Raw genomic sequence first — 144179 nt, forward strand, 5'->3', positions numbered from 1 at the left:
ATTCTCATTTGAGGACCTCACTTTGTCTATCTTAAAGTTTATACTAGTTTTGTTGATTAATGCTTTTGTTTCTAAATAGATTAGTGTTTCTTGCTAACATATTAGTGTACACATCAAAATGTGTACACTAATATGTTAGCAAGAAACACTAATCTATTTAGAAACAAAAGCATTAACCAACAAAACTGCAAGTTATGATCAAGCAAGAACTGACCTGAAGAAATGAGAGGTATACAATGGGACCAAGAGCAAAGGACTAATGGATGAAAGGTTTGGGATGAGAAGATAGTGGAGGAAAAGCTTAGGATGAGAGGATAGCAGAAAAGCATGGGATAAGAAGATAGAGGGGATGAAAATCTCAAAATGAGAAGATGGATTGGGAAAAGCTTAAGATAGTGGGAGTAAGAAGCTCAGGATGAGGAGATAGTGGATGAAAAGCTCAGGATGAGAGGATAGCAAATGGAAGTTCAGGATGAGGGATAGTTGACGGCTAGATACAAATGAAAAGGGATGTACTAGGTGATGGAAAGATGGAGGTAATGTTGGGAGATGCAAGGATAGATGAAAAAGGGAATAGTGGATAGAGGGATTTGGGTAGAGGAATGAAAAAATATAAGGATTGAAAGATGGACACAACATGATCTCCAAGGAATAGAGTGCCCCCAATTACAATATTCTATTCAAGAGGATTTTATTATGAGGGATGCGATAGGATTGAATATTGGTCAACAAGAGGATGAGGGAGATAGGATGGAAGCTAGGATGTGAAAGGTTAATGAGGTAGAGGATAAGGAGGAGGGGTGGATGAGGCCAATGAAGGGATTGGATCGATGAAAGAATGGATAGATAAAGGATAGGCCAATACAAAATTTGATGGAAAATGGATGTCAAAGGGATGACCAAAAGCATGTATCTAGTGGTGGACTTTATTTCTATCAAGATCCAAAGGAGGATGGTGGGTGAAATGGATAGGATGTGGTTGGTATGGTGGGATGAGATGGGGATGATGGGTGATGGAATGTGCCCCCAAGTGTATAGAGCATTTGGATGGAGGGATTACGCATGACACTTTTTTGCCAAGTTTTCATCATGGTACTTATCCATGGTGCTTGAATTTCCAAGTTTCCACCAATGGATAATTTTTTTTTAAAAAATTTTTTATTATTATTTTTTTTAAAAAAAACTTTTTTGATGCATTTTAACTCATAGATGTTGGTAGGATGGATGGAAAAGGATTGGATTGAACAAGTGGAATGGTGGGTGGGAGTTTGATACATAATGGATGGGAAGACATAAGATAGGCAGGTAAATGGATGAGGAAAATGGAAAGATCATCATTGGCACACACCTTGAGAGGTGATAAAGTAGTGGGAAAGATGGTGTTGAGTGAGGTTGAGGAGAAAATGGAGGAAGAGAAAGATAAGGACTAAAAGTAAAGTGGGAAGATGGAGGATGGGAAATTTAGGATAAGAAGCATATAAACTAAGAGTGGATTGGGGGGATGAAGGATGAATATATGGGGATTTGGATAAAGGATGAATGGATGAGGGTTTTTGAGTAGCACAAATGGATGCCAATTGAGATTGTTCTTTGAGATGCCTTTCTTTTATGAGCATCTTGGGTATCCACATGATTTTTGACTTTTTCAGCTTGGGCTTTTGTGGCCTCTTGGCCTTTTCTTTGATTTGGATCAAATGCTTCTCTTTTGGAACATGTTTTTTAGAAGGGAAATGTTGAGACGGGAACAAGAGTATGGAGGAGATGGAGGAATAATGGATGGAGTGATAGGGGTTGAAGGTTGGAAGGGATCCAAGGGTGAGTGCCTTTGATGATCTAGCTGGTGGATTTGAGGGGATGGGAGGATAGAGTGGAACATAGGAGATGGATGGATATAACTACCCAAAATGGATGGAGGGGATGAAGGATGTGGGCCCAAAATAGATGGAAACAGGGAAGGTGTAGGTCCCAACATAGATGGAGGGGATAAAGGATTCATAGTAGGTATATAAGGACCCAAAATGGATGGAAAGTGTGGGGTATTTGGATAAGGGATGTATGCACCCAAAATGGAGAGTTGAAAAGAAGTAGGATAAGGGCCCAAAATAGATGCAGAATAAGATGGATGGGAACTTTGGGGTGAAGATGGAAGGACTTGGGACCATGCAGGAATAGCAGGGTTACCAACATCTAGAGATACACTTTTATTTCTTTCTTCAATATGATGTTCATTATTGGGAACAAAAGATGTGAGTCCATTATTAGCTAAAGGAGTTGAAGCTTCATATATGATAGTTAGGTCTTCATCAATGGATCTATCATCATGGATTATGGGAGATGTATGATCATGGAGCAAAGGGGATGGAAGGAGAGGATCTTGATAGGGATGGGTTGATGGAAATGGATTTTGAGATGGAGTAGGTAAGATGGTAGGATTCAGAGATGGAGGAGATGGTAAAAGTGGATCATGTAGGGGAATAAGTGGGATGGCGGGATCTTTTGTTGTGTCGAGGAATATTTCAACATGCTTTTGGACAAGATCTTGAAATGAATGGATGGGAGTGGATGGTATGATAGGAGAAGCATGGATGGTTTCTTTAAGTGAGGTAGATGGATGGGTAGGAGTTTCTTCAATGGGGATGACTGATGGGGGAGGGACTCATTAGGTTCATTATATTGGATTTGGGTAATGCTAGGAGGAGGAGACAGTGATGGGATTTGAAGGGATTTGATGGATGGGAGGTAGAGATGGAAGGGGTTTGATAAGTGGAGTGGATGTGATAGGGATGGTACTGTTAGGATGAGTTAAGAGGAGTGATGGGTGTGGGAGATGGATTTTCTTTGGGTTTCCTTGTCAAATTCCTTGGAGACAAGTGTGTTGGACTAGGAGGAGTAAGGGGATTGAGGTGATGTGTTGTATGACTAGGATTGGTTGAAGGATTTGGAAAGGGATTTGAAGGATATTGGGATGGTGGATTTGGACTAGGGATGCAACTACTAGAATTGTTCTGGTTTGGTGGAGGCTAGGAGATGAAGGTAGAGGAAGATGGAGATATGACTGATGTATAAGAGGAATATGTGGGCACAATATAAGGAGGAGGTAAGGATGAGGATAGTAATTGATTTACCTTGTCAAAGGAATGGTAAGGAGTACTAGTGGGTATGCATGGAGGAAGGAAGGAGCAGTTTGGAGGAATGATTGGATTTTGGAGGATGGTGGGGGTAATATCTCTAAGGCTTTCAATATATCCATCGTAGTCAACAAGATCATCATCATCATTGCAATAGGATGAGGTGGGAGAAAAGGTGGGATGACAAAACTCATCATAATAAGAGTGGGATTTCATGTTTTGATGATGAGTTGGATGGGGATGGGGTCTTAAATATGGATGAACATGGAAGCTTATGGTTGGATTTGGATTAAGTTCAGATTTTGGATTGGGTTTGCAAAGATTTCTTAGGGAAATTCAAAGCTACATGACAAACCTAAGGAGGATTAGCTGGGGGTTTTAGGCTTTTCTAAGGGTGGAAGACTTCAAGGGCATGCTATCAAAAGTGAGGGTTTTGCTTTCCTATGTGCTGGATTTGGTGGTGGCTGTGTCAACTTGAGGATAGACTAATGATCCTATGGGCATGACATAAGATTGACCACTTGTGGATCCCAACCTTTAGCTCAAGGTGATGAGGGATACAAGTGACAAAGCTGGATTACCCTAGACAATGTGCTATCAGAGGGATAACCTTGGTGAGATTGGTTGATTGGTAGGATTGACTAGATAGCAAATTTTGGCAGAGTGAAAACAACTCTTTAAAGGCTTGGGTTGCTAGCTGGCTGAGGGGATGATTTAGATGGACTTTGGATTTGGGATTGTTCTAAAGAAAAGAACTAGATAGATTTGGTTGCGGTGGGGGAGCTTGGATGATTTTTAGATGAGGCAGTGACTATGCTAAGTATGCCTTGAGCTGGGAGATTTTTTCTTTCTTGGGATTTTGACCAACGTTGGCAAACATTAATTCAAAAGGTATGAACAAACAAGCAGACAAAATTTTGGAGCAAGCACGTCAAACACACCAACATCCTAGGAAGCTTTCTACTAGGATAAAATTTGGTTTAGCTAGGGAGTCCTCGATATACGCAAGGTATGTGAGGCCCAAATCTGTAGATGAAACCAAAAGGATGTCACACAGCTAGGAGGAGCGGTAACCCACTTCTCCTCTTTCACTTCTCAAGGGTATAAAGTTTCTTGAGGCTTAGCCTGAGTGACAAAATCTTGATCCCAAGAGAGGTATCTTTGGATTCACCTCCTGATCTTTATACTCCGTCGGAATGCTGGAGTTGAGGTCATCCCAAGGGGTGATGAAATCCCCAAGTAGGCCCCCTAAAACTAAAAACAAGGTTTTGGATCCTAGTCTTATGCACCCAAGATGGCCCACAAAGGTGACAAGGGGAGAGAAGATTCAGATGACCTTGGGCTAAAAAGTAAATTTCTTTCACCAACTAATTCTTAGATTGTCTGATCTATTGAAAACACAAGTGATTAAGATATAGATGTTCATTTCCAACTTGACAACGTCATCAACATAATGGAAATTGAGAGATCATCAACATAAGAAATGTGAGCATCATTGAGACATGTCAAAACCATGAAATGTTCATTGATTTTTAGGTAGTCAAGATTGAGTGAATTCGTTTTAAAACCCAAAGTTGAAGTGTGAGGTATAGCAATGATTAGTTGATCATTTGCATTCAAGATTGTGTTTTGTTGTTTTAAGCATGCATGCCAATAAAAAAATGATTTTAATCCCTGGCATTCGAGAGTGATTTGAGCTACATTCATTCAATGAAAAATGTGTTTACACATGCAAGTTCATTCTAAGAGAAACTTACAAAAATATGAGTAGGTTTGTTGCTCCAACCTGCAATGCTACAAAAAAGAAACTCGATTAGTCACCCAAAATCTTCCAAAATGAAATCTTAACTATGGGAAAACAAATTTTAACTTTTTGATATGCATAAAAATGCTTAGAATGGTCCATATCCTACGAAACCACTAAAATTCAAATTTTGAGATTATGATTTGATAATGAGCATAAAGATATGATGATTAAACTTGCAAAAATCAAGTTAGAATAAAAACATGCACTAGAAAATGTTTAAAAAAATTGAACCAAGCAAATATTAGAGTGAACCCATAGGTTAAGAACACATTCTCATAGGTGCGAGAATGCAAGAACTATCAGCAGGAATGCAACAAATGTGAAGTAGATTTTTGGTCAAAAAGGAAAGGCGATCTTGATAGAGTTTCTATTCGTGGGAATGAAAATCCTGCCATGAATCTGGATCACAGGAATGATAGGAAAGACTATTAAAAAAAATTAAAATCGCGAGCCAAAAACCTAAGAGCTCTTTTTGACAGAGCGATATCGTGGGTTTATTCTATTACAATGTTCCCACAAGCGAGAATGATGATCCCGCTAAAAAAAATTTATTACAATCCTGAGAAGTTTTAAAATAAGAAATGGCAAGGTGGGAATGACAATCCTGCTATTTCTAAGGTGCATTCCTACTGGAGGATCTGTCGACGGGGATGAAGAGGCTATTTGATGATGCACGGTAGACTGTTTGTTGATGAAGTGCGAACTTGCAGTCGCAGGTTCGCTTTCCCGCCGAAGAATAGCAACATCTCGTGTTGCAAGATCGCATTCCTAGGGTTGTGAGGATGCAAAAAAAAGTTTTTTCTTAGGGTTGACTAGGTCAAAACTACTTATAAGGTTGTATGCGTGTTCCTGTGGTGGTCAATAGTACCCTGCAAGAAAAAATCACAAGACAAAGATACAAAATTTAAAGCACAAAATGTTAGTTTCCCATGGTTAGTAAAAACATGAAAAAGTATGTGAAACTAACAAAATGGAGATTAAAATGACCCTTGTGAGGTCCCACTGGGCATGCCAAAATGTGTGCACTAATATGTTAGCAAGAAACACTAATCTATTCAAAAACAAAAGCATTAACTAGCATAAAAATCATAACATATGAGATAGACAAAGTGAAACCCTCAAATGAGAATATGAGCCATGGAATGGCTCTCCCAATGAGGATGGTCACTTGATTTAGGGATGAGTCTATTATGTAGATTTGGGATATATGCTCAAGTTTCAAAATAGCTTCAATGGATTTGAGATTTTTGGTGTGGATGATGGCTTTGATATGGATTTGGCTTCTCAAAATGGCATTATGAGTTTACTTGATGGATTGTGATTTCAAAAGGGCATGGTAACTTTAGCTTAAGTATTTGTGATTAAACGGCTTGGGAGGGGATCTAATTTATAGGCAAGAGGCTTGAGGGCTGGAGGGCTAAGATGCAAGGATGGAAAGATGGTGAGGGAGGGTCAGGATGCACTCAAAGAGGAGCACATGGATTGTGCTTATTTAGCACCAATCAGGAAGTGACACATGTCACAGGGTCATTGGGTGGAGGAAAGGGCAAGGATGAGTCAACAAAGGAGGCTCAAGGCCTTAAATGGCCCTCATAATTGCGTGTAAGAGCTTTTAAGAGCATGTAAGAGCATTGAAGGCTTTGTGGTTGGGATAAACTTTTATGGTTGGGATATTTTGAGGGAGGAGACTTTGGTTTGGCTTAGGAAAGTCTTAAGCTCACTTAGGGAATGTGACAAGGTTAGGGGGGGGATTTGGCTTGGGTTAGGATTAGATTAAGGATCTTAGAGGGATGCAAGTGGATGGCATTCATGAGGGTGGGTGAGTTAGTGGCTAAACTAGGTTAGTATGGGTGGATGGGGTGGATTTTGGCCATATGGAGGATTAGGGATAAGTTAGGGGCTATTAGATTTGAGGGGTTTATTTATCAAATAGGTTTATCCAATGAAAGGGGATTTGGAAATAGATAGGAGAAATAGGATTAATTGACAAATAATAGATTATTTGATTTATCAAATTAGGACTATAGAGGACTAAATAAGATTAGTCAGCTAGGGGATGGAAAAGGATTAGTTAAATAGGAATTTAATTAGTGATTCCTTTAAAGATAGCTAAATAGGATTACCAAAGTAGTGTAATTGAATTTAGGTATCTACATTTTGCCCCTCTTCGACATAGTGTTGAGACAACACTATTTCAAAGAAGTTTGAACGGAGACGATATGAGGAAGATGTTTTAGCAACAAGGTTGCCCCAGTCTTGGATAAGAAGAGGAGAGACTAGACTTAGAGATGCCCCCTCAAGAAGGTGGTGAAAAGAGAAGATGAGGCTCGATATCTTCCTGAAAAGAAAAAGAGTCTGTGATAAGCAAGGAGACACAAATTGGTAAAGAGAAGGGGCTGAATTAGCTCAAACTCTCACTATGGGAGAATGATAAAGGAGAATTAGATGCACAAGAGGAAGCAAGCTTAAGACTTTAGGGAAGGTGGAGGATGAAGGAGCAGAGTGCTATAAAAAGGAATCTAGGATAGGGAGAAGGATGAGGGGAGTATAAAGCCGATGCAATAGGATTTCAAAGAGTTAGATTGGTGGAAGATGGGTTTCGGAGATCCCTAGGACTAGGATAGTGGATCTCGAAAGATGAGGCTTGGTGGATTGATTTGATGGGTGGATCCGTAAGACTAAGATTATGGATCCCTAAAGCGAAAAGTGAAGATTGATTCAAAGAGATACTAATGCACAAGCTGGGGTAGGAGATATAGATGTTGGATATGGATGGGGGATAATGGAGATGAAGGGAATCCATTGAAGCCTTTTGAGTAGGGGGATACTTCAAAGAGAAGTACCACCATGTAGTTGAGCACTAGATTTGCTATAGGAATGTTAGTTAATTGCCAAGGTTACCAAGAACATCAAGTCTATGTCACCAACTGTCTAGAGGATTGATGAACTAACTCAAAACAAACACGCAAGGATTTCCCTAGCATCACACATGAATCTAGGAAGAGTCAGAGTGGGAACGATACTGGGGAACCCACAAGCAGAAAAGAAAAGATGAAAGACTTGATTAAGACCTTGCACTCAAATTGCCCCATTCATAGCACACCATGATATAAAAGATCATGGCAACTATGAGGAGGGAACAACCCAAATCACTTGGAAGAGATACTTTAAGAATCATGCTTGAAACCTCAAAAAAAAATCAAAACAAAATGTAAATCCATAAAAAAGTTAACCTTTTTCCAAAGAGATCAGTACGAATGGATACTGACGGACCAAGATTAGACGAGAGGAAGGATGCATCTTGCAAGGATCTATCAGTAATATAAAGGATTAGGGTGAGCTAGGCAAGCAGAACTCTTTAGGACAATATTTTGAAGACAAGGGATCTTGTACAAGGATTCGCTAAAGCACTTAACCAAGAGAACTGCAAGGTTTTTGATTAATCATGAACTGACATGAAGAGATGAGAACTTGATAGATTGTGATTTCAAAAGGGCATGATAACTTTAGCTTAAGGATTTGTGATTAAATGGCTTGGGAGGGGATCTAATTTATAGGCAAGAGGCTTGAGGGATGGAGGGCTAAGATGCAAGGATGGCAAGATGGTGAGGGAGGGTCAGGATGGACTCAAAGGGGAGCACATGGATTGTGCTTGTTTAGCACCAATTAGGGAGTGACACATGTCACAAGGTCATTAGGTGGAGGAAAGGGAAAGGATGAGTCAACAAAGGAGGCTCAAGGCCTTAAATGGCCCTCATAATGGCTTGTAAGAGCTTTTAGGAGCATGTAAGAGCATTGAAGGCTTTGTGGTTGGGATAAACTTTTATGGTTGGGATATTTTGAGGGAGGAGACTTTGGTTTGTCTTAGGAAAGTCTTAAGCTCACTTAGGGAATGTGACAAGGTTAGGGGGGGATTAGGCTTGGGTTAGGATTAGATTAAGGATCTTAGAGGGATGCAAGTGGATGGCATTCATGAGGGTGGGTGAGTTAGTGGCTAAGCTAGGTTAGTATGGGTGGATGGGGTGGACTTAGGCCATATGGAGGATTAGGGATAAGTTAGGGGCTATTAGATTTGAGGCATTTATTTATCAAATAGGTTTATCCAATAAAAGGGGATTTGGAAATAGATAGGAGAAATAGGATTAATTGACAAATAATAGGTTATTTGATTTATCAAATTAGGACTGTAGATGATTAAATAAGATTAGTCAGCTAGGGGATGGCAAAGGATTAATTAAATAGGAATTTAATTAGTGATTCCTTTAAAGATAGCTAAATAGGATTACCAAAGCGGTGTAATCAGATTTAGGTGTCTACATTTTGCCCCTCTTTGACATAGTGTTGAGACAACACTATTTCAAAGAAGTTCGAACGGAGACGATACAAGGAAGATGTTTTAGCAACAAGGTTGCCCCAGTCTCGGATAAGAAGAGGAGAGAGTAGTCTAGTCTCTCCTCTTCTTATCAGAGACTGGGGCAACCTTGTTGCTAAAACATCTTCCTCGTATCGTCTCCGTTCGAACTTCTTTGAAATAGTGTTGTCTCAACACTATGTCAAAGAGGGGCAAAATGTAGACACCTAAATCCGATTACACCGCTTTGGTAATCCTATTTAGCTATCTTTAAAGGAATCACTAATTAAATTCATATTTAATTAATCCTTTGGCATCCCCTAGCTAATTAATTCAATTAATTATCTATAGTCCTAATTGATAAATCAAATAGCCCATTATTTATCAATTAATCATATTCTCCTATCTAATTCCAAATTCCAAATTTATTAAAATTACTTTAATAATTAAAACCCTCAAATCTAATACCCCTAACTTATCCATAATCCTCCATATGGCCTAAATCCACCCCATCCACCCATACTAACCTAGCTTAGCCACTAACTCACCCACCCTCATGAATGCCATCCAATTTCATCCCTCTAACATCCTTAATCTAATCCTAACCCAAGCCTAATCCCCCCCCAACCTTGTCACATTCCCTAAGTGAGCTTAAGATTTTCATAAGCCAAACCAAAGTCTCCTCCCTCAAAATATTCCAACCATAAAACTTTATCCCAACCACAAAGCCTTCAATGCTCTTACATGCCCTTAAAAGCTCTTACAAGCCATTATGAGGGCCATTTAAGGCCTTGAGCCTCCTTTGTTGACTCATCCTTGCCCTTTTCTCCACCCAATGACCCTGTGACATGTTTTACTCCTTTATTGGTGCTAAAAAAGCACAATCCATGTCCTCCCCTTTGAGTGCATCCTAACCCTCCCTCACGATCTTTCCATCCTTGCATTTTAGTCATCCATCCCTCAAGCCTCTTTCCTATAAATTAGATCCCCTCACAAGCCATTTAATCATAAATCCTTAAGCTAAAGTTACCATGCCCTTTTGAAATCACAATCCTTAAGCTAAATTTATAATGCTAGTTTGAGAAGCCAAGTTCATACCATTTTCACATATCCACACCAAAAATCCTAAATCCATCACCATTGAAGCATTTTGAGCTTTTTACTCCTACTATCTTAAGCTTTTCACAAACCATCTTATCCTCTTAAGCTTTTCATCCCCTTTATCTCCTTATCCCACACTTTTCCTCTACCTCCCCATCTCAAGCTTTTCATCCACTATCTTCTCATCCCAAACCTTTCATCCACTATCTCTTCATCTTTATCTTTCCTGTCGCTATCCTATCATGTTGCACTTTTGTCCAATAATCCCTTGTATATCTTTAGATCTATTAGCTATCTTTTCCTTGCACATTAGTCCTTATCTTGGTCCCATTTAATACCTCTCATCTCTTCATGTCAGTTCATGGTTGATCAAAAATCTTGTAGTTCTCTTGGTTAAGTGCTTTAGCGAATCCTTGTACGAGATCCCTTGTCATCGAAATGTTGTCCTAAAGAGTTCTGCTTGCCTAGCTCACCCTAGTCCTTGATATTATGAATAGATCCTTGTAGGATGCATCCTTCCTCTCATCTGATCTTGGTCTATCAGTATCCAATCCTACCAATCTCTTTGGAAGAAGGTTAACTTTTTTATGGATTTACATTTTCTTTCAATTTATTTTCTTTTCGAGATTTCAAGCATGATTCTCAAAGTATCTCTTCCAAGTGATTTGGGTTGTTCCCTCCTCACAATCGCCATGATCTTTTATATCATGGTGTGCTACAAATGGGGAAATTCAAGTGCAAGGTCTTGATAACATCTTTTGTCTTTTCTTTTCTACTTGTGGGTTCCCTAGTATTGTTCCCACTCTGACTCTTCCCAGATTTATGTGTGATGCTGGTGAAATCCTTGCATGTTTGTTTTTAGTCAGTTCATCAGTCCTCTAGATGGTTGGTGACACGACCTTGATATTCTTGGTAAACTTGGAAATTAACCAACATTTCTATAGCAAATCTAGTTCTCAAGTACATGGTGGTACTTCTCTTTGAAGTATCCCCCTGCTCAAAAGGCTTCAATGGATTCCCTTCATCTCCATTATCCCCCATCCATAGCCAACATCTATCTCTCCTACCCTAGCTTGTGCATCAGTATCTCTTTGAATCAATCTTCACTTTTCTCTTTAGGGATCCACAATCTTAGTCTTAGGGATCCACCCATCAAATCAATCCACAAAGCCTCATCTTTTGAGATCCACAATCCTAGTCCTAGGGATCTCTGAAACCCATCTTTTACCAATCTGACTCTTTAAAATCCTATTGCATCATCTTTATACTCCCCTCATCCTTCTCCCTATCCTAGATTCCTTTTTATAGTGATCCACTCCTTCATCCTCCACCTTCCCTAACATCTTAAGCTTGCTTCCTTTTGTGCATCTGATTCTCCTTTATCATTCTCCCATAGTGAGAGTTTGAGCTAATTCAGCCCCTTCTCTTTGCCAATCTGAGTTTCCTTACTTATCTCAGATTCTTGTGCTTTTCAAGAAGTTGTCAGGCCTCACCTTCTCTCTCGCCCACCTTCTTGAGGGGGCATCTCTAAGTCTAGGCTCTCCTCTTCTTATTTGAGACTGGGACAACCTTGTTGCTAAAACATCTTCCTCGTATCGTCTCCATTTGTACTTCTTTGAAATAGTGTTGTCTCAATACTATGTCAAAGAGAGGAAAATTGTAGATACCTAAATTTTATTACACCACTTTGATAATCCTATTTAGCTATCTTTAAAGGCATCACTAATTAAATTCCTATTTAATTAATCCTTTGCCATCCCCTAGCTAATTAATTCAATTAATCATCTATAGTCCTAATTGATAAATCAAATAACCCATTATTTATCAATTAATCTTATTCTCCTATCTAATTCCAAATCCCAAATTTATTAAAATCACTTTAATAAATAAAACCCTCAAATCTAATAGCCCTTAACTTATCTGCAATCCTCCATATGGCCTAAATCCACTCCATCCACCCATACTAACCTAGCTTAGCCACTAACTCACCCACCCTCATGAATGCCATCCACTTGCATCTTTATAACATCCTTAATATAATCCTAACCCAAGCCTAATCCCCCCCCTAACCTTGTCAAATTCCCTAAGTGACCTTAAGACTTTCCTAATCCAAACCAAAGTCTCCTCCCTCAAAATATCCCAACCATAAAACTTTATCCCAACCACAAAGCCTTCAATGCTCTTACATGCCCTTAAAAGCTCTTACAAGCCAATATGAGGGCCATTTAAGGCCTTGAGCCTCCTTTGTTGACTCATCCTTGCCCTTCCCTCCACCCAATGACCCTATGACATGTGTCACTCCCTTATTGGTGCTAAACAAGAACAATCCATGTGCTCCCCTTTGAGTGCATCCTGACCCTCCCTCACCATCTTGCCATCCTTGCATCTTAGCCCTCCATCCCTCATGCCTCTGGCCTATAAATTAGATCCCCTCCCAAGCCATTTAATCACAAATCCTTAAGCTAAAGTTACCATGCCCTTTTGAAATCACAATCCTTAAGCTGAAGTTATAATGCCAGTTTGAGAAGCCAAGTTCATACCATTTTCACAATTCCACACCAAAAATCATAAATCCATCTCCATTGAAGAATTTTGAAGCTTGAGCATACATCCCACATCCACATAATAGACATATCTTTGTATCAAGTGATTATCCTCATTGAGAGAGCCCATCCATGGCTCATATTCTCATTTGAGGACCTCACTTTGTCTATCTTAAAGTTTATACTAGTTTTGTTGGTTAATGCTTTTGTTTCTAAATATATTAGTGTTTCTTGCTAACATATTAGTGTACACACCAGCAACGTATGCAAAACTCTCAATACCAACCATCTCATTGCTCACAATAAGATGTTTTGCAATACACAACTCACCATGAACAACAACCAGATCATCCATGACCAAGCACTCTATAATTTCCATGTTAGACTCAACTAACTAATCATGAAAACCAACCTCTATCCCAACATCAAAAAGGTTATGAATATCTTTAGCAACAACTTTCAGCTGTTCTGCAGGTTCTATATCAGACTCCACAAACTGATCAACAAAACCAAACTCTTCCACCTTGACCTTGTTATGCCATCTTCTCTCACAAATAAGTCTCTTAACTAGCCAAATGAATCTCTTCCAGATTGGTAGACTCTAACTCAAAAAATAGCTATAGAATTCCTTCCTTACCCCATCCTTAACACAATTAGCCAAGCTAGCTTTAAATGGAGTAGTCATCTCAGAAAACCTCCTCTCCACCACATCACAGAGATTTGCAAGCATCTCAGGGTCCAATCCTCTTAGAGCCATCTTCCAAGATCTTTGAAAACCCTCTAAAAAAAATCCTTCCCATGCTCCTTGTGACAACCTTGAATTGTTTACAAGTTATATGCAACCTACCACCTTGCATGAATAATCAAGAACCACATAACAGGTCTAGGACCATGGATTTGTAATCCACAAACTCTCTATGATCATGCCTCAACAAGATAAAACTTCCATCTTTGCATCCATCGATCAATTTGCATGTCCTCCCAAGGTCTTGGTGTAAACTTCCTTAGCTTTGATGATCTCTCTACACACTCAGGAACAACCTTCGCTCTGATACCACCTAATGTAATGCAATACAACCATACAATGGAAACACAACAAGAAGAAGCAACAATGCAAGATTTGATACCAAATAATAGAAATATATTCATAAAATATAACTGATTACATTTAATGTGTTAGGCTATAAGGCCTTCCTAATTATGGTCAGATACAAAGCAAGTAATAGTTATGCAAGATCCCTCAAGATCTAAACCCAAACCCTAGCTAGTCCAAATCCACACTCTCAGAGAAACCCTAAGGAAGATCTCAACTTGTGCTTGCAAGCCCACCAAGCTATCTCCTTATTTTCCAAGCCATAGTTACTAGCTTTGCTCCAACTTCATCCAAGTGTAAACTGCCTCACATTTGGCACTATGTCCACACTTTCACAACTCCATCACAATCCTGCTATAAACTACCTCACATTCGACACTCTGTTCATAGACTTAAGAAAAATCGCTCTTCAACTACTTCCCACACCCACTCCTCTTCTGGATGAATGAATAATGACTAAAAACTTCCCCACAACCCCTACTTATACCAATCTAAGACACAAGTTGGCCCAAAACACAAATTAAATGCAAACACATAAATTAAATGCCAAAGTCGGCCTCCTACAACAAGTAAATTCCCAAAATTGATGTCTTAGTAACATCATGATATCTCCTAGCTCTTGATGAATTAGAACTCATGCTTTAAATTATAGTTAGAAATATAGGTGCTCTTAAATCCTTAAAATTTTCATCCTTTAATTCATTGTAGAAAATTATTTATTTGGCCTGCAATGAGCACCAAATTCCAAGCAAGGCCAAAGTCCTTGAAGACCATGCCAAGCAACCAATGACCATGCCAAGAAACTAAGACCATTCCAAGCTCCAAGACCATGCCAAGCTCCAAATACCATGCCAAGCTCCAAGACCATGCCAAGCTCCAATCTTTCTTTAATTGAGTACCAGTCCAAACACCCTCCAAAGAAACTACTGAGCCTCCTCCCATGAACTCCAAAGTAGTCACCAAGTAAATCCAAGATGTTCATGCATCAACTAATTTGGTATGAAGCTTTTGTATTGTTAATACACTATTTTACTAATAATATTACAATTCCCTTGCTTTTCTAAGTCACCTTGAATGTCCTTTTATCACTTCACCCCTTTACTCCTATTCTTCCTTCACTTGCACTATATTCTCCTCTATAAATTATGGGGCTTTGACATCCTTAAAAAGATTTCATGGCTTAGGGCTAGGTATAAATCTATGGCTAAGATTCATCCTTTTTGCCTCTTTAGCATTCCATTTATTTGATTGGTTACATTTTGATTATGTTGGTTTGATTTTTTGCATGATGAAATTTCCCTTGCCTAGGTACAAAAATCAAATTGATTCCATCATTGGTGAATAGGGTTTTTGGTATAGCCTTCTAGATTTTGTTTCCCTTTTGAAAAAAAATTGCAAACCCTATGTCTCGTTCCTTTTAAAAGTTTTGGGCACAAAATCTTTTTAAACTTTTGCAAATATTTTGTTTTCATTTAAAATGTTCCATGCCCCCAAGCTGTCTTGTTCTCTTATGTCTCTTACCGTCTGATCTTGATGAGATCTATGGAAATGGTAAATTGCACACTTCTTATGTATAGTGAGGTAACAAATGCTACAAAACTAAAGAATGGTGCAATAAAATGGAGATACAGTGGTTGAAAAGTATGTTGCATCTAAAGTATTTAGTCATGTACACTTTGTCAATATTGCCAGAATAGGAAAAGGAACCCTGTGAAAGGTGGGTAGAAGAAATCACCAGAATAATGATTTTTTTGATGATTCACTACTTCAATATTAGAAAAGTTAAGTACCTCGCCATTAGTGACATAGTGAATAGCTAAGAAATGTATTACACAATGCCCTCCAAATTTCTCAGTGACCATAAAATTTTGCAAGTGGCATGGTGAGTAATAACTATTATTGCTAGAAGAATTTAATAAAGGAAATGGTGACTTGACTTTCTCTTATTCGTCCAGCATCAAGTTTTTGTTGAGACACTAGAGCTCGCTACTTCGGTATCAAAAAATTTAGGCATCTTTCCATTAGAAAGATAGTGAGTTTCCATGAAATGAACACATGGTGGAACTCCAAGCCACATGGAAAGGTGATTAGGATTAAAGTATGGTTTTGTTTTGCCAGCTATATAGGATTTCTCATGTCATCAATAACTTGGACCCATGCCCCATTCATAAAACACATGAGGTATTTTGATCGTCAAATCAAAATGGGATCAACGATTCTCATTACCTCACTATAGAAAGATGTGTGCTATTTATTTACTCTATGTGACATAGCAAATATGGGGCCCACCACATCTTAAGAAGTTCATATAGTTTCCATGCCATCAGATCAAGTTCAAATCTACGGTTGTCACTATCTCGCTATGAAGAATTGCATGAAGTTTATATATAGCGAGGTAGCAAATTAGGGGCCCACCTATTTTCTCTGAAGAGTTATATTAAATGTCTTCCACACAATCAAAATAGGATCAATGGTTGTCACTACTTCGCTATAGCAAGATGCTCAAAAGTTATGTATAGCGAAGTAGTGACTTGATGACAAATGTCCCTAGTCTTCAGTGGGCCCAAACTGAAATGCCAACAGTGAAGGAAAGGTACAGGTGTAAGTGCTTCATTGGTTTGACTACCAACATGTTAAGAAGAAAGATGAGTTAGCTTCATTTTTATCCCTGAATTGTAGGATTTTTCATAGATCAACAGTGCAAATTTAAAAGTAAAGATGATGCCACACTATTTTTTCCACTTTGCGCATTTATGAACTTGAAAGCTTCACGTGTGAAAGAAAACATAGTATAATACAGAAGATTTTCTCAATCTCATCCCATGCAAACAAATATTTCATATTTTTCCTAAGTAGAAGCCATTACTGAGAAGCTTGTGAGACAGACAAGAACGTGAAGCAAATTCCTAGTGTTCGCAAAGACATTGCAGAGTTATAGAGAGAAATAAGCAAAGAGTCAAGTAAGTATTTACACTATAATCTTTGTAGTGTCTTAATTCTACAAGTTACAATTCAAAATGCCTCCAAAGAAAGGATTTTTGGGTTAGGAGAATTACTCGGATAGGAATGTCCACGATGATTTATTTGAGTTGCTTCCCAATTCTTGTACTGAAACTGTACAAGTAAAAAATCTTACTACATTAAACCCTAGGTTGAAAATAGAAGATGGATTATATGACAAGGGTAATTTGGTCTGAGATGCCAGTACCTCTCAAATTGGTCTAGAATTTTTTTTAAAGTGGCTTTCAGAAAGGAACCCTTTTGCCCCACATGCCAACATCTGGAATTTCGATCTAGGGAAACTAGTGGTTCCTAGTGTATTCATGGATTATGATCTTCTTGAAGTTGTGGCCAAAAACTATAACCAAGCCATTAGGGTTGTAAGAAGAACTAATGGATAGGTCTTAATTATAGTCAGCCCAGATGAGATTAGGGAAGTTTTTGGTCTAGGGCCTATCACTGATTACCATGTGCCCATTGATTTGTAAGGATTAGAAAAGGAATACAAGTCCAAGAAGGATATCATTAGGCAAGGTCCATTGAAGGAACATATAGGTAAAATTGGAACCCTACTACTAGTAATAGTAACCTCCAGGGAACCCTTCAAAAGGGCATATTTCAATTCCAGGGCTATAGAGATATATAGGACCCTGTGTAGAGTTTTTGGGAGAGATGAAAAAGAATTTATTCCTATGGATTTTATGTATATGGTTTTTCAAATCTCATCTTTTGGTGTGGACATCATTTTTTATTTTTCTTCTTATTGGGTTGAGGAAATTCATAGTGGATTAATTGGGATTGCCAAGAGCAAGGTAGAAAAACCCTGTGGTCATTATTCATTGTTGATGCATATGTTTTTGTTTAAGGGAGCTTCATATTTTGGTAAAGAAATAAAATTAAACATAGAGGAGAATGGCACTGCTAGTCTTGTTATGGAGTGCAGATATGACTTGGGATGCAAAGAATGCTAGTTTTGTTAGGTTTGATAGGTATTTCAATTCCAAGCTTAGATGCCTCTTGTTAAGTGACAATCCTAGAATCTCCAAGCCATTAATGGGTCTCAATAGGCCTATGGATAGCCCCCATAATTTGAAAGTTTCATATAATTGGTGAGATATTATTCCTTACTCTATTTTTTCTATTTTTATAATTTATGGTTTTAGGGGGAGCCCTCATGTATTACCCTACCAAGTGCCCTTGAAGGTAGGAGTAGCTGAGTTTTTGTGGCAATTGAGAGGAGTAGAGGAAGCATTTTTGCTGAAAAGACCAACAGGGTCAATTTTCCCCACTTGCACAATAGCCCATCATTTTGTAATCACAAAAGGGGGTTGGAACTCTTTGAACCAAATTTTGGATCCCTACAAGATGGCTATTTCTCACCCCCATCTTTGTGATTCTGAGGGATTTTTCAATTTGGCCTTGAGGCATAGAATTAAGCTGGGAAAAATTGAGCATGAATTTTACTTCCTAGAAGATATAATAAGAAATCAGCATTCCTTGCAAGAGCAGGAGACTAGGAAAGAAAAGTGGAGAGTCTTTTCTAAAATTTTGGATTTCATTCATTGTTTTGATCCTGATTATAGTCCTTTGGATGATGCAGTTATGAATGTATATAAGATAAGGAAACTTATGAATACTTTTCCTAAAATAATAGAGGCAATGAATGAAAAAAATAATTCTTTATTAGATTTTACCTGGATAAGGCTAGGGAAGCAATGAGAAGATTTGGTTTTACTCCCAATATAGGGGCAGGCCAATCAACTATCCAAAAAAGGCTAGGGTACACTCTTATTCAAAATAAAGGGGCCACTATAGTAAAAGGAAAATAAATAGTGGCATCCACTAGTGGTATTGTGGAGGAGAGGCCTTTAGAACCCTCTCTAAATAGGAGAAAGATAATAACAAAAGAGGATCCTCATGTTGAGGAATACTCACCCTCACAGACCCCCTTGAGAATTAAAGAGGAGTAGCTCACTAAAGAGTAAATTGAATAGATGGGATCACAAGGGGAAGTCTTGGTCACACAATCAAAAATAAATGAAGGAGAACCCCAAGAGCCTCCAATTCCAAGTTTTGAATTAACAATTGCAAATTATAGAGGAAGGGAATTGGACCCTATTTTGGAACAAGCTAGTCAACAATTTTTGTCTGATGATAGTTTTGTCAAGTCTAGGGCCTTCCATCAATTTGCATGGAGGGAAAATATGAGAAATTATGAGGAAAGATGCACAAAATTGAAAACATAGCATCTAGAAATGGATGAAGCCTCTATACAAAACCAAATAAAGGAACAAATGATGCAAGAGTTCCAAAACATAACCCCTAAAGAGGGGAGGCAAATGGTAAAGGCTTCTAATATATTATTGTTGCCCAATTGGGATATTGTAGATGCACTAATTTTTAATTCTATTTCTAATAAATTGGAATTGTAGGACCCAAATAAAAAAGAGTTTGTAGGGTCTTCATTTAGTGAAGGTCAAGCATCTCTAGTCATGTGGTCACTAAGAAGAGGGTCTAGGGCTATTTCATCATAGCTTGATGATTCTGGGCTAATAGGAAACATCATTGTGAGGAGGTTGGCTGATACCTCTCATGTGTAGGTAGCACATTGGAATGTGGATTCATCCCAATTTCTTTTGGCTACTACTAAGAAAGAAGAATACACTATGTTTGAACTATAGAGTAATTATGAAACAATTCTGGAGGCCTACAATAAAGAGGTGAAAATGAGAATTGAGATTGAGAATAAATTAATGGGAAGGTCTATAGCACCAAGAATAACATACCCTCACCCCTGATTTGAACCTTTCAAATCCACCCCCCTCATAGAAATACTAGATACACACCAAAGGCCAGAATACTACACAACAGAAAACTTTGAAGAAGAAAAAAGAAAGCTGTGGGCATTACATGTGGAGGTGGCAGAAAAATATGAAGATAAATTAAGAAAAGCTCTCACATATTTGGGGGACAAAATTGAATGGCCACTAGTCTATGATTAGTTGGCTAGGGTGATTAGTATCTAGGAGGAATTTAAAGCCAATTGTGAATAAGTGGGTGAGAAGGAATAAAGCCAATGACGAGGCTTTGAAGCCTATTGTGAATAAGTGGGTGAGAAGGAATAAAGCAATGACATTTTAATGTTACTCTATCATAAAAACTTCCTATGGTCAAATTGAGAAGACCTTTGATATTATTTCTGATCTTTCTAATTTTGACAAAAGGAGAATTCATTTACAAAGAATAATAGTAGGCCACTTGAACAAGTACAAGAGACAAAAGTTTAGTTTGTTTCCTCATGCCCTAGATAGGAGAAATAATTTGAAAAACAAAGATGAATGAGCAAAAGAACTTGATGATGTATTTTTTTTAAGGATGAATAGAATTATAAATGAAATAGGGCATGCATGGTGGTCTACCACAAGTGAAAAATAGTGAAAGCCCAAATATTCTTTGATTCTTTAAAACAAGAATTTTTTGATATTGATAGGGAGGTAGAATATGTTTTCAAAAAGAAACAAGATATTCTATAGTTTGATTGGCCAGATGAAACATTGTTTGACAAATGGATGGCTGATATAGCTCCTAATGAATGGTTTGAGGAAGATGAAACTGACAGTGATGAGGTGCAAGATGATGAGGTTCAAATCATTGGCACCATTAAACAAGGCCAAAAAGAAGAAGAGGATAAAGGTGACCAATCAATTTTAGTTGTAGGCCCACAATCTCAAGATGCTAACACAATCGAGGATGGAGAAAGAGTAAAAGTAACTTTGACAGTACAAGATGAAGATAAAGAAAACCCTTAGGTAAAGATTAACTTGCAATCATCAGAGCACCCTTCATCATTGGCTAGCTTGGTAATGACATACATAGATGAATTAGAATAGCAATCAAATCAACAACATAAGAGGATGTAATAGAAAAGGACCCAGCAAAAGGAATATTTGATCTAGAAATCTTTCTGTTACCCACAATTTTGTCTTTTTGTGATCGGTGTATGTAAATATCTCTTGTAAAGGACACCTATCAATCTCTATACCTAAATCTTGTTTCATCTCACAATATATAAGTGAGATCCTAGGGCTAGAGAATGGTACAATTTCTAATGCATTTTAGTAGTACACCTAGGATTTTTTGGTCTAGTTATGAGCATAACTTTATGATGTATTTTCTATGCATGTTTTTTGCAAATATGTCAATATGGATTGATCTTTGTGTCTTTTCTTAAGATCATTCTAAGTTTATGACAATTGTATATCATTTTCACAGAAAATTAATACAAGTTATGAGCTATCCCTATATCATTTTTTATTGAATATTGTCTCCTTAGCTATTACCTAGTTATTTTGAGATTGTGTGAGTAAAGCTTGCTTACTTGAATGCAATTCATTTAGGGTGTATGTCAATTCATTACTACTATTAATTCAATGAATTAAGTAAATAATTTTGATGAATTTGATGGGGTTGTCATGGTAATAGAAAGGATGTCTCTAAGAATGAAATTTAGTAAGGATTGCTGATAACTCTTATTGTAAAGCAACATATTAGATCCATAAATTGAAGTAGACTCTAAATCCCAATGGAATAGACACAGATCAAATTTTACTCAGTATGCAAAATAGATGCATTGTGAAGGAGCATCGATTCTAAAATCACAATCAATTTTAATTTACATTTCTTGAAGATCTTAAATGATGGTTAGCACTTTTTTACATGGAATGTTTTAGCCTTAGTTAGCCACTATTACTAGGAACACTTGCAAATCTATAGAAGAAATTTGGCCAAATCTACTATATGGGATGTGTTTATTCAAAATGTCTGAACCATGCATGTATTTGAGGATTTGAGATGAAAATCAGAATGAAACTAAAATAATTCTCATATTTTATCTTCCAATCTTGAATCATCCTTGGGTATACCCAACCTAGTTTTGCAGAGCCTAAAGAATAGAAAGTCACCCTTGGTTTTGTTGAAGTTGGGTCTGAATGATTTTCACATGTAATTGCTTATAGGAATTGGCTAATCCTTAGGTTATGTGAGTAATATCAATTTGGTATTGAACTTTCATTATTCAGTAGTTTTAAGACACCAATAGATTACATAGGGAATCAAATAGATTTGATCTTATCTCTAAGCTTTGAGATCTATCCCTTAGCTAGCATGCAAAATAGTTTACATCTTAGTTTGTGAAGGCACAAATTACTATGTCAATACTATGTTACTTGACACTTTCTGAAAAAATTGTTGCTCGACACATACTAAAATTCTATTTGGCTCGACACCTAAATATCCTTGGCATCTTCTATTCACTCGGCACATATACTTACTTGGCACTATCTATTTACTTGGCACCTAAGTGACTCCAAACTTACTATCTTTTTGACTCGGCATCTATTGCAACTCGACACTTGCATATATTATACTTGGCATATATTGCTAGCTTGACATGAACTTAGCAAATAGCTTAAGTGTGTTGACACTAAATTATCAAAACCATTTTGTGATCAACAATCTCTCCCTTTGACATGAGTGTCAAAAACACTTAACTATACATGATGTATCTAACTCCCTTGAGTATAATATCAATATAGTTTGGCATTTATACAAAACTTCAAAATTATTCAAAATTTTGTGAAGAACTATATACCTCAAAATTTGGTAACTACCCCTGAGTTGATGTGCCTTTTCTATATCCAAGATCTCTCTTAATAGATTTGCCTCATGTTTATTCATTCTGATACTCTTTATCTTATCTATTTTGATATGCCCTTTTTTTTGTTTACTCCCCCTTTGTCTATTCTTTTTCTCTATTTGTTTTGTCTCCCCCATTCACATGTCTGGCCTTGCAGATTACATCTCCTTTTGGCTTATCTACTCTTTTTGATTGATCTCCTCCTTTTACAATTTCTCCACCTTTTTTACACTTATGTTAAAAGGTCTATACTCTGACTGGGTATTTAGCCAACAAGGCCTTATTCACTTCCATCACAATTCTAAGAGCAACATCTCAATTTTGTAGTGCAACTTCTAGGGCTTTGATTTGTATTTCTATCTCTATTGCAAGGTGAACTAAGCCATCTAATGTTGAAATATTAGGATCTTTCTTTAATACATTTTCTACATAGGCTAGTTCCTTCTATAGAATATCCATGTGGGGGGTCAAGGCAGCTTAAATTTGAACTAATTTGGCTTGTGTATTAGCCTCTTCTTCTATCAGTACAACAAGTTCCTTTTGAGTGTGAAGCATTTTATGAAAGTGCTTCTCAATTTGAGCTGGTTCTTATGGAAATTCCATGCTAGATATTGTCACATTTCTTTCCAAGCTCAATATCCTTTAGCTCATTTCTTGGGTGAAGATTGAAGGATCACACAATTTTGTGTATAGTGAGAATATATTCTCAAGTAACTTTTTAAAATTTTCTATCTTATTTGCTAGTTCTACTTGAGATAGTGCTATCTCACTAGATATCTTCTCATTGACCTTTTCTTAAAATTTCTTTTCTGACCATTCCATTAGTTTGACATTTACATCTTGGCCCTCATTTTTCACCTATTCAATAATATCTAACAATTTTTCTAATATGTTCTTTTCTTAGTCAGGTGGCTCTAAGCTAAAGGCATCTAAGAAGATGTCCTTGATCTCATGTAATGGTTGCTTTTGTTTGTAATAATTTCTAAGTATCTCCTACTTCTTTCTCCTCTCTAATGCCTCCTACATGATATTTATCTATTCAAGTCATATTTTGGAATGACTATCTCTTCATCTAGCGTAGGGTCTCCATAGTGAAGTACCCTTGCAAATCTTGTGAAGCTTGGGCTTGGTGTAGAGATTTGTAGTGGCATAACATCTATGCTTAGCTTCTACAAAATTCTTGTAGGAGTCCTAGTAGTTGGAAAATTGACCAAAGTATTAATTGCTTCTTGCTCCTTTTCTTTTGGGCTTTCTTTGTCCTCTTCTAAATTGTCTTTATCAATCACAATTATTTGGGGTGGTGCACCTTGTGTTTGTGAAGTAGGTACAAAATTATTCATCTATCCTATTTGTTCCTTTGTAGGCTCTTTCTCTTCTACAGTCTAGTCTTATGTTTAATCATCATGACTTGAACTATGGAGTCAACCTTTGTAGATGTGTCTATTGATGTTTGCATTGTAGTTTGTAATGGCACTCAAAATTGCATTCCTATTTTGAGTGCCCATTCCATATTTTGAGTCATTTTGAGCCCTTACAAATCCCATGCTTAATCCACAAGTTCTACTGATAGAAATTCCTAGTTATTCCTCCACATTAAAGAAGCGAAAAAAAATGGAGGTTCATGTCCAAAGTTAGGGAGGAATGAGCAGAGCCATCCATGGTAGTATATAGAGAAGAAGCCATAGTTTGCAATAGGGAAGGCAACATTAAATATTTAAATTGGGAAATATATCCCACATTGGGCACAAAATGAGTCAGTAAATGTTTTAAAATCAAAGTTACTTAGCTAATGATGTGTCTTCAAGACATGTTTTTTGAAGACAAGCTGCTACTCGATTTGTGGAGGGGCTCATCCACCATGGCATGTTAAAGTCAACATATTTTGACCTTCAATGTAGAAGGAATGTGCCACGTGGTAGTTTTATGGAGCCTAGGTGTGGGATTGCAAAGCAAAAATGGAGGCGCTATAGTGCTATGATAGGCTTGGTTGTTGTGTGGTTAGGAGGTAGTTCCTAGAGGGCTCACAATGTTATGAGATCATCAGAGGATCAGGATGTGAAAAGCGGGGATATGTGATATTACAACCACGTCATATGATTGAGAGGATAATTTTAAAAAGGCTATGATATTACAATTACCCCAAAGGGTTATGATGCTATGATGTGGTCATGACATCAGGAGGCGACAAAAATTGGGTTATGATGTTACAATTCATATGGCTATTGTAGGATTGGGGCATAAATTTTGAAGTCCTACAATGTTATGCTGGGGAAAGTTTTCATCGTAGCATTGACTTTTTATATGATCGTGAAGCTCAATGCAAAGGTGTGTGATGCTTCAAGATTCAATGTCATTGTAGGATAGGAAGATGGAGTTTTAAGTCTTGAGATACTACATGAATCACCTTGTCGTGTGATTAGGTAGGTAAGAGTTAAGTGATAAGATATTATGATGAGGGGAGGATCATTTCAAATATGTCATAACATTGTAAATGGAAAATTTTAATGGTAAGATATTATGATTTAATGGTTGTCGTGAAGTTGGGGTAGTCAAAAATTATTGAGGAGATGCTATGATAAGGGAGAATTAAAACATTTCAAAGGCATAATATGATGTGGGGCCTACTCGGTACAATCAGTGAATCAAAGGTGGACATGTGGCATCCATAGATTTTAGGGAAGGAAAAATGAATAAAAATTGAATGCTCAAATATTTTCAACATGTAGATGTTGAAAGGATTATAAATTGAATAATATTATATAGTTTTGGCTATATAGTTTTATTTTTCATTTTCATGCTCTATTCATAGTTCAGGAGCTAGAATCTTGAATTGGTCTCAGGGGGATATTTTTATCAAAAACATAAAGTATAATATACCAACAAAACTAGCAAGAAATGAGCTTTCCATTTTTGCAGTCAAATTTTGTGCAGGTGTTTACCAAAAATAGTTATAGATAGATTTGTGTTTCTAGGGACTTCTTAGTGAAAAGTGCACATTTATTGTTGTAGATGAAATTGTAATAAGATTTTGATCAAATTTTCATTAATTTTGATCTCATCAGCAACTTTATGGATGATTTAATTTTTTTAATTGTTGTAGGTTGAAAATGATGTTTTTGGGCAACAACACAAGTTGATCTCATGGAAAAAGTAGATGTGACTGGCTAAATCAAATTTTGAGCCTCCAATAGATTTGATTTGTACCTGATGTGTTTTCAAGAGGATATTTTGCTAATTATTTTTAAGTGAGATATATTAGAAATTTTTTGCATCATTTATGATTTTTTGTTATAGGGTAGATGAAGAAGTTTAGTCTCAACAACTTCAGATTGAAAACCTTTTTAGAGGGGCAGATGTCGATTTCATATTACAATTCTACAAATATCTTCTCTTCTATATATTCTTCCTCTCTACTCTTTGTAAGGGTTCCAATTCTTCGGAGATTATTTGAGGATCTTGAGACCAGATAGGTTCCAATTTTTATGACTTGTGAGACCACAAGGTTGGCTCTAGTTTTAAGAGTTGTCATACCATTTTCATAGTGTTCTTTTGTTATGAATGATATATTGTATTTCTTTTGAAGCATTTCATATCATATAGTGATTCATTTTGTATTTACTAAATTTTGACGTAGAGATGATGTATTGGTTTCAAGGAAATTAATGCAAGAGTTTAACCTTCCTAGTTTCATTTTGATTCTCATCTCCTTCTTCTATTATCTATAATGTTTTGTGTTTGAGAATGAAGAGATTGAACTTAGTTGAAATCCCTTAAGGTTTTACATCTAAATAAACTTTTTGTTGGAACAAAGAAGCTAAGTAAATGCTTGTTCATACTAATAGGGTTGCAGGTTACACCAGAAGGATATCACCATAAGTATGAGAGTTGTTATGAAGATTGATGTTTTTTTGCAAGTAAAATAGATAGATCAAATTTTTGGATTTATGAGTATACTTTAGATATCCATCTACGTGTTAAGGTTTGGTTGATGCACAATGGATAAGGGATTGGTCAGCTTGAAGGTTACATCTTCTCTATTGTTGCATACCTAGGTTATGCTGAATTATCAATTGAATATCTTTCCCTTTGTATTTAAGGAATTAAACAATTTTCAGTCACTTGGTTTATCAAGTTCATGAGCTCTATTATTAGCTATTTCACACTCATGAATTCTTGCATAAACATAGAAGATTAAGGGATTTAATCTATTTTCCAGATTTAGTTATATGACTTTACACTGGTACCATATAAATAATTTGAGGTCTACCTACCTAGGTCTAATAGAGCCTAAAGAAGAAGAAGAAATTAACCTTATAGTTGGCCCAAGACTGTAGTCAAGTGCATCCATTATAGGAATTTGCTAGCCTTAGATGTATTGGCCTAGTTTGTTGGTTATTCTTAGAACTATTAAACTAGGAGCCAACAAGTTGTCCACTAGTAGCTATAGGGATGAAAGAAGGTGGTTCTTGTATATTCACCTTGTCCCTTGTTAAATCAACTACAACTTTATACAACTCATTTACACTGACTAAAAAAGGGTTATTTCATAGTTGTGCTTGTAATGTAGTTTGGTCAAGGATTTTCTTGAGATCCTTTGTAGTTAATAGATTGATGTTCTAACTAGAGTTGTTAGGAGCATCCTTTATAGTTATTGTATATGTAGGTATAGTGGTGTCATTTGGAGGGCTCAATGGTGGCAGTTGTATGTCTGGCACACTTTGTTCATTTTGCAACTCCTTAGCTATTGCAACTCCATCTTTTCTTTATTGTGTCTCATCCATTGTGTCATCACCTTTTTCTTTCTCAATTTCCTCTTCTTTATTATTATCCTCCTCTTCCTCATCATTCTTTCCCTCAAAGGGATCTGTCTCTCCTAGTTTAATAGTAGTCAATCCACATATCAACTTCCACATCTTAGTGGATTTATTAAAAACATCTTCAATATTATTTTGGAGAATGTTGAAGAGCCTATATTTGGGAGAAATTTTTTTCCCATGCTTCTTATTAGCCTTGTTGATCTATCTTGTTGACAATTTTGGCATCACTTGAGCCAATGTAGACTCTCTTATTTCCTTCTCCATATTGAGGCAATAATGCCATTTATTTTCAACAATAGATTATAAATATTTTGGCATTGAATTATCAAGTTCAAGTGGGGTGTTCTTGAACTTTTCCATCATGGCATATACTGATTCTTCAATTATATTCTTCTCATCTCTACTTAACTTACTAAAATAAATATTTTTCAAGCCAATTAAGTCTACATTATCCTTAATATTATAAAAAATATTTTGTAAATCAGATTTGTATGCATGGCTTACCACTATGAATTGGCTGGTGTCTTCTAACTCAATATTTTCTTCATCAAAGTTAGGTTGAGCAACATATTTTCTTCTTAATTTTTTCTTTACTAGTCCTTCTTTCACGGTAGCCTTCTTATTTTCTTTTATTTGCTCCTATTCCTTTTGAGTAGTAACCCTTGTAGTGGCTCTTGTGGTAGGAATAGTAGGCTTAGTAGGGCTTGGTTTGGCTACATTCTTGCTCTTTGACTTGGCTAGAGGCTCTATGCTAGCCTTCCTCTTCTTGGGCTCAGGTTTTGTAGGTGCTTCCTTGGCTTGTTCCTCCTCAACACCTTCTTTTTCTTCATCCTCACCCATGCCTTATATCAAAGCAAGTGATCCTTTTCCCTATTCTTCTTCTTCTTCATCATCTTCATCATCTTCATCATTATCTCTAGCAGTTCCCTCTCCAATTCTAGCCTTGAGTTTGCTTACTAGTTTCTCTTTCCTCTTTAGTGTAGATGTTTTTTTCATTTCCATTTCTACATTTCATTTCATAGCATCATAAGTACCAAAAGGTTTTTCACTTTTATTAATTTCTTTTGCAAGTAATGCAGTGATGGTAGTTGATGCTTCATTAATGTTTATCTCATATCCTAGTGGTCTTAGCCATCTAACTCTCAACAATGCTGCTTGAATATAGGTGTAATCAATATCTAGTAGAAAATAAATATCATTTGTGTACTACTTTACTAGGGAAATTAGAATTCTTAGCCTTTGTTTCATAGACTTCTTAAAGTATTCAAAATAGCTAATCATAATTGTCTTTAAATTGTCTCCCATTTGCTCTATATATTCATTTATCTGTACAATAGTTGACCTATTTGTCTTCCATCCTATCTTTCCAAATGAGGGAAATTCATTCTGTACATATTAGAATTGAGCCAAATTAACATTGTGCACTTTTGGATCTTCTTATTGCTCCCAAATTCTCCATAATTTGCTGCAATTGCAATTTTTTTAGATCATATGTATGATCTTTCTTTACAAATTTATATCCTACATCCACTGCAATGCATGGTACACTATTCTATTAGCTTGACTAGTAGAATTTATGTGAGATGACCCTTAGTGTAAACTCTATGAGTGGATTTTGATGGTTTCTATGGTCATTCCCCTTTTATTCCATTATGCCCATGTGTTCTTCTCAATGACTTCCTTGGAGTCACTTCTTAGGGTCTTTGGCCGATTTAGGGTTGGATATCTTGTGACCCTACGTATGATTATTTTTGTCAATTTGATAAGCCCTACTTCCAACCATAAGCATCCATCATGGATTTTGCTCAAAACTATCCTAATCCACTCATTTTGAAGACTATGGGAAAATCTAGGGCATGCATTAGTCCCTTTCTCTCAACAATGTTAAATTCTTCTTTTAGTACTCCATTTTTGCACAATTTATTATAAGCTTGGCATAGCTCCATATCTCTTATCCCTCCAATCTTGGAGTTGTAATATTTCCTAACAACTTGAACCATAACAACCTTTTGTGGAATGATGGATAATGCACCAAAAGGGTCATTCTTATATGAAACTTCTGGTATGGCCCTAAATTCTAGTTGCTTAACTTCATTGTTGACTAGCTAAACCTCAAATGGTTCCTTATCCTTAGAGCTTTTGGAGCTAGAGGCTATTTCTACAAACTAGTTTTTTAGCAATTTCAAAACAACATAAGTCAACACTTGAGAAATACCTTAGATTGATAAAATGATATTTGATTATTGTTGAAATCTACACAAATTCTTTGTCCTTTCTCAAAAATCACTTCTTAGCTCTGCTCACTCTTTGTTCTATGTTCAAATGACAAAAAATGAATTAAAAATTGACCTTATACCCTTGAATATATCACATTTAATGCTTAGTGTATATACAGTTGTTAACTCAGCTTCTATATGAGTTATGCTTTACTCAGCATCAATGCAAATTCCACTTCACTTAGTAGATATAGGAATTACCCTTACTTGGATCTAATAGAAATTCCTTCTACTCAGTAGTAACTAATATTAATTTTGCTCAGTAGCAACTACTCACTTGGCTCCATCTAGTCTTGGCTAACAACTCAGCACATATCATCATTCACTTGGTATCTGGAGGTAACTTTTCATACTTGGAAACAATGTGAAAACTTAAATTTTTACTTGGGATTTTCCTCATAAAATTTCATCTTTATTCATGCTATTTGTATCCTTTATAGTACTAGCTTATATTGGAACTGATGTGTAATGAAGCTTTTAAATATCAATCCAACATGTCTTCTTTTACTTAGTTTGATGAGGTGTGACCACTTGACCTATTAGGTGAAGTGATCCCTCTATTGGATGTGATGCTTCCATCTCTTCTCTTCCATGTCTTATTCATCTCTCATCTGATGTGTTCAACATCTACTTTCCCTTTTCCTTTGTTGACCTTAGAGTTGGGTGCCTTTGACCTTGTTGGGAAATACTTGCTAATGTGACCTATCTTTAGGTAGCTGAAACAAGTAGTATGACCAATCATCTACTATAGTTACCACTAAAATATATTCTTATGTAGTTCTGAGGAATGTGTCTATACTCTTGATAGTAGTGATAGCTTTGTCTAGTGTTGTAGTCCCAATTGTAGAAGTGTCCATGACCTCCTACCTTTTCTATTTTGTTTGGTGACCACATGGGTTTAGATCTTCATTGGAAGGCTTTATGTCCATACTTCTGACAATTGTAGTAGTAACCTTCAAATCTTGGTGTCCTGATGGTTCTAGTCCTCCAGTCATGTGCCTAATGACCTTTATTATTGCACATATGATAGTGACAGATGTTTTTAGGTTTGTCATGCTGATTGGTATTCTTGCTCTTGCACACATTAGCAATATGTCCTTTATTTCAACAAAAATGACAAGTGGGTTTTTAATTCTTACCTTTCTCACTTCTTTCTTCAATAGTCTTGGATGATTCTCCTTCTTCAGTGCTGGTATAACCTAATCCTAATGTGTCATTATTGGCTCTTGGAGATTTTAGTAGTTTCTCAAAGTACTTAATAGCTTCATTGGGCTTGTTGAAGCTCTCTGCAATTTCTCTTTCTCTCCTCAAATCATTTTGTAGTTGTTCATTCTACAACTTTAGTGTGGTGATCTCAATGTCTTTGACATTCAACTCATGATGAGCATTCATCATCTAACTTAGGGTATTCAATTGGATGTTGGCTGTTCTTGCAAGCTCAATTGATTTCTCTTCTAGTTTTTTTGGCTAGGTTTCTCTTGTCATCTTCTAATCTTCAATGGCTCTCTTCTTTTGTTTAGTCACTTCACATAACATCATGGCTGATGATTCTTGTTCAATCTTGAGAGTTCTAATTTCTTTTGCTTGAGCTCTATTCTTCTCCATTAAGTACATCAAACTCTTTTGAGTCTACATTTACAAATACTTTAGTGGTGTCAATCTCCTTGTATTATGTATCATTATTAGCTAAGGAAATATATTTTCTTCTTTTTAGGGATCTCCTTAGTGTAGACACCTAAATTTGATTACACCGCTTTGGTAATCCTATTTAGTTATCTCTAAAAGCATCATTAATTAAATTCTGATTTAATTAATCTTTTGCCATCCCCTAGCTGATTAATTTAATTAATCATCTATAGTCCTAATTGATAAATCAAATAAACTGTCATTTATCAATTAAATCCTATTCTTCTATCTAATTCTAAAATCCTCATTTATTAAATAAATCTATTTGATAAATAAAGCCCTCAAATCTAATAAGCCCCTAACTTATCCCTAAACCCTCTTTTTAGCCTAATCCAACCCATCCACCCATACTAACCAAGCTTAGCCACTAACTCACCCACCCTCATGAATGCCATCCACTTGCACATCTCTAACATCCCTAATCTAATCCTAAACCTAAGCCTAATCCACCCCCTAATGTTGTCACATTCCCTAAGTAAGCTTAAGACTTTCCTAAGCCAAGGAAAGTCAACAATCTCAACTCCCTCCAAAATATCCCAACCACCAAGCCATGAATGCTCTTACAAAGGCCATAAAGACTCTTACAAGCCATTATGAAGGGTCTTTATGAAGATATTATCCCTTGAGCCTCCTTTTTTGACTCATCCTTCCCCGTTCCTCCATCCACTCACCTTGTGACATGTGTCACTCTCTGGTTGGTGCTAAACAAGCACAATCTATGTGCTCCCCTTTGAGTGAATCCTAGCCTTCCTTAAGATTTTTCCTTTCCTTCCATCTTAACCCTCCATCCCTCAAGCCCTTAGCCTATAAATTGAATCCCCTCCCAAGCCATTTCATCACAACTTTTGAGCTAAAGTTATAATGCCATTTTAAGACCAAGTTTTATACCAATCGCATGCATCCATACCAAAAATTCCAAAAATCTTCATTGAAGCTAGTTTGAAGCTTGAGCATACATCCCAATCCTTAGACTCATCTACCAAGCAAAGAGCTAAATCCTATTGGGAGAGTCCATTCATTTGGCTCACATTTCCAATTGGGGTTTCCTCTTTAGTCTCTCATTTATGTTATGGTATTTTAGTTTGTAAATGCTTTTGATTTCTTAATTTAGTGTTTCTAACATACTAATATAGCATATACATTTTGGCACGCCCGATGGGATCCCACTATGGGTCATTTAATCATCAATTTCTATCTATATGTTGTTTTTTCTAACAATCTAATGTTTCTTGTTGTTTGAGTGAGTTGTAGGGTGTTTCACTTGTTTTTTGCAGGTTGAAGGGCACACTTGGGAAGAAGACATACCTTCAAAAATCTGAAAATAACAAAAAATATTAAAAATTCTGGAAAAAATCTGCATTTTTCTATTTTTTTTGCGCAATCATTGTGAAGAACCTCCTTATAGCAATATCGTGAGAATGCTCAAAATAACAGAATACAAAGTGATAGCAGAACTCAGAATGAATCTACTGATCGCAGGCCACTTCGAGGGGGTAACCTCCTTTGAGCAAGCTCAATACAATAAATTCGTCCGTGCCCATCAAGGGCCTCAACCTATTCTTATATACTGAGTACGATATAGAAAAGTAATACTACCTATGCATGTGGGATAATAAAATATACTCACGGGACGACTTACAAAGCATATGCGTCCAACAACACTACTCTAACAAAATAAACAGAAGGAACACACAGGTTCCTAACATCCCCTCTCCCTTAGAAAAAAGCTTTGTCCTCAAAGCTTAAGGTGTGGAAATTGTTGTTGAATCTGAAGAAGGGGTTCCCAGGTAGCATCCTCTAGTTGCATGCCATGCCACTGAATCAAGACCTCAGAGATGGAGCGAGAGCGAAGCTGGCGAGTGCGCTGGTCAATGATTGCCACCGGCTCCAGGATAATGGATCCTTCCGTATCCATTTCAGGGAGAGTAGTTTGTGCTCTGACAGTGGTACCCAGAACTTTCTTTAGACAAGAAACATGAAAGACTGGATGAATGCGGGAAGAAGGAGGAAGTTCCAGTTTATAAGCAACTGAACCAATCTTCTGCAGAACCTTATAAGGCCCATAAAATTTTGGGGCCAGCTTATGATGCCCTTTCAGCTTTAGGGAGGATTGTTTGTATGGCTGTAGACGAAGAAAAACCATATCCCCAACTTGAAATGAGCGCTTAGAACGGTGTTGATCTGCTTGCTGTTTCATCCAATTACGGGCCATGTGAAGATTATCCTGTAAGGTACGAAGAATCTGATCCCTGCTGCGGAGAACTATGTCAACTGCCTGGACTGGTGAGCTGTTGGGAGTGTAGGGAAGGAGCACTGGAGGTGCCTGACCATAGACTGCTTCATATGGAGTCATTTTAGAGGCAGTGTGGTAAGAGGTATTGTACCACCATTCAGCTAAAGGGAGCCACTTGGCCCACTAATGTTGCTGTTCAGAAGTGAAGCAACGAAGATAAGTTTCCAAGCATTTATTGACAATTTCAGTTTGACCATCAGTTTGTGGGTGATAGCCCGAACTCATCTTCAGTTTGGTGCCAGTTTTCTGAAACAGTTCAGTCCAAAAATGACTGGTAAAAGTTGCATCATGATCAGAGACAATGGAAGAAGGGAGTCCATGAAGACGAAATATCTGGTCCATGAAGATTTATGCAACAGAGGAGGCAGTATAGGGGTGGCTGAGGGCACAAAAATGACTATATTTCGAGAGACGATCAACCACAACCAAGATCACTGTCTTGCCACTGGATTTAGGAAGCCCTTCAATGAAATCCATAGAAATATCAGTCCAAATCCATGTAGGGATGGGCAATGGTTCGAGCAAGCCAGGAAGGAGGGTCGTTTCACCCTTGTGGCGTTGGCAAGTATCACATTCAGCCACCATCTGTTGAATCGTCTGTTTCATCCCTTTCCAAAAGAAGTTTCTCCTTGCTCGCTCATAAGTTTTGAGGAAGCCTGAGTGCCCTGCTGAAGGAGAAGCATGGAGTTCATAAAAAATAGCCTGATGTAGAGCTGGGTTCTGAGGAAGCACTAGCCAACCCTTGTATCGAAGAGAAGCACCATCCCAAGAGTAATGTGGTATAGCAGAAGGATTATTGGCTAGCTGGTGAATGATTTGAGATAAAGAAGAGTCACTGTCATAGCCCTGCTGAACAGACGCTAACCAATTGGGAATGGGCATAGAAATAGCGGAAAGGGAAGCTTGATTATCAAATGTGCGAGAAAGAGCATCTGCCACAATATTCTCCTTACCCTTCTTGTAGGTGATCTCATAATCATACCCCATGAGTTTGCTGACCCATTTCTGTTGTGTAGGAGAGGATACCCATTGTTCTAGGAAGTATTTCAGACTTTGGTGATCGGTTCTGATGCAAAAATGACTCCCTAAGAGGTATGGCCGCCACTTCTGTATAGCATGCAAAATAGCCATCATTTCTTTTTCATAAGTAGAGAGGGCTAGATTCTTACCAGAGAGGGCTTTGCTAGTGAACGCAATAGGATGGTCATCTTGTAGGAGAACAGCACCCAATCCATTGCCGCAAGCATCACTCTCAATAGTGAAGGGTTTGGAAAAATCTGGCATCGCGAGAACAGGTGTACTGCACATAGCCTGTTTCAATTGTTCAAATGCAGTCTCAGCAACAGGAGTCCAGGAGAAGGCATCTTTTTTTAACAGAGCTGTCAATGGTGCTGCAATTTTCCCGTAATCTTTGACAAACTTGCGGTAGTAGCCAGTCAACCCCAAAAAACCTCGAAGGCTCTTGAGAGTTTTAGGATGCAGCCAAGTTTTCATGGCATCTATTTTTGTAGGATCCACCCGCACTCCATGGTGTGCAACAATATGCCCAAGATACTCCACTTCCTCCTGGCCAAACACACATTTAGATAGTTTTGCACAGAGTTGATGATCAGAGAGAAGTTGCAAGACAAGCTCCAGATGATGGAGATGCTCAGCCCAAGTTTTGCTATATATGAGGATATCATCAAAGAAGACCAGAATGAATTTCCGGAGGTGTGGTCGAAATATGTTATTCATCACTGCCTGAAATGTTAAAGGAGCATTTGTGAGGCCAAAGGGCATGACTAAAAATTCATAGTGACCATCATGTGTGCGGAAGGCAGTTTTAGGTATATCCTCCTCATTAACCTGAATTTGATGATACCCAGAACGAAGATCTAACTTGGAGAAAAAATGAGCCCCATGAAGTTCATCAAGAAGTTCATCAACAATTGGAATGGGAAACTTGTCCTTTATAGTGAGATGATTAAGTGCTCGGAAATCAATGCAGAGTCGCCATGACCCATCTTTTTTGCGAACAAGCAGAACTGGAGAAGAAAAGGAACTGGTACTAGGGCGAATAATACCTTGCTTTAGTAAGTCACGGACAAGTATCTCGATTTCGGTCTTCTGATGAAATGGGTAGCGGTAGGGCCTGATGTTGGGCGGAACACTGCCAGGAAGGAGCTGAATACGGTGGTCCTCTGGACGAGAAGGATGTAATCCCACAGGTTCAGCAAATACACCAGAATACTTGTCCAAAATGTGTTGGAGATTGGCAGGAGTGCTAGAGACTGCTAATGGCTGCATCTGAATGGAATGGAGTTGAGCGATGACACCATGTGAATTCTTCTTAAGAAGTTTTTCCATACGGTGTGAACTGATGATGCTGAGAGACCCTGGTTGTAAGCCTTTCAAAGTGTGTTGGTGCCCCTCGGCTGAAAACTGCATCCAAAGTTCAGCAAAATCCCAGAGAATGGCGCCAAGAGTGCGTAACCATTGGGCACCCAAAACCACATCACAGCCACCTAAGGGTAAGGCAAACATGTCAGAGCGCATGTTATAATCTCCAATAGAGAGACGCACACTGCGACATTTCCCTTTACAAGGTAAAGTGCCCCCATTGGCAATCATGACTTCAAAGCTAGAGCAGGGATGGATAAAGCAATCAGCCTGTTTGGCTATTCGTGGATCAATGAAGTTATGAGTGCTACCAGAATCAATGAGTATAGTAAGAGGGATCTTCTTGAAGAAACCCTGGACCCGCATGGTTTGTGGAGTAGTGACTCCTGCCAAAGCATGGACAGATATCTCTGGTGGAGCTTCTGGTGAAGGAGGTTCAGGCTGGTGAGGCTCAACCTCATCATCCACTGTTTCCTGAGCATCTACATATTCTTCCAGTTCCGGTGGAGAATCCACATCCAAGAGATAGAGCTTTTGCTGAACACATCTATGGCCCCGAGACCATTTCTCATCACAATTATAACAAAGCCCTTTGTCTCGCCTGACTCGCATCTCTGTTTCAGACAAGTGCTTGATCGGAGTAGTTCTGGGAGCTGGTATGACTGGAGGGTTGTGAGAACCTGTATTTCTGAATGGAACAAAATTAGATCTGGAGCGTTGTAGAGCACTAATCTTGTCTTCCGCTAACTTAGCCAACCCAAGGGCTTCCATCATTGTAGTAGGTCAAAAAATTTTGACTTCTGAGTGAAGTGCATCCTTCAGACCACTGACAAAACAACTACGGAAGAATTCATCAGACAAGCCCTCTGTGTAATTAGCTAATTTTTCAAACTCTATCTGGTATTCTCTTACAGTGCCTGTTTGACGCAGTTTAGTGAGTGCTCCTGTAAAATCATCAAAGGAACTAGGGCCAAAGCGCTCCAAAATGAGGGTGCACAATTCTCTCCACGTTGGGCCTACATTAGCCTTGATGTACCAACGGAACCATTGAAGAGCTTCATGTTCCAAATGAAAAGATGCAAGGGGGACTTTGTGGTTATCCAAAGTATTATGCAAGCTGAAATACTGCTCTGCCCTATAGATCCATCCAGTCGGATCAGAACCATCGAAGCGTGGAAAATCAAGCTTTGGTCCACAGAAATTGCCAGAAGAGGACCCAGTATCTCCTGAATGGTTTCGACTCATGGCTGACTGCTGAAAGTTAAGACCCAAAATTTTGTCATCCAGATCTTGAAGTTTGGTTTTGAGGGATGCAATTTCCTCTTCCATGATTTTTGCTCCTGTACGCGTAACAACCATAAAGCAAGGTTTTTTTTTTTTTTTTTTTTTTTGGAATGGGTAGAAGATGAGAAACAAAAACTTTTTTAGTTACAGCAAACTTGGATTTGGGTAAAACTCATATAGGAAATGGGTGTTCAACGAGTGGTGGGAGACTATCTGGGGACAAGGGAAAAAGAAAAATGAGGGTTTCAAGGGTAGGGAGGCGAAATGAGGCGAACAGTCCAAGAGGGATAAGGGAGCAAAATGAGGAATTGAATCTTGTGGCGCAGTTTGGTGGCGATTGGATGAGAGGTGAAAAAGATAGGGCAAACCCTAAAATTAGATAAATGAGGGATTTAGGGCTTTGATATATAAAATTTGGGGTTGGGTCGCCAAGGAAGGAAGTATGCGAAATGATATTGCAGACGTTCTACGGAAGTATGAGCAGAAACAGAAAGCAAACAAGGAAGCTACGACTAAAAAACAGAAAAATTTTTACTCTTTTTTTTTTTGAACAGTCGACTTAGAAAAATTCACTCACAGACAGAACAACTGAAAAGAGTTATGGCAATAACAAGAGATATTAGAAGTGAGAGGAACCTGAAGGCCACGACAGAAAAAAAAAATTTGATGTAATTTCCACCCAGCGAGCCCAAGAGAGTGCTCTGATACCAGATGTGAAGAACCTCCTTATAGCAATATCGTGAGAATGCTCGAAATAACAGAATACAAAGTGATAGCAGAACTCAGAATGAATCTACTGATCGCAGGCCACTTCGAGGGGGTAACCTCCTTTGAGCAAGCTCAATACAATAAATTCGTCCGTGCCCATCAAGGGCCTCAACCTATTCTTATATACTGAGTACAATCTAGAAAAGTAATACTACCTATGCATGTGGGATAATAAAATATACTCACGGGATGACTTACAAAGCATATGCGTCCAACAACACTACTCTAACAAAATAAACAGAAGGAACACACAGGTTCCTAACAGTCGTCTCCGCAATTTGGCATCTGTGCCTACAAACTATCGCCTCTGTCGGCTACTTTGTCATCTGTGCAACCAAATCGACGTCTCCATAGATCAACATCTCTACCAGCTACTCAGTCATCTCCGCATCCTTAATCTGTCATCTCCATAGATCAGCACCTCTGCCAGCTACTCTATCATCTCTGCCGTCACCTCTCTTGTTCTGTCATTTCTGTCGCCCCCTCTACTATTCTGTTGTCTTTGTTGCCATCAACCCAAACTGTCATCTCTACAAATCAGTGTCTCCACAAACCTGCATCTATGCTTGTCTCCTATTTTTTGCGCTGCAAAACTAACCTGTCATCTCTGCTTCTTTCTCTATTGTCTCCGCAGATTGGCATCTCCGTAGATCAGTGCCTCCGAATTTTGGCATCTTCGCCTTTTGAATTGTTGTCTCTGCCTATTTATGTTGCATTTCTAGTTTAAAATCTTTATTTTTAGTTCTGTAGGATTTAAACCATTCTAAGCATTTTTACGCCTAAGAAAAACAACAAAAAAAGTTAAATTTTTTTTCCCATAGTTAAGCTTTCATTTTCGAAGATTTTGGGTGACTAATCAATTTGGTTTTTTTTTTTTTTTGTCTTATTGCAGGTTGGAGCAACAGATTTAATCATGTTTTTTAGGTTTTTCATGGAATGAACTTGAATGGTTAAACACATTTTCCTTAGAATGCATACATAAAACAAACAACTCAATCTTTAATGCAAAAAATCAATTAACCATTGTAATATCTCACACTTCAAATTTTGGTGCATTAAAAAGAACAAACAAATCTCTCTTTTGCATGCAACTTAGACAAAGTTGATTTTTGAACACTTAAGAAATTTGTTAAGTTAACAACAAATCAACAAAAATCAAATTTAGTAGTTTCTTCATTGGACTCACCCTCTTTAATCACCCATCAATTTAACCATTGGTTGCAATCTCAGCGCCATCTATGGAGATGGGTCCACCTAAGAGAGTGTTAAGTGTTCCATAATCAAATTCTACTTAATTTGCTTTTCGAGGTTTTGTCTTAAACTTATAAAATTTCTTCAATGTCCAAAAATCTAGATTAAATCGATCACACTTCAAATTTGGGCACTAAAATTGAACAACTATTGACGTAGAGGGCCTCTGGGCGCACGCTTGACAATCAAGTTGCACACATCTTTGTTTTGGGTTTAAAATGAAAAAACACTCAATCTTGAATGCCTTAAAGAAAATTAATCAATACTTGACATGGAGGGCCTCCGGGCATGCGGGTTTACTTTCTTGTTGACCCCAACTCTTCTTCTTGTGTGCATTCTTCGGTCAATTTTGCTTTGTTGGCGCATTTCAAAATTGGAATTGAACATTGTCTCTTAAACATGAGTGCTTGCAAAGTCTAGATCAGAAAACTTAAGTGTCAATTGGAAGAGAATCCTATCTTTTAGCCCAAGGTCATCCAAGTCTTCTCTCCCCTTGTCGTCTCTCGAGGCCATCTTGGGTGCACAAAATTAGGATCCAAAACCTTCTTTTTCTTTTTATGAGGCCTACTTAGGGATTTCATCACCCCTTGGATGACCTCAACTCTAGCATTCCAGTGGAGTATAAAGATCAGGAGATGAATCTAAAGACACCTCTCTTGGAATCAAGATTTTGTCACTCAGGCTAAGCCTCAAGAAACTTTATACCTTTGAGAAGTGAAATAGGAGAACTAGGTTACCGCTCCTCTTGGCTGTGTGACATCTTTTTAGTTTCATCTACGGATTTGGGCCTCACGTACCTTGGGTATATCGAGGACTCCCTAGATAAACCAACTGTCTACCTTGTAGACAACCATCTAGGATGTCAATGTGTTTGAAGTGACTGATCAAAACATTTGTAGAACATACACACTCCTTGGTGCAAGTATCACATTCTGAGAATCAAAAACTTCTATTTGGTTGTTTCTATCTATTGCTTGATTTTTTATTTATTGAATGAGTGTTTGCCAAACTTGGTCAATCCTAGCTTAGGGCACACTTAGCATAGTCACTGCCTATTCGAAAAGTTGAACAAGTTGAAGCAAAATAATCGAGATCTCTCAAAGCCAAGAAAATTCAAAAATTCATGTCAGAGAAACCCAAACCCAAACAAAAGTTGGGCATACCAAGAACTTTTAGCCAAGAGAAAGGAACTAACACCAAGTCCTCGAATTGCCAAACTCCAGAAAGCAGAGGACAAAGTTGCTGACAAAGCCCTTCAAGACACTTGGTTAGATCACACCATCCAACTTAACCAACATCCAAGAGTTAACAATGCTTATGCCCTACCAACTAGGCATGATTTCTATGATTAGACCCCTTTGTTTCTCTGCATCTTCTTGCATAAGCTCCACTTTAGAGTCATCCTTGTAGGTAAGCCAGCCATCTTTAGTCATACTCTTCAGCATTTTAGCTCATCCATCTCATTTAGAACCAAACCATCTAGCCAGCAATCCAAAAGCTTCACATCCAAGCCTTCAAAATTGTTGTCACCTTGCCAAAAGTTTTCCATTCCTAAATCCACCAATCTCACCAAGGTTATCCCTTTGATAGAGCTTTGTCTAGGGTAATCTAGCTTTGTCACTTGTTATCCCTCATCACCTTAAGCTAAAGGTTGGGATCCACAAGTGGTCAATCTCGTGTTCTTCCTAAAGGATCATCAGTCTATCCTTAAGTTGACACAATGACCACTAAGCTTGCACATAGGAAAGCAGACCTTTCATGCTTTGGCAACATATCTTTGAAGTTAGAATCTCCAACCCAATCCTCCTTAGGTTTTTCCATATAGCTTTGCCTCAACCTAGGAAATCATTTGCATAGAAAAACCTTCCCCTTTTGCATCCATCAGCATTTGTTGCATCTCATCCCTAGGAAGCATTCTGCATTTTCATGCCACCCGTCACTCACTTAGGCAAGAAGAGGAAGGAAACAATGGAGCCCTATCATTTGGATCCAATGGAATTGCTCCCCTTGAGCACTCAACCATCTTTCAGCCCAGAGAATGCTATACCATCACCTACTGACATTGAAGCTTTCATGAACCAACCAAGAAATGCAGTATTGGTGAATGCCATTATAGACAAAAACAAGGAAACAATCATGGCTAACTTTCGAAGAGACAACATTGGAGCCTTCGACTTTGGAAGACCTCCCCCCTTATCAGATCCATCTTACCTCTTGTTTGGACAACTCCCACCACCCATAGGCTCTTATGATTCGAATTATCCTCAATATGTGCCAAAAGAAGAGCCTCAATCCACCCCATATGATCCAACAGACCCAAACATACCAGCCTCCACTCAAGTTGAAATCTCCCTTCCACAAGCCAATCTAGCCACCACCACTCCACCATTGGTCCATACCACTTCATCCCAAACCCCCTTCGCCCAAAACACCTCATCATTCACTCCCTTCACTATCGCTGCTGCTACTCTCCAACCCAGCCTTCCAAATCCACCCATCTCCCAAATCAGTGCAAGTATATTTGGTCAACCTCAACAATACACAACCGGGATGCCACCCATGGGGCCAAGTAATCAACCTTTCATCACCCCCAGCTTGTTTAGCTCAGCTCAGAACACAATTCCATCATGTCCACTAGGTCTTTGGAGCTCAGTGCCATCAGCCACAAATCCACAAGCTACTAACCTCACTCCACAAAGCTATCAAACCCCAAAAGCTACTACCAATGTTCTACCCAAATCTTAGGTGACCCAAGCTCCTGCCACCACTCTACCAAGCTTTCAAATCTAGCCACCAAGCTATCAAACCCCATCAATTCCATTTCCAAGCTTTCAATTCCCACCACCTCCATCACCAACTAATCCATTACCTCCTATTACCAACTATTTTTCTATGCCACTTCTAGGAGGAAATCCCCCACCACCAACCACCAATTACTTGGCCTCCTTTTCCATGTAGATACCTTCCCAAATGGGGGCACAACCCACATATATTGGTCAAACTCCTCAAATCCAAAGTCAAGTTCCACAAGCTCCCCGATCCTTTCCCCAAGCTTCACACCCATCTTATACCTTACCTCCACAAAGCAATCCATTTATCCCATAGCCAACCTATGTTCCTCAATCCCAACCTCAAATCCCATACCAGCAGCAAGCCTCGTAGCACATGCAGCAATATGTGCCACCTCCACCTCAACAACCCATCATCCACCATTCAGTTTCCCAAGCCATGTATAATCCCTACCAGCCCATACCTCAAAGCCATCCATATTCCATTGTCCCATCTAGCACATACCTACCTCAGGGCACTCCTACATTGGGGGCACCCCAGCCATCACCCATTAATTCAAAATGGGAAGCCATGAAAATAGCTTTGAAGAACATCCAAGTGGGAAATGATCCAAAAAACTTCAAGTTTGAGAATGTGTGTCCTTACCCATTTGATGGAGCCATTACCATGACACCATTTCCCAAGCATTTTGAGACACCCAAGTTTGACAAATTCAGAGGAAAAGGAGACCCTGTCACACATATCAAAGAATTTTACATGTACTGCCAAGAAGTGGCATACGATAATTTCTTCCTCTTGTATCTCTTTCCCAAAAGCTTGGACGGACCAGCTCTTGAATGGTTTTATAGAATCCCCTATGGCACAATTAAAAATTTTGCTGAATTGTCTGAGGCATTTGTAGCCCAATATGCCCATCTTGTTGAAACAGAGCTATCATTAGTTGATCTTGTCCACACTAAGTAGAATGGTGGAGAAAGCCTTCTCGAATATCTTCAAAGATGGAAAACCCTTACCACCCGCATATCTTGCACCTTGCCAGAGTGCCATTTGGTGAAAATGTTTATTGATAATGCCCATCCTATCTTGGCTCACCACATGACCATGAACTATTTGCAGACCTACAAAGATATCAAAGAGAAAGGAATGATCCTTGAGAAAGGACTCATTAAAGATGGTGTGGTCAAGATTTACAAGGAAGCCAACCAAAATCAATCACATTCCAATGACAAGTCTAGGTATTGGAACAAAAACAAGCATGTTGCAACAGATGGCATCACTGACACCAAACATGTGAATATTGTTGGTCCTTCTCAAAACTAGTCCAACCTACCATATCAACCAAACAATCAGCAAGCTATCAACTACCAACAGTAGAATAACCAAAGCTATCAAAACCACAATCCAAGACCCAACTTTCAAGGGTATATCAATCAAGCTAATTCCATCAATGTAGCTATAGGACAAAGCCCAGATTCCAACCTGCACCTAGACACTATACACCCCTTGGTGAACCTTTGGATGTCATTTTTGAGAAATTAGTCAAGGAAAACCTTATCAAATTTCCTCCTACCCAACAAATCGACCCAAGCCAATCCAAAGTTGCATGGTACAAAGACAATGAGTACTACAAATTTCATAGGATAAAAGGTCACACTACCCTCAGATGTATGAAACTAAAAGATTATGTGCAAGACCTCATTGATCAGAAAGAAATCACCGTTGGTGCCCAAACCTCTCCCAATACAAGCTTAAAGATCTATCAAAATGCTTTTCCTCCTCACAACAACCAAAATCTAGGAAAGGCACCTATCCAAAACAACAAAAACAACACCAACAACTGCCAGCCAAACCAACAGCATGGGAAGAACAATGTTACACTTCATCCTATATAGACTATGGTAGCCTCATAGGTTGTATATCTAAGAAAGAGCCTTCTATCAATGTTATCAATATCCAAGGACCAAATAATGAGTGTGCAGTCACCACTTGAAGAGCGTGATTTAACATTGTAGCCCCACCAGTTTCACCAACACCATCAACTCCATCAAAAATCCAGTACAATATCTTGGAACACTTTGGGAACATGCCACCCCAAATCTCCATTTTAGACCTTCTTTGCACCAGTCTTGTGTACAAGAACATCCTTGATAGTGTACTTATAGAATCCTGTGTCCCTTCAGATATCAATGCTACTAATTTTTGTAATCTTGTTGGACACCTATCCTCCTCATGTGCCCTATCATTCAAACCCACCAACATACCCGTGGTTAAGCCAGATCACACCCTTCTGCTTCACATAGCCATCATGGTATCCAATTTTGTCATGAAAAGAGTAATGATAGATAATGGATCAGCCTTGAATATTTACACCCTAAAATTCATAGAACAAGCTAGGTATACTGAGGTAGATATCATCAGTGAAGTTATCACCATCAAAGCTTATGACAACTTGGAAAGAACCACAGAAGGAACTATTTTGCTCCCAATCAAGGTTGGGCCAGTCATCCAAGAGACACTCTGCCATGTTATTGATCTAAACCTACCATTTAACATCCTCCTCAGTCACCCATGGATTCATGCCATGAAAGCTATTCCATCCACTTACCATCAGTGCGTCAAATTTCCACATCAAGGCACTAAGGTAACCATCCATGCTGATCCAGAACCCTTTGCTTACTGCAATGCAGTTGAAGCTTCATATACAAACCATTGTCCTAGAATTGTATCAGCCCACACTTGGAATGAACCAGAAACCATCCTCGCCTCCACCATGTCAATCATGAAGATCAATAACAAAGGTTGTGGAGAGTATAGTCTGTCAGATGCATTTTTTGTCAGGGCACTCCCACTTGATCCACATGCCCATGGATGATTGACATATCACAAAGCTAAGGAGATTCCACCTCCTCGATACAAACAGTTTGGCCCAACAACCTTTGTATCCTCAAAAATCCCTCTTCATCAGGAGCTCACTCTAGATATCAATAGTTGGTTACATAAGGATGCACCTTAATGAAATCAAGCACACCTTGATCACTTCAGCCAGAAGTATCCCCAAGAACATAAGCTCATCACTAACAAATGGAACTATCAAGGTGGTGGTCTAGGACTAGAAGAAAGAGGCATACAGTGCCCCATCGAGGCACACAAGTGGGAATCAAAGTTAGGTTTTGGCTTTGGCATACCCACAACTGGGGGCACCAATACAGACGGTCATGCTTTTTTGAACATTCACCGCGACCTTGTCAAAATCGAAGACATTCTTGAGGAAGTTGAAAAGAGAGCCTATGAAGATATACCAGACCAAATCTCCCTTGGAGACTCTATTCTCCAAGAACTATCCATCCACCTCATTGACCTACCACTCGCCCATCCACAACTCATAGATTGGGACCAACCAAGCGTCATACACATTGATGAGTTCATATCAGAGGAAGTGCTTCTGAGATTCATGGGAGCTGAAACTCCTCATAAGCAAACAAAGCCAAATTTTACCTATATCTACAAGCTAGATCCCAAGGGGTATTTTGGAGAAAATCCCCAACCTAGTTCTAATATACCCAAAACTAGAACTAAGGTGAATCTGAGACTAGCTATGGTAGTGAAGAGAACCCCTCAGCAAGAACATCCAGAGCCACAAGTAGAACATGAGGATTTAGCATTGCCTCCTCAAGATAATCGACCAAAGATATCTTCTATTCTAATTGAGGATACTAGAGAAGTCAACATTGGTTCTTCAGAGATCCCCAGACTTGTTCCTATTGTTGCATCCCTATCACAAGACCAAACTGATCTCCTCTTTGAGGTCTTACAAGAGAATATTGGCCGATTTGCATGGTCATATTAGGACATGCTAGGACTTGATCCAAAGCTTGTAGTTCATCATCTTGCAGTTGATCCAAAGATCAAGCTCGTCAGACAAAAGCTTAGAAAAATGCACCGAAAAGTGGCATTACTGGTCAAAGCTGAATTAGAAAGAATGTTAGCTGCTAAGGTTATCTGACCTATTGACTACTCAGAGTGGATCTCCAACATGGTCCCCATCACTAAACCTTTTGGTGACATAAATATCTACACTGATTTCAGAGATCTTAACGAAGCTTGTCCAAAAGATGATTTTCCCTTGCCCAACATAGATATGATTGTAGATCTTATAGCTAGACATGAAATTTTGTCTGTCATGGATGGATTTTCTGGGTATAATCAAATCAAGATTGCAAAAGAGGATCAGCATAAGACAACATTCACTACCCCTTAGGGAACCTTTTGCTACAAAATGATGCCTTTTGGCCTAAAGAATGCTGGGGCTACCTATCAAAGAGCTATGACAGCCATTTTCCATGATCTTATCCATAACATTTTGAAGGATTATGTGGATGATATTTTGGTTAAATCTCACACCTTAATAGATCATCTTGCTGACCTGGAGAAAGTCTTTGATAGGTTAGCCAAATATAATCTCATGTTGAATCCCAAGAAGTGTGTCTTTGGGGTCAAATCTGGCAAGCTTCTAGGCTTTATAGTCTCTAAACGAGGTATAGAGATCGACCTCGAGAAGGTCAAGGCTATCTTAGACATGCCTCCTCCCCAAACATTGCTACAACATCGCTCTCTTTAGGGAAAGCTTCAATCTATCTGGCGCTTCATCTCCCAGCTTGCAAATAAGTGTACACCATTTTCACATTTACTAAAGAAGGATGAGAACTTCAAGTGGGATTCTTTATGTCAGCATAGCTTTGATCAGCTCAAGCAGTATCTCACCAATCCCCCTATATTAGTTCCACCAGTTCCTAGTCATCCCCTGATCTTGTACATATCAGCAATGTCTACTGCTCTAGGGGAACTTCTAGTACAACTTGGTGACTGCGACAGAGAAAGAGCCATCTACTACATCAGTAGTACCCTAGGTTGTTATGAACTCAATTACACTCCTATGGAAAAAGCTTATTCGGCAGTTGTTTTCTCAACTCAAAAGCTTTGCCACTACATGCTAAGTCATACCATCCAACTAGTCTCCAAGATCAACCCTCTCAAGTATATGCTCTCCAAAATAGCACTTACAGGCCATTTGGCCAAATGGGTTATGCTCCTTAGTGAATTTGACATCCAGTATGTGGACAGAAAGGTAATCAAAGGGCAAGCTATAGCAGATCACCTAGATGATGCACCTCTAATAGATGCATATCCTTTGATCACAGAATTTCAAGATGAGCATATCTGTCTAATTGAAGAATAACCCCCATGGAAACTTTATTTTGATGGCTCATACACATCTCATGGATCAGGGGCAGGAATATTGTTTGTCACACCTCAAGGGGATTACATTCCAAAAGCTTCCAGGCTACAATTCCCTAGCACCAACAATATAGCTAAATATGAGGCTCTCATAGTAGGATTAAAGATAGCTACAGAATGGAACATTGTTGAGTTACAAATCTTTGGTGATTCTCATCTCATCATCAAACAAGCCCTAAATAAATATCAAACCAAAGATGGAAAGCTATTACCCTACAAAGAGCTAGTTGATCAACTAACCCAACATTTTACAAAGCTTCAGTTTACACAAGTGCGTCAAATACATAACAAAGCAGTAGATGCTATGGCTACTATTGGCTCACTCTTGGAAATTCTTCAAGTAGCTACACAATATGAGATTTTGGTCGAGCAGCTTCTCACACCGGCCTATGAGAATGAGGATTCAAACTGTGTTTTTATCTTGGTTGGTCCCCAATCCCCTTGGTACCATGAGATTCATGCTTACTTTAACAATAGTATCATATCCCCTCACCTCACACGTATCCAACGCTAGAACCTCATCCGAAAGTCATCCTGCTATGTTATCATAGCCAATACCCTATATTGTCAGGGTTATCATGATACTCTCTCTCGATGTTTAGACCAAAATGAGGCCGCAATGGTGTTAAAAGAAGTACACTCTGGACTTTGTGGATCCCACATGAGTGGTATTGTCTTAGCGCAAAAAATCCTTAGAGCAGGCTACTATTGGCCTACCATTGAAGAAGACTCCTGTGACTTTTTCAAAAAGTGTCTCCCATCTCAACAGCATGCAAATCTTGTGCACGCTCTAGCACAGGATCTACAGCCTATTGCACCACCTTGGCCTTTCGCTTGTTGGGGCCTTGATCTAGTTGGAACTATCACACCCCTCTCATTTGATGGACATAAATGGATAATAACAGCTACAGACTATTTCACTAAGTCGGTGGAAGTAGTCCCCCTCATCTCAGCTACAAGAGTTCAGGTCTCCAAGTTCATCTTGTACCACATTGTTTGCCGCTTCGACATCCCATCCACCATCTTCACCGACCATGGAGGTAACTTTGAAAATCTTAACATGGAAGAATTATGCACTTCCCTCCACATCCATCACCACTTTTCTAGCCCATATTTCCCACAAGGTAACGGCCAGGAAGAGGCAACTAACAAAACCCTCCTCAAAATCCTAAAGAAAGTTGTCAATGATTTCGACCGCGATTGGCACCTACAAATAAATCTAGCCCTATGGGCCTATTGAACTTCCTTTCATACATCCACAGGAACAACTCCATAATCCTTAGTCTATGGTGCCGAAGTGGTACTACCTATAGAGGTTGAACTTCCCTCCTTGTGCATATCTTTGCAAGGACAAATATTAGATGAAGAATATAGAGTAGCTTAGGTCACCCAGCTAGATCTCTTAGACGAGAAGAGATAACAAGCCTATGATCATCTCACAAACTATCAAACTCATCTCAAAAGGAATTTCAACAAGAAGGTGCTCCTATGACACTTTTAGCCAGGCGACATGGTCCTCAAAGAAAACATGAAAGTCCAAGTAGATCGAGAAAAGAAAGGCAAGTTTGAACCTACATGGCTTGGTCCTTATGTTGTCACTGCATCCTTTGGCTCCAGAGCCTATCAACTATCTACACCAGAAGGAGAACTCTTGAATGATCCTACTAACATCATTCTTCTCAAGAAGTTATATGCTTGAAGATCCTTGGTATACCCATCTTTTGAAAAAAAAAAAAAAATAGTAAAGAGAAATAAGCATCCAATGGTGAAAACTTGGCAATTCAAGCGCCTTGGATAGGTACCTTGGTGAAAATTTGGTAATTCAGGCACCTTGTGTACTAAGACTAATCCATTATCTATCACTATCCTATCCCTCATCCATTCACTCACCATCCCATAAAACACTTGCTTGTTCCCTTGGTGTTCCAACCCAACATCCAAAATCTAATGGAGCTTGTAAATACCTCTTGTATAGCTTGTAAATCTTGTATTAGAGCTTGTATTATACCTTGTAAGTCTTGTATCAGAGCTTGTATTATACCTTGTAAATATGGTATCATAGCTTGTATATCTAAATCTTGTCCAAAGCTTGTAACATATTCCAGCTTGTATTATATACCAATGCGTGTATCCTAGTTTGTATCCTATCACATGCACACAAAGAATCCCATTTTCACTTAAGCTTTTCACAAACCATCTACCTATCCACCTATCAACTATTGCAGACATTCCACCCTTCACAAACATTTCCATCTCACAAAACCCAAACATGAATAACCTTGTACATTTGTAACATATCTTGGTCTGTCAACTTGTACATCCTCTTTTGCTTCATACCATTGTATCTATCTAGCTTTCATGTCAGTTCCTCCTTGATCAACATCTTTCATACATCGCACAAATCTTGGTTAGCTATTCCAATGTATCCTTTAGCTAGATCTCATGTCACCAAAGTGTTATCCTTCTTAGTTCAGCTTGCAAGATGCATCACTCATCCAGATCCATCAGCTTAGGTGCTCTCCGATAGATCCTTGCAAGACATAGCTTTCCTCATGTCTAATCTTGGTCTGTTAGTACCTTGTCCCACCCATCTCATTGGCAAATGGTTCTCTTTTGGATTTTCACTTTCTTTTGATTTGGAATCTTCCCTTTTGGGTCTTGAAGTATCTTTTCCAAGAAATATTTTTGTTCCCTCCTCAAGGTTGCCATGATCTTCCATATCATGGTATACTATGAATGGGGCAATCTGGGCATAAGGTCTTGATCAAGTCTTTTGTTTGTTTTTATTTTCTGCTTGTGGGTCACCCAGTGTCGGTTCCACTTTGATTCTTTCGAGATTCATGTGTGATGCTAGGGCAATCCTTGCATGTTTGTTTTGAGTCAGTCCGTCAGTCCTCTGGATAGTTGGTGAAAAGGCCTTGATGTTCTTAGTAACCTTGGAACATAACCAACAGTCCTACAGCAAATCTAGTGGTCAACTATATGGTGGTACTTCTCTTTGAAGTATCCCCCTACTCAAAAACCTTCAATGGACTCCCTTCATCTCCATTATCCCCCATCCATATCCAGCATCTGTCTCTCCTACCCTAGCTTATGCATCAATATCTCTTTGAATCAATCATCACTCTTAACTTTAGGGATTCACAATCCTATTCTTAGGGATCCATCCATCCAATCAATCCACCAAGCCTCATCTTTCGAGATCCACAATCCTAGTCCTAGGGATCTCCGAAACTCATCTTTCGCCAATCTAACTCTTTGAAATCCTGTTGCATCAGCTTTATCATCCCCTCATCCATCTCCCTATCTTAGATTCCTTTTTATATCACTTCACTCCTTTATCCTCCCCCCAATCTTGAAATTCTTAAGCTTGCTTCCTCTTGTGCCTCTGATTCTCCCTTTATCATTCTCCTATAGTGAGAGTTTGGGCTAACTAAACCTCTTCTCTTAAGCCAATCTGAGTCTCCTTGCTCATCTCGAATTCTTGTACTTTTCAAGAAGTCGTCAATCCTCGCTTTCTCCTCCCGTCGCCTTCTTGAGGGGGCATCATCTAAGTCTAGTCTCTCCTCTTCTTATTTGAGACTGGGGCAACCTTGTTGCTAAAACATCTTCCTCATGTCATCTTCGTTCAAACTTTTTTGAAATAATGTTGTCTCAACACTATGTCAAAGAGGGAAAAATGTAGACACCTAAATTTGATTACACCGCTTTGGTAATCCTATTTAGTTATCTCTAAAAGCATCATTAATTAAATTCCTATTTAATTAATCATTTGCCATCCCCTGGCTGATTAATTTAATTAATCATCTATAGTCCTAATTGATAAATTAAATAAACTATCATTTATCAATTAAATCCTATTCTTCTATCTAATTCTAAAATCCTGACTTATTAAATAAATTTATTTGATAAATAAAGCCCTCAAATCTAATAAGCCCCTAACTTATCCCTAAACCCTCTTTTTAGCCTAATCCAACCCATCCACCCATACTAACCAAGCTTAGCCACTAACTCACCCACCCTCATGAATGCCATCCACTTGCAAATCTCTAACATCCCTAATCTAATCCTAAACCCAAGCCTAATCCACCCCCTAATGCTGTCACATTCCCTAAGTAAGCTTAAGACTTTCCTAAGCCAAGGAAAGTCAACAATCTCAACTCCCTCCAAAATATCCCAACCACCAAGCCATGAATGCTCTTACAAAGGCCATAAAGACTCTTACAAGCCCATTCATTGCTCTTACAAGCCATTGTGAAGGTTCTTTATAAAGATATTATCCCTTGAGCCTCCTTTTTTGACTCATCCTTCCCCTTTCCTCCATCCACTCACCTTGTGACATGTGTCACTCCCTAGTTGGTGCTAAACAAGCAAAATCCATGTGCTCCCCTTTGAGTGCATCCTAGCCTTCCTTAAGCTTTTTCCTTTCCTTCCATCTTAACCCTCCATCCCTCAAGACCTTAGCCTATAAATTGAATCCCCTCCCAAGCCATTTCATCACAACTTTTGAGCTAAAGTTATAATGCCATTTTAAGACCAAGTTTTATACCAATCTCATGCATCCACACTAAAAATCCCAAAAATCTCCATTGAAGCTAGTTTGAAGCTTGAGCATACATCCCAATCCTTAGACTCATCTACCAAGAAAAGAGCTTAATCCTATTGGGAGAGTCCATTTATTTGGCTCACATTTCCAATTGGGGTTTCCTCTTTAGTCTCTCATTTATGTTATGGTATTTTAGTTTGTAAATGCTTTTGATTTCTTAATTTAGTGTTTTTAACATACTAATATAGCACATACACTTAGTTCCTCCCCTATTTCTTCCAAAGAATGTGGAATGAGAGGTATTTCAATATCTTATTTCTCTATAATCTTCCCAAGCTTATAGACCTCCATGTCTAGATCTTTTCTCCAAGTTGTAAAGCTTCTCCTAATGAGAATTTAGCTTTGATATCAATGGTTGGAGTTTATAATCGGAAGTATCAAACTTTAACCAATAAAACTTTTAATATTAACCAATACATGCATGAAACATATTGGAATAACATGAAAGTAAAAGCATGCATGAAAATACTTGACACTAGATATGATCACCCAGAAACCCTCCAAAATGAGAAAGTAAAACTAGGGTGGGGATGACACCTACAACTTACTACTGTAGCAATAATGTAACTTGTCAAGGTTACAAAGTTTGACCATGAACCATGGTTTTCCCTATGAGAGGCCTACCTTGTTAAATTCTTTTAGAACTTATTAGAAGTGTACCTATCTAAAGAATTTACAAAACATTCACTTGGAATGTCACCCTATTAAAGGATTTATACAATGGTTGTTAAACCAACCTAAGTCCATAGGATTTCATTTTGCTAATACAATTTTTAGAGTATAGTAGAATGTTTGACCTGATCACTTACAATCTAATATTGTTGATTTCAAATACTTGTTTTGTCTAATTTGATCCTTACTAATCTAATATGAAGCTCTTGTAATACTGATACATTATTTTGATAATTGATATTGCAATTCCCTTTCTTTTCTAAGTCACCTTGAATGCCCTTTTATCACTTCACCCTTTTAGTCCTATTCTTTGATCACTTTCACTATATTATCCTCTATAAATTATGGGGCTTCGACCTCTTTAAAACTATTTCATTACTTAGCGTTAGGTATGAATCTACAGCTGAGATTCATCCTTTTTTCCTCTTTAGTATTCAATTTATTTGATTAGTTGCATGTTGATTACATAGGGAATCAAATAGATTTGATCTTATCTCTAAGCTTTGATATCTATCCATTAGTTGGCATGAAAAATAATTTACATTTTAGGTTGTGAGGCACAAATTACTATGAAAATACTATGTTACTAGACACTTGCTAATAAAACTATTGTTCAACACATACTAAAATTCTGTCTGGCTCGGCACCTGAATATGTTCGACATCTTTTATTCATTTGTCACATCTACTTACTCGACATTGTCTATTTGCTCAACACTTAAATGACTCAATCCTTACTATCTTTCTAACTTGACATCTATTACAAATTGACACTTGCATATATTATACTCAACATATATTGCTAGCTCACCATGAATTTAGCAAATAACTTAAGTGTGTTGACTCTCAATTGTCAAAACCATTCTAAGATCAACAATCAGGAGTCTACATCAAGCTATAGTATCAGACTAGAGAGACCCAAAGAATTAAAAAATATATAGAAAATATGTCTTTGGAGGGCAATTTGCACTCTCAAAAAGGTGTGCATATGCACACCCTTTTAGATTGATGCACATGTGCACCTATAGAAGTGTGCATCTATGCACTCACAAAGGAACACACTGTTAGAGAAAAGGTTGATTTAATTTCATTTATTAAATTACCATTTCTCCCTTGTTAAGATTTATCTTTATGCATTTTTTAGCTTTCTCTATGTAATAATTAATTAGTAATTATTAAATATATTTCACCTTTAGGTTACCTTTAGTAACTTATTAGGTTACCCTTTTTGGGTTTCGATCTCATTTTATAAGGATTGATCTCTTTGTATTTCATAATCTCTTCTTCATTTGAATATACAATTTTCATGTTTTCAAATCAAACCCTTGCCTCTTCTTCTCCTTTTCTTCTCTGCAACAAGTTTTCTGCATGCAAGTATTTGAGGGCTTTGTTGATTTGATTTTCATATTTTCTCAAATCCTTCATGGTATCAGAGCTAGATCTACTATAGCTTGTTTGGTAGTTGGAGAATTGAAAGAATGAGGGTTTGATAGAAAAAATATAGATTTGTTTTTTGTTTTTCCTAAGAAAATAGGGGATCACTTATTTTTGCAATATTTTGAGACCAAACGAACTTCATGGATGCATCTAGAAGGCATCAAAACCCTTGTTCCCATATAAAGTTTGTCTATTTTGGACAATGTTGACCTAAGAGGAAATTTTTTTGTCCCATCAGATTCATATGGCCTCTACATGCACTCCCAGGTGGAGAAAATAAAAAATCTAAAAAAATTTTAAAAAGCAAATTTTTCACCAATGCAGTTTAAGAAAACTACCATCGATCATTAAGACTCAACTATGACCACCAGTGGTCCACAAACCACTATGGCTTGGTGGCCATTGTGGCTTCATCACTCCCATCTATGGGTAGTGTCATGGTGGCTTCGTAGCAGCTCTACCATGGTGGATCTCCTCCCTCTACCATCATGGTTGCCCACCTACTACCCACCTACCACTCTGCAGGAAATGCGAGGGTGGCATTTTTTAATTTTTTTTTATTATTAAAAATATTTTTTGGCATTTCTAAGGGTCTTGTTAGAATTTTTATGTAACTTGAGCATACAAACATATTTTTTTTATCCAAAAAATGTGTTGGAAAGCTAGTTTCAAGATGAAGACATTGGTATAGGTGTTTTTGGGTTTTTATGTAGTTTGGTTTCCTATTTTAGTAGTCAAAGTTGGATGTTCAAGTTTTTAATTTGAGAGACATATCTTGAGCATCTGATCTCTAATTTGGGAATTCTTTATATCATTGGAAAGTTCTTTCTGAGTTCTATCTAGTGATGCTAGTTGATTTTCTAGATTCTAATCTAGGAACATTCTATTTAGTCTTCTAAATTTTTGGATTATGGTGGATATCTTGGTTGTTTTAGATCTAGGGATTGATTTTGTTGCTTTAGATGATTCATAATGACTTGTACTATCTTTTATATTAGTCTTATGTCTCTTTTGATCTATTTAGACATCATTTGTATGCATTCTTACAAATCCACTGAGATAAAGTACCATACTATATTTGTATTTTTCATTTTAGTTGTTTGCCTTGTTTTGCCTTCTGATTCGAGTAGTGTTATTTGAGGAAACTCATGCAAATTACTATATTTTTGGGATTCACTATGTCTTGTGCCTTATTGTACATGCACTACTCTAATAAAGTTCCATGGGGGGGTTGATGTTTTGCCTTTTTTTGCAATCTTCCTTTGTCTACTGAGTGTCCCTTCTATGACATTAGCCTCATAACATGTCTGAGATTGATCACCTCAGTACACACATATGTACTCTTTTGTGCATCTTGATCATGGTCCCTTGACATGGAGTTCTTTTTGGCCCACTTTCTCAATGACCAATCACCTCACCCTATCTGCACTGGGGGGGATTCCACTATTTTTTCTTATGCTTCCTTGGTTTGATTGTTCAACTCTTTTGGCTTTGGTGTTTTATGCCATCTATATTTTTGGGTTTAGTTGTTTGTCTCCTAATTCGATGTATATTACAGTCTTCTTTACCTAGTTAGGTTCTATTTCAGTGGAGGTTCTTTAGATCAGCAGTTATTTTTTGACAAAGCTTTGCAGCTTCTACATGCTTCAATTATGTTCTTCATAATCACTCTTTCTTCCTATTTTCTAGGACATTCCTCTAGTTGGAGGCTTCTTCAGTCCTTCCCTAGATTTTTCAACTATCTCTTTTTGGAGTAGAGTTTCTCCCACTAGGTTTTCTCTATTTCTCTATTTCATAGAGATTTTATTGTGATTGGGTACCTTATCAAGCCTTCTTGTTGGGACCCAAGTTTTCTTTCAAAATTGTAGTTTTCATTCTTTTTTTGCATTATTTGTAACTGCATTGTTGCTCATCTTAAGTGGGGTGTTAGGGAAAAAGGCTAATTTAATTTCATTTATTAAATTACCTTTTCTCCCTTTTTAAGGTTACACTTTATGCACTTATAAGCTTTCTCTATTTAATAATTAATTGGTAATTATTAAATAGCTTTCTCCTTTAGCTTGCATTTAGTAACTTATTAGGTTACCCTTTTCAAGTTTTGATCTCCTTTTATAAGAATTGATCTCTTTGTATTTCATAATCTCTTCTTCATCTTAATATATAGTTTTTGTGTTTTCAAATCAAACCCTTGTCTCTTCCTATCTTTTTCTTCTCCATGACAAGTTTTTTGCATGCAAGTATTCAAGGGCTTTGTGGATTTGATTTGCATACTTGCTCAAATCCTTCACACACTAGCATACCTCCCATAGATGCACATGTGCACAACCCTCTTGGGTGTGCCTTCCCCAAGGTCTATGTAAGACCCCAAGCCTTCTCCCCTCTTTATTCTTTTCTCATTGGCCCCTATGATCATACAGCAGCACACCTACCACCTCTATGCTACTTACTTTCTCCCTCCTACACAAAAAATAAAAAAGCTGCTTGTGCAAAAACATAAAAAGAAACTAACCTAAGAAATAAACCTAAATCCTAAGCACTATGAAGGCACACAGATTAACATCTTGACAAGGTGCACATCTGTGCACCTTCCTCAAATAAGACAAAATGATTAATAAACAAGTAAAACATATAAGGCTTTCACCTAATTAAGGTACAAACATGTGCACCTTCCTATGCAAAAAGACAATTAGAAAAGCACTAAAACTTAAGTTCTCCCCCCTACTTGCCATGTGAAATGTGCATGTGCACACCTCACATAGGTGTACACATGTGCAAGTGCACATAAAAGCCCATTCAAGGTCTAAAATAGCATATCTGTTCACCTGTAGGGGTGGGATAGGTGTTATTAAGTACATTTTAGGGGATTTTGGGGGTACAAACTACTTTTTATCATATTATGACTAATTTTGGCCTTTTTTGCAAGTCATTTAGAGTCCATTTTAGGTCAAGTATTAACCTTCAAACTAACGTTTTATTCTCTTGTATAGATAAAATGGCATCATCATCCTCTTCAATAGTGAAAAAGATAGATCCAAAACCAACCACATTAAATTATTAAGGAGCACTAAGGAAATCAATGTTTTAAGATGGATATGCTAAGATTAGGGATACACAACTTGGACATATAGACTAGAACATGTTCCTCATGATCTGCAATGAACCAAAGGATACCTCAACAATAGTGTTAGCACTCATCAAATTAGGCCTTGTCTACACAATATCTCACACAAGCTTAGTTCAATCCTCCAAATTCACAATGACCCTAATAGATCATTATGTAACTAAAGAAAAGGTCATTAAGATCATCACAAGAGAGATAGTCCTAGACCTCTAACCCTAGAACATTGAGAAGGTATTCCATCTCCCAAGGAAAGATTAGTATATATAGATTTCCTATTAGGGGGTAGAAAGGTGGTATAGGAAGAATAAGAAAGAGGCTAAAGAAATAGTGCAATCCTCCTTCCTAATTGACAGAATGTTAGTAGGCCTCAAAGTCAGTAAAGTTGATATGACAAGGAGGTATATAAATAATGACATTGGATATGAAAATGTGCTTTTTGAGCTAAGTTATGAGACTCCTAACAACAAGACACCTTTAGACCTATATGGTCTACTTCCTTGAAACCATCAAAATGGAAAAGGTGTTGATTGAATGCACTACCATCCTAAGTGATAACTTGGATGATCAGCTAGTAGCCATCAATGCTGACCCACATTTCTACATGACATCATACATGATGTATCTAATGGAAGCTAGAACCATAAAATACCCAAGCCTCTACACAAAGGGAAGCATGCAAGATGCAAATGCCTAGACCTATGTGGTATATCCACAATTGGTGAAGAAGAAGCTCCCATTGCAAAGTGTGGAATATAGATTGGTGAATCTTAGTTTTATCTTTGCAATCATCGGGTTCATAGAAGGTGATTATACAAAAACAATTTCAATAGAGGCAATGGCTAGGATCATAGAGATGGGTGCTTACAATAGTCATTTAAAAATGTTTACCTATCTTTGGATAGTCGATACTCTATTGTGCTCAAGGAAGTTCCTGAGATGCCCATATGATAGACTTATCTCATAGGAGATTTCATGCCAACTCACTTTTGCATATGATGAAGTCAAAAGACAATACAAGAAGACATGGATCTGATCCATCACAATTGGTGCTTTTAAGGTGAAGAAAAAGAAAGGTATTATCACCTTTGAGTCTGAGAGGGATCAATATCCCTTGGAATATTACAAATCCCCTTTCCCATACTTTGATAACATTAGAATGGTACAACATGTAGTAGGGAAAGATTTTGTACATGAAGATGCATTAGAAGATCACTGGATAAATGCATTATATGACTTTGATGTCTGTAAAAGGGACTATTGTATGATGACTCTATATTTAGAAAAAAATGTGCTAAAGGTAAAGATATCTCATAAGGTTGTGGAAAAGGATACCAAAGATATCATGGATCCTTTATACAATAGGGATAAAATATATGATCGATGAATAATGAATGTTGAAATAGGAAGGGACAAGAATGTTGCTATAAATCATCGAGCTAGGTATATAGTCCATTTGAAAAAGGAATGGATCAAGAAGCCATTTAGAATGGACCAAGATCCTTAGGCTATTCCCCTACAAGCCAAAACAAGGCCAATCAAATAAAAAGGTGTGAAAGTTAGAGTTCCATCCTTCCCCACTCAATCCCTAGTGAGGCTAGAAATAGTACACCAACATGAGTAGGAAGTTGATTACTTCCTAACTGATAAGGGAAATATGAGAAAGAGGGTACCTTCTAAGGAAATAAATAAAATAGCTCAAGCCCAAGTGCCTCATAGAGAATAGGTATGACCTAAAGAAGCTAAGTTATAGCCTAAGCCTAAAGAACAAGAGCCAGCCCAAGAGTTGACACAAGCTCCTCAACAACCACAATATCCAGAGGAAGAATAGATAGAAGAGAAGAGGCTATTGATAGTCATAACTAAAGAGGAAGAATACTCCCCTTTGGCTCCAAAGAAAGCATGATTTAAATCAAGTATGGTTGGTATACAAAGAAGGAGACTAAAGAAGAAAAACACTTCATCCCCACAAGTTCCTAAAACCATACTAGAAGCTAAGGATGAAGAACAAGGGGAGAAAATTGAATTTGTCCCCCTAAGAAAAATAACCCACTTGGTAAAGGAAAAAGAGGAAGAGAGGAGAATAAGCTCCATAGTGACACCCCTATATGCTCCAAGGGAGCCTATCCAAATCTCAACTTTAGAGGATGAACAACAAAGATGGATAGATGATATAGAGGCTCAAGAAACTAATGTCTTCAATCTCTTTGACTTTGACTTCATGCCACTGAAAACTAAGATGGTGGGAAAGAAAATAAGAGATACTCCCATTAGTGAACCCTTAGGAGAGTATTGGAATCAATTGTCACCTTTAGTGCCTTAAGGACCTTTGGGCATTCTACCATCACCATCTTAGGATTTAGAAATTTTGGATAAGGTTTGAGTGACTCCACTTCCTCGGGCTACACATAAAGAATAAAAAGTGATCGAGGAAGGGGAGCCCAAAAAAATACATTTCAATAAAGTATTTAAGGAAGGGAAAATACTTGAAGAGCCTCAAAAAACTCCTCTAGATACAGAGGCTAGGACCTTAGCCCAACTAAACATAAAGACTCCAACTATAGATATTTCTCAATGGGAAAAGATTCTAGATAAGACTAATAAGGGAAAGGAGCATGTAGTAGAACCAACCTCTTCATCCAACTACATGTCACTCATGGGTAACACATTGACATGTATGAAGAGGGAGGTCATGTTTCACTAGAGAAGGCAGTTGGACCTGATAGGTGAGGAGGGAATGAAAAAAATGCAAAAAGTAGTCAAGAGGCCTAAGCCACCTAAAGGTGATGCATGAACATTGACCTTCATAATGAATAACCAAGATTAGAACCTACTTGTGCACATATTCATTCCTCCTCCTCATTCCGACATAGAAAAAATAACTCCTAAGGATTACCAAATCAAGGGGGTCATGTTGGGAAGACCCATGGTAGACATAACTAAAGTGATGATCACTATGTGTGTGAAAGAGGTGTTTAGGCACATGGACCAGGATAAGTCTAAGTTGATAGCACTACAAAAAAAAAAGATCTATTAAGAAGCTATTTGTATGAAGTTGTGGGCCCCATTGACCTAAAGAATCTAGAGATCACTCCTGTGGAAACATTAGAGAGAAAAGGCACGAGAAGATCACAATTGGACCCATTTTTTAATTGTGTCACTAATGAAATGATAATTTTGAGGAAAAGGGAGTGTAAAAGATATAGGGCAACTCGAACCTATTGTGCCACATCCAATCAAGTACTAACAAGTTGGTTTCTAGACTGAACCAAGATTTTGGGCTAATGGATGAAGTACATACCTGGGCTAAAGACCTAAAGGCTTTGAAATCAATAAAGGGTCAAAGGTATCATATGCTAATATAGGTGTATATTTTTAAGGATCTAGAAAATCTCGATGACTAGATTGAGAAGATATTATTAGGGAATAAAGTAATTGAGGGACTACACATAAAAATCTAGAGGATAAAAGATAAAACTCAAGAGCAATTTTTGAAAGCAAAAAGGTACTACAATGTCACTTTCCTTGAGATTTTTGAAGATGATTCTAAGACTAAGCTTATTTTGGTACAATTAGTGGTCCAACAATTCTTGTAATACCCCAAAATTGGCTCATTGCCATTATACCAATTATGGTCTATTCTAACCAACTCTTATTTTGATTGTCACTACTTGATTAAATTGTCGGATGTAGAAAACCCTAATCTACATTCATCATGCTTATTATTTAATTTCTATAGTATTTACTCATATTAGTCACATTGAAACCTATTGATTAATATTTAATTTAATTATTAATTATTTATATTTTAATTAAATTAAATTATACCCTAAGGCTAATTTACTAAGGAATTAAATTTATTTAATTTAATAAATATGCCTATTCTAATTAATTGAATGAAATTATTTAATTAAGTAGAAAAGGTATTTATGAGGTCATATCTCATTTTATTAAATTAAATATCTTTCTTGATTCGACTCTTCAGTTCTAAATGGAAACTCTAAGTGAACTATCTCTTGAATTGGAATTAATCTAGCTAACTTGATCTCACACCCATGGCAATTCAGTTAATTGCTCATCATACTCGGATTAGAAATAGTCTAATTCACCTACACAAGGAATTTTCCATCTTAACTAAATCTTTTCTTCAATCTTGACCATTGATCTGAGTTGATCTCACCCGTTGATGGATTCCTGGAACTCTATTTAAAGGACTCTTAATTCCTCATTAAGGAGGTTGAATTGAATTGCTATCAAATTTTTTTTGCATTATACACTCATCTAGCTTATTATATTCACATATTATCATTCCTAGATTAATGACATTTTGAGTTAAAATGCATACATTTAATCTAGTTTGTTTTATATGTTCTTAGATTAATTGCATAACACATTTAGACTAAATTGCACACACATATAGAATTAGTTGCATTCTCAAATCCTTCATTATTAGAGGGTCTTGTTACCTACACCTTAAATTTGAGGATATTAAATAGGTAAAATCCCTCTAGATAGAAGGCAATAGATCATTTTGTTGGATTTTTTTCAAGTGAACAATCTCATGTTCATCTCGAGATGAATTCGCATACAAAGACCATGTTGAAGTGTGTGTGTTAACAGAGGCCACATATTCACACATACATTTCCAGTGCCCATTGTGGGGCTGAGAAAATCAATTTTTCAGACCTTCTCTATATTTTTAAAATTAATTTTCAAGCTCTTTGTCCGTACAATTCCATACAGATTCAAGAATCTTCACGCAAGATAATCCATTTTCAAGAAAGGATTTTGAATTCTCACGCAAAGATTCTTCTTGATTCATGCCAGAAAGTGCCCGAGCATGTGATTCTTTGCATGGCACCTTATTTCTTCATGCGGGCCATAAAAGGATTTTGCCTGGCTCTGCTAGAGATCTCATGCGAGATCTTGTAATAACAGCCTCTGTTTCAAGCATTTTACTTTGCAATTTACTCAATTTCCTTAAAGTACTTTTCTTGGAATCTGTTTTGCTTTGTTTCTCTAATTTTTTTTTTCTGTAGCTTAACTATTGTTTGCAGGATGATTTTTCAAAGGCTCCTTATAAAACCCACTCAAACATAGACTAACTGTTTTCTTGCAAAATGATTGCCGAAGACACTTTTGTCAAAGACTATACTTAAAACCCACAAAACAATGTGTCTTCTTTTCTTGCTTTCCAAACTAGATTAAATAGGGGCTTGTGAACTTCCTAGGGTGCAAGATAGAAGAATAGGGGATTATGCTCTTCACCTCTTGGAGGTCATGACCAAGGGTGAATCAGAAACCTAAACACTTTTGAAAGATGACATTCTAAAGAAGGCAAGCAACTTAGTGGTTCTCTAGTACGGGTCCTTTTCTATGAAGAGATGATGGTTTACTTTTAGGGAATTAGAATCTTGAGTAAGGACAAGTTTGGATTGATTAAACTAAGTTGGTAAATTAACTTGTTTTTTGTGTTTGGATGAGAAAGTAAGGTAGAGGAGTATGCTCTTTCCCCTTAAGGGAAATTAGAAACTTTGACCCTTGCTTTTGAATCACCAGTCCGAGTCAATCCTTTAGAGGGCCTGCCAACTCACGATAATCAAGATGCTTTGTAGAGTGAAAGACTCCAAGCCCTGATTAATTTCTTTCCCTTGATTCTTGATATCACATATCAAGGGGAAGCTATGTCTGTTGTACTAGCCGGTGCTGGCCCCAGTCTTGCTAAGCAAGTGTGTGCACTTTCAGATGTTGGTGTGGGCTGTTGGTCTCAACTCCACTTGTGGAGCCACTAGGAATTAATATGAATGAAAGCCAAGTAAAACCCTCGTAGTTAGAAGCCACTTGGTTCACCTCCAAAAGGAGGCATAATCTTCGTGCAAGGAGGGGGAAGAATCTCTCCTGTAGAACTCACCATAGGCATGCTACTAGATGTTTGAAGGTGGTATACATGCTTGTCCCTTGTCACAAGGGTGCTTGTTCAACGTATACTATTGAGTCCTTTGAATATACCAAAAACACAGGCACCCTCTAGGGGGTGACATGGTTGTGTGAGGTACATGCATTCGCATAAGTTGTGGGACAAAGGTTTTTCCTTCTCTACCATTTTTGGTTATAGGGATAGAGCATGTTTATTATCAAGTCCTAAACATGTCCAAACTTGCTCAAACAAACTAAAAGTCAAGACTCCCCTATCCCTCTAAGTTTCTTTGCCCTCAATTGGATTGTATTCAACTACTACTTGCTTCATGTTTCTTGTTGAAAACACTTGCCTTGTTCAAAACCAAATGTTGTTTAACACTTGAAAATCAACCTTGCTATCTATCTAAAATTTTCCAAATGAATCAACAATCTGTCCAAAACTGTCTGAAATCTTCAAAGTCCAGTTTAGTTGTCAGTCTGGTTTCCATTTTTGCACATAATTTGAAAACTTTTGTGCGAACACTTGTTGTCCTACCACTTCTTCACATGGCTCTATCCAGGTTCTCACACAAATAGTTGCACATCTCCACATGAGACCTAGTCTTAGTTTCCTTATTTTTTTGTCAAACCTTGCACTACTTCGTGCAGCTTGGAGCACATCCTTGCATGAAATTCTTATGCTATCTTGAGTCTTTGCATGGCCCTATGTATTTTTTCATGCATCTCTCAAAGGATCTTCTGTAATGCCCTGCTCAGAGATCCTTGGAAACAAGGATGAAAAAAAGCTAGAATAATTTTTTGTTTAAGTGTAAGTGCACATGACAACAACATACACGGATCATACAGATCGCAACGGAAGACTTAACGACCATCCTGACACCCAACGGATCTCCAAATGTCACCACTAACCAAAACACAAAAAAGAAAACATAAGAGATTGACCGAGCTAAAAGACCAAAACAGACTCCTGAAAATTGGCTAAGTCTGAATTCAGAAGCCCTGAAATTTCCTAAAATCTTAATCTTAGCCCATAGAGGTCTGAAACCCATCTCAAATGAATTGTGTCATATATTAAAATATATCTTAAGTATAAGAAATTAAATATACATCAACTTATACTTCAATGATATATTTTAAACCCTGAAGGACTAAAACAGAAACCCAAAAATTTGATTTCAAGAAAAACCATCTGAAATCAAAATGCAACAACATAGGGTCAAAGAATGCCCAAAAAGGTATTCAAATCAACTCTTAAAAAGTTTGGATCATGAAGAAAAGTGCCTATTGTACACCCACACAGGTTTTTACAAAAATTGTGCAATACTTTAATGTAGCATAGAAAAGTGTCACGCGACATTTCTCAAGAAGGATTGTGACACTTTCAGGGACTGGGCGATACTTTTCCTTAAGGCATGTGACACTTTAACAATGTTGCATGACACAACTCTAAGAGGTGTGCGAAACTGGAAAGTGTCGCGTGACACTTCTCCAAGAGGTGTGCAACACTTTACAGAATTGCACCATACATTTTGTATGGGCGCGCGATACTTTTTAAATGTCGCACATTGCTGAACAAATGTTGCCCATACAAAACAAAAACACTTCTAGAACTCAAAAATGGGGAAAAACTAACACAAGAACCTCCACACAGGGGAGTATTGAATCCACATTTCGAGTCAAGAACACTCAAACTAGAACTGAGTAACTGAAATACAAAAAATAGAATCTAACATCTAACAAACAAAAAAGGAACAGTACAAAAGGGAAACATCACCACAACTGAAATAACATTGCAAAGAACAAATCAACCACAAGTATGTGGTTCCTCCCAACCATCAATGGCATCATAAGACCATCATGGGCCCTAGCCATCCCCCACATGTAACATCCCAAGCCACTGATCAGATCATTAGTACTGTTGTGATAGGGACTTCACTACTAAACATGCTATAATATAAGTAAATGAAATCTAACATGCTAGTAGGAAGCATAAGATAACCTTGTAATCAGATAACATCATCTACCATATGCTAAACATCAAAATAACAAATGCGTAAAACCAACATCATGTAAACATGGAAAACAACATCCCAATTAAAGCATAAATCATTAGAAAGCATACTCCACAAATCGAAGTGCCAAGTGACACATCCAACAATGATCACACTAGAACAATAGACTATCTCTGTACATCGATCCCTAGTAGTGGTGAAGGTAGCTATGCCTCCCAACCATGTGGCACCCATAGGTCCACACCCACTGTGCTGATGGAGATAATGATCCAACCACACACACACAAAACAACAACCATGGCTAACACACACGCCAAGCAGTATGATGACTAAATCCAAGACATAGACAATGCATAAACTATAGGTCCTAGTCAGACACCTCAATGGGATACTATGTAGGGACTGACATCATGGAGAGTCGCTTGGCATCAAAAGCCCAAGCTCAGATCTGTGTAGCTCAACTCCCTCAACGGAAGGCCAATACACTGTGTAGCTCAACTCCCTCAATGGAAGGCCAATACACAAAAGTACCATTTTATTTTCTTTAATGTTATTACCACCCAATGTTTATTTAATTATCACTTACTTAAAACTTCCTCTGCCAACCCTATGGGACTAAGGTCACCAAGTTGTGAGATAGAAGCTCCCTCCATATGCTACCCTACCCTACCCATGCTCACCCAATGATGAGTGCCCATAGGCATGCAAACTCCCAACCCAACCCCAATGATCACAACTTCTAGAAGTACCATAGAAGATCGAGCCCCGCACATCACCCAACAATATACATGTGTGTGGTGCACCACCATCACAAAGATCATACACAAGGACAGGATGAGAATGCAAACAAAAGTCAGACGACCAAAAATATAATCGGGATGATGGATGCTACATGCATCCCAATGCAACAAAACATGCAAAAGTGTTCTGACTGGTATCCAAATAGATCATCCAGGTCCACAAACCACAATGTGCTGAGAAAACTCAAGAAAATAGGGTGGCACACAAAATGAGGTAAAAACCCCAAATTTTGGAAAAATTCCAAAATTAAAACCCATTTTTCCTTTGGGTTCAAAAACTCCCAAAAATCCAAAAATAAATGAAAACGAACACCGTATGCAAAAACGGCCAGCATAATGGCCCAAAAACCCAAAACCCCATTTCAAAAATAGGGAAAACGTTCATACCCGACCAACCAGGCAGAACTAGTAACTAGAAATGGAGGGGAACACTAGTTCTCAGCCTCCTAACATATTGCTACAAGAAACGGAAGCTGAAATGGAGTGAAAACAATAAAATGGGAAGGCCCTACCTGAAGGAAAAAGAGGCCAAAATAGAAACCCACAGAGTAAAATAACCAATTTGCCAAAACTGTTGAAACTAACGACAAAGCAAGAACTCCTCGAGCTGAATCCAATGAAAACAACCTCACAAAGATCCCATGCTCACAGCTCCCACAATGAGCAAAACAATAATCCTTCAGAAGAGGTTTTCTAAATTTTCTCTCCAAATTCAATTTTCCAAAAATGTGAGAAGTGCATAATGAATTCCCTTTTCTAATATTTATTCATTTTTGAGTGAATAGTTCATTATGGAAATAGCTAGCTGGAGTAGATAAACTCGGAATCAATCCAAATGAAAACAGGTTATTATCTGTAACAAAAATTCACCTAAGGCAAAGCTGCCATAAATTAAATCCAAAAATATTTAAAACCTGAAAACCCAAAATTATAGAAAATCACTTAACACTTTCGCAATGAATGCAAACTTCTAAATGCACAGACATGCTCACTAGTCTAATCACATAATGCAATGAGTTTGAACTTACTAATCACTGAAAGGTTTTAATATAAAACAACTAAATAAGGATACATCGACCATATAGGGACGACATTGGCAAAATATGAACAGTTGGATCACTAACTCTATAGGCCACTGCCAAGGATATAATTCCTACACACTAAAACACATGATCAAGTGCAATTGCATATAACATAATAGTCGAAGCAATTAAAGCATTAAATAACTCATTAATCCATTTACACCACTCACATTCACATTAATCATAAAAGACTAGAATGAAGTAAATAACCAAAGCATAAGGTCCATCACATCATAAAAACCACAGATATGACCAATACATCATATAACTGTTAGAGTAAATAATTAATTAATTGTTAATTATTTATTCTATTTACTTAAGCTTACTTAGGTTCATGCATTTATTTAATACTTTGTATTTAATGCATGTTGAGGTTAGTTGTTGACAACACGGGAGTTTGTTCCCTTCTAGCATGTTCCACCTTTTTGTGGATATGTGCTGAGTTGTCATCCTTATCTTCTACCTTCTTCCAGCTTGTTCTACAAGCTTCCATGAGGCCTTTATAAGCAGTCTCTCACTCATTGTAAATTCATCCCATTTTTCACATAGCAATTCTAATTTTCTATTGTAAATCATTCTTGTGCAATTTTTGCTTTAAGCTCTTTGATCCTTAGGTTTCTCTTCAACAAGTTATTTGCATAGTAGGTGATCTTGGCGCATTATCAGAGTCAGATTCTCAACTCCTACATGGTATTAGAGCCTCCCTGCTACTTCTTATTTGAAGGATTTTTGAAGTCGTCATTTGAAGTCACAAACCCTAATTTGTTTGTGCAATTTTTCTCCAAATCAGGGGTAGAGCAATTTTTTAGAGCATTTTCAACCAAAATAGACACTGTCATTGGATCCGAAAGGCCGTTTACAATCAGAATTCATATAAAACTTTTCAATTTTAGACATGGGGCATTTTTGGAGTTTTTTGAAGCCTCCAAGTCGCTATCGTACGGACTGTACGGACGAAAAAGGCAAAAAAAATTTTTAAAAAAGGGCGACCACTGTAGCAGCATCGAAGCGCCACTCAGCAGCCACCCCGCCACCATCGTCCGCCCGCTACCACAATGGAGTCAACCGACACCGCCGCCAGCCCACCGCTCCTGTAGCAGAGCCCTCCATCGTCGATAGCCCACTGTGCAGCGAAGTAGTGCCACCAGGTTTTCCTCCCAGGCACCACTGTCGCCGGTGGTTCTTCCTCCACCGCCACTCTACAGCCTTTCTGACTTGCTGACGTCAGCTTTCTGACAGCTGACATCATTCCCAAATAGCTGACATCACTTTCTAATTGCTGACATCATCTTTTCAGTGACCTATTTTTTTCTGGTGACTATCTCATGATGGGCATACGGCCATCAAATTTAAGCCAGTGTCTGTAATTTTCCAGCAAGTGCATTTTTGGAGCAGCAGTCAATTTTTTGGCTATAACTTGAGCATACAGAGGTCTTTTTCCAATCTGAAAGAAGCGTCGAAAAGCTAACTCAAAGATGGAGACATTGGTACAATTTTTTTTAGATTCCAAGTTTTTTTGAGCTTCCATTTTTTGCATCAAAGTAGAGGCTTGTGTTTCCTCCTATTCTGCATCAACAAATCTAGGTTCTTTTCCAGTTTTTTTCTTTCCTTAGTTGTTTTTGTGTTATTTGGGAGATATTCTTGTACGTTTGTGGGGGGTGTGTTTTTATTTTCTATAATTTACTTCACTTAAGACCCTTATACTTCCGTCTTCTTCTTTCTCTCAATGGCAGATCCATCTATATCCCATCTCACACCACACAACTACCACACCTGGAGGGCACAAATGACTAGGCTTCTAATGTCAAGAGGTCTATGGTCTTGTCTGGATGAGAATTAGCCTAATCTCACATAACCTTATGAGGTTCTACAACATAGGAACAAGATGGATGAAGCCATGGGGCTGATTGCACTCAACATTTCAGACAGACTGTTGTTTCACCTAGATGGTTTAACTACTCCACAGGCTTATTGGCAGTGATTTCAAAATTTTTTTGGACAGGTGAATTAGTTTCAAGCACTTTAGTTAGATGCAGGATTGACTTCTTTGTCACTAAGAAAATTTTCCACCATTGAGGACTTTCTGATGAAGTTCAAATCCCTACATGTAGTTTTACAAGGATGTGGGAAGAACAAAATGGATAATGAGTGCATATTTTTTATACTCTCAAAGCTGAAGGGGTAGTATCAAGTCTTTTCTTCTACTTTCTACTCCACCATGGATGCCCTTGGAGATGGACATCGGATGCCTACATTTGAGACATTTTGTGATAGGTTGACTAGGGAATAGACAAAAATCCAATAGGTGGATGGCTCTGGCTCTTCCAGCCAAGCCTTGGTTGCTCAAAATTCTAAGGGGAAATCCAAGAAGAAAGGAAAATCAAAGAAAGACACATCCAAATTTGATCCTCCAGCTAATCCTCTAGTAAACCCTCCCAAGGGTAAAAATTCTTCAAAGTCAGGTGAGTCTACCTCCAAGACCAAGAAGAAATCCACTGAGAAGTGCAGCTTTTGTGGGAAAGATGGACATTTAGTTTCTAGGTGTTGGAAACAATTAGAGGCTTTAGAGGAAGCCATGAAGGAGCATAACATTTCTGCTCCTCAGTCTTCATCTCCATTTGTAGGGAAAGTTCATGCTCTTTTTGCACGAGCTATGCCTTTAGTGCCTGTATGGATTCTTGATTCTGGGGCTTCTCACCACTTAACAAACACTCCTAAGTTGCTTACTTCACTTGCTCCTTGCACCACCACATAGATTATAGTTGGGAACTCTTCACAACTTTCAATTTTGCATTCTGGCACTATTGCTTTGGCTGAGGGTTCTCTACAGGATGTACTTTGTGTTCCTGATATTTTGATGAACCTTCTATCTGTCTATCAGATTTGCCACTCTGGCTTTGGGAAGATAGTCGAGTTCTCACCACATGATGTGCTTATTCAGGACTTGCATGATCTAGAAATGATTGTGGCCACTGGGAGTGTTAACTCTGCATCACACCTCTACAGGTTTGATGGATTTGAGTCTTCTGATGACACAGGTTCATGTTTAGTTGCACATGCAGATTCAGTAAGAAGACTTTTGCATGAATGTTTTGGGCATGTCAATTATAGATATCTACAACAGATGAGCACACATGCACTTGTTCTTGGGCTTCCCCAGATTTCCTGTCCAGATGGTGTTTTTCAGGGATGTGCACTTGGTAAACAACATAGGGATTCCTTTCCACATGGATGAGCCACTCATGCTTTAGCACCTTTGGAGCTGATTCATAGTGACCTTATGTCATTTCCTACTCCTTCATTTTTAGGTGCTAGATACATGCTTACATTCATTGATGACTTCTCCAGAAGCACATGGGTGTACTTTCTTAAGTACAAGTCTAATGCCTTTGACTCATTTTGACTTTTTAAGGCATTTGTAGAGAAGCAGTCTGGACTTTCTATTTGGCGCATGTGCACGGATAATGGGGGGGAGTATGTGAACCAAGCTTTCAGAGATTTCTGTTTTGAGCATGGTCTTCAGCATCAGCTTTCAGTGCCCTACACTCCTCAGCAGAATGGTGTGGCTAAGAGGAAGAACAGAACCCTTCGGGAGATGGCAAATTGTATGATCCATTCTAGGTCCACGGATTCATGTTTTTGGGCAGAGGCAGTCAATTGTGCCAACTACATTCATAATTGGCTGCCTCACAAGGCACTTCGACATATGACTCCTGAGGAGGCTTGGTCCCATGTCAAGCTTGATGTGTCATTATTCAGAGTTTTTGGGAGTAAAGCATATGCATTTGTACCTGCTGCTTAGAGGAAATCAATGGAACCGAAGAGTTGACCATTGATTTTTGTTGGCTACTGCGAGGATGTTAAGGCTTACAGGTTATTTGATCTTGATTCCAGAGAGGTCCTATTTCAATGGGATGTCCAGTTTGATGAGAGCCCTCCTACAATTCATTCCTCACCTCCAGCACCTCCTCCAACTCCCACTACTCCCTCTTCATCTCCACTTTGTTTTATAGATGCTGAGGATGATGATCATGGTGATCCTAATATACCTCCACCACAAGATCCTCCCCAGATGCCTAAATGGGCTCGAGCTACTGTTGATGTTGTAGGATCTCTAGCTGGTGACCCATCCACATCCCGTCGCACCCATTCTCACACTGTAGGTTCTAGTCTACTCAGTCATGCTATTAGTACTGATCCTTAGACTTTTGTAGAGGTGACAAGACATTCAGAATGGGATAGTGCAATAGAGGAGGAATATTCTTCTTTGATGAAGAACCACACATGGGATCTTTGTTCTCTTCTTAAAGGGAGAAAGCTAGTGCGTTGTAAGTGGATTTATCGCACTAAGTACACTATTGATGGTTCCATTGATAAGCATAAGGCTCGTATTCTTGTGAAGGGTTTTTTCCAAGTCGAGGGTGTTGATTACTTTGACACATTTGCCCCTGTCGCCAAGATGAATTCTATTCACCTTGTCTTATCCCTCGCAGCTTCACAGGGATGGTCAGTTTATTAGATGGATGTGAAGAGTGCCTTCCTGCATGGTGATATCACAGAGGAGATTTATATGGAGCAGCCTCCAAGTTTTGTGTAGGATCCCACCTTGGTTTGCAGGCTTTGACGTTCATTGTATGGTCTCAAACAAGCTCCTAGGGCTTGGTATGAGAAAATGGACTCATTTTTGCTATCTACTGGCTTCACTCGCTGCCATTCTAATCCCATAGTGTACATTTAGCATCTTGGTGATGAGATTCTGATTCTTGTTTTGTATGTTGATGATCTTATCCTTACAGCTAGTTCATCATTCATGCTCCAGGATGTTAAGCGTGCGCTGATGGACCAGTTCAAGATGACTGATCTTGGTTTGCTGCACTATTTTTTTGGTCTTCAGATTCATCAGTCTCCTACTAGCATTTTTGTGTATCAGCAGAAGTGTGCTCTTGACATGCTTCATCGCTTTCACATGCTTGATTTTAAGGCTTCTCCTACACCATTTCAGTCGGGTGTCACTTTGTCTACCTCCTGCTCTTCACTTATAGTGGATGCTACTTTGTATCGGTAGTTGGTTGGCAGCCTTTTGTACTTGACACACACCCGCCCTGATCTTTCTTTTGCGGTTGGCCTAGTCTCTCGATTTTCTTAGGACCCTCATGAGAGTCATTGGCAAGCTACCAGGTGTATTCTGCACTACATTCAGGGCACCCTTATGTATGGCATTCACTACACTATGGGGACTCCACACATTGTTGGCTACATTGACTCAGACTGGGCTAGTGATATTCATGATCGAAAGTCTACTTCTAGCTTTGTGTTTTACCTTGGCTCCAGTCCCATCACATGGTTGTGCAAGAAGTAGCATGCTCGAGTACTTTCATCTATAGAGGCTGAGTACAGGGCCACTGTTCTTACTAGTCAGGAGGCTTTATGGCTTCGTCAGTTGATGACTGAGTTTGGATTTCCTCTTGATCACCCTGCTATTTTGTGGTGCAATAATTAGAGTGCCATCCGCATTTCTCACAACCTGGTGTAACATCAGTGTACCAAGCACATTGAGTTGCATATGCATTTCATCTGTCAGTTGATCCAGGATGGTGTTATTGCATTGGAGTACATTCCTATCGCCATTCGGGTTGCAGACATCTTCACTAAGCCTTTTGCATCACCACACTTTCTTTAGCTATGGTCAATGCTTGGGGTTATGGAAGTTGTCCTTGGGGGGATTGGTTGAGGCCTTCCTTCCTTCACTTCATGTTTTTTGAGCATGTTGTTTTTACCTCTTTTTGGAGGAGGGTTTTTCCCATAGGGTTTTCCCTCTTTCTCCATTTTACAGAGGTTGCATTTAGTTGCATTGTACTTGGGTACCTAAAATGGCCTAGTTGTCGGGACCCATTTTGCATTTCTTCCTTTGTTTGTGAGCTTAAGGCATTCCCCTAAGTTGCACTTAAGGGGGGGTGTTAGAGTAAATAATTAATTAATTGTTAATTATTTATTCTATTTACTTAAGCTTACTTAGGTTCATGCATTTATTTAATACTTTGTATTTAATGCATGTTGAGGTTAGTTGTTGATAACACGGGAGTTTTTTCCCTTATAGCATGTTCCACCTTTTTGTGGATATGTGCCGAGTTGTCATCCTTATCTTCTACCTCCTTCCAGATTGTTCTACAAGCTTCCATGAGGCCTTTATAAGCGGTCTCTCACTCATTGTAAATTCATCCCATTTTTCACATAGCAATTCTAATTTCCTATTGTGAATCATTCTTGTGCGGTTTTTTCTTCAAGCTCTTTGCTCCCTAGGTTTCTCTTCAGCAAGTTATTTGCACTGCAGGTGATCTTGGCGCATTATCGGAGTCAAATTCTCAACTCCTACAATAACTATATAATCAAATATCATAGATCTACTGTCATCTCAAAATAGCATCAACATGCAAATATGATAAACTAAATAGCATAGCAACAAAGCATCTATGGTATGGAAATCAAAATATAACATTTGACCCTCGGGTCATCTCAAGGTACAAATATCAAAAGAGTATCAAGTATCTCTTGAATCAAAATAGACAAGGTACAGACTGCAACCATGAGAGGCACTACATCTTCATGCAAGATCTTGAGTCTGAACTGTCAAGTTAGTCTATTACAGCTATCTACTCTCTATACCAAGTCTATTTCCTACATCAGTTTACTACTTCTCTCCCTGAAAATAGTCCCAAACAATGACACTACTTAGCTAAAGATTTGTGACCTATACTTTGATTAGTCTCATCTTTTAGTTGTCTTGATTCTCATTCTTTAGTGCTTTTCATACTTTACATTATGATAGTCATAATCTTTGGCCGTTCTAGCCTTCAAATTAGACTATTTGTGCCTTAGTATACAACAATCTTATCTTGTCCTATTGACACTATGTTCTAGTGTGGTCCTTGTCTAAGCTTTTTATTTTCATCATTGTCTATGACTGTGGCAACTTGACTTATGTTCTAAAACTTGGCTATCACTACTTGAAACATAGTACATCAAGATGGCTAACAACAAATGTGCTAAATCCAATATTCCTAGTGAGGAAGAAAAGCTACTTATTGCAAACATGAAGCAAAAAATCCAATCAATGAGTGCTCAACTTCAAAGACTAAAGGAGGAAGATGAAACATCATCAAACAAATTCTCCTTGAGAGAAAATTTCCCTTCCTCCTATGACAACCAAAAATCACATTCTTGTGATCTTGAATCCAAGATATCTGAGAACACTTTAGAAATACCCAAGAAATCTAGAAATATATTTGAAGAAAAACCTTGGGAACCTAAACCAAAGCGTGATTTCATCCCTTTGGGAAGATCTTATGAATCAACTTTGGAAGAGCTTCTTCAAAAGAAAGTCATTGTGTTACCTAAGGTCACTTTGGTGGGAGTTTCCTTTATAAGTAACTATTGTGTTTATCATAGACATAATTTACATAAAACTTCACATTGTAAGGAGCTGAAAAAATAGATCCAAGATCTCTTTGACAATGACATAATTCAAAAATCTAAGCTCTCATCTACTATAGATTATACTCTTGAGAAGGATCGACCTCATGAAACTATGTCTAGTAATGGTTCAAATGCAACTTCTACTTCTTCCAACATACAACCACCTTCTATATTGTCCAATCTTTCCAACACATATTCACCAAAAGAAGAACTTGCTACTCCCCTTGTTGACTATGTGTACCCTCAAGGACTGCCTTTGAAAGAAACTCAAGCCAATAGATATTGGACTGCAACTCTTTTCACTACCTTCACAGATCATACTTCTTCATGCCCTACTATGCCTATGAAATCCACTCCAAGTAATTTTTCTTTTGAACTTCAAGAGCCTATTAAGAAGACTCCAGAAATATGTTCAAATACAGATTTAGATACTCCCTCATCCTTGGAATTGGTTTCATATCAAGAGGACTACTTAAATGATGAAGAAATAAGTGTTGATCAAGACCAAGATTCATTCATCCCCTTTTGAATCTTCCAAGATCTCATGCCTCCATCTCAAGAGTCACATAGTCCTCCATATCCCATGTCATGTACCTCTACTAGGCAAGATCAACATATTCCTTCCACCATCCCTAAGGAGACTATTAAAGACCAAGAGAAGGATACTTTTCCTATACTACCTAAAATTCCTTTTGAAGATAAAAGTGTTCCCTCACCCTCTTTTTCTACCTCACTACATTCACTTCCAAACTATACTCAACCTTTAAATACTCTTGTCAAAGGTATTGCTCCTATAGTATTTACTCATAAATCTATTGATGGTTTTTGTTATGTTGCTCACTCTAAAGATGTTGATATCCCTACTCATGGTCCATCAACATTTTCTAAATCTATCCTTGGTCCCTATCCATCTAAGCTAAAACCTTCAAGTATTCCATCCATTTTGGGACCTTATGTTCCTCTATCTCCTACTTCCACTCTTAGCTCATTACACATTCCCCCTACCCTACCCCAAGATCAACAAAGATACACATACTTGAACTCTTTACATTCACCTTTCTATCTAAACCAGTCATATTGGCTTCATTCATCCACAATTCTCAAGTCCTTTGGAAGAAATTTGGATGATCAACTCAAACACAAGTTCATGAATCCATTCTCAAAAGTTCACATTGTCTCCTCTAATCGACATGTGAATGTCAAGAAGGAAAATATGCAAAAGAGACTGTAAAGGTCCACTATTCAAAGAGCTATATGAATTCCCAAGTATCTTTTGAAGGACTTGAATATTGAAAACAAATCAAAGTTGACATTCAAGCTTCCAAAGGCTTCCACTCCATCTTCTTCCCAACATCTTCCTAAAAAGGTTTCAAAACCTTATACTCCACCTTCCTCCAAAATTATTCCACCACCTCATACATCTAAACCTCATACTATTTCATCCATATTTCCTCCATCATTCCACTACCCTTCAAGGTGTGTGTCAATGTTGATCTTGCCCACTTTTTCTTCTCCCCTTGCACATCCCTTTCATTACCCTATCCATTCCACCTTCTACTCTCCATCTTTAATCCTTCCATCCCATTTATCTCATCCATAGCTTAAAACCTTATCCTCCATATATCTTTTCTACTATCTCATCTCCATTACTTTATCAGCATCTTTGAGTGTACCTTGCTATGGCTTTGGCTTATCTTTCTTATAAGAATTCCATATAACTTGAGAAAGGCTTGAATTCTTTCCAAAAACTCTAAAAATCCAAAAAAAAAGAAAAATGAAAAAGTACCTTGGTGAAAACCACTTCTTGTGGCACCCTGGATAAGTACCATGATGAAAACCTGGTAAATAGGCATCATGTGTAATTCTTCCATCCATGACATCCTATCATGATCTTGCTTATCCTTTGGATGTCCTCATTCTTGAAGTCATTCACTCATAACCTCTATAACAAAATTTTCTATCCTATTCACTTAACCCTTTGGTCTTGATCAATGAAAGAAAGAAGAAAAAATAGTTCTTAGCAATCTATTAACATGGTCATTTTCTTGGATTACTTACACGATACCCTTCATTACACCATGAAGTTATATTATTATATCTTTTTCCCTGGCTTGGGTAATCTTGTGAAGGCTTTCCTTGAGGGTAACATTCACCGCTTCATACTCCTTGCCTATCCATCTCGACTTATCCACCAGCTTACTACTACATCTCATCCTACACTTTGCTAGACACTGGAACAAAATCAAGGTAATCCTTCTTGAGAGCTAGTAATCTCTAAAAATATATATCTTGGAGAAAACCTAGCAATAGGCACCTTGGTGATAACAAAAAAAATTGAAAAATACAAAAATACAAAAAAAAAAATCAAAAAGAGAAAAACACAAAAAAATTGAAAAATAAAAAAGTGTCATTGGTGAAAACTTGGAAATAGGCATCATGGTAGCAAAAAAAAGAAATTGTTAGAATTGGTAATCTTTCTTTGGTTGTATTTATTAAATGGGATAAACCAAGGTATCCCTTATGTTTTTTGTCCTCTAGTCCACATGTGAGGATAAGTCTATTTTTTGTAATTCCTTTATTAAGGAAAATAGTTTATTCCTCCTTAAGAGGATTATGACACTTGCTATGCACACACATATGAATGTGGCAACCATTCACATGGGAGTTACAAATAACTCCTCTTCTCATCTCTTTATAAGAGATGCTTCTCTCTCATTCTCTTCAACACACAAGCACTATGAGTTCTTGTAATGAGCCTATGGCTCCATTTTCTCTCTTCTCTCTCCTTCTTTCATTCTTTAGGCATTTGCCTCATTCATATTATTCACAAGGGGTTTTATTTGCTTTCCCCTTTCAAAATTGTTGTCTCCTCTTGGTGTATCATTGGTGGTTGTTCATTCTTTAATTCTCTCTTTGGATTTGAGTTTATGGTAACTATTTTCACATCAAGCTCTCTTGGATTCATTTAATTTCATTTTGTTCTTAATCTTCTTACATGATATCAGAGCTAAGGTACTAATCCTTGTTTTGAGTTTGTGTGAAGGTTGCAATTTTTTTTGAAGATGATTTGTCGAAAGGAGAAGAGAAGCAAAGCTTCATTCCTATTTTTTTGTGTTAATATTTTTTTATTTTTTTCTAACCCTCTTTGGAAGGCTTGCCACCAATGAGTAACTTTATTTATTATCTAACCATAGTTTTTCTCTTGTTTTGGAAGGCTTGCCACCAAAACAAAGAGAAAAGTTTCTCTACTTTTCATTGCTCTAACATTATTGTTTGCAGTGTTTATTTCAGTTTATTGAAGTTTCATTAATAAAATTATTTCATAATATCATTAAAGAGTACTAATTTTTCATATCTCTGAAACAAATTCATTTCATTCAAATCAAATCACACTTAGTTGCAGGCATAGATAGTTGGTTGTAGGTTGTAGTTTATTATTAGTTTCATTTTGTTCTAGTGAATATAATATTTTTCCCACACAAGCTGTGTTTCACATAAAATTGCATCTAACTGTAGCTTTGGATCTTTTACCATGGATTATAATTTATTAGAATTGTTAAAATGGAAGGCTTATTCAGAATTAAGAGCAAGAAATGAAATACAAACTTACATTTAAACAAACAACTTTTGCAGAGAAAATAAACACACAAAACTATATTTATAGGAAAGCAGGGTAATTTGTGGTTTTTAATCTTGACTATAATAGTTTACTTAATTTCATTCTTGTTACATGATTTATAAAAAGTAATTTGAGTCTCCAAAATAAATGAAGAGACAACTGGAAGAATTTGAAAAGATTGAAGATAAATGGTCCAAAACTATTAGACTTCACATTCAACAATCTTCTGCTTGATTGCCCAATTGAAATCCAATTTCCTGCTAATATCTCCACTTTTTTAGTCTTATTATCAAAAAAGAGATAGAGTTGAAAGTGAGTGCTTCAGTCAAAACAAAATGGGAAATGCTAGTATTTCAGGTTTAAATAAGTCAAGAATTCTAACTTGGAGGTTGGAGGACCTTATTACAACTAATATGAATAGAAATGGTCAATAGACTTTCGGTTGTCTGGTAAAGTTGAATAATTATCATCGAGCCCACTACCAAGAATCAAATCTTTCGGATTAAGAGACTCCATATCGAATTTCTAAAACATAGATCTGAACCCTCCCAAAAAAAATATAAATAGAAACTAATGCAGGAATTCAAAGTTCAATTCCAGATTGCACAGTGCTAAATTTTGCATGTCGCAGAGCAGGCAAAAATGCAAGGACATGAATGCATTTAAAAAGCATGACCTTTTTTCTGAAAAGCATTCAATTTCTTTCAATCAAATGCGAATGGCGTCCATAAATTTAGTACATTCACATGACAATTGAATTGTTTTTAATAATTACAAAAAATGCATGTTCAATTTGAATGGTTCACATGAGTTTTCGAATGGTGTAAGTATACATCAATGAACGAATAATGGAAGGAGTATTTCTATGGAACATGCTTTGGAGGAAATATCAAATGGTCCGCCAACTATTTGACATAATTCCTCAAAGAAACTGTTAATGTTATATGCATCTTTTCCAACTTAAGTTTGATCTCTTCAAGTACACTCTGGATAAAATTATATCTTAGCTCTATGTTCTTTTGTTCTATTGTGAAAAGCGGCATTTTTGACCAGATGTATGGCATTATTGCTGCCACTTATAAGAGTGAAAACCTTCTCTTTTCTCCCTCTCAAAGCCCGACCTCTTCTCCTCCTGTGTGTTGGTCCATTCTATTATGTTCGGCCTCTTCTCCTCTGTTGTTGTAGCTATAGTGCCCTTGCTCCTCCAGCCACATTTCTTTCTTAGCAATACTTTTCATTATTTTCTTACCTTCTTATCATAGTCTTTGAGTTTGCAACTCGTTCAATATCTTTGGAATTTAATACCATTCCCTCTTTCTTCCACTTGATTGTGTCAGTTTTATTTTCGTAAGTGTGATATCATTCCTATTGTGTGTTTTATGCAGATATGTTAATCATTATTCATTTTAAAAATTTTGGACTTTGCCATTGTCCCTACTTGGGCACCCATCTTTGGAACAAAACTTCTTACAAAACCTCATCTTATGAAACCTATGCGACGAACTAGACCTGCCCCCATTTCCATCTCCACTGCCAAGAACAATGGCTTCAGAAGGGGTTGAGCAACGATATGACTGCCGCCATCATCATCTGATTTTGCTGACACTAATGATGGGTATTACTATCCTCACTCCATCTTTTAGCCTAGAGACTCAACTCCTCCTGTTGGGCAATGATTTCTTGGTAATTTGGGGGTGGTTTCCACAACTATTCCATCCTATGTGCAAAATTATAGTTGTTGAGGAGTGATCATTTCTACTTGGTAACGTCTCCTATTTTAAGGAGCGATCATTTCTTGAAATTTTTGTAATGTAAACTATTTTTTGTCAGAATCAATCTTTTTCCCTCTTCCACTTCATTTGCCACTCCATCATCCTTTAATAGTTAGTCTTTTCAAACTTGTCAGTTTCTTCTAATTATAAAATTATTACCATTTCTATATATATTATTCTCCTTAAAAAAATTAATGACGGAAGACCATCAGATAAATCTTCTATCAGGCATGAGCATTGATTTGGATAGTTCGTGACATATTCCCTAGGATCTTTGTTTCTGATTGTTGTTTTTGCCTTTTGTTCTTTGTCCATTTGTGCATTTTTTTGTCATTAGAGCTCCCTCATCCTTTATCTAAGACACTTTATTTTTTTACTTTGATATGGTTTCTTTATATACTTATTATTATCAACTTTTTCCATTTTGTAATGTAATGTCTGTGTTTTTCATTTCAACTAATCAAACCTAGTTTTCTTTTAAAATCTTTCCTATTCATTTTAAATCTGAGTTTATTCTCCTTTGATTGTATGCATTCGTTTTGGGTAGATATATTAAATTTAAATTTAAATAAAAGAAGTCACATGATTTTTAAAGTTTATGCTTACATAGGGTATGTCTTATTTACCTTTCTATTTTAACCTTTTAATATATATATATATATATATATATATATATATATATATATATATATATATATATATATATATATATATATATATATATATATATATATATTTATTTATTTATTTATTTATTTATTTATAAAAGGTTGTTTAAAGAAAGTTTATCAACTTATTAAGATTTTTACTTAGAATTTAATTTCTAATATTTATATATCAGTTTACTTTAAACTTATAGGTGCTTTCAAGATTCATTGTTTTAAAGATTTAAATAATATTTTGATTAAAATTTATTATAGAATTTTTAAAAAAATTCTTTATGGTGTTTGAATTTTGTTGAAGGTTGAAAATTTCTCTTACTTTGTCTTGTGTATCTCTTTCTTCTTTCTTCCTTCCTCATTGATTACACCTTTGACCACCCAATGCATTTATTGAATTACTCTAGCTCTCCTACAACTTTCTATCTTGGTTATATACTTTGGTAACTACTACCTTCGATATTATTGTTTTAACGTGTCTGCACAAGTATGTATGAAGACAACAATGTCTGTAAATATAACATTTTATTAAACCAAGCTTTCTCAACTTTGATCATTCCCTAAAATTCAATTTCAAATGTCTTATTTTTAAAGTACTTTATTTGGTTTGGCAAGCCATTGGAATGCCATTCGTAATGATAATAAATCTCTTTGACAATGATTAGTTAAATTTTTATTATTTCACTTTATCAAACTTCTATAGATTATTACTATTCCAACTTAAGATGTTTTTTCTTCATACAAATTGATCATTCTACTTCAAATATAATTTTATAGAAGGATGCACTCAATACTATTATTATTTTTTGTTCAAGGTAAATCATAATTCTTTCAAGTATTGTGAATTATAATTTGCATATATTTATCTAAGTATATATGGGTGCACACATATATACCCAGATAAATATATAATTATTATTATTTTTTAATGTCTGTAATAATTTAGAAATTGATATATGCCTTCAAAAAATGAATTAAGTACTCATGTTTACCCTCAATGGAGTTTTCTACCTGATATCCATATACTATTTATTTCTCATTGATCTTCATTGGATCTCTGCATTTACCTCAATTTTGTTGGATTATGAGTTATCTTACACATTTGCCTTCAAATTTATTATATTTTGATGTGCACATAGTTGCACTTTTATTCTTTTATAGCATCATTCTATGCCCATGTTGGCACTTTATGGTTTTATACCATTGATTTACATCATTTATATGAAGTTTTTTTTGAGTTGCATAGGGAGCCAATTTTTTCAAGGTTAACTATGTAGGTCCCCTCAGTATAATTGATACATAGTTTCCTTATCTGGCCCATGGAGTATCCCTCCATCCTATATCAGTGTGCACTCATTTTATATGGAGTTTCCCTCCATTTGGCTCTATTTGTTCTACTTTGACAGGATGATATTCTATCTGGAGTTTCCCTCCATTTGGTTCTATTGGTTCCTCTTTGAAAAGATTGATATTTATATGGAGCTTCCCTCCAATTGATTCTATATGCTCTACTTTGAAAGGATGATATTTATGGAGTTTCCCTCCATGTTCTTCCATTTTATTCCTCAATGAAGAGGATGTTATTATTGGAGTTGTCCCTCCAAATTCAGATGATTTGATTCAACTTGAAGATAATATGTTGTTAAATCCTCATAATCCATTCCTTTCAGTATCCTAACAAAAATCATGATAATACTAATTTGATCAGTATGTCTCTTTTTTTACTTTATTTTTATATATTAATGTGATAATGATTTGCATACTTTATTTCTTAGATCATGATTCATGCATGTTATGGAGGGATGCCCCCATTAACTTGTAGTGGGATGATTCATTAAGTGGACTGTCTATATCCACATGATTGATGCAATGTTGATGCAAGTATCATTAGTTGGCCTTATCTGTGGTCATTAGTACATTAGTATAATATACCTTTCATGAGAACATTGATCAAACTTTTTGTGCTTATTGATAATATTTTGAGCATATACTTGATCTTGATATAAGGTTATCTCCATTTCTTTGTGGTAACATGTTGTATTTTCCTCTCTATTTCTCTTTGAGAATTTTCTTATCCTTATTCAAAAGGAGTTATAATTTGAATATAAAATGAAATACTCTTTGTGGATAGTTGTGTTGTTTCTTGTGTCTATGTGTTTCAGGTAATCCATCTAGGCACATACAAGACAATATTATTTGGTTTACTTTAATGACCTATCCACTTCTCTCTTGGCTCTACAAAGATCTACATACACTCATAAGAGACCTTTTGCATAATTGAAGACATTCTAAAAGATCAAGTTGCTGCTATTTAGAATTTCATTGTAAAAATTTGGGTTCAATACCCTTTGATGTAATTTCCCCAAATAAAGATTAAAGGGGGGTGTTAGAATTGGTAATCTTTCTTTGGTTGTATTTATTAAAGGGGATAAACCAAGGTATCCCTTATGTTGTTTGTCCTCTAGTCCATAGGTGAGGGCAAGTCTTTTTTTTGTAATTCCTTTATTAAGGAAAATAGTTTATTCCTCCTTAAGAGGATTATGACACTTTCTATGCACACACATATGAATTTGGCAATCATTCACATGGGAGTTATAAATAATTCCTCTTCTCATCTCTTTATAAGAGATGCTTCTCTCTCATTCTCTTCAACACACAAGCACTATGTAGTTCTTGTAATGAGCCAATGGCTCCATTTTCTCTCTTCTCTCTCCTTCTTTCATTCTTTAGAAATTTTCCTCATTCATATTATTCACAAGGGGTTTTATTTACTTTCCCCTTTCAAAATCTTTGTCTCCTCTTGGTGTATCATTGGTGGTTGTTCATGCTTTCATGCTCTCTTTGGATTTGAGTTTATGGTAACTATTTTCACATCAAGCTCTCTTGGATTCATTTCATTTCATTTTGTTCTTAATCTTCTTACAGAAATACTTCCAAGAAGGTGAAAACTTGGTAAATAGGCACCTCTTGTTCCCAATGCTCCATCTTGCAGTACATCTTTTGGCTATTTTGTATAGTCACTTTCACGCTTCCACTTTCCTACTTTGGTTTCCTACTTTTTCTCATGTATCCATGGATTGAGTCTTCTCACAGCTCAAGGGCATTCCCCTTTAGTGTCATTATTTTCAAGATTCTCCTCATAGAATCTCCTTCCTGACAGTCACCATTCATTTTGGTTGCATCTGCCTACTATTGCTAGTGTCACTCTTTTTGAGATTCTCCTCATAGAATCTCCTTTGCAATAGTCACTAGTCATTCTAGCTACATCTGCCTACTATCGCTAGTGTCACTCTTTTTAAGATTCTCCTCATAGAATCTCTTTCACAATAGTCACTAGTTGTTTCAATTGTGTTTTCCTACTATTGCTCAGGTCACATTTCTAGATTCCTTTATGGAAGATCTCTTTTGCATTAGTCACTAGTCATCCTGGCTATGTCTGTCTACTGTCGCTCAGTCCTCCTAGGTTCTTCACCTCAAAGATTCCTCTTTGATCTTAGTCACCATTCATTCCAACTGCGTCTGCCTACTATTGTCACCCTGCTGAAGAGATTTCTTTCAAACATGTTTTGGACACTGACACTTGACATCAATCTTATGACACAAAAATGAACCCAAAATGATGAACTTGTTTGGATATGCTGAGCATTTTCTTTGTTTGCTTTATTTTCACTTTATCATGTCCCTTTGAGCAACTCGATGATGTCATTTCTGATTAGAGGAGTAATGATTGGGGGCATGATCTTTTCTTTTCTTTCTATCTACAATTTAGTTCTAATTAGTTGACAAATTCCTATAAGAGAGGTGTCCACTATAAAAGCCTCCATCCTACATTGGATGGCTAGGTGTACCTCGACTCCTTTTATATGAATACATCGATAACATTGGTTCTTTTCCTTATCTGTTGGAGTGAATTCTTTATGCTATAATAATATCTAATACTCATCCTGCTAAGTGAACATATGGGTCACTGCGAGTATATATGATGCATTTTTTGTCTGAGGTTACAGATGCAAAGACCATTGTAGACATACTACTTATTGATTACTTAGCATAAGAAAGATCTCTCATGTGTTTGGTGTTCCTATCATACAAGCAACATTTTGGTCATCCTAGCATTTATGTTTTGATGCTTATGTTAACTTGCTATATTAAAAGGGACAAATGTTCTGGTCATTTTGGCTTCTTGTGCCTCGAATGCTTACATTTAATCCTAACAAACCTATGACATATGTCCTATTCATATTTCCATGATTGCAAAGTCAGTGGTAGTTGTAGGATATATAAGCTTCATTTATGTCCAATGATGATAAATTGTCAAGGCTCAATAACTAGACCTAGGGTTGCATTTAATATAGTCTTGCATTACATAATTCACTTGCATAAGTACATGATTTAGTTGTGATTCTATCTCTATTCTTCATGATGAGGGATTGGGGGTCTCTTCAAATGTATTTGGATCCCCCATGACTACACAAGCATTTGGTTCGTTGGTTCATGCTCCTCGATGGAATACCTATCACTGTCAAGCAAAACACACAACACTCCATGAGATGTCAGTTCATTTCCATATGCTTGTATCATCTACTCTACATAATCACATCAAAGTACATATGCATCCATAACACATAACACATTCATCTCATATACATTAAGGTAAAAAAAATATAGAAAATGACATGTACACGATGATACTCGGCTCAAAATCTTGTACATATATATATATATCAAAAAAAGTAGGTCAGTACAAAAATGGGTGCTACTTGAGTGCTATCGATCAATATGATACAAAATGGTGCTGGCACACCAATTGATACATAGATAGAGATCAAAATCAAGAGCCAAGCACACAACATCTAACTCTATCATGTACCCTCATCTCTAAGAGGAGCAAGAGCAGTAGATGGAGGAGGAGGCAGTGGTATGTCTGGCCTTGCAGGAGGTCATGCGCCTCTAGACTCTCGCACATACTATGAAAAGCATTGTACTTGTAGAGCCTCATCAGGCACCACTATCAAATATGCAACAAAATAGTAAGCTTCTTAGGCTGACTGTAAGAAAACCTCATCCTATAGTATCTCTACCCTCTGCTCAGTAGTCTCGGCATACTCTCTCCATGCATCAATCTATCGCTATCACTCTACAAGCTATGCATCTTAGATAACTACATGTATCTGTGAATCTGCCAACTGTTGGGAGGCTTGGAGAATCCACTCTCAGTAGTGTCACACTATGTCTTGTGCCCCAGCAGCCGGTTGATCAAGCATAGCCTCATCCAATATCTCAAGTGCCTACTACTGCAGTGGTGCCTGCTGCTAAGGTGCCCCCTACTATAGTGCCTACTCCTCCATCCTCAACCTCCATCACCAACCCTATGATGTACCCCTCCCACCTACACCTATGTTTGATCCCATCTAATGTGGGGGAGTCTGTATTTGCAGTACCCAGTGCTAGACTTGTTGCTGTGAATGTGACTATTGCTACTGAGGTACCTGTCTCTAACCCTGATCTTCTCTCCCCAATGGGTTTGAGAATCATTGGAAAGGGTGACTAATTAGATATGCCTGGTATGTAGGCATCATCCCTACATAGCAATGTCGAGGAGGTAGTCCCACCGTGTCCCAACCAAGTTGTGCACATCTATCATAGATTGACCTGGGTCCAGCTATGGTGGCCACCCCCACTCTACATCCCTCACTAGTCTAGCATAGGCACAGTACTCCTGTGAAATGTCCTATGGTTAGCCATATTGCCTCCACACCTATGAAATCACAAACCTCTCTATGATCTATGATGTTTGAACCAAAAGTGGTCGTGAACCAAACATCCATCCCAGCTCCCTGAGGGAGTCATCCTAACCCTCCGTCTCTCACCAAGGCTGCCATACGATGGAGACCAGGTCATCAAGACATCTCTACTAGTGCTTTGTCTTACCCAGGAAGACCTAGGTATTATGCCCCCAATATCTGCAAATATATGGCTCCATAGGCTCTCAAGCATCCTCATGAATGGGCCTACATACAAGAAGATGCTCCCGTGCCTAGATTTGTAAGACATAGACTCCTGCTGCCATAGTCTTCTTTCCATGGAAGACTATCTTGTGCTTCTCATGGAACATATGGGCCAGCATGCATTGACCCCACCCAAATATCTCAGGGGCCTCTACCATCTGATGAAGCATGACCCCCCAACCACACTCTAAGCCATGCTACCCCCTATCTAGCACTAAAAAGAATCTCAAGAAGATTGCTAGCACTGATGCCAATCTGTGTGTCTATCCATAGGAGTGCACAAGCTCATCCCAATTGATAGCTCGACCCCTTGATAGCTCCCTCTCAAACATAATAGATAGTGCCTCTGTACCCAATTAGGGCACCACATCATAAATCACACATGCTCCATGGAAGGGGATCCTCAGTATCCTCCAAATTTCCTCTGGGGTGATGGTCATCTCCCCTACTGGCAAGTGAAAGGTGTTCATCTCTAATTGGAAATGTTGCACCAAGGCTGTGAACAAGCTACGATTCACCAGCACTATTGGGATCTAGCATAGAGATGAGAGGCCCAACTGCTCAATATGTGCCATGTCAATGGTATTGAGACTTTACAAAAAATCTCTATATGGTGGATAATGTGATCTGAATGAGATGTCATCAAAGACATCCTGCACACACAACCAACAACAACAAGAAAATGATCAGTATCGGGTTGAAATGGCAGAACAATGCAGACAAAAATGAAAATTTCATGCACAAAAATGAAAATTTTAAACTCTACTATCATAGATTCTTGTGCAAAAATCTCAACTTCTCATGCAAAGATCTCTTCTTTGCGTGAAGAACAATATTCTCATGCACAAAGATCGAGCAATATTTCTCATTCTTCATGCAAGAGGTGGGTATCTCTCATGTGAGAAAACCCAACAATGTGTGCAAAATAATAGCAGATCTTGTTTCTTCACATGAGAAGAGAATGTCTTCATGTGAGAGAGGACAGTCTCATGTGAAGACCGATTTGACCTTCCTAAAACATGCTAAAAAATGAAATAAATGACATCAAAATGCATGAAAATGAAAGAACAAAGGTGAGAAATCAATGACTCACTAGAGGTCCATAGTCTACTAGCTGATTGTGTCATCAAGAGCACTTGAAACACTGATCTCTCACATTTACTGCCATATCTCTCTCAGAGCTCAATTGACTAAAGGACAAAATGCACAAATAAATTGAAAATGACACTTTGGGCCCTTATATAGCTATTGGCCTAATTTTTCAAAGTGCTCTGGTTTGCACAGAAAGACCCCCTAGCTAATTTGACCATTTTGAATCCACTTTCAAGATCGAATTCATATTTGACACACCTAAGTGCCATAAAAAAACATTTTAAATTTTGTTGACCGACACGATCGAACGCTTGTGCAGTCCAATTTTTTTCATATTTTGGGATTCCTCGAATTCTTTCAACTTCAAATCCTTCATATTTTTAAAATCCATTTTGGAAATGATCAACTCAAGTCAACTATGGCCAAAATTGGTCAACTTTTGGTCAAACTTGGTCTTTTGGACCTTCAAATCACTACAAATTGACTCTACAATTTCTTCTGATCATTCTAATCTCTTCTACATTCTACAAAATCTCAGATTTCTTTTGTATCTCTTTTTATACTACTTTACATCATATTTCTGGTGTGTCATCTTTCAATTTCCCTCCCAAGGGGGCAAGATGATTACATCATTGAATCCTTATTGCTTGGGGCATCTTGTTCCCATCCTCTATCCTCATCATTTAGGGTATCTCACTACTAGGGGCATCTTGCTTCCCTCTTTCTGGCATCTTTGTCATCTATTTCATTTGGTCATCAGTTGATTATGGGTATCGAGACAATCTAAATCTTGACTCCTAAGGATCAAGCTTGGTTCTAGGGATGATTCTATGTCTCATAATTTGATTTTGTTATCTATTATTGCTCTTAGGTATCTAGATGTTCTATTTGGAAGCTTCATTCTGGAGATAATATTTTAAATTCTTATCAATCTCAGGTATCTAAGTGTTCCATTTGGATCCTTAAAGGTTAAGCTCCATTTTGGAGATAATCTTTTAAATGCTTATCAATCTTAGGTATCTAGGTGTTCTATATGGATCCTTAAAGGTTAAGCTCTGTTCTGGAGATGATCTTTTAAATGCTATCAATCTCGAGTATCTAGACATTCTATTTGGATCCTTAAAGGTTAAACTTTGTTCTGAAGGAAACCTTTACAATGCTTATCAATTTTGGGTATCTAGGTATTCTACCTAGATTCCTTGCAATTAAGCTCTATTCTAGAGATGGTCCTTAAAAGCTTATCAATTGGTCTCTGTATCATCAACTTTAGAACTAATCCCATCATCGCATCATGCTTTCTAATTTTCTTTGAATTGAACATGCTACTTGCACATTCATTCAAAGAGGGGCAAAATGTAATACCCCAAAATTGGCTCATTGCCATTATACCAATTCTTGTCTATTCTAACCAACTCTTATTCTGATTGCTACTTGACTTAATTGTCAAATGCAAAAAACCCTAATCTGCATTCATCATGCTTATTATTTAATTCCTATAGTATTCACTCATATTAGTTGCATTGAAACCTATTTTTTAATATTTAATTTAATTATTAAGTATTTATACTTTAATTAAATTAAATTATACCCTAAGGCTAATGCACTAAGGAATTAAATTTATTTAATTTAATAAATATGCCTATTTTAATTAATTGAATGAAATTATTTAATTAAATAGAAAAGGTATTTATGAGGTCATATCTCATTTTATTAAATTAAATATCTTTCCTGATTCTACTCTTTAGTTCTAAATGGAAACTCTGAGTGAACTATCTCGAATTAAAATTAATCTAGTTAACTTGATCTCACACCCATGGCAAGTTCAATTAACTACTCATCACACTCAGATCAGAAACGGTCTACTTCACCTACACAAGGAAGTTTCCATCTTAACTGAATCTTTGCTTCAATCTTGACCGTCGATCTGAGTTAATCTCACCCGTTGATGGTTTCTTGGAACTCTATTTAAATTACTCTTAATTCCTCATTAAGGAGGTTGAATTGAATTGCTATCAAATTGCTACTACATTATACACTCATCTAGCTTATTATATTCACATATTATCATTCCTAGATTAATGACATTTAGAGTTAAAATGCATACATTTAATCTAGTTTGTTTCATACATTCTTAGATTAATTGCATAACACATTTGGAATAAATTGCACACTCATCTAGAATTAGTTGCATTCTCAAATCCTTCATTCTTAGAGGCTCTGGTTACCTACACCTTAAATTTGAGGATATTAAATAGGTAAAATCCATCTAGATAGAAGGCAACAAGTCATCTTGTTGGATTTGTTTTGAGTGAACAATCTCATTTTCATCTCGGGATGAATCTACATACAAAGAATATGTTGAAGTGTGTGTGTTAACAGAGGCCACATATTCACGCATACAATTCCAAGGAACTTTTGAACATGCTTCATTAGATGAAAACATAAGACAAGCATTCAAGAATGAAGAGGTATTTTTGGAGCTAGACACCAAGATCAAAGATCTTGCAGCAACTCAAATAGAAGTCAGTAATTACTAGAAATTATTAAAGGATGCATATGGAGCTTTGGATTTTCTAGAAGCTACCCAAGTGACAAAGATAATAGCAAAGTTCAAGAGAAAATATATAGATATCATTTTGGTATGAAGGGGAAGAAAACCTAGATGCTAGACATTTGGTATTGACAATTGAGAAACTTTTATATTTTTCGATCATGTCACTAAGGTGTCCAAGTGTGCTTTTCATAGAGGTGCATCAACAATTTTGAAGAAGCATCAATGCACTGACAGTTAACTGCTAGTTGCTATTACTAAGCATTTGATGCACCAAAAATGTATTTTGACAACAACTCAACTTCTAGAAATGCCTAGAGAAGGCTAAGCTTCCATTTTAGAGCTTGCAGAGACTCCCAGATCATCTTCCAGCTTCTATCTTCTTTTCTTCTAATTATTTTATTGTTTTAACTCATGTAAAGGCTTGTGCATCCACTAATTGATATAAACAATGGTGGAGATGTACTTAGAACCATTTAGAGAGTTAGTCTGTATATAATTAGATTTGTTTTATTAGTTTTTAGCATGTTTTTTCATTTTAGGAGGTCTCACTCTCAACACAAAAAGAGGAAATGATTTATTATAAATACATGGATTTAATATGTACTCTAGGCCATTATTTTGATGCAATAATATATTCTATTGGTTCTCTCAGTTTGAGTGTAGTTATTCTTGCCAGAGTGTTATTTTTGTGAATGCATGTTCATGACTAATAATTAAGCCAATGGTTTTATTATGTTTTTGTGATTGTGTGACCTTTTAGTTCTAGTTTTTTCCATGTGTTAACAAATTCCACTGATGTAACAAATTAGAGAAAGGATCATCTATTATTCTTGCATAGCATCTTTTCTTGCATGAGCATACTTTTTGTGGCCTTGCAATTTGATGAAACATGAAACATCTTTCTATTTATAATGATTTCTCGTAGATGATTGCATTAGTGGAATTGAGGAAGTGCTTCTCCTATTTTAATTGGTTTTCTACTTGATCTTTTAGATGATATAATTCATAGACATGTTGTTACTATGGTTTATGTCTATTAGGAATTTCCATTTCAAGTTATTTATTTTAGTCTTTGGTTATGCTATCCTTGTTATTTTATTTTCTAACACTTGTTTAAAATAGGAATTCATGCGTCAATAATTTGCATTCATCACAAAATAGAAAATACCATATATATTTGTTTTGTGGTTACTCTTTTCAAAAAATAACAAATCAAAAAGATTATCCAAAATTGGTATGAACCAGAAAAAGCCTCCTCATGAACATACACATTTATCTTCATTTGAGAAGATTTTACTAGGTTGCAAGATCACACGGAACCTTGGAGTTGATCATTAATCAAATTTTCATGAGAGGATTTTGAAAGGATTTTCGTCCCTCAACATCATGCAAAATGATATCTTGACACATAACTTCATTTCTTCTTAGATCAAACTTACCAATATCATCATATCTCTTTATGTAACATTTACTTCTAGAAATTATGAGATACTTCACTGAGGGTGTATGACCAAACTATAATTCATAGGGAGTCTTATTTGTACCTTTTCTGATATGCACTCTATTAATGGTATACATTTCTATATTGACTTATTCTCTCAAAAATGTCTTAGATACATCATTTCAAACATCATTTGTCTTTCTACCTTTGATACAAATCTATTCCTTTTTTCTACTATCTAATTTTTCTCAGGAGTCTTAGGTGAAGACAATTGTCTCTTAATTTCATTCTCTTCACAAAACATGTTAAACTCTATAGAAGTGAATTGTCCACCTCTATTTTATCTTAAACACTTAATCTTTATGCTAGACTCATTCTCAACTCTATTCTTGAATATCTTAAAAAAAATCAAATGCCTCAAATTTTTCGTTAACAAATACTACCCACATCATTGTAGTGAAATCATCATAAAAAATCATAAAATACCTTTCTCCATAGAATTGTCTTGTTCTGGTAGGACCTTTCAAGTCTGTATGAACAATCTCCAACTTCTTCCTAGTAGTGAATTTCTTTTTGGGAAATGAAACCTACTATGTTTTAAGAAACTATAATCCACTTTTGTAACCAAACAAGGCATCTTAGTAGTATTCAATTGAAACACATAACCTCTAGATCTTGTACCTATTCTAATAAACTTACCATCCTTATCTTTGATAACGCAAGTCTTCTCTATAAGTTGTAACTAATAGAATTTATTAACCAACTGGCCAACACTCAACAAGTTATAATTTGATCCATCAATAAAATAAACATCATCAGTAATAGTATTTCCATCAAAATTTATAGATCTTATCCCTGTGATGTGATAGGTTGCATTGTTACCAACTCCAAAAATTCCTCTATCATTATTTCTATACTTAAAAAACTTATTCATATCTCCAGTCCGATGATGTGAACATCCACTATCTATAATTTAATCATATTTCTTTTCAACTTGAAAAGCTATGGCTTTTTCTTCTCTAATTTCAATTTAAAAATAATATTATTTTATATCCAAAAATCTTAACTCATTGTCTCTTTCACTCTAAACTCTTTCCTCAGATTTATAATCTTCATTTGCACACAAACAATTTCTAGGTCTTCTACACTTGAAATTTCTCTTATAATTTCTCTCTCTCTCTTAGGATTTTTAGAAGCATAGTGACCAAATTCATCACAAGTCAAACATTTAAATTTTTTATTAACATCTGGTTCTCTTCTCACAATTAAGGCTATTCCTTCTTCAATCTTCTTATTTTCTTTAGATATGGATTTGCTACTACTAGCATAGTCTCCATTAGTTCCTACACTTCTTATAAAACAAGGATGAACACTCAATGCACTAAAAGCTATGTCTAGTCTAGAAAATTCTCCATATTGCCTCAAACTTGATTATGTTACTTCCAATCTTCTAAGTAAAGTTTCCCTGGTGAACCTCTTAGTGTAGGTTATCAAAATTTCAATCATCTATGCTAAGTTTTTGAATGATGGTGTTAAAGTTTTGTTTAGAATCTTCCATACAATCTAATCTTTTCCTTTAGATCCTTCATAAGACTTGATTCCTACAACAATCTAAGAGATACTATCTATATAATTTCTCACATATTCATCTTCCATCATTTTAGCATCTTGAAATAAACATATCCAATTTTGTGCTCTTAATCTTTATCATGCTTATCTCCTTCAAAGATATTTTCCAAAGCCTTCCAAATTTTATGAGATGTTACTAAAGATGTTACCTTATTGTATTCACTTTTAGGAAGAGTTGACAATAATGCTTCTATGGATCACATATTGCACATTAATTCTTCCTGCTTCACAATATTCCTCAAGATTTTCTTCTTCCATAACATCTTTAATTTTTCTTTGTCAAAAGCCAATATCCTAGACCCATACGTAGAAAATGAGTATTTATTTTCTCTTTCCAGTTTTCATAGTTAGATCAATCAAACTTAGGACTTTCTTTTATGAAATGACCCACCATTGATCTCCCTAAGTTGTTAACCATTCTCTTCAAGGACCTAATGCTCTGATACCAATTGTTAGAAAGTAAAGTCCACTAATATAACTTAGAGAGGAGGTGAATGTGAATAAAGTATCCAACTATTTTGCAAAATATCACCCTTATTAATTCTTAACCATGTGAGAAATATAATCAATAACCATAAAAAGATACCCATACACAATAACACCAGATATGTTAATTAGGAAAACCCTTCATTAGAGGGAAAACCCTAGTGGAGATGGTACCCACAAAATGATGTACTAATATAAATGTTCCTTTTTAGAGGATGGAACTTGTTCGAAGTCAATAAATACATTCACTATATATTAGTCCCTATTAAGATACATTGAATCTCTATTAGGAGATCCAAACCCTGTTAGGAGTTGTTCCAACCTTGTTATGAGTTATAGAAGGTAGATGTACCCACTATACAAAGAGCTTTAGGGAAAAGACCATTGAACACATTGTCTAACTAATCTCTATATTATTCCTTGTAGAATACTAGAAATGAACTATAGTTGTACTTCCTCTTCCTCTATCTTTTCAATTAGACTTCTCTTCTTATGATCTTGATACGAGATCACCAACTTCACATACAATAATCCCTTGGATCGCTTACTCGTATTCAACAAATACTCTTCTCTTGTTCACACACTTTACACTTCATACATATTATTTCCACACTTTACCAAAATAAAAATAAACTTCCTTTATACCATGTCCTCAAAAAAATCCTTGAGTTTAACTTGAGGCTTTCCCCATTAATTATAATAGGACCATATTAAGATAATTAATTATTTTACAATTGCACACCACTATCAACTCATAGCTTTTACAAATTATTATATGTCTAAGGTCAGACCTTGCACACTCACTGACATCATCCTCATATTTTCTTCTATCCCTTTCTAACCTCGCATATCACGATTCCATCTCTATTAGGAGATACTATCCAAATATTAAAAAACTGCTTTTTAGGGGTTGTGTCTTTATACAATCCTTTGTAAATCTTGAATATCTTCTCCATATCTTTGTCTTTCTATATGCACATTTAAACACATCATTAGGCCACACTGTAGATCATACTCTTAACCATGTTTGAGTTGATAATAAAAATTTCCTCCATATGACCTCCTTCTCCATGTGCTACTCTACTAATCTACACACAAATACTACTATGTTGACATCAATGAAAAATATACTAATGATTGCAACATGTCAATCATAAAAAATCTCTCCAATTCTTAGGATACTCCCCCAAAGGAATTCCATTATGATTCATGATAACATAAATAAAATCATTGATCTTATTATTAGATTCATCAAATTCTTTCATCTTTTCATTTCCTCCTTCCTCTTCTAGAAACTTCTCAAAAATTCTCTTTGAATTTTGGCATAAAGAAACTTAAACATAGTTTTCCTTGCATTAAATTTTCCACCTCATCAATCCTTATCTTCTATATTCTTTACATATTCCAATAATTCAACTATGTCATCTATGAACTTAGATTCCTTCATAAATTGTAAAAAATTGTTGGTCAGCCAACACTATGTTCGTCAGCCTCATTTAAATATAGATAACTGGATCCTCACTAAATTGTCATGCTTACATTATGTTGTCTTTTCTTGGTCCATTTACTAGTGCTCAGTCTAACTTCTTTTTTACTTTTTCTTTTATTTGCACTCAATCAACATAAAATTTGCTCAATTTCTACTATTCACTTAGTTGACACTAGCTTAGCTTAGCTTCAACGATAAGTTCCTTAATCTTGTCATTTGAAGCTTGGTTAAGCTTGATTATGTGTTCTTCATTGATAATATATTCTAGGATATAAAATAACTATATTCTTCACTTAGTGTTATGATTAAAAAGCACATTATCTTGCTAAAGTCTAACTAGTCAAGTGCCCATTGTAATTCTACATAGCTCAACATTTTCACTAGGTCTTCTCATTATCTGTTGTTCTCAAATCCCCTTCATAAATAGCATACTTGATAGTATCTATTCCTTAACAACCTAAATATAAATACACTTCTCCATAACATTACTTAGCCTATATAGAATGACTCAGTACAAGTGTTGACTAACCAATCTTGCCTAGTAAATGACTAAGTATATGGCACTAACTAACAATACTATGATTTCCTTTAGGGTCAAAAAACCCCCTTTTGGAATAGTGGAAAAAAATACTTGTCATGATGCATTTTTTTTATTTTTAAATTACACCCCGTCAGAATGTAATCCATAATAGTAGCTTAGGAAAATCATTTACAATTTTTTTTGATTTTTCACATCTGAGCATCAAAACAACTCACTCCTTATGAATTTGAAATTTGATATCATACATACATGATCAAAAAATTACACTCATACATTTTCTTAGTTTATCATGCATCGTTTCTCCCTTGTTTTTTTCATTTATGACTTGAAGTGATTTGCAATTGTGGTGTTGGAAGGAACCCAAAGTCCTTCATAAATAGATGGTGCAATGTGAAGCAATTTCTTTTCTATTTCTATCTTGGCTGCCAAATTCACCATATTATATGAAATGAAAAGGTGCTAGTCCTTTATAATATGCTTAGTAGTTTGTAGGTCCCTTGTCATAACTTCTACATGAGTTAGAAACCTTTCTTGAAATGAATTCACCTCATTTCTTATATGGCATTTTTCATGTAAAAGTTATGAATACTTCCCTCATAAAAATTTGACCCATGCATAATAAACTAAGCTAGAGTTTGGATCTATGCTCAATTGTTTGCTTCCTTTCTATAGATTTGCATCTATCTTATATATCCTTTCCCTTGTAATCTTACAATAAGAAGGAATATCATCACACAATTTTTCAAAAACTATTTTTGTATGTGTGAATAACTCTTCTAGCTCAATGACAAAAGTGTAAAGCTCAACTTTTTGTAATTTCTACCTTACTAGATACCCTCTTCATCACTCTATTGTCATACTTTCTTCTCTTTGCATCAACTTCTCTTGAATATTGATATCAAGATTATTAACTTTCTCCACAATTTTAACCAATTTCTCAATAATTGGATCATTTTCATCAAAATCATCAAGGATAATAATATCAAGAAAAATTTCATTAATATCATACAATATTGGAATCTTTTGATGTTCTCTCCTCAACTCATCTTGCTTAGCCTTCCTTTCAAATAGTTCACTTAATATTCTCATCTTCTCCTTACTCAAGTTAGATTTATCCTAGTAAAGAATACAAATATCCTCATTAAGGGTCCAATTCTTACCTTTGATTACTTATGGTGAGTGTGTCATCTTCTTCTTTAATTCCATTGTCTTGGAATCTGGTGTACTAGAGCTCAACACAATTAGTTGCAAACCTTGAGTTTTATCTCCAAAATTAAGATTTTGTGACCCAACACTCACCTCATCTTTATTTTATTCATCTCCAAACTTCCTCTCCTCTTGAATTTTTTCCAAATCAGAAACATCTATCCTATCTTTGACAACAATAATATGGAATTCATTGGATGAACTCCAATTACCTGCTTCCTTATTTCCCTCAATCTTAGGTCTTGAGGCACTTATTATTACTACTATTGCACATTGATCTTCTTGATTATCATGATGCTTCTCTTATTTGATATTTTAATCTTTTCCCTAAGCCACATCATTTGTCTTTTTAGGCACTTGTGTAATTTTTATTGCATTGACTAGCACACTCTATTGCATGACATCACCAAATTGTACACCATATTTTCTATCAAATATACTTAATGTAATAATAGGAATAGGTTAAGATTCAACTAATTGAGTAGACTCTTGTATGTCAATCCTTGGGTAGTCCTTTACTTGGAATAACTTAGGATTAGGGTTTAACAATATGTCATGTGCTAACTTTTTAATAGGATCTTGCTCCTTTACTTGTTTGACTAACACTGACTATTCTAGTTCAATCTTGGCACCAATCACATCTTCCACTTGATCCTCTTAAAGCATATCCTTGATGGTGGCTTTCTCAATTTGTTTATCACCTAATTAGGCTATTTGACATATAGTGTCAACAAGTTTCACTCCATCACAATACATGTCCTCCTTATTATTCAACTCAACTTTTTTAGGTTCTCTTTCTTCATTATTCTTGTCCTCTTCATCATTAGGAATTATACCATAAATATTTTTTCCATGTTATTTTGGTATATTCAACAACATTTTCTTTTTTTTTTAGAATCAAGAATACTCTCCTCTTAGTTACAAACCTATTAGTATAATAGCTTAAAGCTATGCAAATCTAACCTTTATCCAATTTTGGCATAACCTAAGCCAATGTTTCTTCTCTTATTTTCCTTTCATTGGTTGATGCCAATTTCCACTTTCCATCAATCATTTTAAACAATTCCTCATAAATCATTTTACCTAACTCTATAGATGTATACTTAAAATTCACCATCATATTAATTACCACCTCTTCTACTTTGTTCTTATCCTCCTCTCAATTTATCATATTTCATATATTGGAAACTAGATAATCCTACACTACTAATATTCTCCCATAACTCATGTATTTTTTGGGGATTTTTGTGTTTAGCCACTCTAAGTTGACATAAGTAATCTAACTCAATCCTCTCAACTTCATCTTCTTCATCCTTCATGATTACCAGCCTTTGTTGGAAATATAAGAGGAGTAACTAAGAGGGAAGCCATGAAAAAGTTACTATAAAAATAAATCCTAGATCCTTTAGATGTCAATACAAGATAAACTCTGAAAAACTAATACTATTGATGCGTGGCATACACACATGTAATGTTGTAACTCAGTAAATACTAAATATACTTGGTAATGAATTAGCTTTGTAGATCTTAAGATGTTATTAGTGATTATCATTGTTTTAACTCAATTGCAAGAATAAAAAAAAAATAGCATGAATACATTTGACACCAAGATTTAACATGGAAACCCAATTTGGGAAAACCCACTAATAATAACTAGTTACTAATTTTCACTCTTCTGAAGTGAACCCTATTAGGAGCCAACCCTGTTAAAGGTTAAAAAACACACTATTAGGTGTACCCCTGTTGAAAGATTTAATCACCCTATTAGGAGTGGCCTTGTTAGAGTTCTTTTGACAATTCAATAGAAGTACCACATTGTTAGAGGATTTACAAATGGTTTTTAAACCAATTATGTTAAGAGGTTTAGGTCATTACCACAATTGTTAGAAAGCAACAATGAGTTGACTTGATTTTGATGCAACTAAATTGCTGATTATAAATCTCCATTTTGGCTTGTACTTGATCCTTCTTGATTGAATGTATCCTTTCAACTCCTTTAACACATCCTTCTTATCTCCAAATTTTCTTCCTCAAAGCAATCGTCAAATCTTCAATTATTGCATTTTTTCACACAAACTATCCCACAACTTGACTTTCTACTTATATCATTCACATTGTCAAGTCAGCTAGAATACAACTTAGAGTAATTAATATTCATTACCTCAGTCAACTAGAATCAATAGATAAATTAATTAAACTCAATATGCCAAAATAAGAAAATTCTTTGATAGCTGACCCTACTCAGTAGACATTAACTCAAAAGTGATTTTCCTATGTTGACCAAATGAAGCTCAGTCAATACTAAATTATAGAAAATTCCTTTGATAACTGAGTGAGCTTGGTTAGGACTAATTCCATCCAAAATTTCTTTCATTAATTGAGTGAGCTCAGTTAACATTCATCATCTGTAGACTTTTCTTTAGCGCCCTAGGAAATTCAGTAAACACTACCTTTTAAACTAGGTAAACTCTAGATTGCTTGGTAGCCACAAAAAACTATATTCAATGAATAAATAAGCTTGGCATAAAATAATTGATAATGATATGGAATTTGTGTATCATCAAAGACAATACACAGTTAATCAATTTTATCCAACAATCTCCCTCTTTGGCATTGATGACAATACAACATGTCATAACACAATGAAATTTTGGAGAAAGAATAAAGTAGGGAACATATCCTTAACTTCATTCAAATTCTTATTCATGACAACTCCCCTCTGTTACTGTGAGCTATGCCTTTAGTTTTCTCCCTATGTCTACTAGAACTCTTATTAAGTTCATTCTCCCTCTTTGAAAATTGTTTTCTTCATTTCTTTATTAAAGTTTTTATAATATAAAATTTCTCTTTCTTTTCAAATTTTTTTTATGAGATGTGATAGTATACTTCTCCCTCTTTGACATCTCATGCCAAAGACAATGCTCAATGAATATCAATTTAACTCAAGTATAGATTCATTTACAAGATGCTCTTGTCAATATTGCACCAACTAATTGATCTTCAACATGGCTTTGATTGATCCATCAGTAATCTTCTTTTAGTTAGCTTTAGATAGGGGAATGACCCCTATCTTACCTCTTAGATACATAAATGCATCCTTAAGTAATAGCTTCCTGCATATGTCTACAATTTGTTCTTTTGTATTCACATATTCCAATGTGACTTCTTTATCTTACACCAATTCTCTTAAGAAGTGATATTTTATAGCAATGTGCTTTGTTTTGGTATGCATTATAGGAATCTTTGATATATTGATTGCACTGGTGTTGTCACAGCATATGAGTATTGGATCTTTGATCTCTATCTTCATTCCTTCCAATGGTTGTTTGAACCAAACAATGTTAGAATAATTAACAGTTGTTGCCACATATTCTACCTCTATTGTGGATTGAGAGATGCAATTTTGTTTCTTTCTTGTGCAAGACACTAGTATTTTACCAAGAAAGAATACTCCACCACTAGTGCTCTTTCTATCATCAATGCTTCTTTCCCAATCAACATTAGTAAATAGTTTTAGGTTCAGATTGCCTCCTTTTTTATACCATAAGAAATATTCTTTAGTACCTTTTAGATATCTCATGGTTCTTTTGATTGTTATCATGGGATTTTCTTTGGGATTTGCTGAGAATCTTTCCACCATAAGCATTGCTAATGCAATATCAAGCCTTGTATGTACTACATAGTACAATTTTCCAATTATTGATCTGTATGTGGTCTGATCTATCCCTTTGGAATCATCATTTTTGGAAAGATTATGTCTAGTAGACATAGGGGTTCCTACTGGTCTTGAGTCTTCTATTCCAAATTTTTTTAGTATCTCCTTGATGTATTTGGATTGTTTGTTGTAGTTACCATATTTCTTCTATTCAATCTATAATCCAACAAAGAATTTTATCTCTCCAAACATAGACATGTCAAATTCCTTGCTCATTTCTTTTGAAAATTCCTTGCACAAGTCATCATTTCTTATGAATAATGTGTCATCGAAAAATATTTCAGCCAATACAATTTTCTTGTCTGGTCCATCTTTAATATACAAACTACCATTATCATTTCTTCTTTGAAAACTAATTTGTATTAAGTAACTATGGTCTTTCATACGAAGCTTTGGGAGCTTTCCTGAGACCATATAATGCCTTGTGTAATTTGCAAACCATGTCTCTTTTGCTAGCATTTATAAAACCTTCTGGCTTTGACTTCTTCATCAAGAATTCCATTAAAAATGTAGATTTAACATCCATTTGATAAACTTTAAATCCTCTATGAGCTACATATGCAAGTAATGTTTTAACACCTTCTAATCTTGCAATAGGGAAATTTATTCTTACCATAATCAATACCTTCTTATTGAGAATAACCTTTACATAACAACCTTGCTTTAATTCTACATAACTTTTCCATCTTCATTTAGCTTGTTTCTGAATACCCATTTTGTGCCACTTACATTTTTATCTTTGGGTCTAGGAGCTAGATTCTAGTTTTTGTTCTTTTCTATTTGTTATGTTTCTTAATTCATTACTTCAAGCTAGCTTTCATTATCCAATGCATCTTTAATATTTCTTTATTCAAATTTAGAAAGTAGACATGTACCTTTCAATTTTCTTCTTGTCATTATTCCATCAAATTTATTTCCAATGATTTGATTGTGTGCATGATTCCTTATGAAATATCTTGCTAAAATAGGTTCTTTGGATTTGAAATGAGTTTCATTGATTTCATTAGACTTAGGTCCCATTGTTTGTGACTCAGGTCCATCAAACTTGGTTTGATCTTGAGATAGATTGGTAGCTTCTGACTATGACTTAGGTCCTTCAAACTATGACTCAAGTTGCACTGTTTGCAACTTGGTAGTTGTTGGAGATTTTAGGGACTCAAGAGGTGAAGCCTCCTTTCTTTTAGATAGATTTCATAGGGTATTAGGTTCATAGTAAATAAATCTTCTATAATCCTCTAGCTCTTTGTTTCTTTCTTCTTCACTCTTTTCTATAAACTCATCAATTCTCACATGTGCAATTTCTATGATTTTATGGGTAGAAAAATTCAGAGATTTGTATGCTTTACTTTTGTAGGAGTATCCTAGATATATGCCTTTATCAACTTTGACATCAAACTTTCCTTTCCTAGATTCTTTCAAGATATAACATTTGCTACCAAATACTTTTAAGTAATATACATTATGTTTGTAGCCATACCATAGTTCATAAGGACCTTTATTGGAGTCTTTCTTTAGTTTTACCTCTATTCAAGGTATGAACTATAGAGCTGATAGATTCCTTCTAGTATTTTATTTCAACATTCTTTTCTATCATCAATTTTCTTGCACAATCCATGATGGATCAGTTTCTCCTTTCAGCTATACCATTCTATTCTAGTGTACCAGGAGTTGATACTTATATTTGGTTCCTCTTTGAATGTAGAATTAAATGAATTCACCACCTATGTTTGATCTTAAGCATTTTAACTTCTTTCCAATTTCTTTCTCTACTCTTTCTAGGTACCACTTAAATTTTTTAAAAGCTTTAAATTTTTCTTTTAGATACATTACAGTCATCATTCTAGAATAATCATCAACAAAAAGAATGAAAAACTTTTCTCTAGTATAAGTTTTTGTTCTAGTAGGTCCACATAAGTCTATATGAACAATTTCTAAAACTTCTTTAGAATCATAGTTTTTTCTTTTGAAACTAGTCTTTCCCATCTTAACAATTTGACAATTTTTGCATAAACTCATATCAAGTTTCTTTAAACTAGGAATACCTCTTACCTTTCTATGTTTTCTTATCTTAACTAGATTATCAAATTTTACATGACATAATTTTCTTTTCCATATCCAAATTTCTTCTATATGAGCAATCAAGCATGAACTTCCATCAAGATCAAGATAAAATAGGTTACCATTTTTTCGTTTGCCAAATCCAACCAGATTTCTTTTTTCATCTAGTAGTTTTTCTTTTCCACTCATGAATGCTACCTTAAATCCAATTTTGTTCAACTATACCATACTTAGTACATTATGCTTTAGTTCTTCAATCTAATAATTATTATCAAATATAAGTTCATTGGTTAATGAGATACGACCTTTTCCTTTTATGCAACAAGGTTCATTGTTTCCAAATCTTAAGCTACCTCCATCATAATGTTCAAAATGTTCAAATTTTGTTTTATCTCTAGTTATATGTTGTCAACATCCACTGTCAATAATCCATGTATCATTTTTTCTAACATGAGAGATAAGTGCCATCTTATCTCCTCCATCATTAGATTCATCTTTTACAAAAATATACACCATTTCATCTTCACTGTTATCAGAGTCTTTAGCCATAAAACAAGATTTCTTACCTTTGTCCTTTTAGTTTTTGTAGTTTTTGAATTCCTTCTTGCCTTTGTGCTTGTGTCTTTCTATTTCATCCTTGCTTTCTCTATTTGGACACCTAGTAGCAATATGACCAACTTCTTCACAAGAAAAGCATATTAGAGGAAGTTTACCTTTGTAGTTTCCTTTTCCTTTGTAATATTTCTTTGCAAGTAGGGCTTCAAAAATTTCAAGATTACTGTCATAACTTTCTTTAGTTTCTTCTTCACTTCCTAATTGATTGGCCTTTGATTTCTTTCTTTTTTCCTTGAGTGAGAGTCTGGGTTCAAATGCAAACTCAATATTTTTGGAATTAGGAACATAGTTATCTAATTCAAAAGCTGTTAGTCTACCAACTAGAGCATCCAAGGTTATTTTGTTATTTCGGTCACCTCTCATTTCTTGAATAGCAAACACTCTAATTGTATAGATAGGAAGAATATTTGAGTACCTTGCTTACAAAATTTGTGTCATCAAAGTCTCCTCTAGATGCTTTGATTGCACTTACACTGGCCTTACTTCTTTCTACATATTTTACAATGTTCTCATCTTCTCTCATTTCCATTTGATATAATTGTCCTCTCAGAATTTCTACTTTGGCTTTTCTTAAATTTTCATCTCTTCTATAGATGTCTTCTAGTTTGGTCTACATTTCATGAATAGTTTTACAATATTTTACCTCATCAAATTCATCATAAGTGAGAGAAAATGTAATATCAATCATCATGATTTTATAATTCTTCTTTTCAACAATATCTTTAACTAATAGTGTTGCAGTTGGAGTCTTGTATTCAATATCAATATATTTACAACCTGAATCACTGATAGTAGCTAGATGTAACCTCATAAGTCCTTGCCATGCTACAAAATTATCTCTGATCAGCTTGGGAATATCTCTTTTGTAAGACATCCTGATCTTTAGATCAGGTCCTTGAAATCTTCTCTACAAGCACCAAAATAGCTTTGATACCAATTTTTGGAAATATAAGAGGAGTAACGAAGAGGGGAGGGGTGAATTATTTATTATAAAAATAAATCCTAGATCCCTTAGATGTCAATACAAAATAAACTCTAAAAAGTGAATACTATTGAAGCTTGGCATACACACATGTAATGTTGTAACTTAGTAAATACTAAATATACTTGGTAATGAATGATGTTTGTAGATCTTAAGATGTTATTAGTGATTATCATTACTTTAACTCAATTACAAGCATAGAAATAAAATAGCATGAACACATTTGACACCAAGATTTAACGTGGAAACCCAATTTGGGAAAAATCACTAATACCAACTAGTTACTAATTTTCACTCTTCTAATGTGAGCCCTATTAGGAGCCAACCCCATTAAAGGTTACAAAACACACTATTAGGTGAGACCCTATTAGAGGATTTAATCACCCTATTAGGAGTGGCCTTTTCAAAGGTTTTTTGACAATTCTATAGAACTACCACCTTGTTAGAGGATTTACAAATGGCTATTAAACCAACTCTGTTAAGAGATTTAGATCACTGCTACAATGGTTAGAAAGTAACAATGAGTTGACTTGATTTTGATGCAACTAAATTGCTTATTACAAATCACTATTCTAGCTTGTACTTGATCCTTCTTGATCAAATGTATCTATTCATCTCCTTAAACACATCCTTCTTATCTCTAGATTTGCTTCCTTGGAGCAATTGTCAAATCTTCAATTATTGCATTTTTTCACACACTATATCCCACAACTTGACTTTCTACTTATATCATTCACATTGTCAAGTTAGCTAGAACACAACTTAGAGTAATTTACATTCTTTACCTAGTTTGCTAGAATCAATAAATAAATAAATTAAACTCAATATGCCAAAATAAGAATTTTTTTGATAGTCGACCCTTCTCGATAGACATTGACTCCGAAGGGATTTTCCTATGTTAACCAAGTAAAGCTCAGTCAATACTATATTTTATTGATAATTGAGTGAGTTCAATTAACACTAGTTCCATCCAACATTTCCTTCATTAACCAAGTGAACTTAGTTAACACTCATCATCCACAAACTTTTCTTTGGCACCCGTGCGAATTTGATAAACATTGTCTTCTAAACTAGGTAAACTCTAGATTGCTTGGTAGCCATAGAAAACTATCTTCAATGATTGAATGAGCTTGGCATATGCTAAATGATAATGATATGACATTTTTGTAATATCAAAGACAATACATAATTAATCAATTGTATCCAGCAACCTTCTCAATTTCTTCTTAGGTTTTCTCATCTCAACTTCCTTAGTGATGGTCTTTCTCTTGGCTGATCTCTTGACTTAAGCAAGCTTGATTATCTTCACATCACCTTTCTTGTGAGGTTTGACAACCATAGTAGTATTTTACCTTGATTTTTTTTTCTAACCCTTGGTGGTATAAATGTCATCTTAGAGAGAATTTTCTTCAAGTGCATCATCACCTTAGGATCAGGAATAAAAATCTTTTTATTTATTTTTTCCCATGGCTTCACAACCACTATCTTCTTTCCTTTTCCTCCTACATTGTCTTCTTCATTATATTTTTCAGCTTCATCATTATCTCTCACATCTTCATCTTTACCTTCTATAATCAATAGTGGTACCTCACTACATGTATCTTCTAAATTCTTTATCATCTTTTGTCACTTTATCTCCAATTTGGGAACCTTTGTTTGCATTGATAATTTAACCCATTTTGTCTTATATGTGCCAAATGGCTTGACATCCTTATCAATTGGCTCATCTATCAATGGTGTGATTATTGCAGTGGCTTCATTAATTTTGATCTCATATCCTAATGGTCTTAACCATGTCATTCTTTTTTTGAAAGCTTGAACATATGTAAAATCAATGTCTACTAAGAAGCATATGTTATCATGGTACATGTCTACTAGTGACTTAGGTATCTTGGACCTATTTCTCATGTTTTTCTTAAGTTCCTCAAAGTATCCATCCATGAAAAACTAAAGGTTTTCGTGCAATTGATTGATAAACTCATCAATTTTTATTTTTATTGACTTCTTTTTGCTCCAAGTTATATTATCTTTGGTAGGTAAGTAATTTTGTACATAGAAAATATGTAGAACAACAGAAAACCAAAATTATACATTGTGTTCTTTGATTTTTTGATGCTTCTCAAGTTCTAGTCTAATTATTGTAGTTTGAAGTTGGTAAGGTCATAGATATGACCATTTTATACAAATTTCTAGGCTACATCAACTACAATGCAAGGGACATTATCTGATTGACTAGACTAGTAAAACTTATGTGCAATTATTCTCACAAAAAAATCAATCTCTGCATCCTTGATGGTAGAGATAGCCATCTCTCTTATTAGCATGATTTAGAATTACAAAGAGGGGGGAGGTGAATCAGTTATCCTCAGGTCTAGATGTACTAATTAAAATTTTAAATACTTCAAACAAATTAGATCTAGTCTTTAATCTACTTGGTCTCTATGTTAAATATTGGCTATTTTTGTACCCATTCAACCCATCACTAATAACTGATCTGAGAAAACTTTAATCAGATAGATTATTTGGTGAGTTAACATGTTAGTTGGCAGTTAGCTTTTTATATTTTTAGTTGTATTCTTTGGCCGAGGGGCTTGGTCTATTCTTCTCTTGAGTAGCTCAATTACTGGCTTGGTCTAGTATTTGCCCAAGTGGCTCAGTTTGTTCTTTTATCGAGTTTCATGTTTCCCATTATACTATTTTGTAAAGGTCATTTTGGGAGGCTAGGAAAATAGTGAAATTGTTGTCTATTTCTTCCACTATGCATTGGGAAATGTCTAACTGTCAAACTAAAAGGTATCTTTATCAATGATTTTGATTTAATCATTCATTAGGAGATTGTTACAACATTTGGGCCATCCATTTCAAATGGAAATATATACATCAATTTCTACCACTTCTTGGCACATATTTTATCTTTTCCATGCAAGTCAACTGTATAGGTTTATGTGGACGGGTTAAGATGATGTGTTATCCCATCCCACTTTTTTGACAGTTGCATGAATTAACTTAGATCTAATCTTTAATCCACTTGGTCTATATGGTAGTTGTTGGTTATTTTTACACCCATTCAACTCATCACTAATTACTGGTCTAAGAAAAATTCAATGGGCTAGATTAATTAGTGAGTTAACATGTGAGTTGGTAGTTAAATTTTTGTGTTTTCAGCAATATTCTTTGGCTAAGGGGCTTGGTCTATTCTTCTCCTGAGTAGCTTAGTTACTAGCTTGGTCTACTCTTTGGCCAAGTGGCTTGGTTTGTTCTTTTTTTGAGTTTCATGTTATCCCATTGTATTAGTTTGTAAAGGTAATTTTGGGAGGCCTACAAAATAGTGAAAGTGTTTTCTATTTCTTCCACCATGCATTGGGAAATGTACTATTAGATTAAAATGTTTCTTCATCAACAATTGTGATTCACTCATTAATTGGGAGATTTTTACAACATCTAGGCTATCCATTTCAAATGGAAAGATATACATCAATAGTTCACCACTTTTTGGCACATATTTGATCTTTTCCACACATGTCAACTATATAGGTGTACATGGGTGGGTCTTTTGTAAGCATGAATGCTAATGATATTCCTATGGGGAATTATTGTAGATATGTTACTATGATGATATGTTGCATTCTTGATTGAGTTTTTCATTGATGTTGACATAGAAGATTTTTGTGGTATCTAACAAATGAATAGCAGAAAGATCAAGTTGGTATGGATAGCTAGTTGAGTATTCTAACTATCTGAGGTTATGGGAGATACTTCTGAGTATCTAGTATATGTATTTAACATTGGAAGAAAAAAGGATAAGTCTAGAAGAAGTTATGTAAGTTTTGGTGTTGTCTCTTTTGAGATAGAGTTTACAGAAGCATGTTCTTGTAATCTTGTTATATTTCTTAATAGAGTTGATATTCTGAGAATTGAATTTGAGGACATGAATAAGACATGTTGGTGATGATGTGGCTAAGTTCACTCATCATAATATTGTGTGTATGGAAATTTATTCAAGTTGAAAGGAAAAAGATTTATTTTATCACTAAGTGTAACGTGTTCTTAGTGTGGTCCTCTAATAATTAATTGAGAAGAATGCAAAGTTGAGCTGAGCAGTGTAGAAGTGAAGGAAACTTCATTGCCAAGGTTTTTCAAAGTGATCTAAGGTTTGATATTTGGATCTAAGGTTTGTAACCTAGTCTACAATGTTTGATACTGATTGGTTTGGTTGACATAACAAGGAAAGAAGGACATAATAGTAAATTATATGTTTGAGAAATGAGCTCTTCTTGTAGTTGAAATTGCATGTTTGGGTAGTGGGCTCATCTTGCATACATTTTACTACAACTCCTAACAGGGTTGGAATCTCATCCCAAGGATTCAATGTCTCCTAAAGGGGACTTTATATACTAAATTTTCTAATAGAATCCTAATAGGTTTCATTCTCTAACAACAAATATTTATATTAGTACAACATCTTGTGGGCATCATTCCCACTAGGCTTTTCCCTCTGATCAAGGGCTTCCCTAGTTAACATATTTGGTATAATTATCTATGTGCATTTTATTATGGTTGGTGTTTACTTTGGTTAAATGGTTAGGTTTGTTTAAAGAAGATAAATGTTTTAATTATTAGATAATTTATTCACACACCCCCCCTAACCCTTAGTTATCTTGGTAGACTATTTTTTCTATCAGGGTTAAGGTTATGTGTTATCTCATACCACATTTTTTGGTAGTCACATGAATTAACTTCTTGTGGCCTTGAAATATTATAAGGACCACCCATTTAATGCATAACAACTTCTTGAACCTTGTAACACCAATGTTAATGCCTCTCCACACTCATTTAATGTTTTTTTATGAAGGAATGATTGTACTTTCAAGAATTAGGTGCATTCCTTTGGCCCCTTTTATCACTTCCATGGGTCAATTGATAATGGAAATCTGATTTCTATCTAATTCTATATTTTAATTTTTACTCTACAACCTTAACTCCATTGTGGCTGAAGTTTGAACTCAAAGTGAGATCTAGGTTATGCCTGCACCCCATAAAGGCAAGTTTTATTGTTTCCCTTGGGATCTCTTTTTCTATTATTTTATAGATTTCTTCCTTGTAAATGTCATTGCCTTTTCTCAATAGATATTACTATTTTTCTATCCACTATTAGCCACATTTTCTAGATATATTTTTGGCACTTGCAACACCTTATGATTATGTTTAGTTCAATTAACTAATTTTATAAGTGAATCTTTTGTATTCCTTGCATGGTTCTATTGATGCATTGACTTTTATATGATGCTAATATTTATAAAATATAGATAGTGGTGCATCTTTGTCAAATATATTGAATTTTCATGAAAGTATTGGAAGAATTAGATCAAAAATTATTTTGGTGCATCACCATATTTTCCTTTCAACATTTTAAATTTAGTTGTCCTTCTCCCTTTTCCTTCCAAGTCTTAGTTTAGGTGCACCCTGATAGTCAAGAATCTTCCCTTCTCTAGATATTGGTACATTGATTTTGAGTCTCACACTTTTGATATTGTTTCCATGTTACAAAAGGTCACTTGTCGGTCATACCTTAAGCAAAGGAGAAAAATTGTGTGTCAAAAAGTTTTTGCATGACTAGTAGGGATCCATTTAATCTTACTAAGAAGTCTACTAGTTTTATAGTGTCAATTAAAGGGCTTCAACCTCTATGTTGAGAAGATATTGTTTCCCTTATCATTTCATCCTTCAAGAGGCTCATATTCAAGAATTTGATAACTTTGTCTACAAATTTTAATTTTTAGACCATATCTTTAGTAATTATGCCCAAAATTCAAACAAGGGTATCTTCTAGAGGTAATTTTCAATTTACTTAAATCTCTCTTTCGAATCCTAGAAAAAAAAGAAGTAGACTTTCTTTATCACTAGTTAGAAGTTCATAAGTAGCACATACACCTTCTAGATCTCTTTCTACACCTCCACTTGATGGATCATAGCCTAGGTCATTGTCCTTTCATTTTCATAGATCATTATTTCACAATGCCCTCCCTAGAAATTAGGTATTTTCTACCTTTGATGGTGGAAGTCCTCTTAATTTATCTCAGAGACATGATATGTCGATGTCTTCTCTTAAGAGTCTACCATATTTTACTTGTGAAACTTTGATTTTCCCAATAGAACATATTTAGGAAGTTTCAAATATCTACAATATACATGGTATTATAGAGGATGATTTTGCTATTAGACATTTAGCTTCATCATTAAAAGGAAAGGCCTTACAATGGTATAGGAGATTACCACATAATTCCATCAATAATTGGGATGAGTTAGGAGAAAGATTGTGAAAATATTTTTAAGATAAAAGTGACCATCTATCACTCTTGGAGCAATTAACTATAACCAAGAGAACACCTCATGAGTTTAGACACATTTCAACTATAGGTTTTTTTTAAAATTGGATATAATTCCTATTGCAGTGAATCCTCTTGCTAGTAATGATTTATTATTATTTTTAAAGATTTTAATAATTATATTGCTACTACATTTTAAACCATTGGAGGAGATACTTTACCAACTATATATGAAATTTCTATAAGGGCAAAGAACACTCTACTTCAAGGAGGAAAGCTAGCTGTAAGGCCTCCAATGCCACTCTTCCCTATATGCCTATACATCAATCTATAATGGCTCCCATCCCTACTACTACTACAAGTCAACCTCTTATTTTTACTCCTTCAATATTAACATCTTATAATAGGATTGATAAAATTGAGGCCATGGTGCATGTTTTGATGCAAAATATAGATAAAAAGATTCATGATCATAATTGAAATATAGATAAAATGTTTCATGATCAAAATTCAAATGTAGATAAAATATTTCATCATTGTAGTTTTGAAATGGAAAGGAGATTGAAAGATCATGGAACAGTGGTAGAAAAAATGAACAACAATTTGGTAACTTGATGATGAAGGGTGTTGCCATTAATACCATTTACACATAACAGAAACAAAGAAATAACAACAATTTGCGAGCATAAAATATGGGCTTCTTATTATCACCAAAAATGTAGAGTTATAGAATTAAGGAATACAATATCCTAACCCACATTGGTGCATTCATTACATTAATCTACAAGAAAAAGATGCGAACTATCATCTAGAGCTATCCTAGAAAATGTATAGGTATTTCTTAATTTGTCAATTTAATACCACCTAGGAAGGTTCTAGACACTCAAACTTGATACCTACCATTGATAGATTGTAACAATACATATAGAGTCAACAAAATATATTTTGGAAGTTTTGCTTGGAAAAAATTTGGAAGACCATAAATTTAAAACATTTCTCTAAATGGCTTTTCTAAACATTTTCCATAATCATTGGTTCTTGAACTACAGGCTCGGATTTGCAGAAGTACCCATCCATTAAGTTTTGGGCCTTATCTGAGCATTTTAGGCCTCTAATAGTGAGCTTGATGTTTTTATACAAAAATTCCATACTATAAATCTATAATGAATCCATGAATAATAATGATATGGCACTGAGCCTCAATTGGTAGGTTGATATATCCAAGATGTATATCCACCTCTAAAAGTAGGAGATTATGAGATTGTATGACTGACTTACTAAGTAGAAAGACTACAAAACAAACAGCTCTGCACTGAAACAACTCTTATTCAAGAAAAAAAAAGGAAATATTTTTGGGTATTTTTATTACACCAAGGATGCTCCTACATCAGACACCCAAGCTAATTTGAGAAGTGACCTCATCACATTTTAGATGTTGAGAGGAAAAAAAAGATGGTTAACTTGCTCCCTTGCTAGCCATGATAATCTTCTACTAACCTTTCTTTCCATTTGACCAAGTATTCTTAATAAGTTATATTCCTTGTACTTTTTCCAACATGACTATCCAGTATCTCTACAATCTCCTTTGTAGCTAAACTAGTCACTAGATTAGTCCACTGCACTTTTGTAACTTTATCTCTGTCACCTCCTTCATAATACTCTATCAAATATGAAATGTTAAATACTAGTAAAATATTCAATTTAGAAAGCAACTCTACTTCATGGGTATTTCTAGAATCATGCTTTTACACTATCTTGGACAGTCCAAACTTCTTCATTTTCAACTTATTATATGTACCCACTGAAACATCCTCCTTTCAAAAATGAACCATGACTTCACCTCCAATTTCAAATTCCTTATACCTCATTTTCACATATATCTTACTCGTGTACTATGTATTCATCTTGATAATGTGTTTCTTACCTCATAGTGGATATTCTTCAAATGTTCAACAAATTCTCCTACTTCAACACTACTTATTTCTCCTTTATCTAATTGCCTCAATTTAGAATCATTAAAGGGACTACTCCCATATAAAATCTGGAATGGTGATCTACTAGTGCTCCTATTATTAAAAAAAAAAATTATATGAAAAAAATTCCTATGGTAAAATTAGATCCCATTCTTTTGGCTTATCACCAACCAAGGATCTCAACAAATTTCTCAAACTCCTATTCACCACCTCTGTTTTTCCATGATTCTATGGATGATTTGATGAACTAAAATTCAAATCTATCTTCAATTTCTTCCATAATATATGCTAGAAATGCCCAAAAAAATTTGTATCTTGGTCTAAAACTATACTCTTTCATAGACCATGTAGTCTCACCACTTCTCTAAAAAAAAACTCTACCACATGAACAATATCGCTAGTCTTCTAACAAAGAATGAAATGTGCCATATTTGAAAAACTATGAACCACCAAAAATATAGAATCATGCCCTCATTTATTCCTTGGTAATCTAAGAACAAAATCCATGCTGACATCCTCCCATGGCTGATATGACCCTATATTCTTCTTCACTCCTTTTGTCCTCTGACATACTCTACAACTCTGTACAATTCTTCACAACTTTCTACAACTATAGCCAGTAACAATTCTTAGCAAACAAAGAAATGATCTTATCTCTCCTAAAATGTCAAACCAATCCTCCACTACACTTCTCCTTGATGAGATTCTCTCTCATAGAAATTTTGGGAATGCAAGAGAACTTTTGAGATTGCACAAATAACTTTCTTTTAATTTATACCATTTTGGATTATGAAATCCAACCACTTTGTCCTCTCAAGTGTAATAGATTCTATACAATCCTTCTAAGATTTACAAAAATCAAGATCCTCTGGATACAAATTATTGAGTTTCTTGAATCCAACTACCTCATTCATCATCTCTGTTAGTAAAATTTGTCTTTTACTAAGAGCATATGCAACTTGATTATAATTCCCACTTCTATGTTTAGCAAAAAATGTATAACTCTACAAAAACTCAAACCACTTCAAATTCGTCTCATTTAGTTTTACTTGACTATTCAAATATTACAAATTTTGATGATCAATATACAGAAAAAATCCATAGGAAGAAGATAGTGTCTAATTTTTAAATGCTTGAACTATAGCATAAAATTTGTGATCATAAACACAATATATTTTGTTTTGGCAATGTTGGGGCACTTTTAGTCTCTAAGTTTTGAACTCTATTTTGTTGTCAAGTTAGGTCTAGATTGCCATAAGGATGGATTTTCTTCTCATCTACCCCTATGAGCCTACCCATGTGGGAAATTGAGCAAGGAAAGCACTATCAATCAGCTAGGTGATTTTAGGATGGGTGGGCAAGAATCAAGATTTTACTAAGATGAAAAGAAAGATAAATGAGCTCTATTGATACATCTATCCATGCTTAGAAACTATGTGAATTGAAGAACTAGTTCTATGTACATCAAATTAAAAGATTCCATGAAGATATAGAGATAGAGTAGTGAAGAAGCAACCAATTGAATGAAGAGATCATGGACAACATAGATAAAAGTTGGCATTGTGTTTTGGGTCATTGTTGTGATAAGAGAAATGGTCTAGATCAAATCATGATCAGCCATGTTGGAAGGATGAAAATTAAAATATCATATAAGTAAGGATTTGTGTGACTAAGCATTGAAGTGTCAAATATCTAGTCATAAAGATCCATGTGGCAGCGAACCCATAATGAGCCAAGTGAAGTGGTTTATAAGTGATTGAATCCAATGGACCTTGGTTTACAACTTTAGCTAGATGCAAACTCTTTAATATTCATGACATAGTAGGAGCCATAGATTTCCTTCCACCTAGTAAGTTATGGACTTAGATCATCAATTCATCCTAATCATCCAACAAAGAAAACATTGAATGGTCTTAGTCATATTTTGGGCCTAAATTTTGAAGGAAAAAAAGTCTTGGAGGAAGTCTTTGGAATAATGACACTTGTCCACACTCAAATCCATTTTAGGCTAAAAAATTAAAAGAATTAGAGGAGATTGTAGTTTTACATTTTCTAAGAGAAATGATGAGAAATGAATCTAAATATAAAATATTGATTTTCCATTCTTCATAAGAGAAAAGGAAACATGTGGGTTAGTTAAGTGAAGATGTTTTAATTCTAATCGTCTATTGGATAAAATGCTATATCAGTGCTTAGAATTTAAAGATAAATTATCACTTTGAAAATGAAAAGCTAGAAATGGTGCCAAAGGTCTTCTACCAAGTCAAAGAGGAATATGAGCTATTTTCTAAGGAAATTATGTGGTAACTAGAGATTGCAAAGGGTGGGGTAGATGCCAGGTGTGTGTAGGGACATCAAGATGTTAAAACCAAATGCATGAGATGTTATTAAAATGATTATTAGTAATTTCAAATGGAATTTTTATAGTATTTCTCTGTCTATCCCTAACATTCATAATTGTAACAAATGATTGTTGATTTTTGAGTGATTCAAGTTCTCTATTAATGTAACTGATGAATCTTTAGCTAGTCAAGAAACCTAAAAGGGGGACCTATAGATGTAATTTTTTGAGATGTAAATAGGATCAACAATTTGTCCTACAATCTTTACCTCTGTAGCTGAGACTACTGAGTGAGAATCAAAAGGTTATAGGGAGGGACTTGATCTTTTTTGTGAGAGTCTTTTCCTTTCATTGTCTCTTGTTTTCTGAGATAACAAGTATGTAGATTAGTTTGTGCTCGGAATTGTAGGACAAGTTCATGTGAAGTTGTTAACATCTAACTTATTTGACACTCAACAAGTGTTAATAGAGTAAGCAATCTATGCATTGTCTTTCACATGCATTTTTTCTCTTTTCCTTGGCTACATTTTATATAGTGACTAAGAGTGGGTTTGGTTAGTGAAAACTTATTAAAGTTAGGGGCAATTTGAGAGTTGTTGTAGCTTGATAGGGTGAGCTGAGTCTTACTACATCATTTAATATTTTATACTTTCTTGTTCCTAGTTGCATTTAGTAGGTTTAATGTGCATATAGGTGTAGGATTAGTGTTAGTTGTAGACCATAAACCCACCTAAGTTACTTATAGTTATGAGTAACTTGGTTAAATCCTCTTCTTATCTTAGGTTAAGAGAAAAACCCCATCCTTTGATCAATTAAAAATATAATTCATTATACATCTTACATATACGTGATCTATACCCTCCAATTAAGGGATTAGCAACATCAGATTGCACTAATATAATCTATTCTAGATAGACCATTTCTCACAATCATGGGCATAAGGTAAAGCCAATTCAAGGTGAGGGAATTTTTTTTACCAACAATGCATCATTCAAATTTTGACTGAAATAAATAAGACATCTACCTTCTTTGCTCAAAATAGCTCCTATTGTAGTACCACTAACATCACGACCTACTTGAAATAGCTTGAGAAAATTAGGAAGTGTAAAATTAGATTTCTCTATAGCTTTTTGTTTCAATAGATGAAAACTCTTATTTAATCCTTTAGTCCACTTAAATTCTTTTGTATCCCTTCTAATTGTTTCACTCAAGGGTCTACAAATATTGCTAAAACCTCTTATGAATTTTATTTAAAAACTAGCATGTCCATGAAAAGATCTTAACTCTATATCACTCTTTGGAGTAGTACATTCAAGGATAGTTTTCGCTTTCTTTGGGTCCATTTTTAGACCTTTTTTTGAAACTACAAATCCTAGGTACACCAACTCCTTCTTCATTAAGCTGCGCTTCTTTAGGTTTAGTAGCAACTTTTCTTTCCTCAGAATACAAAACACCTTTCAAAAATGCATAAAATGCTCCTCCAACATCTTACTAAAGATCAAAATATCATCTAGGTAAACAATGATAAACTTACCCAACAACTCCTTCAGTATGCCACTTATGAGCCACATAAACATGATCAGCACATTGGCTAGCCCAAAAGGCATGAATAACCACTTGTACAATCCTATCCTTGTCTTGAAGGTAGTATTCCACTAATCTCCTTCTCTAATGTGAATCTAATGGTATCCACTCTTTAAATATATCTTTCTGAAATACACTACTCCACTCAAACACTTCAAAATATCATCCATCCTTAGAAAAGAAGATATGTACTTGATTGTGATCTTGTTGATAGCATGAGAGTATGTCCACATCCTCCATTCTCCATTCATCTTTGTTTCTAATATTACTAGTACAAAAGTTCATGCAATAAAACTCTCCTAAATCAACCCCTTTTGCAACAACTCATGAGCTTATCTATTCAACTTCTTAGTTTTTGCTAGTGTCATTCTGTGCATTGCCTTATTTAGAAAACTAGCTCCTAGAATCAAATCCATCTGATGACTAATATTCCTTATTGATGGTAATCCATTAGTCATATTATGTGATATAATATGTGGAAATTCTTCCAAAAAATCTACAACTTCTACTAGTACTTCTTTTACTTCTTCTTTGCCATGTTTTGAAATTATTGCAAAACACATATGCTTATGCTTCATAGGCTCTATGAAATTATTTCCATCAATAAAATAGACTATAGGAATACCACATAACTTTTCATTTTTATCCTTTGATGGCTTTAGCTAATGTTTCATTCTATCCCTTTTCAAAGTGAAGGTACTTGCATGCCCATTATGTACAACATGTTTGTCAAACTACCACATCCTACCCATCAACATATGACATATGGCCATAGGTATGATATCACACAACACCTCATCCTAGTATCTTCCAATCTTAAATACACTAAGCATTTCTTACTAACCATGACCTTGTGGTCATCTTCTACCAAGGTAATACTATTTGGATGTAGGTGTTTCTATCTCTTTAGTTTTAACTTTGTGACCATATTTTTTGACACTAGATTATTAATACTATCAATGATCACATCAAAACACTTATCTTCACATTTTCACCTTGTGTGAAATAAGCTCCTTCTTTGATTAGGTTCATTCCCACAACACAACAAAACTCTTATGTTAACTAGGGCTTCTCCTCTTTCAGCATCTTCATAATGTGATGATCTGGCATCTTCATCAGCATCCACAACTCTAGCTTGGCCTTTCGTTCTTCTATTGGTCCTTACTTTTTGTTGGGAGCATTAAAATTCTCTATGCCCTTCTTCTCAATAATGAAAAAAATTTCGACAAAAACCTCCTCTTCCAAATCCTTACCCTCTACCTCTTCCTCTTTGATCTCTATTGTTTTGGTCATGAAAATGATTGGAAATATTTCCTCTCTAATTTAGACTACTACTATTGGCCTCATCCTTTTTCTTTTGATCATCATTTCAACCTCCATAAGATCGTCCACTAGATCTTCCATTGTGACCTCTTCCACTCTTCTTGTTATCATATTTTTGTGTCAACTTCTCCTCAACTCTTAGGGAAAAATGGTACACCTCCTCAATACTAGTCATTTGAACTAGGCTCAACTCCTCCTGAAGGCTTAGCCTTAATCCATTAATATTATGAGCTACTTTATCCTTATTAACTTTTTCATGGTTGGTTCTTATGAGAACTTAGTAGAACTCCTTGACATCCTCTTGAATAAATCTTCACACCTGCTTCAACCCTTGCATTTTCTTTAGTAGATGAATCTCATAATCCTTGAGAATGAACAATCACTTCAATTTAGCTATCATTCAATACTATATGGTAATTTTTTCATTTTCCTCTTCTATTTCACTTCAACTAAATTTCTTGCCACTAGATATTTGCATGTCCCTTTAGTTTTACCTTCACAAACTTGACCCTATCATGATCCTTAATATCTTCATGCTCAAAGTATTCCTCTAATTCATTGATCTAATCAATCAAATCCTCTATGTTATGATTTCTTAAAAATATAAGAACCTCAAACTTAGGTCTTTTTCTAATCTTGGAGATAGCCTTGAAAAATATTTCTTCTTCTAGGTTTAGAATTGTTTCTACTTTAGCATTTTCTTCTTCTTCACCTTCATCCTCATTTTAATCTCTTAGAAATAGATTTATTCCTTTGCACATTGTTTCTTCCAATGTTTTCATCTATCTCTAGAGGGCTTTAAAACCCATAGTTGTAACATCTATAACTCTTTCACTATGCTCTATTTGTGGAGGCATTTTTCATGCTTTTGCTAAAACCCTAGTGTAAGCTACCTCATAATCTGTGATTAATCTATATGCTTAGACTAAGCCATGGACCTAGTTTGAACTACCTCACACTCAACAACCTATCCACACACTCAAGTACTCCAAATTTGGGACCACTTGATGAAGGGTGCCCCCCTTAATACCATAAACACATAATATAAATAAAGAAATAACAATAATTTATGAGAGAAAAATATGGGCTTCTTATTATCACCACAAATGCATAATTACAAAATTCTAGATACCAATATGCTAACCCACATGGGCACCTTCATTACAATAATCTTCAAAACAAAGATGTGAACTATCGCCTAGAGTTGTCATAGACAATATACAAGAATTTCTTGATAAGCAATTTTATGTTGCCTAGGATGCTTCTAGACACTAAAAATTAATACCTAGGGTGGATAGACCCTAACAATACATAGAGAGTTTGTCAAATCCACTTTTGATGCTAATTTTAGAAATTTTGGTCAATCCAACTTAAGAAGGCCATAACTTTTGAACTGTTGCTATGATCAACTATTATACCACTTTTCTGAATCCTCATCTCCTAACCTATAGTCTCAAATCCATGCAAACAACCATCCATCAAGTTTTGGGGCCTCATCCAAGCATGTTTAGGCCTAAAATGCTGAGCTTGAATTTTTTATACAAAAATTACACAACAAAAATTTGGAATAAATCCATGAATACTCATGATATGGAACTAAGGATCAACTAGTAAGCTGATGTATCTACCTCTATAATTAGTACATTTTGAGCTTGTATGATATACTTACTAAGTAGCAAGCCTCCAAAAACAAAAAATCTTCATTCCGACAACCCTTATTCAAGAAATAGAAAGGAAATATTTTTGGGTGATGTAAGATTTCTCTTACACCTAGGATGCTCCTGCATCACTCTAGAGAGACAACATGTTCAATGTAGTAAGCACTTATAGCTCCATTATAAAAATCCTTCATTAAATAGGTAGCCAAATCAAATTCAAGCCCCATACAACCAAAATAGACTCATGGGTGATGCTACCCATGTAAAAACAAAATGAAAATCTAGTAACAAAACTTGTTGCTCAAAATCATTTGTCTCAAGAGAAAGAATATTGTGCTACTTGTAACTTTTCATATGACCAATATATATTTCATAGAATATAATATTCTCAAGCATTAAGTATGCAAGAGAAAACAATAGGGCAACAATATGATGCTAATTATCCCATTATTGGTTTTCAATCCCAACAACAAGGGGACTATAATTTTATGAATTATCAACTTAGATATTATTACCATATAAATCATGATGGTAATGATGGTGTAGCTCATTAAACTAGAAGAAAAAATAGATCTATAGAGAGTGCCTCATATTCTCAATCAAATCAAGCTTTGACTTTGAATTCTATTCCACATGCTACAATTTCATATGTATAATATTGTTGATATCTTTAGTTTTGTTTCCTATAAGTGTCAAACACTTAGTCATATAGAAGGAAGAGATTGTCAGTCATCACTATGACTGAGTCACTCTATATAGCTTGAGTTATGTATATGTTAGACATGTAAATAATCCTATATATGTCAAGCTCTATAGGAGACGATAAAGTCTATGGTCACCAAGTATCCCTATGAAAGATAAGTTTAGTAAAAGCCAAGTAAAGCAAAGTGAGTTGATGTCGAGTTATGTAGAAGGAGTTGAACTAGTTGAGGCTAAGTGTTAGTAGGAAGAATAGTTATGACCAAGCATCAAAAACTTTATGTGTCAAGTAACATAGAGTGCACAAGATTGTTTGGAATGACACAAACTATGAGGTAAAATATTTTGGGACAACATGAAAATTACATTTAATTATTCTACGGTTTGTTACATATTTTGTTAGATATCTTGATATGGATCACTAATCCCTATGAAGGAAATTTAACCAATCAAATTAAGAGGCAAAAAGGGAAGCATACAAATGATTGATTATATTTTATAAGACTCTATATATGTTTAAGCCAAACCCTATTTTTGTAATCATATGAAGTTTTATGAATGCATATATGAAGGAAATACATGGGTCAGTGCAAGAAGTTGGGTCTCACTTTTGGCCAAAAAGGGGGAGTGCTTTTCCTAATTTTGAAATATTTTGTCAATTGATGCCAAAATTTGAGCCATTTAGAGATCAAATATAAAAAGACTTCAGAAATAAAAATTGTAGTGCCTAGAATCTTCTTTTTGAATATGTAATTTATTTCTATACCCATATGATAGATTATTTTTTTGGTATGGATCTTTAAAAACCACTTTTTCAAAATGCCTGTTTCAGGACCATACCATGCTCATGTACGATCACCATAATTTGACACAAATGAATGATTTTTTGCAAATCCTTTTAAATAGAGTTACTTGACACACCAAAGATTGATGAGAATATTTTTCTTGAATTTTTTAATGAATATATTTTTTTTAATTAATTTTTAATTGGCTATAAAAGAAAATTTTTTAACCTCTCATGTACAGACACCATAATTTGATCAAAATTTCACTTTTTTCAATTTTATTTATTTTTAACTTCAAAAGAATTGAATGTAGATTGATGACATATAAATTAATTTAAGAAAAAATAAAAAATAAAAAAGCTATTAAAGTTTTACTTAACATTTCTATTTTACATTTAGGTATAACCTTTGATTAAAAAAAAAAAAAATAGTAAATAAAATCATAACTCTATAAAATTTATATTTCTAAAATCAGGACAGTGAGAGCTCTAATGGGTTTTTGTTTTGTAAAAAAATTTGATCGGGAAGACCCTCTAAAAATAATGGCAAGGCATGAATTTGTCAGTTCAATGCCTTAGCCAAATCTTGAGAGGCCAAGGCATAGGCTTGGTCTCACCAAGCCTGTCCCAAACCAAAATCCGAGGCAGGGAAAAAAAATCCCGCCTCATGTTGTAAGAAACGGGCACTCGTTATTTGAATTTTAAAAAATGGGTACCCGTTTTGAAAAGCTAAAAGCGGCATGTAAAATCTGCTGAAAACTTTAAAAAATAAATTTTTAAGAAACGGGTACTCGTTTTTTACTTTTAAAAAATGGGTACCCGATTTTTAAAAAGCGGGTGCCTATTTCTTAAAAATTTAATTTTTTAATTTTTTTAGAAACGGTTACCCATTTTTTGAAAATAAAAAACGGGTACCCGATTTTTAAAAATAACGGGTGCCCGCTTTTTAAATTTAGGGTCGGGCACCCGAGCCAAAAATGGGTGCTCGTTTTTAAAAATTGGGTACCCATTTCTAAGAGGTCTCATTTCATAGATTTGACTTCCACGGAATTGCGACCCAACTTTGTGCATTCACCCACATTCTAGAGGTTGCACAAAATTTTTTGAACGAATAAAGTATAATGACTAAAAGAAGTAGTGAAGAGAAGAGTAAAGATATATCAGAGAAGAGTTCACAGAAAAGAGTGGAAAGAGAAGATCATAATAAAAATTATTAGGTAAAACCAAAGGATTAGGTATCAATACATTTTAGCAAGTGAATCAAGGTGAATCTCTTAATAGAGTGGTCCTAACATGCCTAAGAAAATCTCTTAGTTGTGTGCTTACTTCATTATAAGTTTTAAATCCTTTATAAAGGTAGACCTAATAGTCTTGTAAAGCTCTTAATATGGAAGACCCCTTATAGGGCAGATCATCAGAAGTAATCATATTTTTAGCCCTAGCAAGCGAACATTGTTACTATAGTAGTGAGGATTTGTGGGTTTCATCCCCACCCCAATTTTACCTTCACCTTGGAGGGTTTATGGGTAACCAAATTTTTTTGTGTTATGTGTTTACTTTTAGTCTTATGGATGTGATGAGTAATTAGATCTATTTTAGTATTTTCAATAATTTTTAGGTTAAGTTAGTTGTGATCTATATATAAGATAGATTAAGTGGTGAATATAGTTAAGTTGTTAGTTTCTTTTAAGGATAAAAGTCTTAGTGATCCTGATTCACCCCCAACCCCCTCTCAGTATCTCACTTTTTCAATAAACTTCCAACAATTGGTATTAGAGCTTTGTCCTCTTAGAAGAATTTTAACCATTTGAGAGTTGATATCTTAGAGATGGAGGCTTACAAATTGGGAAAGACTATTGAGAATAAGATGATTGACATCTAGATCATACTACAACAACTTGAAGTAATAAGAGAGGAATAAAAAAGATCCTTAAAAAAAAGAAGAGATATGGATATCCAAAAAAATGATACACTTTATCAAGAAGTAAATATTAAAGGAATTTTTGACAATGAAAATTCAAGTGAAAGTGATGCAGATATAGCATCTCTATTAGAGAAGAACAATATTCTACATGAAAAAGTTAGAGGATTAAAGAGAAAACATGAAATCTAATTAGTAAGATTATGTGAAGTGACTAATCATAAAACTAAAGATGAGAAAGACAAAGTCATGGTAGAAGAAGAAAAATTACAAATAGCTACAAGAATTGATGAAGGACCATCTAATGTGCAAACACTTACAAACAATAAGCCAGACATGATGAATCAATTACTGAACCAAAATCAAGAGTTGAACCAAAATTTATAGAGATTGCAAATTTGAGATCTCAAAATGATTGGATAAGGAATGACTTAAGATATAAGAAGGAATTCCTAGGAAGGATGAACAAACCTAGTGAAACTATAAGATACTTTAAAGAACCTATATGAGATCACTAAGGTCATCTAGTGACACCTCTAGATTAGGAAATATTAAGTACTAATCATCTACTAAAGAAGGAGAATCATCCAAGAGTGGAGAGAAACTAAATTCAAAGCTAAGGGACCAACCTATATGGTATTATTGTGGAAAACTTGGACACGTAAAAAATATCTACAGAAGATAGATTGGTAAGAAAAGTCCTAAGCCCAAGTTTATAGGTAACTATCTTAAGTGCAAGAAAAAAGGTGTTAGCATGAATATTGATGATACTGCATTAGTGGAGTATCCTAAGCATTGGAGAGTATTGACATGTTGTATTCATGACTGTGTTTTTCATAAATGTCGACACAACATGGTTACTATAAAGATTGGTTGAGTAGAAGACAAAGATCTTAATGTAAAAAACAATGGTTCGATTGTCTAGTAATATGAAATTATGGACATGTTCAGCATATTGTCCTAATGATGTAGTTAAGTGCCTAGAGTCTAAGTCTAAGATGTACAAAATTTGTACCTAATTTATAGAGAGAAGTTTAGAGATAGAGTATTGGGAAAGTAGTTCCCAATGTTTATTTACTAGATTACATCTAAGATGCAGTGAGAAGATGCACAGTCAGGTAGTGTTAGAGGATAGACATATAATGATGTCAGTGAGTGTGCAAGCCCTAGTATTGCATGTGTGAATTTTTTTATAAACTATGAGTTGATAATGCTATTTTAATTATAATTAATTAATTATCTTATTATAATTGATTGGTAAAGCCTGAAAGCCAACTCAAGGAATAATTATGAAGATATGGTATAAAGGAAATATGTTTTCCTTGTTGTGTAGTAGTTATCCATTGGTGCAAGAAGTGTGAAGTGTGACAAGAAGAACAGTACTTACTAAATGCAAGTGATCCAAGGGATTATTGGATGTGAGATTTGTGATCTGGTTACAAGATTAGAAGGAGCAGAAGTCTAGATTGCAAGACAAACAAAGAAGAAGGAACAATATAGTAAAAGGAAGGATAATACAAAGATCTATTGGATAATGGTTTCATTGGTCTTATCCTTGAAGCTATTTGGGTAGTGGGTCCAAGTGTCTTCCACAACTCCTAACAGGGTTGGAATTTCCTAACAGGGATTCAAAGTCTCCTAATAAGGACTCATATGTATTGAATATATTCATAGAATCCTAACAGTGTCCATCCTCTAACAAGGAACATTTATATTAGGACATCATCTTTTGGATACCATCCCCATTGGGGTTTTCCCTTTAATCAAGGGTTTTCCTAGTTAAATTATCTGGTGTTATTGTGTATGAGTATGTTTGTGTGGTTTCAATTTATATTATTCATATGGTTAAGTTTGTTTAAGGTTGATGACTATGGTAATAGTTGGATAATTTATTCACCCCTGCCCCCTCTCAGTTATAAAGTGGACTATATATTCTAACAATTTATATTAGAGAATCAGGTCCCTAAAGGATAAGCTTAACAAATTTGGGAGATGATGGAGAATATTTTAAAAAATGATAGTCCTAAATTTGATGAAGCAAACTATGACAATTGGAAGGAGAAGATGAAGACTCATATGTTGTGCATGGGTCTAGGATATTGGATCTTGACAAGAGTAAGAAGAAAATCAATGAAGAAGAAAAGCTAGAAGGATGTACCAAAGATGAAAAAGATCTATTCATGTGTAACATGAGAGAAAGAGAAGCTCTACTAATAACTCTTCTAGAGAATGAGTACAGATAGGTAAAGTCACTTGAAAGATCATATGGAATTTGGAAAGCATTAGAATCTACTTTTGAAGGTGATGATCATGCAAAGAGAATAAGATTACAGAATGGATATGTGCATTTCAAGATGCCAAAATTATGAAAGATGAATCTGTAAGAAATTGTATTGCCACAATATCAAAAATTACCATAGGAATTTGGTCTCATGCTGAAACCAAGGAAGAAGATGAAGTTATATGGAAGATCTTGAAAAGTTTGGCATGACTATTCAAGGAAGTAGCTAAGATGACTAAACTAGTAATGTCACGCATTAACTATTTTACTAAGGAAACATTTCTTGGAAGATTAGAATCAAAAAAAGTATATTTGAGATAGTATGGAGATCTAGTAAGAGTCAAAATAGCTTTCAGTACCATGAACATTTGACCTAATCTAACAAGGAGTGCAAATGCATGTGGAGATTTTTTTGGTAGAAACAAATTTGATGAAGACAAGAAGAATGAGGAAGGAATACCCCTTCTTTTGAGAAGAGAAAGGATGGTAGGAAAATTTTTAAATATTGGACTTGTTGTTGGTCTGATTTTTTCACAATGCAAAGGAGTTCTAGAAAACTTGTTGGTGAAAAAATCATTTAAGTCATGGTATCCTACAGATTAGGGATTCTTTCCTTATAATTTTCAAACTCTATGTTACCCTAATCATGTCTCGGTCTATGCGTTGCTTGAATTTTATTAAATTCTCAAGTTTTGTCTTCAAGATAGTCATTAAAATGCCCTAAATATGTAAAAACCCTTGGTTATTTTCAAATTTTTGAAAGGGTTTACAAAGTACCTAGGTTCCTCCTTTTACACTTTTACAGTGTTCGAGTTTCCCATAAGAATGAAGTGTTTTATTGTTTTTATTTCTATGGTCACACTTCACCAAGTAGCATAAAGGCATAAAATAATTTATCTCTCAGGAGGATACAGATGTGTATTCCATAATAGCAGAGCGGTCTACTTTGGGTTCTTCTAGTAATATGATTTGATCTTTGGGAAAAGAAGTGTAAAAGGTCTTTTGTGCTTTGGAGATGGTCTTATGATTCCACGATGATGGGTTGAGTGGGTGAGTGAAAGGAGCTTATTAAAGTATTTTTGATCATACATTATTTTGTTAAACATATGAGCATAATAGGTTCAAAAGTGACTATGTCAGATGGTTTTATGGGAATACGAGAAAAGTGTTGAGCAAAGGGGCAGAAAGGTCTTGTGGTTTGATCTACACACTTACATTACACTAAATGGCATAAAGGCACAATATCCTAAGCTAGCGTAAAGGATGGCTCATAAGAAGATAGAAAGTGGTTTTACGGTTCTACATGTAAGAGGGACTTGTAAGAGAGAAGTAAAGTTTAATTTTGTTTATGTGTCTTCACTTCTTTGACTCATGAGTAACCATAAAGAAATTATCCAAAGAGGGACATGCTGTGTGGGACCTATTGAGTTGTTAGATGGGCCCTAATGAGAATAAATTAGATGTTGACACATCATACATGTCAGATGGGCCTGACCTACATGGCAGATGACTTAAGTTTTTATTTTGCATGTGTTTAAAATCAACAGTGATGTTCTTTTTTTATTTTCTTGAGATTTGATCTAGGTCATTGATAAGTGAAAGGAAAAAATGCCCATTAAATCCTTACAACTACATGGTAAGCATATGAATGATGAGTTGTTTCATCCCTTTCTCCATGGTTATGAGATAAGTCTAAGCATATAAGCGTAAAAGAGAGACAGTGAAATGAAAAGAAAGCTTTACACCAATACAAGAACAATGAAACATAAGAATGGGATGAAAACTATAAAAATTTTCCAATGTTATGAGTATGAGACAACTCAGAGAGGCGTAAAGGAGAATAAAAGAGCAATAAAAAGCATTACAATGCCATGGGTAAAGCCCTAAGCATACGAATGGAGGATGGATGTGTAAAGTGTTGCTATGCTCCAAATGTTGAAATGAGTGTAATAGTGTAGAGAAGTTTTTTAGAGGCTCTGGTGGTATGTGTGTGCATGAGCATAAAGGGAAAAGTGAAATTTATAACAAAGGCTTTATGCTAGTATGAGGAGAGTGTTGACGTGTAAGCACATAAGGACTTGATAGGAAGGTTTGAGATTCTATGGTATGAAGGGTTGTATAAGAGCATAAAAAGAATTTCAATGCAATGCTTAAGAAACCCTAGTGCTTCTATGCATGGAGCATTCTGAAGTTTCACTGGACAGGTGTAAAGGCTTGTTCAGTGTATTTTTGGGGTTGTAAAGATCAAAGGGTTTTGACTTAGCATGTAAGTGGAGGACCAAAATTGGAAAAGGGAGCAGCTAAGGTGTCATGCCAATTTAGGAAAAAGGAAAAATTCACTATAGCCAAGTAAAATAGAAAGCTAAAAGTATGTCATGATCTAATTACATAGTTGATGTCCTTTGTTGACACCCTACAAGAATGGTTTTAAAGCTCGTGCATGTAGAATTTATTTAAAAAGTTGGTAGATTGTATGATTAAAACATAAATATTTGATTGAATGTTCAAAATATTGCCATTTCAAAGAATTTGTGTTCCTATTCTGAAAATTTGTCCAATTATCCATAGCCTCATGATTTATGTGTTACTGTTGCAAGAGTTTGAGATATAATTTGTAGAGAAAATGGATGAAAAGAAAATTGAAGAGGTTCCTACAGAAGAAGTAGAGGTTGAAGATGAAGGTGATGATGTTGTAGAGATTATAGCAGAGGGAAAAAGGAAGAAAGCTACTATAAAAATAGAGAAGAAGTCAAGGGTTAGGAAGCCAAACAAGCATGTAGAAGATTGGCTAAAAAAATTTCAAGGATCATCCAGCGCCATTTTGGCAAATGACCATAGTATCAAAGACCCTTACTTCCTGGTCAAGGATGCAAAATTCCCTCGAACTAATGGTTTTAATCTATTTTTATATTTCTACCAGAATATAACTAAAAATGTACCAGTTTGCAACCCATGGAAAAGGAACATGGAAAAGTTAATATTCCCAAAGGTATTTGTTGATGTAGACTTGTTAAGCCACTAATAAAATCTTATAATCTAGTCACCGGGACATTCAAGAGGCATAATAGGAGTTTTTTATGCACGCTTGATAGGACATCTTTTATAGAAGCTTTTAGTTTGGATTGGGGATTTATAGGGTAAATTTGGGAGGAATAAAACTTATTTTATAAACAATGTGATGCTGCCCCATATCCCTTACAATGTTAAAAAGGTAGGGCTGATTCCAAAGAAGGTAGAGGATCACTTGCCTTTGAGCAGATTCAAAAATTATTTCAAAAATATAGTATATGAGCTACACAAAGTTTTGGGAAGTAATGGTGTAGAGGATTGTGTCTATAGTTCCTTATTTCTAATGGCATGTGACATACAAGACCCTTTCCACAACAAAGAATATTATTGTGTGGCATTCATCATGGACAACATGCACCACCAACTTGCAATGCAAAGAAAGGAGAGTTGAAGGATTTCAAGTTTCATCATTACTCATTGCTGATGCACTTGATCTTGTATTACAATATTGGTTACATCAGCCAAGATTTCATCGATCAAACTTCTAATGAATTTGGTGAGTTACCTATACAACTATGAACTTGTATCTAGGATACAAATTTCCATTATTCAAATGCCCTTGTGTTCTTTAATTTGTTCAGTTATGTTTTTATGAGGCAATTAGGCCATACTTTCTTTAGGGCCCCAAATATTTTAAAAACATTGCTTAGACCTTCCTTTTCGGATGTAAAAACTAAATCGTATCATAACTGGGGGGACATATTTTTGTTTAAGGAGTGCATATTGATGAGAGTGTATGCATGCCCATAGCCTCCTCACATATTGCCCAAATATTTACCCCCTAGGATAGCTATTATTGAATTCTTTTGGAAATTTCTATTAATGAACAAAGAGATGATCCCTCCCTCTTTGCACAAACCTACATTTGTTTGTAGAAGTATCAAGGTAGGAGATCTTGAGATTGGAAAGAACACATTTGAAGAATTGAGTGAATACCTAGGTTAGTATAAGTTTTCCACTGGACCTTATAGAATGTATGACCCAGAGAATTACATCACAAATGAGGTTAAAGCCATCAGGGGTTACATTCTACCTCCTAGCAAGCCAATCCCTATAGAATATTTGATTGCTAACATAGTAGCAACAAGGGAGGCTGATGAGATGATAGGGAAATATGGTGAAATAAAAAAAGTGGAGGAGGCCTTAAAAAGGACCAACCTAGATTTTAAAAGTTTCTATTCAGAAATTCCATACCCTAGCAATTTGAGGAAGATGGTAGAAAATTTTGATTCTATCTTGTGTCAAATGCTAGCTAAGCTAGAGGGAGAGGAGGCTACTATGAATAGAGAATCCCCTAAGCTAGGTGTGTAATTGGAGGTTGATGTTGAGGAGGAGAAACCATTATCTTCAACTTGGGTGCCAAAGGGAAATAAGAGGCAAAAAACAATGCACATACCAGAGAGGGTAGTGAGCAGGGCTCTATAAGTAATGCCAGGGAATGACCAATATTTTCCCAATATTAGGCAAAATTACTTGCATCAAAGGGAAATAGAGGTAGGAAGAGCCTCTAATGATTTACAAATTGTAGCTTCTAAGTTGGATGATAGACTCATCCAATCTAAAAAATTTATGGAGGATGATGATTTCATTAAATCATTAGAGTTTAAAAGTTTTCTATAAAAAATAAAGAAAAATGAGCTCACATTGAGCCTCATGCCAGGAGAGGATCTTGAGAAGAACAAAGAATTGGTTGAGAAACTATTGGCTTATGATCTAGAAAGTGAGACAATGACCCCTATAGAAGCCAAGGAATTGGTTCATAGGAGTGGCATGATTCTAGTGCTAGGGTGGGATATAGAGAAAGCCTTTGTTCTAAACCAGATGAGAAGACAAGACAAAGCAATTAGTTATAAAACTAGTAGTAGTGAGGGCTTGAAGAGAGGATTAGGATTTAGCATAGACACTAAAGGAGAATTATGAAAATATTTGTAAACTCAAGGAGAATTATGACTGAATCTTCTTATAAGGGATGTATGTCAATCTGAAAGCATAAAAATTTGGGTAAACTATGTATGTGTTTGGAATTGGAGATGAGAATTAGAATGAAACTAATATAATTCTCATACAATAATGGTCATTTGAATCATCCCATAGATAAACTCATATTGGTTTTGTAAAGCCTAAAGAGTAGGAAACCATTCCTGGTTTTGTTGACATTGGTCCAAATGGTTTGCACATATGATTGTTAATAGGAAGTTGCCAATCCTTAGATTGTGTGAGTACTATCAATTTGGTAGTAAGTATTTTTTTGTTCAGTAGTTTCAAACACCAACAAAATGGAAAATTTTTCAGGGAATAACACTTTATGTGTCATAAACCAGTGTATCATTTAGGATATGTGTTTCCCTTGGGTAGAGTCTGAGGTAGGCATTTTACAAGAACTTTTGTATGGTCTTGAGGGTTATTTGCATTTTTTCTATGATTATTAGTGACATAATTGTGATCTATTCAAAAAAAAATTCCCATTCTAATAGGGTGGGTGGCAACTTATAAGGTTTTAACTAATGTCACTATTTAGAAGTCTATTGTCTCAAAATCATGGAAAATAACAGAAACGCACAGGAAAATGTGAAGAAAAAACCAGGAATCAAATTACAAACTAATCCCCCTCCCAGGGGAAGATAGAATTTGGATGTAAAAAGATTTTAGATGCATAGAGAATACCATCCCCAAGAGCAAGTAATAAGGGGATAGAATGTTCATTTTTTTGCTGTAGAAAGGGAATCATTTTGCCAAAGTTCTAGATCACATCTTGGACTATCTAGTGATGACTTTTTTAGTACTCCCAAGATGGTATGTCAAGAAACTCCTAAGCAACACAATACACCTAGTTTAGACAAGATAAATAGCAATAATCTTTTTCAAAAATGTACAAACCCCTTCCTATATAATTATTCTCAAGAAGAAATGGGACCAAAACATTTAAATCCTGAGATTTTCAATGATGAAAAAACTACTAGTTTTGATATTACTATCCTTGATTCTGATGAGATTGAGGTCCTGAGAATGTAGCTTGCTAAGCAAGAAGCAATAAATAAGAAATTGAAAAAGGAGAGGGAAGAGAAGATTATGAAATCCTTTGAAGAAAAGTAGACATTAGTTAGGAGAATTGCTTCCCTAAAGAAGAAAAATGAGATAACAACCAATGCATGGCAACCAAAGATTATAGGTCAAGTTGAATAGCTTAAGATACAAGAACAATAGTTGTTAGAAACTCATAACCTAAACCTAGAAGGACCTATAATACAATAGGTTAAGAATTATTGTTCCTTAGAAGTTAATGACAATAAATCCAAAGATGTATGGCATGCTATTGAGGCTAGATATGTAGGGCACTGGTCACATGAATCAGGAATGAGTTGGGGTAAATTTTGCTTCTACATATCAAATTAATTATAAATTCAGAATCATTCTCATGCCATTTTGTGTAAAGCTATAATGTTGCTTAGAAATCATTTATATCTTATTTTTGGGTCTTAGGTAGCTTCTATTTCTAGAAATATTTGTAAACTTAAGGAGAATTATGACCAAATCTTCTTATAAGTGATCTATATCAATCTAAAAGCAGAAAAGTTTGGGTAAACTGTGTGTGTTTGGAATTAGAGATGAGAATTAGAATGAAAATAATATAATTATCTTACAATAGTGGTCATTTTAATCATCCCATTGGTAAACCCACCTTGGTTTTGCAAAGCCTAAAGAGTAGGAAACCATTCTTGGTTTTTTTGACATTGGTCCAAATGGTTTGCACATATAATTGTTAATAGGAAGTGGTTGATCCTTAGATTGTGTGAGTGTTATCAATTTGGTACTGAGTATTTTGTTGTTTAGTAGTTTCAAACACCAACACTTGTGATGAATTTTTTCATTATGCATCTAAATGTCCTAAAATAGAGAATAAGTATAAGGGAAAGTTTAAGCCTAGAAGAGATAGAGATAGAAATTTTTTGTATGCAAATGAAGATGAAGAATGTAATCAGAAAGGTCAAAGTGAAAGTGATGATGAATTAGGATTTGTGTCTATTAAAAAAGATGATCTTGATAGAGAAATTATAGAAGAAAAAGCTCTAATTTCACAAGTGGAAAAGAAATCTGATTGGATAATTGACAATGGTTGTTCTCATCACATGACAGGTGATATAAATAAGTTTTTCAAGCTCAAGAATCATGATGGAAGTATTATTAGAATCAGTAACAATATATCCTATCATATAATAGGAATGAGATCCATTAATCTTGATGGTAAAGCTAACACTAATAATATTTATTTTTTTGATGTTTTGAAGCATAACTTGTTGAGTGTTGGATAGTTGGTATACAAGTGTTATAAGTTACAATTCATAGAGAAGACTTGTATTATTAAAGACAAAGATCGTAAGCTAATTGGAATTGGTAGTAGATCCAAAGATAATGTATTTCAGTTGAATCCTACTAAAATAACATGTTTGGTAGCTCAAGTGGATAATAGTCAGTTATGGCATAGAAAATTCTATCACATAAACTTTGATAATATTGTGAAGGTTAGTAGGATTTTTGTAGTTAGAGGCATTCCTAAGATTAAAAAGCCCACTAATGTTGTGTGTAAAGAATGTATTTTGGCTAAGCAAAAAAAAGTATAATTTCCTAGCAAGAAGTTCATTACTATAGAGAAGCTGGAGATCATTCACACAACTCTGAGTGGTCCCTCTAGAACAAGAGGATTCTATGGTGAAAGGTATTTTATGATTTCTATTGATGATTTCACAAGAATGATGTGGGTAGCATTTATTAAAGAGAAATATGAAGATTTTAAGAAGTTTAAGATATTTAGTTGAGAATGAATCTGGTGTTAAGATAAAGTGTTTGAGATCTGATAGAGGATGAGAATTCACCTCTAGAGATTTTAACACATTATGTGAAGAGAATGGAATAAAAAAGAAAGTATCTTCATCTAGAAAACCTGAGAAAAATGGGATTGCTGACAGAAGGAATGTTGGATAGAACACTTGAAGAGAAGAATGTGATAGGAACCAAATGGGTATTTAGAAATAAGATGAATGAGAAAGTTGAAGTTGTGAGAAACAAGGTTGGACTTGTATGCAAGGGATATTCATAGCAAGAAGGAATATACTATGAATATACATATGAACCTATAGCCACAATGGAAGCAGTAAGGATGTTCTTGGCTTATGTAGTGAATGAGAAGTTCAAGGTTTATCAGATGGATGTTAAATCAACCTTTCTAAATGGAGAACTTGAAGAAGAGATATATATTGAGTAGCTTGAAATTTTTCCTTTAACAAAAGACAAAGTCATGGTATGTAGACTAAAGAAATCTCTATATGGTGTGAAGCAAACACCTAGAACTTGGTATTTAAGGTTGGATAGTTATTTGACAAAGCTTGGATTTGCTAAAGGTATGGAAGATAGTAACTTGTATTTGAAAGAAGTTGAAAATGGTTTGTTGATTATTGTAATATTTTTTGATGATCACTTTTGGAGGTAATGATGGAGCAAGTGATAAGTTTGTTAAGGAAATGAAGAATTAGTTTGACATGAGCATAATAGGAGAAATGAATTTTTTCCTGGGATTGTAAACTATATAGAATAATGATGGTATTTTCATTTCACAAGAAAAGTACTTGAATAATTTGTTGAAAAGGTTTGGTTTGGATAGTTGTAAACCTATTGGAACACCTATGATAATGGATCATGAGTTACCAGCAAAGATGAGACACCTTTAGTAGAGAAGAAGAAGTAAAGATTCATCATTGGAGATTTTTAGTATCTGACCCACACTAGAATAGATATAGAAAATGAAGTTGGGATTGTAGCTATATTTCAAGCTGATCCTAAGGAGTATCATTTTGCAGTAGTAAAGAGAATATTTGAATATTTGAAAGGGACATTTGACTATGGAATTTGGTATGTTAGATCAAGTGATTTCACTTTATGTGCATAAATTGATATAGATTGGGTAGGAAGCATGGATGACAGAAAGAGCACTAGTGGTGGAGCATTGTTTCTTGGAGGAAGATTAGTTTTTTAGCTAAAAAAGAAGATAGATTGTATTTCATAGAGTAATATTAAGGCAGAGTATATTGCAGTAGAAAATAACTATAATCAAGTTATGTGGATGGAGCAGATGTTGAAGGATATCATAATTAAGCCTGAAAAACCTGTTATCATTTACTATGATAACACAAGTATAGTGGGATCATATTGGAGTAAGTGAGTACTAAATATCATATAGTAGATATCTTTAAAAAGTCTTTTCCTAAGGATACATTTGAGTACTTGAGAGGTATGCATGTGGTTATGCCCTTGCTTGTTTCTAAGTAGGTGATCTAGAGAGTGCATCAGTCCAGTGGTACAAACCACTATTGTTAGCCTGGACTAAATGCTAATGCTTCCTATATCAAGAAGTATCTATGATGATATGAGTCACTGAGGACTCTTGATATTTGATATTGAATAATTTCTTTGGACACTTGAGCTTCTTGAAGACTTGGTGCCACCTTTTAGCAATTAATAGTTATCAATTGGTATGTAGCAACATTAAGATTGAGGTCCTTGACATTGATATCAATGGTAGAGAGTATCCATGGAAAAAACACATCTCCCAAGGTATGGGGGAGAGTATCTCCTAAGCGATGGGGGAGAGTATGCATGAAAAGAAACATCTCCTAAGTATGGGGGAGAGATATCTCTTTAGAGAGATTTAGAAAGATTCATGAAAGGAAGCAAGAATATGCATTTGATGTATTATGAATTGTTTAGTGTGAAAAAAATAATTCATTTTGAAGAAGTAGGAGCATGCACCTATTGTGCACCTATTTTTTTGAGATTCATTTAGGCATGTGGACAATTGATGTTGATTAGTAGTAGCAGAAGAACATTGTTTCGTATTCTTGGAACTTAGATGGTTTCTTCATCTATGTTTCCATCAATGCCAAAGGGGGATATTGTTAACATGAACTCTTATGATGCTACATTGAAGGTGTATCCTATGAATTGGAAAGTATTGACATGTTGCATTCATGCTTGTGTTTGTCATTGATGTCAACATAACATGATTTCTATAAAGACTGGATGAGTAGCAAACATAGATCTTAATGGTATGGATAATGGTTTGATTGTTTGGCAATGTTTTGTTATTGACATGTTTGACATAGTGTGCTAATGACATGGTTAAGTGTACAAAGTCTGAGTCAAAGACATACGAAAGTTGTACCTAATTTATAGAGAGAAGTTCAGATACAAGGTATTGAGAAAGTAGTATCGAATGTTTTTTTTTTGCTATATTAGATATAAGATGTAGTGAGAAGTTGAATAGTTAGGAAGTGGCAGAGGACAGTTAGCTGATGATGCATGTGATTGTGCAAGCCCTAGTATGACATGTGTGAAGTTTTGTATAGACTGTGAGCTGACAATTCTATTGTAATTGCAAATTAATTATTTATCTTATTATAATTAATTGTAAAAGCCTCAAGGCCAACTCAAGGAATTGTTATGAAGATATTATATAAAGGAAAGATGTTTTCCTTGTTTGTAGCAAGCATACATTGTTGCAAAAAGTGCAAAGTGTGAAAAGAAGTAGAGTTCTTGCTAAATGCCTATAAGAAATCCAAGGGAACATTAGATGTGAGATTTTTTATCTAGTTACAATACCAAAAGGAGAAGAAGTCTAGTCTATAGGAAAGAGAAAGAGGAAGGAACAATACAATACATTTCTATTGTTCTACAAGGAATAATAAAGAGATAATTTGGACAGTGGCTTCATTAGTCTTTCCCTTGAAGCTATTTGGGCATTAGGTCCAAATATCTTCCACAACTCCTAAAAAGGTTGGAATATCTTAATAGGGATTCAAACTATCCTAATAGGGACACATATGTAATGAATGTATTCATAGACTCCTAACAAGGAACATTTATATTAGTACATCATCTTGTGGGTACCATCCCCACTGGGGTATTCTATCTGATCAAGGGTTTCCATAGATAACATATCTAATGTTATTGTGTATGAGTATCTTGTTCTAGTTTTAGTTGATATTACTCATATGGTTAAGTTTTTTAAGGTTGATTATTGTGGTAATAGTTGAATAACTGATTCACCACCCTAGTTATATCAGTGGACTATATATTCTAAGAAAAGGTCATCAAGAACATGAATTCAAATCAAAGGTTAGAAATATGCATATTGCACCTAGATTTGAGGGATATTACTACAATTGCAAAAGTATGGACATAGAGCACAAGAATGAAAATCAAAGGAAAAATTTTATTGGACACCCAAAAGGCAAGAAAGTGGACCAAAAAAAGGTAACCCCTACAATTTGGATTACAACAAATGGTATAATTATTATTATTATTGTGGGGAGTATGGTCAGATTCAAGAAAATTACATAAGAACACACTTTAGAGGAAATTACAAGAAATGCTTGAATGGGAGCTTAGCTTGTTTTAGTTGTCACAAGAATAGACGTGTGAGTAAGAACAACAAGACCTGAGCATTAGCACCAAAAAATGAACACATCAAGGGAAAAGGTAAAGTGGATGTAGAACAAATAAATAAATAGATGTTTAAAACTTGGAAGAAGAAGATAGAAATTGGAAGGATTGGAACAAGCGAATCCAAGATCACTCAATCCAATGAAGAAGGTAATCACACTACCTTAATTTGATCAAGAAAGGTATCTTAGGAACTTCATATTCAAAAGCCATATCATACATTAGTTATTAAAAAAGTGTGCCAAAGTTCACATTTACATAAGATAAGATAGATTAGGATAGATTTATGGAATGAACCGAGCAACAAAATCCATTACACTATTAGTATTGAACATCAGTAATAATTTCTATATTGACCAAGCATTGTAATATGGACCAAATGCCTAAAATGACCAAGATAATGTGTTGGCCAAGTTAAATGGTACTAACCAAGTTGTTTAGTGGAGACCAAGTTAATAAACATGTGATAATGTCTGAGACAACTATATTCCACCTAATGAAGTACACAACATTTATGAGTGCCCTAGTTTGAACAAGTAAGGTATATAGTGAAAAAAAATTAATGTATTTCACACATATTGTATTTAGATTTTGAAGAGCCCAAGTGATTTTAGAGAATTGTGAAGTGATTCTAAGGGCGATTGCAAGAATTTTTTTTGGTGAAGTATAATGAATCATTTATTGTAAGAATTATCAAGTTACTTAGTAAGAGAATCTCAAACCCTAAATAAAGAAATGGCAATTGGATTCACATGTGCAACAAAGAATAAAGGCAAAGAGGTTGGTAATATTCAATTGGTGAATAGTTGCACTTGTCCTTCACTTAAATACTGAGTTTTTATAGATATTTCTATGAAAGTAGATTCAATGGGTATGTTATCATCAATACCACATAGGGTTATTATGATACATAATGCATGGAGTTGTTATATGTATAAGATCAGTAAAGTTGGAGACTAAAAGATTTGAATGGCATATCAAAAATTGTATGCTAAAAGAGTTTTGGAAGATAAATTCAAGATTGTAGAGAAGAAAGGGTTACCACTTGCCTCGTATTTTTCCAAAAAAATAAAATTTGAATGTATTAAATTCATGTTGAGCCAAATTTTCAATATGGAGTTATGGCTAGAGAATTGGTAGGTGAAAAAAAAAAAAAAGACTATACATATAGTTACATGGTATCCTACATTTGAGAAGAAGAAGACCATAAGATGCTAGAGTCAAGATGTTGTTAAAGAAAAAATGAAGGCTTAGTGGAATGGTTGTGACATGTCAATTTTAAGCATCACATATCCATTGATAGAATTTTCTATACATGTGATTGCACATAAATTTTATCAATCAATTTGATTGAATAGTAAGTCATGTATGGTAGTAGACCAAGCTTGGAAGATTCTGATGAAAGATCATGCGTATGATCTTGCCAAGCTCCAAAGGTTGCAATTGGTAGAAAATATTCTATCAATTACAAAAGTAAAGAACTCTATGTGTAATTTTGGCTCATATATAATGTGCATGTTCTTTTATATTTAAAATTATTTTCCTACTATTGGTAATGTTGTTTGCGAGTAAGGGAAAATTGTCGCTAGATAGATAAGTGAATTTATTCCAAAATAGGAAGATATTTTTGAAAATGTATTACATGGATACTTTGGTGAGTTTAAATAGAAGATGAGAAGAATAAAAAGGATTCCTATATCCTTAGTAGATAAGTATGACAATGATGCCTTTTTTCTAGGGGAAACTGACAACACATATGTTTAGTTAGTTAAGTTGAGGGTAGCTTGGTTTAAACCATTTGCCTATCAAATTTATATTGATGATGTAATTCTAACAATCAATTAATTTCTTTCCAAGGAGATTGATGAAAAGGCCAATCCATTTGGAAAATATGAGGAAGAAAAGGAAAGGATAACAATGGATGTTAAGTTTTCTTAATCTAATAGAAAGAGGAAGAAGATGATAAAATACCTAGAATAGAAACTAGGCAAATAGGCTGAAGGTGAAGGAATATTAATGATTACATAACGTTTTGGAGAAGATAGAGAGAGTGATGATGATGATGCAGAGGAAGATGAATAAAGTCTAGAGAAGAAGGGTAAAGACCTAGCACTTGTCTCACCACACGAAAAGAAGGCTAAGAAAGTCACATTATAGAGCCTAAGGTGAAGAAATTTGTAAAGAAATATATATCTAAAACTCTCCTATTAGCATGAATACTAATGGTATTCCTTTGGGGGAGTATCCTAAGAATTTCAAAGATTGTTTATGATTGACATCTTGGATTTATGACTTTTCTTTTCATTGATGTCAACATAGTATTGTTTCTATGAAGACTCGCAAAGTAGTAGACAAACAATGAGGTTGTATAGACTATGTGTAGACACCTAAATTTGATTACACCGCTTTAGTAATCTTATTTAGCTATCTCTAAAGGCATCATTAATTAAATTCCTATTTAATTAATCTTTTTCTATCCCCTAGCTGATTAACTCAATTAATCATCTATAGTCCTAATTGATAAATCAAATAACCTATTATTTATCAATTAAATCCTATTCTCCTATCTAATTCCAAAACACTCATTTATTAAATAAATCACTTTAATAAATACAGCCCTCAAATCTAATAGCCTCTAACCTATCCTAAATTCTCCATTTAGCCTAATCCAACCCATCCACCCATACTAACCTATCTTAGCCACTAACTCACCCCCCCCTCATGAATGCCATCCACTTGCACATCTCTAACATACTTAATCTAATCCTAACCCAAGCCTAATCCCCCCCCCCTAACCTTGTCACATTCCCTAAGTGAGCTTAAGATTTTCTTAAACCAAGCAAAGTCAACAATCTCAACTCCCTCCAAAATATCCCAACCATAAGCCTTCAATGCTCTTACAAAGCCATAAATGGCTCTTACATCGTCACTCATGACTCTTACATCCTCAACCACCCTATCAAGCCTTTGGCCAACCCTTATCCTATCCTCTCTCACTCATCCTCCTTGTGACAAGTGTCACCTCCCTATTGGTGCTAAATAAGCACAATCCATGTGCTCCCCTTTAAGTGCATCCTAGCCCTCCTTAAGCTTTCATCTCTCCTTGCATCTTAGCCCTCCATCCATCAAGCCCTTAGCCTATAAATTGAACCCTTCTCCTTCACTAAAATCATCCATCTTCCATGCAAAGTTATAATGCTATTTTGAGAGCTCATAAACTACCAAAATACCATTATAATGGCAAAATCACTTCATGACTCCATTATTGAAACCTTGTTTCACTCACTCAACCCATCTATTTGAAGTTTGAAGCATAAATTATGAGCATACATTCCTACAATCAAGGACAAATCTATTGCATCATTGTGTTATACCATTTGGAGCTTACCATTCTTGGTTTGCCTCTATTTTTGGTGATAACAAATCGGTCCTATCATAAGTGTTTACTTGGATTTAGTATTTAGAATTCTTTTTATACATTAGTGTTTATGTTACTCTACTAATCTAGGTGATACATTTTGGCACGCCCAATGGGGCCCCGCAAGGGTCATTTTAAATCTTCATTAATGCTTTGTTTTTTATGTTTTGGCTAACCATGAAAAACTAACCTTGTATGCCTTAACTTTTGTGTTCTCATCTTGTGATTTTTGATTGCAAGGTACAATTGACCATTGCAGGAATGCACATACAACTCTCTAAGCATTTTTGGCACAGTCAATGCTTGAAAAAATCCTTTTTCTACATCTCTGCGACTTTAGAAATGCGATCCCGTGACATGGGAACACTTCTATTCCTCCTATGAGAACACGAACCCGCGATAGCAAGTTCACAGTTTACCATAAAATAGCTCTGCCATGTAGCCATACAATTTGCTCTACATCCCTACCGACAAATCCTCTAGCGAGAATGCACCTCAGAGAAATCAGGATCATCATTCTCGCTTGCGGGAACACGCCCTTATTTTTTTACTGTATCTAAAACTGTAATAAATTTATCTTTTGTAGGACTATCATTATTGTGTTGCGAGAACATTGTAAAACCACAAACCAACGAGATCACTCTGTTCAAAATGAACTCCCTGGTTTTTTTATTTTATCTTTTACCAATTTTTTCTCACATTCTTGCACCTTGGTAGGCTTGCGAGAATGCATCCCATGAAGAAAAACTCCAGCGAGATCACAAATCTACATTGCAAGAATGCTACCCTCGTGGAAATGCATTTTCTTGTATTTTCTCTGCGGGAACACTGTCAGTTTTGTTGGTCGGGTCTAAGTCATTGTCATTTCTCTTTACAAATTGGAAAAATGAACTTGTATGTCTAAAAATCCCACAAATCAAACATTTCATTTTGGAGCTTAAAAAGAACAACTACAAACTTTCAATTCCATATGCAACTTAAGCTAATTTAATTTTGAACACTTAGGAAATTCGTTAAGTTAACATAAATCAACAAAAAATAAAATTAAGTGATTTTCATTTGGACTCACCATTTTTCTAACCACCCATCATTCTAACCATTGGTTGCAATATCAGCGCCATATATGGGGATGGGTCCACTTGAAAAAGGTGTTAAGTGTTCCAACCTAATTCTACTTAATTAGATTTTTTTGAGGATTTATCTTAACTTATAAGATTTCATGAATGTCCACAAATCTAGATTAGATCGATCACACTTCAAGTTTGGACCTTAAAATTGAATAAATCTTGACATGGAGGGCCTTCGAGCACACACTTGAAATAAAATTTCACACATCTTTGTTTTGGGCTTAAAATAAACTCACACTTAATCTTGAATGCTTTAAAGAAAAAATCAATCGGTACTTGATGTGGAGGGCCTCCGAGCGTGAAAGTTTACTTTTTTTGACCCTAAATCTTCTTGATGTATTCATTCTTCAATCGATTTTACTTTTTTTAACACTTCAAGTTGGAATTAAACATTTGCATCCTAAACATGTGTGTTTGCAAGGTCTAGATTAGAAAACTTAAACGTCAGGTGGAAAAGAACTCTGTCCTTTAGCCCAAGATCATCCAAGTCTTCTCTCCCCTTGTCATCTTTTGAGGCCATCTTGGGTGCATAAGATTAGGATCCAAAGTCTTTTTTAAATTTTAGGAGCCCTTCTTGTGGATTTCATCACCCCTTGGGGTGACCTCAACTCCAATGTTTCGGCAGAGTATAAAGATCAGGAGGTGAATCCAAAGACACCTCTCTTGAGATCAAGATTTTGTCACTCAGGCTAAGCCTCAAGGAACTTTATACCCTTGAGAAGTGAAAGAGGAGAAGTGGGTTACCACTCCTCTCGACTGTGTGACATCTTTTTGATTTCATCTATAGATTTGGGCCTCACGTACCTTGGATATATCAAGGACTCCCTAGCTAAACCAACTATCAACCTTGTAGACAACCATCTAGGATGTTAACGTGTTTGAAGTGACTGATTGAAACATCTGTAAAACATACACACTCCTTGGCACAAGTATCACATTCTGAGAATCAAAACTTCTATCTGGTTGTTCTTATCTATTGCTTGATCTTTTATTTATTGAATGAATATTTTGCAAACTTGGTCAATCCTAGCATAGGGCATACTTAGCATAGTCACTACCTCCAAAAGAACCCCACATTTGTGAGTTTTAATCCTTAGAAATATCTCATGTCAAGCCATCCCGAGACTAAGTTTAAGAAGGCTAAGCTTCCTCAAATACCAGCCTATAAAGAAATCAAAGTAGAGCATAAGAAGCATACCCCCAACCCCAAGATTTCCAAATTGGATCAAATTGATAAAGATGGAGCTGACATAGCATTGCAAACAGAATGGAACTATAAAATCCAAAACCTAACCCTTCGACTTGGTGTTAATATGAGCCTTATCGACAACTCTATTGTTACTCATTCTGATTAGGTCCTTCCTTTTTCCACACACACTTATGCACTTATAGGTTTAGTTTCTCATCTAGGAATTGCACTATCCCATCTAAGCATTTGAAGTCAGACCATCTCCTCTCATCTTAGGCTATTGAAGAAGAATCCTCCACCTGCATTGTTAAAATCTTAGCATTTTTTCCTCATTCATTTAGAAACATATTTGTATCACATCTCTCATCATCTTGAGCATCCTCAAAACACAACACTTTGTTAGGAATAGGTTGCTTTTGATGTCCCACATCACCTTGAGCCAAAGGTTGGGGTCGCACCTTTTGCATCACCATCACATTTCCTGCATTCATATTTTAGGAACACACAAGCTTCTTGCACTTAGCTTCATATCATTTGGAAACCCTTAATATCATCCCTCACTACATTTAGGAGAAGCATCCTTTCATGCCACCCACCACACGTTTTGGTAGGCACAACTAGAAAAAAGACATGGATCCTAGTCTTATTGGTAACACATCTTGAGCTCAGCCATACCCCGTGGTATCCATGACACCATCAGACCCACCACCACAAATCCTAGAAGAACTAGGATCCTCCATAGATATTGGGGCTTTCATGAATCAACCTGGTCATGCTACTATGGTAAATGTCATCATAGATCACAACAAGGAAACTATCATGGAAAACTTCTTATGAAATAATACTGGTGCCTTTGAGTTTGGATGTCCACCACCTATCAACATAGCAAATCCTATTCACCCATTGTTTGGATGGCAACCACCTCAGGTAGAACCAGCAGACCCAAATATCCCCTTGACCCAAGTGTCAGTTCCCATTCCATAGAACACTCATCCCACTCTCACTCAATCATTAGTGCATACTACATCTCAACCAACTTCAAGTATACCATCTGCATCTACTTCCACCACCCATTTTTTTGCTCCACCGAACCCTCCATTTGCACCTAGCAGCACTACCTCTTTGTTTCCACCCCATATCACCTCTAGTCCATTTGCCACTCAAATACCACCATTAGGGTCCAATACCTCATCCTCCATCCCACCAAACATTACTATCAACCCCTTTGTAACTAACCAAAGCTCTTCAGTCGCTTTTCCTTTGGGACCTTGGAATTTTGCTATGACACAGGCACCTATCATTAGTCTTCCCCCTAGCACTACAGTCGTGTTCACACTTTCTACACTATCATCCACTACTTCACATAGCTATTTTCTCCCACCCCTCACCAACTATTTTTCCTTGCCACCTTTAGGCAATAGCCCAAATCCACTGCCACTATAGTTCTCT

The sequence above is a fragment of the Cupressus sempervirens genome, chromosome 4 (assembly GCF_028749045.1).
Source record: "Cupressus sempervirens isolate cs-2001-9-10 chromosome 4, ASM2874904v1, whole genome shotgun sequence".
NCBI classification, from domain to species: domain Eukaryota; kingdom Viridiplantae; phylum Streptophyta; class Pinopsida; order Cupressales; family Cupressaceae; genus Cupressus; species Cupressus sempervirens.